The following is a 144,179-nucleotide window of genomic DNA, read 5'->3' as shown; positions in this document are numbered from 1 at the left end:
AGCCAAAACCAAGAGTCAGATGCTCAACCCACTGAGCCACCCAGGCACCCCTAGGGAAGTCAATTTCTAATTCAATCTGTACTGTTCTTTCAGTGTTGCTCATTCTAATTCCTATACCCCAGTTGGAGTCACAGATATTCCGGGAAAAGAACACTTGCACTACAACATTCTCAAGTCCTGGGCATGACCCAGAGAAACACAGTTCAGGCTCTGCACCAAGTTAGCACAGCAGATGCTACCCGTTCCTCCCCTAGCAAGAGACGTGGGAAGGCTTAGATCACAGGATCTTCACTCTGAAAGAGCCCTTAGAGATTCATGACACTCACTTTGTTACAGATGAGACAACTCAGGCCCAGAGAATTTAGGGATTTGGCCTGTGTCATGCCGTGAATTGAGGTTGATGGAGAACTACCCATCAAGTATTTGGGGCAGGTTGACGTTTTGAGTCAAAATCACTGATGGAAAATAGTTTTTCGTTCAAAATCTGATGCTTCAAACATGTCACTGTTTTATCGAAATTTTCAAGCTAAGGTTTTGATAATTAACATCAAGTGTTAGGTAAGGGTGGGGAGCAGTTACTACAGTTTCAAAGAAGCCAAATCTAAATATAATTCCCCCACTACCTTGTTAGGATACAAAAGACATCCTCCAGTACCTTTTTCTCTTCATTAAATGCATTACAATGAGAGGTCAGTTGACCTTTGTTCCTTGGATTATTTTGACATTGTTCAAAGAGCCTCCAGTGTGCATTTCACAGAGCCCAGGTGCTGGGCCACCCTTGAACATGGGTCCCCAGACCTTACTGTCAAATTCAGCAATTATTTTCTCTCTCTCTGCAGCTGTGCTCAGAAGACTGCTTTTGTGGACCACCAGGAATTTCCTGTGATAGAATATCAGAAAGCTACTGGTGACTCGGAGGAGGTGACTTCACAGGGCAAAAGTTCCCTTTCTACAATAAACATTCTCAGTGTGGCCATGTAGGAGACTTCCTACACAGACCCCACACCTACGAGCCACTTGTCTTCTTGACACCAAATGGGCAGAGAAAGAGACAGAACCCTTTGTAAGAGATTATCTTTTTTTTCCAAAGTGAACTTGCCTACAGGTTCCTAGTATATCAGCATCATCATAAAAAGCGGTGAAGAGAAAGCTCACCTAGAAAGGGTTTTAAGAGATGAGAGTTTTATAAAGCCAGCAGGCAAGCCAGTTCACAGTTCCTAGGCGAGGGATGGAGGCTTTGTCAAACGACTCTAAGGCCCTTCAGCATTTGGAAGGGGGAGGAGAAGGGCACCTCCCCGGCACACTGACCAGCCTTGGGCCCCACGGGAGGCCTGGGAGCAAGAAGTCTACCTCTTCAGCAGCCATAGCAAAAGCCACCGTTCAGAAGAGAGTTACTAAAGAAAAAAGCCAGACCTGCTCAGTCAGAGCAGGTGCACACCTAAGACCTATCTGATCTTCTATGTATCTGGGGAGACAGCGGTCCAAGGGAAGGGGGCAACCAGACATCTACCACAAGGGGAGGTGGCCCTGGAAGCCAAGCTTCCTTGACATTTCCTCTTCTATCTCTCAAAGACTGTACTCTCCTCCCTAACTTGCCTTTTGTGACGGATTCTCACCCACAAAAATCTCATTCTTAGGAGCCATTAGTATTATCCCTGGTAAATGAGAAAAAATGGCTTGCTGGCATGGTAGAGGATGGATCCATCAAGAGCTGAAGGTGAGGGGCTCTTGGGTGGCTCAGTCGGTTAAGCGTCTGCCTTCGGCTCGGGTCATGATCCCAGGGTCCTGGGATGGAGCCTGGCGTCCGCATCGGGCTCCCTGCTCAGTGGGAGTCTGCTTCTCCCTCTCCTCTGCCCCTCCCCCTCCTCATGCTCTCATTCAAATAAATAAAATCTTTAAAAAAAAAAAAAAAAGAAGGCTGAAGGTGAGCTTTGGAGGGTCTTTTACAACAATCCATATTCTTAGCAAGGACGCTTGCCCTCACACTAAGCTGCTTCCAGCTAGTTGACAGGGTTGACTTCCCACTTTCACTGGTTTCCAGTGGTTAATATTTCCCGTTCATATGATTCGTCTCCTCGGGTAGCTATTATAGGCTCCTCTCCTCTTTGTAAAATAGGACTTCATCGTTTGATCAGTTCGTGTTTTCCTAGGTATGCCCACACGACAGTGGGGGGTCTAGAGGCCTCACTGGGCTTTCTGTGAAAAGGTTGATTGCCGGTGGAGTGAGCAGCCACACTGGCCGCCTCCTCCAATTCCTGTCCCGAGCATCCCTGAGGCCCCATCTCCGCCAAGGGCCGAGGAGAGGGCAGTCCAACCCCTTTATCTTCATGGGGCTGGATTCATCAGTTCTCCTAAAGGTTTCCAAGTGTAAGAGAAGAGCTTAATCCATTTCTTTCTTTTTCCCCTGTTTCTGTATGAAGTGGAATCACAGCAGGACTTTGTGCACCTCTCACACCTTTCCTGAGGCAAAATACAGTTTGCCTTTGGTGTCACTTCCACTGACTCCTTGGAAGGATTCGACGGCGGCTGCCTTCCAGACCACAAGTGTGGGTGACCCAGGCTCCCTGTGACCACCATGCCTGGGCATCATGGTCCAGCCGACATCCTGAGCAGAGGGCACATCTGCCCGGGGGTGGGGACTCCAGGGACACGGTCCAGGAAAAGGAGCTAGCAGGTACATGCACGACAGGACCCCGGACTCCATCTGTATCCAAGGGCCTCATAAATCTTCAGAGGTGTCTCTGTGAGCGATCCCCACATTCAGTAGGCAGCCCAGTCAGAACTGTCTCTGGCAAGGGAACAAAGTGCATATTGTAAGGTTTAGGGAACAGTGCAAAGAGGCACACTAGTCTCCCCGCTTCTCAGAAGCTACTTAAGTCACTCTCTGAGGTTGCTTTGTCCTGAAACACAGGCTCCTGCCCAGTTCTGGGGAGGCTCTGCTCCTGAGCTGCCCCTCCATTTCTTACTGCTGTTTCTCCTTTCCCAGGATGCCAGGGTTCAACCTTGACTTTCATCCATTGTTTTGCTTCCTTCTAGCCCATCTCCTAACCCATGGCTGAACCACTGCAAATTACCATTTACAAACACATTTGTTTAGGTATAATAAACTGGCATGACTTCTCCTCTATAGAATATGCAGGAAGGATATATACAATGGGACCCAGACAGAGACCAGGCCTGGAGGACTGAAGGAGGAACTAGGAGTGATGTAATCTCTATCCAGGGCAGACGGCCCCTCCCCCTCTGTGACAGAGAACAAGGTGCATCATCTCGCCAGACCTCAGCCGGCTCCTCATTTGTAAACTAACAGTATATAATCAGAGGGTCTCTCAGGCCTCAGGCTCTAAAAGTTCAGGTCAGTAAGATGATTTCTGAGCACTTACCTAATACCAGGCATAAAATGGCCCAGATCCTTATCCCCATGAGCTTAGCATAATGGGAAGGGCAGATATCAAAAAAAAAATAATTATAAACAATAAACCTACAAGTGTCTAAATTACTACAGAAGAAAACTGAAAGTGCTCTAAAGGCAAATAATCCAGTCTGGGTATTGTGATGGCATAAATTTTTGCAACTACCCCGTAGCACTCACTTGATTAAGGAAATGGCTTCAATGTACATGTGAAGGAAATGTACAGAAAATCACAAGTTTCAGTGGGAAATATGGAAGGCCTAATGATATCACCAAGACCTTAGAACTTGAAGAAAAAAAGATGAAAGCAAAGGAGCCCATTTAGGTTCTTACTCCCCATGCCCACAGGGCCCGTTCATTCTCAACAAACTGAACATCCCCCTGGGCATGGTCACTTTGTGGTGCAATTTATCTATAGGTGATCTTTTAAAGGGAGTGGTCATCAGCAAAAGAAACTGAGGGTGGCTGATTCAAACAGAAGGACGCACACTGAATTGCTCAGTGTGGAGGCTGGAGAACTGGGTTCACAAAATGGACAGGAACAAAGACAAGCCAGGCCAGAGGAGGCCAGCCAAAATCACAGCACTGAACCGGACCCAGGTGGATAATGAGCACATACCTTGGGAGTCAGGGTTCACATCCTAGAGGCAGACTGTTTTGTTCTCATCCTACTACCAACTAGCTGTGCAGCCTTGAGCAAATTGTTTAGCGTCAATTCCTTGTCTGTAAAATTAAACTAAATAATTCCAGGGGCACCTGGCTCAAACGGTTAAGGGACCGACTCTTGATTTCAGCTCAAGTCACGATCTCAGGGTCATGAGACTGAGACCCGGGTCTGGTTCTGTGCTCAGTGTGGAGTCTGCTTGAGATTCTCTCTCCCTTGCCCTCTGCCCCTCCCTCCTTCCCCTCCACCCACCCCCAGCATGCTTTCACTCTCTCTCTCTCTCAAATAAATAAATAAATCTTAAAAATAAATTCCATATTTTAACAAGTCTAAAATGTTGTCGGTTGTAAGATAATACTGCTTTTTTATAAGCCACTAAGAGAAAACGCTGCCAATTAAACTATGCCACAGGGCTTTCTCATCACTTCAAATTTTTTGTTTTATGTTTCATTAAAAATCCTTATTAGATCTATTTAGATACAGGTTTTTATTGTGTCACTCTTATACGTACATAAAAAGGAAAATATAACAAAAATACATTAGGATACTTCTAGATCTTTCTCAACCCGGAGCCCAACTCTCCCAAATGGCTCGTTGGTCTGGTCATTTTTGTTTTGTTTTGTTTTGTTTTCATTTCAAGTGGGCTTCACGCCCAGCGTGGAACCTAACTTGGGGCTTGAACTCACGACCCTGAGATCAAGACCTGAGCTGAGACCAAGAGTCAGCCGCTTCACTGACCCAGCTGCCCCAGGCACCCCTGGGCTGGTCATTGTTGTCCACATGTGTCCACCACTGGCTGCTGATCTCTGGGCCTTCACGGTCACTGGTAGCATTTCTTCCAAGACCACTCCCCCGTTTCCTCCTGGAGCTGCGGCAAGCCTCCCGCACCCCTTCTCCAAGGTGTGACGCGACTGCTATCTTGACCTTCACAGAGGCGTCAAGAGGCTTTCAGAACACACACACACAGTCCTTTCCAAATGCTCCTCCAGGGGTTTGTTGCCTGAAACAGCAAGGATCTGTGGGCATCTTCTTATGCCACCAAAGACAAGTAGGTGTGTGCTGTCGGACGAGCATAACCACCACCAGCAGGCATGACCTGAACTCCCACCCCCTCACGATGCCTCAGAGCTCACGATCAACAGCCGACAGTCCGCCCAGGAGGCAGCCTTGAGACTCGTGTTCATTTACAGGAAGAACTTAGCCCTGCTCCAGCGTGTTGTCAGCATTCCACAAATGTCAGTTATTTTCTACCTTTAAGAAATAGTTGTAGTGGGGCACCTGGGTGGTTCAGTCAGTGAAGCGTCTGCCTTCAGCTCAAGTCATGATCCTGGGGTCCTGGGATGGAGCCCCAAGTGGGGCTCCCTGTTCAGTGGGGAGCCTTCTTCTTCCTCTTCCTCTGCTCCTCCCCCTGCTTGTGCTCTCTCTCTCTCTCTGACAAATAAATAAATAAAATTTTTTAAAAAAAGAAATACTTGTAGCAAATTAGGAGTGTTTTATAAAGGTGCACCTGTTTATCTTAGCTTGAACAGGGCACCTGGAAGACAAGATAAAATGAACCACTCTCCCATTTGCAAGCTTTCAAAAGAAATCTGTGAGGGAGTCCGTAACTATCAGGAGCGGGATGAATAAGTGAAACAGATTTTCTTTTTTTTTTTTTTTAAGATTTTATTTATTTATTTGAGAGAGAGAGAGAGAGCACAGTGGGAGAGGGACAAGCAGACTCCCCACTGAGTGCAGGGCTCAATCCCAGGACCCCAGGATCATGACCTGAGCCGAAGGCAGACGTTTAATGGCTGAGCCACCCCCAGGCGCCCCTGAAACAGATTTTCTTTAGTTCTGCCAGGGAGCCTGAGATCTGCTCTCCTCTTGATGACAAAGTGTATAGCCACTTAGCTAGGATTCAGACCAGCAAAAAGGGCTGGTGGCAGCAAGGGAGGGACATTCCTTATGGTTCACTGCAAGTAAATAGCTTTTTTTTCATCTCTATTTAAACTTAGCTCATTAGTATGTTGTGTACTTGGGAACCCCAAACAGCCTCATTGGTTTTCTTTTGTGTTATAAGACTTGGAACACTGAATTCTATTTCTGGCCGCCACACCTAATACACCTTTCTCACCCAGGAAGAGCTGGAGCTGGGGGGGGAGGCGGGGGGGGAGGGGGGGAGGATGGAAAAGGTTCTGGCTGTGAAGGAGCTGTCAGAGGAGGGCGTGGAACAAAGACCAGGAACCCCTTTCCAGTTCTGACCACGTGCCACATGCATCGTCAGAGAGCAGGCGAGAGACAGTGGCGGTGGGGGGGAGGGCAGTCAGCTGGCTGATGGGGTTACTCCACCCAGCTGGAAAAGCCTTTATTTCACAATCAAAATGTATATATATATATATATATATATATATATATATATATATATATACCATCAGTCCCATTCCTTTGCATTTGCTTTTGGTGCAATTTGGTATTTCTAAGGGAAATATCTGAAGAATATTTTGAATCTTGATGTGACAGTTCATTGGCTCCAGGGACTAAAATTCTGCTCTCCTTGGTTTTATCTATATAATGAGAACAAATAGCTTAGATCTAGGTGGCAGGCGCACAGGCAAACAAAAGTAATTGGGGGCCCTTGCCTTCTCCCTGCATTTGTAGGCCAACATGTCAGGCTCCTAGTGGTAGAATACCATTTCTAGCTTAGTATATTTGGCTTTGAGCGAAAAAGTATGACTATTTTTTATCTTGGCAAATACTCTAAAACACTGTGCCAAAATACAGCCCCAACAGAGAGAGGAGAGAGACCAAGAGAACCCAGCTCTACACATTATCACCAACACTGGATTCTTTGGGGATTATATTTCCTCATTGATAAGGTTATGGAGGTTTCAGACTTAAGAACTTCTTCTCCAGGGCGCCTGGGTGGCTCAGTCGTTAAGCGTCTGCCTTCGGCTCAGGTCATGATCCCGGGGTCCTGGAATCGAGCCCCACATCGGACTCCCTTCTCCTCAGGAAGCCTGCTTCTCCCTCTCCCACTCCCCCTGCTTGTGTTCCCTCTCTCGCTATCTCTCTGTCAAATAAATAAATAAAATCTTTAAAAAAAAAAAAAAAGAACTTCTTCTCTGAATTTCTCACGTCTCTATCCGATGGCTTCATGAATTGACAGTCATGCATACCTTACCATAGTAACTTAGGAGACGAGTATCCATGCTAACCGACCGGGGTGGGGGGGCACACAAGCTAATAAACTGATGTCATAGACAAGATTCTCTGAATGCTCCAAGTGCGCTGAGGCCCAACACAAGCTGGGAACCTCTTCCCAAGAAGCCTGCTCCTGAAGTCTGGAGGTAGAGAAGACAAAAGTGCCTCAAGGAGCTACTACAGTGTTTCAGCCTCCCTAAAAAGGTAGGGCAGCCCTCACTGGGTGAAGACTGAAGCCAGGGGAGCGTGGCCCTTGGCAATATGCTATGTGGCCCCGGGGTGCAGGGTGAGCAGTTATTACAAGCTCTCTATTTGGTCCCTTAGCCTCGCCTTACAGTTCCCTGTGGCTGGTAAGCCTGAAGTCTCAATTTATAGATTTCTTTGTTTATTCTAAAGGAAAGAAGCAGGAAGTTCATTTTTACCGGTGACCTTGAACTAGATGTCTTTGATGATGAAGTTTAATGGGTTAAAGGTTCATTGTAGTTTATTTATGTCATTATAAAATGACGCCATCCTTGTTTTTATATTTTTTCACATTTAATGAGCGTACTTCTTGTAATAAGTTATACCATACACACACACACACACACATTTAAAGCAAAAATTTTTCCATTTACTTTTTTTTTTTAGTTTTTAGTTTTTTAGGTCTTTTTTTTAAGTTTTTCCATTTACTCATTTTTATTGTAGCTCCGCCCCAACCTATAGTACAAATAGTGTCATATTATTTGCAAATATTTGCCAGAACTTTTAGAACAGTAATTGATTTTAGTCTTTCTAAAGTGTTTTAGACTTGAATAGAGGTTTAAAATATGTCCTCTCTACAGTCATTCATCAGATACAACTTGTATGTCATACATAACATCTTTTGTATCAGCTTTGTTTTGTCTTCGTTTAAAGAGCAAAATATTATTCCAATGGGGAAAAAATGCAGGAACCACCGACAGTGACGGTTCTTAAGTCACGCTTTAGAAACCCTAGGAAATATGAAGAAATGGGTCTCCCTAGCGTTCTGCGTGTGCTACTGCAATATGCCGGCGCCCTAACTCGTAGCAGAGCTTCTCCAACTTTAAAGCTCACAGACACTATCTGGGGATCTTGTTAAGATGCAGGTTCTTACGCAGAAGGTGAGGGGTGAGGAGTGGGATTCTGCATTGCTAACAAGCTCGCAGAGGATGCCAATGCTGCTGGCTCGCGGAATTTCCATGAGTGACGGTGTCGAGTTGTGTCAATAGAATCAGGAAGTTGTAATTACATGTAAAGATCTTTTTAGATGTTAAAAATTCAGAAGTCAAACTCATTTTCCCCTTTTACCAGAGGCCATATATTAGTTGAAATTGGTGAAATTAGTTGAATTGGTGATGTTGAATTACGAATTTCAGAGCAGCTAATTGCCCTAAATGAAATTCCTTTAATGATCGACCATTACTTTCATAACTACAACATCTAAGAACATGCCCGCTTACTGATTTGCCCATGCTTTCCTATTAACAGTTCTAAAAGCAATGTTCCCATGTTCTATTTTGTCCCCCTAGCAGCTGGCAATGGCTAAATTATAGCGGATGCCCGGCCTATTGGTCTAGAGAGATGAATTTTCCAGGTGAGAGAACAAAAAGCAGGTGGGCACGAAATGCCTCACTGCTGGCCATACGATCGCAGGGACATCTAGCCCAAGCAGAGCTTATTATGAGAGTCACGTAAGGGAAGAAGTCTGTGTTGTTAGGGACTGTCTTCCCTGAAGCCATCCGTATGATGGCTTCACCAGAGTGATGAGTGTTCATGCTTATGGGACCTTCGCTCTGCTCAGCACTTACTAAATGATCTCTGTCCCTTCTCCATCATACTGAGCACCACAGCTGTACGAGGAATTCACTACTGCTCCTACCACTTTGTCAAGGAAGCTGCTGAGGCTTAGAGCTTGAACAGCCCTCCCGGCTAAGCTGCTGACTCAGGACACACACCCAGGACCACCTCATTCGAAAACTCTTGCTTTAAGCCACTTTGTTACCACATTTAACACTAGCTTGTGAATGCACAACTTCTGGGCTTCTCTTCCTTAGAGAGTTTGCAGCTGGATTTCAAATATGTATGCATAATATATAATCTCAAAAACTAAGAGTTTATCTATTCTGTATCCTTAAAGTGCTAGGAGGTACTGTAAATGTCAGTCTTGGAAACTTGGGAAAGTCAACATCTAAACAGCTTTATAGTATCTCTGGGAGACGTAAGTGAAAATCAGTGTAAAAGCCATTGTTGCTACTTTTGGTTTGCTTCCCCCTGCATCCCCTCCCTGTCCCTCTCCCCCTCCTCCTCCTTTTTATGGTCACTAACTACAAGCAAGGAAGAATTTAGGCTTGCCTAAGACTGAGGTTCCAATTCCTTTAAAATTAAAGGCGAACCAGAGTGTTGCAAGTAAGCCACTTACAGCATTTACCGCACTGCAATTTAATTATTCATTCATTTAGTTATCTGTTCCCTCCTACAGGTCTGTGTGTGCCTGTAGGACAATAACTCTGCCTGTCTGATTTTAGTATTCCAGTGCTTAGCATTGTGTCTGGTGTGTGAGCACTTCATGCTTGTTGAATAATTAATGAGTAATTAAGTCAGGCCAAGGTCAAACGGGGAAATTCCCCGAGAAATGCTCATATTTGGTCACTAGGTGGCAGCCTTGCCTAATCTTGGATGGCTAAATTGAATTTTTTTTTTTTTTTTTTTTTTTTTTTTTTTTTTTAATGATGTTGAGTCTCCACTTGAGGAAAGGAGAACCATTTGGAGCCACTTAGAGCTGCAAAGAGCTTCAGAGGTCATTGTTCATTACTTCTGTGGGTCCTTCACTCCGTTTGTCAAAGTAGAAGGCTAACATCTCACTCTCAATAGCTATGGCATACACGTGGCCAAGAGATTGTTAGATAAATGAGGAAAAAAGCATGGACAACCCATTCAGCTCAACATTTGAGAACTGACACCAGCTTCTCCAACTTCAAACAATCTCTCCAGCAACATCTCATCCTTTCTCTGAAATTCTTCCTTCTCATTCTTCAGTCAATACAATGAAATTACAGGGATGCTACAAATGACATTCACAAATGAGAAACAGTAAGTGTACATTAGCATGACTCCCCACCCCCACCCCCCACCCACATCCCTCTCAGGAGTTAGTTTTGTTCACGTCAATGTGACTCTACAGGGACACTAGCCTCGGTACCAGCGTCACTGCATGGCAGGTGGACTGTGCCCAAATTCTCATCAGCTGTAATTCCTGACGCAAGGCAGAGTGAATTCCTACCTCTCCCTTAAGCAACTTCTCTGCCCACGGGACAAGAATGATAATCATGACCTATTTCCGGGGCAGCTCCTACCTGAGGTGTTGTCCCTACCTATACTGGAGAGGGAATAAAAAGAGACCCACCTCCCTAAGAACTTCCCTGAACCACAGTCATGCTTTATGTTCAAGATAAACAACTGACTACATTATAACACCTACTACATTACGAGTCTTTGGCCCTTGAGACCTATGGTCTTGTGTTATAAAATCGTCTCTGAGTGATGACTTGATGTTGACATAATACTGGAGGCAGAGAAGAGAAAGACCAATAAGCTTCTGGTTGATATGAGAAGGCATCACTAAGAAAAAGTTTTAAGACTTGTAGGAAGTACACAAGAAAAAGAATTCTTACACTTTAGCAAACTGGATGCAATTTTATGGCATTGCGTGTAGTATGTCTACTATTCTCATTTTAAATGTATTTTACACTGAAAAATGTCTTGATTTTAAAATATTCCGGCACAGTCAGTACAGCATGCGACTCTTGATCTTTGGGTCATGAGTTTGAGCCCCATGTTGCACATAGAGATTACTTAAATAATATTACTCAAAATAATAGGAAAGGTAATTTTTGCCACATGCTGAGTAAACTACTAAATCAGAAATGAATAAAAGACATTAATGCCAACCTTACAGAAATAAGAAGGATTATAAGAGAACACTGTAAACAATAGTATGCCAACAAATTAGGTAATCTAGATGAAATGGATAAACAGCTAGAAAGACAAACTACCAAAATGGATTCAAAACGAATAGAAAATTTGAAAAGATGCCTAACAAGTAAAGAAATTGAATTAATAATTTTTAAAACTTCCAAATTAATTAATTAATTAAATTTAAATTTAATTTAAAAACTTCCCACAAATGAAAAGCCCAGGATCAGATGACTTCACTAGTGAATTCTATCAAAGATTTAAAGAATTACCACCAATTCTTCATAAACTCTTCAAAAAAAAAAAAAAAAAAAAACAGAGGAGGGAACACTTTCAAATCATTCCATTTGCCCAGTATTACACTAATACTAAACCAGATCAAGACATCAAAGAAAAACATCAGACAAATATAATTATATATGCAAAAATAATCAACAAAATACTAGCAAACTAAATCCAACAACATATAAAAAGGATTATATACCATGACCAAGTGGAATTTATCCCAGATACACAAGGTTTGTTTAATATATCTGAAAATCAATCAAAGTAATATACCACATTAATAGAATAAATGACAAAAACCACATGATCATTTCAAAGAACAAAAAAAGCATTTGGCAAAATCCAACACCCATTCATGATAAAAGATGATAAATCCAACACCCATTCATGATAAAAACACTCCAACAAAATAGGAATAGAGGGGATTTCCTCAACCTGATAGAGGGCATGTATAAAAAACCCATATTCATTGTCAATGGGGAAAGATTAAAAGCTTTACTCAAGATCAGGACCAAGGCTGACTGAACCCACCACTGCTGTTCAACATTGTCCTGGAAGTTGTAGTAAGGACAATTAGAGGAAGGAAAGGAGAGGAGAGGAGAGGAAGAAGGAGGAGGGAGGGAGAGAGGGAGGAAGGAAAGAGAAGGAAGGAAGGAAGGAAAGAAAGAAAGAAAAAAGAAAGAAAGAAGAAAGAAAGAAAGAAAGAAAGAAAGAAAGAAAGAAAAAGGGAGAGAGAGAGGAGGGAAGGAAGGAAGGAAGGGAGGGAGGAAAAGGGGGAGAAGGGGGAGGAAAGGAAGGAAGGAAGGAAAGGGAGGGAGGGATGAAGGAAGGAAGGGAGGAAGAAGGAAAGAAAGGGAAAAGGAAGAAATACGAGGCATCCAATTTGTAAAGAGAAGTCAAAGTATTCATAAAGGATATCATCCTGTATATGGAAAATCCAGGGGTGCCTAGGTGGCCAGTCAGTTAAGCATTCAGCTCAGGTCATGATCTCAGGGTCATGAGATCGAGCCCCACATTGGGCTCCTAGCTCAGTGGGGAGTCTGCTTGAGATTCTCTCCCTCTCCCTCTGTCCTTCCCCCAACTCATGTTTTTTCTCTCTCTCTCTCAAATAAATAAATCTTTAAAAAACAAAAAAAAGAAAATCCAAAAGAATCCACAACAACAACAAATCAGAGCTAATGAATGAATTCAGCAAGCTTGCAAGATAACAAGAGCAATATACAAAGGTCAAGTGTATTTCTATATACTACCAATAAACAATTCAACAATGAAATTAAGAAAACAATTTAATTTACTATGGCTTTAAAAATAGCAAGATACTTAGGAATAAATTTATCCAAAAAGTATAAAACTTGTACAAAATATTAAAAGGAATTAAAGAAAATTTAAATAAAAGACATTCCATATTCATGGATTAGAAGTTTTAATATTGCTTGAGGTGGAAATATTACCAAATTGATCTACAAATTTAATGCAATTGCTATCAAAATCCAAGCTGTCTTTTTGCAGAAAGTGACAAGTCAATTTTCAAATGCATATGGAAATAGAAGGGACTCAGAAGAGCCAAAAGAACCTTGAAAAGGAACAAAGTTGAAATTTCTGGACTTCAAAACTACTATAAAATTATAGTAATTAAGACTGTGTGGTATTAGCACAAAATTACACATGTAGCTTAATGGAATAGAATTCAGAAGCCAGAAATAAACCCTCACATTTACAGTCAATTGATTTTCAACAAATACCCTTGTCAATGAATGGTGCTGAGACAACTGATATCCACATGCAAAACAATAAAGGTGGACTCTTACCTCACACATATTTTGAGTCAATATACAAATGTCAGCTTAAAATAAGTCAAATACCTAAATGTGAAAACCAAAACTATAAAACTCATAGAAGAAAACCTAGGATTAAATCATGATCTCAGATTAGGAGATCATTAAATATGACACCAAAACACAACAACAAAAATAGATAATTTGGACTTCAGCAAAATTAAAAACTTTTTGTGCATGGAAGGATACTCTCAAAAATGTGAAACAATAACCCACAGAATGAGAGAAAACATTTGCAAATCATATATCCAATAAGGATTTGTATCTTCAGTATATAAAGAACAGTTACAAGTCAACGATAAAAAGACAAATAATCCAATTTTAAAAATTGGCAAAGGACATGAATAGATATTTCTCCAAAGAAGATATATAAGTGGCAAATAAACCAATGAAGGTGATGATTAACATCACTAGGTATTAGGGAAATGCACATCAAAACCACAATGAGAGATTATGTCACACTCACTAGAAAGGCTACAATTAAAAAAAAAAAAACAGACAATAACAGTCTTGGCAAGGATGTGGAAAATTGGAACCCTGGTACATGGCTGGTGGGAATGTAAAATGGTACAGTTAACGTGGACAACAGTTTGGCAGTTCCTCAAAAATTTAAACATAGAATTAACAGATGACCCAGCAATTTGATTCCTAAGTATATACCCAAGAGAACTGCAGAACAGATACTCAAACAAATCCTTGCACATGAATGTTCATAATAGCACTAACCACAATAGCCAAAAGGTGGAAACAGCCCAAATGTTCATCAGCGGATGAATGGATAAATAAATTGTGGTATATATGTATAATGGAATATTATTCAGCCATAAAGAGGAAGGAGGTTCTGATATATGCTACTACATGAATGAACTTTGGAAACCTCATGCTAAGTGAAAGAAGCCAGACACAAAAGACCACATATTGTATGATTCCATTTATATGACATATCCAGAATAGATAATTCCATAGTGATAGAAAGATTGGTGGTTGCCAGGGACAGGGAGAATGGATAGTGACAGCTTAACAGGCGCAGGTTTTAGAGTGATGAAAATGCTCTGGAACTAGACAGAGGTAGTAGTCACACAACATTGTGAATGTACTAAATTGCACTGAATTGCTTAAAGTCGTTAATTTTGTTATGTGAATTAACCTCAATTTTAAGAACTGCTGTGAAGGGGCACCTGGGTGGCTCAGTCAGTTAAGCATCTGACTCTTGATTTCAGCTCAGGTCATGATCTAGGGTCATGAGATCGAGCTCCATGTGGGGTCCACACTGGGCATGAAGTCTGCTTAAGATCTCTCTCTCCTCCTCCCCTCACATAAGTGTGTGAGCATGTGCGCTCACAAGTGCATGCGCTCTCTCTAAAAAAAAGTAAAATGAAACAAAATAAAATAATAAAAATACAAAACTGCTGTGAAGACAAAATGGAAGAACAAGTATTCTCTGCAGTATCCATCCCTTACCTCATTTCCTATGACCTTCCCTTGCTTCTTTGCTCCAACAAGAGTTCACAAGGTCTTGGGAGAGCTTTATAAATGCAATACTTCCTTCCATGATGGCAACGCAATGCCCGCTGCTACTTTTGCATGAGAGGATTGCTCTCATGGCCTCACTTCGTTCACTCCTCACAGGGAAGCCTTCCCTGACCTCCCTGATGAAATTAAATACTTTTTATATGTTGTCACTGTCCCACATAATTCTCATTTCCAGCATTTATTAACACTATGATGTAAAATTAATTTCTGTCAATTAGACTATAAATTGCAGGAAGGCAAAGATTATGTTTGATTCAGCATGGCCATACTCAGGGTTCATTACTTAGCAGGTGTTCAATAAACAATTAAGCATTTGAATGTTCAATAGAATAAATGAATTTTTGAAAATGCATTTGAAAATTGCACAGTGCCTTGCATATATGAGGTTCTTTACCTGTAAAAAAATCATTTTAGGAAAACAGTTTGGTGCTTCCTCAAAACTTAAAGAATTATCATATGATCCAGCAATTTCACTTGTACGTATGCACCCCCCAAAAAAATGAAAGCAGGGACTGAAGCAGATTCTTGTACACCAATGTTAATAGCAGCATCATAAAAGGTGAGGTCAACCCAAATGTCCATCAACAGATGAGTGAATAAACAAATGTGGTATATCCATAAAATGGAATATTACTCAGCAATAAAAAGGATGAACTACTGCAGCATGCTACAATGTGAATGAACCTCAAAAATATTATGCCAAGTGAAAGAAATGACACACAGAAGATCACATCTTTATGATACAATTTATGTGAAATTTTCAGAATGGGCAAATCTACAGAGACGGGAAATAGATTGGTAGTTGTTTCAGGATGCGATGGGGAGAAAAGAATGGGTGGTGGCTGCTAACGGGCATGGTTTCCTTTTGTGATGATGGGAATGTCCTGTAATTAGATTGTGACGATGGTTATATAACTTTGTAAGTATACCAAGAACTATTACACACTGAGAATCGGTAAATATTATGATATATAAATTACCTCAATAAAGTTGTTTTTAAAAAATAAGAATACCATATACTAGTAAAAGAACAAATTAAATCCATTATAGGCAGAAGAAAGGAAACAATAATGATAAGCAAAAATCAAGAAAATTAAAAACAAAAAAATAGAGAAAAATCAATGAAACAAAAAATTCATCCTTTGAGATGATCAGTAAAACTGATAAACTTCTATTAGTTTGATCAAAAAAAGTGGGGGAAGATGAAAATTACAATCAGGAACTAGGGAGAGACATCTCTATAGATCCTACAGAACAAAAAGAATATTAAAGGTATATTAATAACTCTATACCCATAAATTTGACAAGGTGGATGAATGACCAAAACCTTAAAAGGTACAAATTAACAAAGCTTATTTAAGAAAAAATAAATAACCTGAATAGTCCTGTATCTATTAAAGAAATTGAATTTGTAGTTAAAAACCTTATCACAAAGAGAACTACAGACTCAGATAGTTTCACTAGCAAACTGTATAAGATATTTAATATCAATTTTATACAGTCTTCCAGACAATAAAAGATGAGAGAATTCCTCCCAATTCATTTTTTTTAAGATTTTATTTATTTATTTGACAGAGAGAGACACAGCAAGACCAGGAACACAAGCAGGGGGAGTGGGAGAGGGAGAAGCAGGCCTCCCGCCAAGCAGGGAGCCCGATGCAGGTCTCCATCCCAGGACCCTGGGATCATGACCTGAGCCAAAGGCAGACGCCCAATGACTGAGCCACCCAGGCGCCCCTCCTCCCAATTCATTTTATGAGACAACATTATCCTGACACCAAAACCAGAAAAGAAAAAAAAAAACAGTACAAGAAAAAAAATTACAAATTGATATCTTTCATGGACAGAGTGAAAAAAATCCTAATAAAATATTAGGGATCTTGGGATTGAAAGATTAGTTCAACATTAGAAAATCAATGTACTTCATTATATCAAGAAACTAAAGAAAAAAAAATGATCTCAATAAATACAGAGAAAGCAATTGACAAAATTCAACTAACATTCATGACAAAAACTCTCAGCAAACTAAGGATTAAAAAAGAATTTTAAAGAAGTTCCTCAAATTCACAAAGGTTATGCACAAATAATTTATAGCTTGCATCATCTTTAATAGTGAAAGACTAAATGCTTTCTCCCTAAGATCTGGAACAAGGCAAGGATGTATGTTCTCATCACTTCCATTCATCATCATACTGGTGGCCCTAACTAGTGCAATAATACAAAAGGGTGGGGGGGACATACAAACCGGAAAAGAAGAAATAAAGTTGTCACTATCTGCAGATGACATGACTGTCTATAAAGAAAACACACACACACACACACACTACCAAAAAGCTGCTAGAACTAATAATTGATTTTAGCCTGGTTGCAGGATAAGAGGTCAACATTTTATAGAATCAATTTTATTAATATATTTTAAAAATAAACAGCAATTGAAATTTGAAAGTGACATCCTTTATATTAACACCAAAAAAATCATATACTTTGATATCAATATAACAAAACAGGTCCAAGACCTCTACACTGAAAAATACAAAACACTGATGGAAGAAATCAAGATCTAAATATAAAAGGAGAGGTATACCATATATGTAGTCGGAAGCCTCAATAGTGTGAAGATGTCACATCTCCTCAAACTTGTCTATAGAATCGAACACAAACCAAATCAAAATCCCAGAAGATTGTTTTTAATAGAAACTGACAAGCTGATCCTAAAATTTATAAAGAAAACAAAAGGAATTAGAATACCCAAAACAATTATGGAAAGACAAAAGTTAGAACTCATACTGCCTGATTTAAAGACCTACTGTAAGATAGTTCTAGTCATCAACACCATGTATATTGATAAAAGGATAGACACATAGATCAATGAAACAGAAGAGTCCAGAAATAGACTCAAACACATTTGATCAATTGATTTTTGCCAAAGGTGCAAAGGGGTTGTCATTTCAACAAATGATGCTGGAACAATAGGAAATCCATGTGTCAAAAAAAAATTTTTTTTTAATAACTTTGATGCATTCTCACACCCTAAACCAAAATTAACTTGACAAGCGTCATAGAACTAAAAAGTAAAACCTAGAATTAAGGAAACTTCTGGAAGAAAAATAGGAAAAAAATCTTTGTGACCTTGGGTTGAGCAAAGATACCTTAGATACATACCAAAAGCATGATCCATTAAAGAAAAAATTGATAAACTGGACTGTATCAAAATTAAAAGCTCCTCTTCAAAAAGCATTGTTAAGAAACTGAAGACAAGTCTCAGACAGAAAATATTTGCAAATACAAACCTGATAAGGGACTAGTATGCAATATATATTAAAAACACTCAAAAGTCAATAATAGGAAAACAATCCAATGTAAAAATGGACAAAAATAGGATACTTCATCCAAGATATTTGAATGGTACTAAGCACATGAAAGATGTTAGAATCATTAGTCATTAGAGAAATACAATTCAAAACCACGCATGCCTATTACAATAGCTGAAATGGAAAAAGATGGTCCACCAAGTGCTGGTAAGAATGAGAAGCTTCTGGAATTCTCTTACATTGTTGGTGGGAATGTAAAATGGCACACCCACTTTAGAAAACAGTTTGCTACATGATCTATGCATTTATCCACAAGAGGAGAAAGCATGTATCTAAACAAAGACTCACACACAAGGGCGCCTGGGTGGCTCACCTGGTTAAACCTCTGCCTTTGACTCAGGTCATGATCCTGGAGTCCCAAGATCAAACCCCTATTTGGGCTCCCTGCTCAGCAGGGGGTCTGCTTCTCCCTCTGCCCCTCCCCTTGTGCTCTCTCTCTCTCTCACTTTCTATCTCTCTCTCAAATAAATAAAATCTTTAAAAAAGAAAATAAAAGACTCATACACAAATGTTCATAGCAGCTTTCCTTCTGATAGACAAAAACTATAAACAATTCAAATGCCTATCAACAGGTGGATGAATAAACAAATTTCTTAATGGAACACATACTCCATAATAAAAAAGAATGAATTACGTATATACACATCGACATAGACAAATCTGAAATTATCTATAATTATAGTGGCTTTACTAACAACCACTAAAAACTGGAAACAACCCGAATGCAAAGAGATGAACAAACTGTGGTACATCCATAAAATGGAACACTACTCAGCAAGAAAAAGGAAAGAACTACCTATAGGAGCAACAACATGAATAAATCTTTCAAATGCATTGTGCTAAGTGAAGCTAGACTCAAAAAGCTCTAAGCTGTATGATTCCATCTATAGGCAATTCTAGAAAAGGCAAAACGATAGGGACAGGAATCAAATCACTGGCTGCTCGTTGCTAGGATTTGGACGAAGAGACTGACTACAAAAGAACAAGAGGCGTCTGTAAAGGTGACAGAAATAGTCTGTCTTCACTGTGGTGGTGATGGTGTTGGTTGTAGGACTGTAGAGTTGTTACAATTCAGCTGTACACCCAAAGGCCTTTACTAGATGCAAATCACACCTCGATGAACCTGACCTTTTAAAAAGAGGGGTATCAATGCTTACTGGAGAGGCCAGGCCTTAGCCAGGCCAAGGACACAGAGCCTCTTTGAAGAGGATGGAATCATCTTTACCATGGACTGGGGCTGCAGCGGAAATGGTTTGCCGGCGGATCAACAAACGTGGAGGCTGCAGGGAAGAGGAGAAAGGCAGACCAAAAGTACAAAGCTGTGAAGCTATAAAATGAGAGATCTGACGATAATGACACATAAACAGCTCCTACTGACCTCTTCACTTAGGAAATAAGAATTCCTTTCTCAGGATGCCTCGCTGGCTTAGCCGGTTAAGCGTCTGCCTTCAGATCAGGTCATGATCCTGGGGTCCTGGGATCAAGTCCCATGTCAGGCTCCCTGCTCAGTAGGGATTCTGCCACTGCCCCAGCGCCTGCTCTCTCATTCTCTTCTCTCTCAAATAAAAAAATAAAATCTTAAAAAAACTTTTTCTTCCCCTTTTGTAGTTTCCAGATTTTTTATTTTTCCTCTCAATTTCAGTACCTTTTCCAGATGGGTAGATGCCTTTTATAAATTAATGGCAGAGCAAATCAGTGGCTACATTACTGAAATTCAACTTAATCCTCCTGGTTCTGGGTCTAATTCCTACCATGCTGACTCTTCAAAATGTACTTATTTCAGCAGATCCTGACACAAATAAAGTTCAGCAAGCCTTTCATTAAGAAGATACTGACCCTACATGAAAATCTTAAGGAGAAAAGGAAGTAACATGTACAGAGTGGCTCCCACATCAGAGGGGCTGTAAGAGACTGAATTCACTAACCCATCCGCTCATGTGCCAGGCGTTGTGTTAAGTGCATTTCCTGTTTTCAGATACAGATAAGTTTATCAAGGAAAGCTGCTATGAACATTTTAGTGCAGTGCAGTTAGTGAAATGGTATTTCGTTCAACCCTCATTGTAACCATGTGTTCGGATCTATCATTACCCCCATTTTTCAGGGGAATCTGAGGCATGAGAGGTTAAATCGTGGCCACAAGGATGTTACTGGGATCTGAGCCCAAGTAAACCACTCCTGGTGGCTCTGCAAACCAGCTCTGTGTGCTTGGTGCCTCTCCACAGGTAAGCTGGTTGAGCCCCCAAGCACAGAAAGAGATGGGTATTATGGGGCACCTGGCTGGCTCAGTCAGGTAAGCGTCTGCCTTCGGCTCAGGTTGTGATCCCAGTGTCCTGGGATGGAGTCCCACATTGGGCTCCCTGCTCCACAGGGAGCCTGCTTCTCCCTCTGCCTCTCTTTCTCTCTGTCTCTCATGAAAAAATAAACAAAATCTTTAAAAAAAATAAAAAAAAAGAGGTGGATATTATGATCCCAGCTTCACACCTCAGACAACTGAACACCCATGTCAGCCTGTTGTAGGAGCCTGGATTCCAGGCCCGTACTAGACAAGAGAAAGTTGTGCTAACTTCCACCATACTATATGGCTCTCCAGCAAAGCATCTAGAGACACAGCCAGTCTGGGATTTGTATTAACATTAGCATACTTTATTCTCTGACACAAAGTTGGGTTACTCTGCTGTTAGCTGACATTTTTTTCTACTATTCCAGAGCCACTCCATTTTCCAAGAAATGAAGAGTAACATTTAAAAAAGAAAACTCGGGAACTCAATAAACAGGAAATCCATAGTAATTATTTCTGAGGTATCAAAAAAAAATCTTTTTTAATGCATATTAGCTCCAACTCTTCTATAGTCTTGCGTGCAAATAGGCCATCCTATATACTGAAAACAGGCTGAAGCCACACACCAGGTAAGGACTTCAATCTAGACGCAAGGCTTCTTGCTTTTCTACTTAAGATTTCCAAGTGATGTGATCTTAACCAGATAAAGCTACTAGCATCTGCCACTGTGTTCTTGCCCTCATAATCCTTGTAAATGACCAGCAGTAGACAGGACCTGGGAATCCAGCGTTGTTACATAATTAAAATAAACTTGTGTCTCCCTGCTATACAGCAATTTAGAGATTGCCTTGAACAGATTTTGTGGAACGTGCCTGTTTGGGCTGAGAATTATCTGCACAGTTATAATATTAAGATCAGGATACAGCTGTTTGTGACTAAGCGCAGGCTCAGTGAATAAGTACTATCCAAGCATTACATCATCAGACATCTGTTTCCTGTTTTCATTCTTCCCTCTATCGTTCTATCCCGATTTCCCTTCACCTGTAGGCCATAGCCACAATTAAGCAAGTCTTGTGTTTGCCTGTCTCCTTTTCCATCTTTAACTCAGGGTGACTTAGTCATTGTGCACGGACGGGGAGGGGAAGGAGAAGAGAACCTAAGGGCCCTCAAAAGTGCATTCTGAGACTGGAGTGCTTTTGCCCAGGGAATCCATCTTTACATGACTAACTTCTAATTATTTCTAATTACAAACTTTTCCTGTTGAAGCAATACCAGCCCCTCCAAAAGGGCAGTTGTGAACTGAATCACAAAAGGAAAACATCCAGCAGCACAAATAAGTTGAGGCACCAACTTACCTAGAGCAATGTCCCTACACTCTGGTACACAAAAAATGGTATCTCTTGGCTTTGTTTCCATACCTCATGCCCAGATACAGAACAGGATGTGTTTAAATTTAAGGAAGTTCATTTCTTTTTTTTTTTTTTTTAAGATTTATGTATTTATTTATTTGAGAGAGTTCGGGGAGGAGAGAAGCAGACTCCCCGCTGAGCCTGGAGCCAGATAGAGCCGATCTCAGGACCCTGAGCCAAAATCAAGTCAGACACCCAACCGACTGAGCCACCCAGGCGCCCCTAGGGAAGTTCATTTCATTTTTTTTTTTTAAACATTTTATTTATTTGAGAGAGAGCGAGAGCACAAGCAGGGGAGGGGAGCAGAGGGAAAGGGAGCAGCAGATTCCCCACTGAACAGGGAGCCCAACAGGACCCTGGGTTTATGACCTGAGCCAAAGGCAGACACTTAACAGCTTAACCAACTGAGCCACCCAGGCATCCCATCAAAGCAACATCTTTATCATCAGGGCATTAGAGCTGAAAGAGACCTTAGAGGCCACTTTACACATCTCTTGGATTATACAGATTGTCATTGCATTTTACAGTTAAGAAAGGCAAAGTGACTCCTCTAATGGACCCTATTTCAAATGGCTTAAGAATAAAGGTACAAGTTTGAATACCCTAATGGAAAATACTCAGAAAAAGTGTTTTTGAAATTTTTGTACCTTGCTATCTTTCCTTGCAACCTATCATCTCTTCCTCCATACATTATATTCAAATATAACTGTTTAGATACCTAACATGGCAAGTGTAAGATAGCTTTATTGTTAAAATGTTTAGAAAAAGCAGGCACAGAGAAAAAGTAAATGACTCCTTGGACGCTTTCTGGTGCTTTGTCATCATTCCTTTGAAAACATCGTCCTTACCAAGGTTGATGAATTAATCAACTTATTGACTTTAAATACTTCTTACCGAACTCAGCATTCCAGAATGGTGAATATACTATTAAAGAATTTAAGAATTCTGAGTTTTATGTTGTCTAAGTCTGTTAACCTTGGGGTTGAAGTTTGGTCAATTCCAAAACAGGTGTCAACCCCCCGCTGGTTGTCCAACACATCCACTCTTAGTCACCCATCCTAAAGGAATTTTTCAGCTAAGGACATAAGCTACCAAAGTAAAAAGTTCAGGCTCCCTTGCAGAAGAGAACTGTATCCAATACAGATTGTTCTGGCCAATGGGATGTTTACAGAAGTTTTGTGTGGCAGCTATCAGGACTCTTTCTTAGGAAAAGCTGGCTCTTATTGATCCCTATTTGGATCATGAAGGTGTACAACTCACTCTAGGGATGGGAAAGCTACACAGGGAGAAGCCATAGGCTCTGAGATTGTGGAGCAGAGCCAGCAATCAGCTCTGAACAGGTCTCAGCACTTCAGTGAAAAAAATAAAACCTTTATCTCATTCAAGCCACTGTGCTTTGTGGTTCCTATCAATGGAGCCAAAAGTAATCCTAAAAACCCAGCTCACTTGGAGTATCTGAAAAATAAAAAAGTTCTTAAAATTTTTGCCTGTCCCTTGAAATTCACATGTGATTATCATAGAAGATGGTCCTAACAGTGATTCTTAAAAGTTCTGGTTTATTAAGAAATGGTTCAATAAGCCAAATTATATAATCCTGGATAGAAATTTAAATATACATACTCTTGGTACATAAATTACTTTATAAATTCAATCTCAGATCAGCAATATAGAAGGCAGGTAAGTTAACAAAATAAAATATTGCATCATTTAGGCTTTTAAATTTTTTATTTTAAGAAAATAAACAGCCAGGAATAATTTATTTTTCCTGTGGAAAAATTATCATGAATTATTCAAGATTTAATTGCAGCAGGATAAAGTGAGCTTTTGTATGGTTCAGGTACAACACATCTTTGCAAAGCTAAATAAGCTGACCGCTGAACCTTTTACATTAACTGAGTTAAAGTTTCCCATTACCAGTTGTTTTTATGGCTTATATAATCACTGAACAATTTTTCAAAAATCATTTAAAATGACTGAAAAACAAAGGTCTCCAATATCTATGAAATAAGTAAAATATCAGAATTAGAACACTTCTTCAAGAAGATGGTTAATGGCTTAATTATCATTGTCTACTCTTATCAGATGAGTTGAGAAAATGAATTCACTTGGAATTTTTGCTTGTTTTTCTAGTAAATACTGTACTACTTATTTACTGTATTGAAACCTTAAGCTCAAACCCCACATCTTAATAATCCAGAGTTGAAGGCTTTCCACCTTGACACTGGATAGCAGAGCTTCCTGAGGCTATTAAGATGGGCCACCATTAGTAACTGCTTTAACCTTGACTGAGCAGGCTTAGCAATCAATCCCATTCCAGGGACGCTTGGGTGGCTCAGTCAGTTAAGCATCTGCCTTCAGCTCAGGTCATGATCTCAGGGTCCTGGGATCGAGCCCCACATCGGGCTCCCTGCTCAGCGGCCAGTCTGCTTCTCCCTCTCCCTCTGTGATCTCTTTTGCTCTCATTCTAATAAATAAATATCTTTAAAAAAAAGTCAATTCCATTCCACCTGCATATTCATTCTGATTTGCAACAATGATAACACAAGACCTGGACAAGAAGATCATGAGAAAACGAACAAGAAATACCCTAAAAGTTACCATCTTCCTCTGGCAGAAAACCAGGGAGTCTGTTTCTTTGAGAAAAAACCCGCACAGATTCAGTTCCCCTATGCAGCCCTTGCTTATTCCATTTTTTATTTCAATTTTAGATAAAAATGGATATAGGGCTACATGGAAAATTAACATCAAGAGAATCACAAATCAAGACAAGATGATGAGAAATAAGCATGTTTCAGTCCGTTTTCTTCCAGAACTCTTTTACAACTCTGCTTTCCTGGAAGGGAATTCATGAGCTATAATACTTGATGAGATTTTCATCTGTAGGTTTGAGGATTTTCTTATCTGCCATATTCACCACCCATCCAGGGGCAAGACCAAAGAAAATCTGCCTTGGATCCTTTCGAGTACTAAGCATTTTGAAGAGTTCATCTTTAGTGATATCAGGTAAAATATAGCCATACTTCTTGGCAAGCTCAAGTCTTGCTTCAGGAAATTTGGCAGGATCGGCCAGGTAACCACGATTCTTTGCATCAGTATAATACGGTACCAGTGCTTCAGGCGGAAGCATTCGTTTTGGAATGGGTTGTCCACGCAGAAAGAATGGAACGGGTTTACACAGAATTTCTGAAAAAATTTTAAATAAAAAAGAGAGATACAAATAATAGCTATATACATGATTTTCTTTTAATTAATAATTTTTAAATACTCCCAAGCTGAGCACTTCAATCCAAGAACTTTTTTTTATTAAATATATTTATCTTAAGTAAGCAAATGGATACACTTCATTTTCAAAAATTTGCATCTTGAAAATCCAAGTTATCCCTGGGTTACCAATAATTAGTGAATTTCTAAACATAGGTAACATCATATGTAAGCCCCATGTTTAAAAACAAAAAACCTTCTTATACATACTGACTGAGGTATATTACAAGAGGTCACACCACTAACAGGAAGCCCTAAAACAGAAAACTGACGCGTCCAAACTGCCAAGTCAGAGAGCTAGGAGGACTTTTAAAATCCTCATATGGCAGCCAGTAGGAGACAAAGAGGGAAAAGAAAGGGACTGTAGGACATCTTACCTAGACTTCTTGGGTCATAGAAGGCCGTAGTAACAACACCACCGTTTTTTTCAATTGCAGCAATGGCTAGTTCTGAAGCCAACTGTACTTCAATATTAACTTTTGCCTTAAAGGTGTCAGCACCCTGTAATAGGTCAAAGCAAAGCCCGTTTGTAGATAGCTTGGCTAAAAGTAGTCATGGCAAGCTTCCTTTTTACATTGTATTTTCTCCTCCAAAATGCTTATAATGCAACAGTAATTCCAACTCTAAATACCTCTGCATTGAGGTCCTATCAAACAACATGCAATTTTTTTTATGCTTTTAGGCCACTTTGTTTTACCAATTTTATTCTCTGTAAGCAGGGATGACTACATTTTCATTTTATATATTTATTAAACAGCAATATAAGCATCCATCCCCAATACTTCATTAATAGACTGTTTAATCCTCCTAACAACCCTATGACAAAATTACTGCTATGCCAACTTCATAGATGGGGACACCAAAGCACAGAGAAGTTAAGTAACTTGTCAAGATCACACAGCTAGGATTTTTTTTTTAAGATTTATTTATTTATTTTAAAGAGAGAGTCTTGAGCAGACTCTGTACTGAGAGCCAAGCCCCACACAGGGCTCAATCCCACGACCCCAAGACCAGGAGGACCCAAGCCAAAACCAAGAGTCAGGAGGCTTAACAGACTGCACCACCCAGGTGCCCCTCACACAGCTAGGATTCTAACCCAGGGAGTCTAGTCACAGCACCTGTGTTCTTAAACACAACATTCTGCCATATTGAGATGGAAAAAAACTTATCTTCCTTATCCTTAAGTTAGCAAAAGACCAAGAGATTGTTAACAAGGGACAAATGTGCTGGAACCTTCGGGAGAACAAAATATCTGACAACAGGGGCACCTGGCTGGCTCAGTCGGTAGAGCATGTGATTCTTGATCTTGGGGTTGTAAGTTCGAGCCCTGTTTTGGGTATAGGGATTACTTAAAAATAAAATGTTTTAAAAAAAAAATCTGACCTTGGAGGGATCAGCCCACTCTAGGAAAAAAGGCAGAAGAGCACAACAGAGGTTCACTTTACATTTACTATTGATTTTATTACAGCCTCTAAAAGGACAAAAATATAAGTCTACTCTTCCCTAGTATAGTCAATACTAAAAAATGTAGAACTGAACTTTCTAAAGTTCTGTTTTTGGTCACTTTTATTAGGATGTACTACATTTTACTCTTATTTCAAAACAGATTCTGAATTAAAAGATGCTGGTATTACCATTCTTTTTGTAGTGATAGAATTTTTCTGCTATTTTGGTGTGGTTGAAACAAGCTGGCTCCTAATCAAGTTCCTTTTATTAAGTTTTCATGTATTTCAAAAATATTCCATCAATTCTAAGACACATTTTCTCACATTTTTTCGATCTATGAAACTGGTCTACATTTTTATAATCAATGGCAACTTTGACTCAATAAGGTCTTGCCATATTATTTGTGAATTTTAATTACTATTCCAGATTGCCCAACTATTTCCCTATTCTTGGGCAGTAGAGTTAGTTCCAGCATTTTCAGTATTATAAATAGCATTTTTAGGAATGTCTTTGTATCAGATAGGTTTCTTTTATTTTATTATTCCTTAAAAACATATATTCCAAAATTGGTAATTTTGTGCTGAAGGATTAAAACAGTCTTACTACCCATTACTTATTACAAATCTGAAATCCAGAAAAGGTCAACCAATTTACAGAGCTACAAATGATGTGTAACTAACTGTACTTACTCAACTGTTGCCCTGGTGTAGTTTTCAGGATTATTTTCCTTGTTTAATATAGACATATGCCTGAAAACTGTTGGAATGTGCCATTTATTGGCTGATAAAGTCAAAGATTTTTCCATATTAATTTACATGTGTATTCCCTTATATACCCAGAATAGAATACTGAGACTTGAAAGTGTATTTTGTATTCTCTTTCCAAATCATTTTATTTGGAAAACTTTTATCCATGAGGTTCACTTTTTTAAAGGAATCTAAAAGGTTTTTCCATAAACACATGCTTCCCTCTAGTGGACACTAAGTTACTTACATAGCTGTATTACTGACAAGAAACAAAAGTATTAATGAACAAGTTTAATTGTTGATGAAACTCTTGGCCAATTTCTATAAATAGAAAACTTTGCTGCAACTGGAATTGGATTTGATTCATTCCTTTTCTCCATAACTAATTATCATGAGCCAATACTTCCAACACTGAAAATATAGCAATGAACCAAAGTACTTGTCCTCAAAGAACTTACATTATAGTGAAGGAGAGAGTGAAAAAATAAATGCACTACTTGGTAATAAAGGTCAGGTGTTCATATATTCAAAGAAAAATACTTTGGGCAGGTTAAAGCAGACAGGAGTATGACTGTTGGTGGGGCGGGGGGGCGGTGAGTATTCTTTTATAAAAGGATGTCAAAAAAGATCTTCCTGATAAGACATTGGAGCAGAGTATCAAAGGGAGTGAGGGAGCAAGATGAATGGATACACTGAAGACCACCCCAGAACCAGGATACAAAGGCCCCTCAATACAGCATGCCAACTTCCTCAAACTACAACTGACTATAACACAATTAATCGCCACTATGTAATAGTTATATGACAACTCAAAAGAAATAAAAATTACAAAGGCAGAGTGTTGATTATATGGAATTCAGATATAGCCTTCTATGTAACACTAAAAAATGTAGTCCAGACTTACCTCCTCTACCAGCTGGACACCATAATCCCTTTTAAGTGGCTGGATGGTCACACCTCTTCCATTGACCAGCTGAGTTAAGTCAATAGGTTGAGTAGGATCCACTCGACCCAAATCAATAAGATACTGCAATCTATTGAGACTCAAAGGCTGATACTGGCGTCTGAAGCTACAAAACAAAGTAATAATTGGAAAACTCAGTCAAGCTTATCTTCCTGTAAATTCTTCAAATCAACTCAAAGCTCTGTCCTGTATTTTCCTCCATCAATTTAGGTGACTTAACAAAATAAAACTCTCCTGAGTACAACAGAAACATAATATTGCTTGACTTTTGCTAATGAAACAAAACTAGTACTTCATTTCATTAAAATAATTTGCCTCTCTAAGCATTTACTTCACTCACTTAAACAAATATGTCAAAAATGTAACCCTTTATTTAAATGATGCATTAATGGAGCTCAAAGTAACAAGATAGTTTTCCTTTACTAAGTGACTAGAATTGTCCAGATTTTCATATATATTATTGCTCAGCCTCTAACCAACCATAGGAGCAGGCATTATTATCTCCATTTGCAGGTATGAGTACAAAGTCTGGGCTTTTTTCCCTACTAATCCAGCCTAAATTTCATTACCAAAAATGTTTCAGAGAAGCAGCAACAAAAGTTTGCTTCAGAGTGAATTCAAATTTCTACCACGCTACTTTTTTAGGTGACTGTCAGTGAAAATTAGAGATTTTTACTTTAGAAAGCAAAGCAACCTTACCTATGACCTTCATTAAACCCGTATTTTGGGATTCGAATGTAAAATGGAGTCTGGCCTCCCTCAAAGCCCAGTCTGGGCCGGGTTCCTCTCTGACGCTCTCCTTTATGGCCTCGGCCACATTTTCTACCTCTTCTCCGACCTCTTCGTCGTCTTTCCTAGGACAGAAGAGAGTTTTATGATCTGCAGGTGCATTTTTTTAAAATTATATTTCATCTTTTCGCTGTATATTTTTTGTGATGCCATTCATTTATCCAACCAACCAGTACTGGCTAACACTGCTATATGTCAAGCACTGTTCTAGTTGCTCTAACCCCCAAACACTCTTAAATTAGCATCTTTGCCTCTGAAGATGTAGTGAATTCTTCTAAATGTGAAGTCCAAGCTGTGTTTCAAAGACAAAGTGGATTCTGTGATGGACTGGAATTGAAAAAAAATCCTAGAATCAAACATCCCCAACAAACAAGGTTTATACCATATTCCGGAACATTTATTTTGGAATTGTAAATACATTAGCGTTATGCATTAATTTGTAAAGACATTTACAAATTTGTAAATACATTAATTTGTAAAGAAAGTATTTTTCTTAAATTAACTTCCTCTCACTTCTTGAAAACAAGGAACTGATTTCTTAAAATGACAGTATATCCCCGTGCCTGGCTGGTTCAGTGGGCCAAGTAAGCGACTCCTGATCTCAGGGTTGTAAATTAGAGCCCCCACAATGGGTGTAGAGATTACTTAAAAATAAAATCTTTCAAAAATTAGATAAATAAGTAATAGGACAGTATATCAACAGCTTTTCTAGCTGTATTCAGTGATTTGCAGAGGAGACATCTATCATAATCAATTAAAATCTTTCCCACGAAAATAAAAATACTGAGAAAGTGCTTCATTTTAAATACAATTTTCACTGAGACTATCATTTTGTAGTTTCTGTGACTTCACTCCTCCGCCCTAACATAATTATGCTTTAAGATATAAAACTTACTAAAAATCGGGACCATATGGGAAGACTCTCCTCCGTGCAGTTAAGGAGAACAAGGGCTCGGCAACCCTAGTTCATCCCAACACCCTTCTGGAAAAAGGTGTCCCCGAAAACGACGGGGAGTGAATGGCCGCTTCCATCGCCCCATCCCCCAGCGTTTCCCCGCACCGCCACCAGCTATTTACCAGTTTCCTGGAGCCTGGATTCGGCTTTAGGTTGGCCAAGCTCACACGGGGCAGGGTCCGGAGCAGGTCCAGAGCCCTTGCCCCACCGCCCTGCACGGGACCGGTCATTACCCGCAGAACCAAGACCCTCCAAGGGCGCCGGGAGTGGCCTCAGAGCCCACGTGGTCTCGCGGCGCTGCTTTACGGCCGCGGCACCGGCCCTGTCGTACCGCAGGAACTGCTGAACTTTCTGTCGCGGGGCGCGCTTGTGTCCGGGAGTAACCCGATAGCGTCGGAAATTTTTCTACATTGTTGTCTCGGTGTAGCTCAACATTTTTCTCTTGTCTTTAGTTCACTGGGGATGTGAGCATAGTTAGAGGTCGTGCGTTGACCCCGTCTCTGAACGTACAACGTTTTCTCCCGCTTCGTGAAAGCACGCATTGGGAAAACGCTGGCGGTAGGGAATCTGAGTCAGCGTTTGGCCTGACATGTTTTGTCCTGGGGTCTTGCAGTCCTTATGAGGTAGTGTGTTCTCTGAGCTCCACGGAGAGCCCGGAATAAAATAACGTGAGCGCTAAACCATTTGTTTTGAGCTTCGTTTAATTACACGCCATGAGATACGAAAATAATACCCAGGGTCCAGCTTTTTAAATGCCTGGCTGGGGGCGCCTGGGTGGCTCTGTAGGTGGAGCACGGGACTGGTGGTTTTGGCTCAGGTCACGAAATCCGGGTCCTGGCATGAGCACCGCCCCCCACCCCACCTTGGGCTCCGTGCTTAGCGGGGTGTCTGCTTGATTTTCTCTCTCCCTCTGCCCCTTCTCCCGCTTGAGCGCGAGTCCTTTCTCTCTCTCGAATAAATAAATCTTTAAAAAAAGAAAATGCCTGGCTAATACCAACCTGTGAAAAAGACTCAAAACTATGCGTTCTCTTCCCTGTGTATCTACAGCTATTGCTTTGCTGGAACCACTGAGATAACTACACTTAGTTCACTTAATAATGTTAGCGCCTATGGGCGCTCTGTATATGTCAGACGCGTTGAGTCAACCTGATTAGATTTCTCTAAACCATCAGTCCTAGAGGTAGCTGTTTGTATTTTTTACAGTCCGAGAAGGTAAGGCTCGGCAAAGTCAAGTAGTTGGACCAAGGTCTGACAACAAACTGCAGAGCCAGGATTCACTTATACTGCCTTACAAAGTAGTATTTTTTTAAATATAAAATTGAATATCTACAGCACAAAACACATACCATTATTTTCACTCAAAAAATATCAGCTTCCCTATTTTTGCCTTAAGGGAGTATAATATAGAAGACCATATTCCTTTTTCTTTCTTTTATTCTTTTTACATTTCACTGTCTTGCTTCTTCCTGATTCCTGTTAGTGATACAAATAGTGAAGGTGAGAAATAAACTTTTTGAGGTTCCTACTATGTTTGACTAAACCTTTTTGAAGTTATTTTAAATCAAATATAAAAGAAAGAAGGTGCATTTATTCCTTTAAGCAATATTTATGAGCAAGTCACTAACTTGTTACTAAGAAATATACATAGATGAAGTCAAATAGGATCTTGCTCCCAGGTTTTTTTAAATCTAGGAGAGGAAACTTAACAAAATTGAGTATTTTTGTAAAGATTTTATTTGTAAGTAATCTCTACACTGAACATGGGGCTTGAATCCACAATCCTGAGATCAAGAGTTGCTGGCTCCACCGACTAAGCCAGCCAGGCGCCCCCAAATTGAGTATTTTTTAAAAGGTAAAGGAGCACCGGGGTAGCTCAGTTGGTTAAACCTCTTCCTTCTGCTCAGGTCATAATCCCAGGGTCCTGGGATTGAGCCTCAGGTAGGCTCCCTGCTCAGCAGGGAGTCTACTTTTCCCTCTCCCTCTTCCCCTCCACCTTCCCCTCCCCTGCTCATTCTCTCTCTCAAAAAAATAAAATCTTTTTTTAAATGAAAATAAATTTAAAGAAAAATACAAATATGACTATAAAACAATACACAGTACAGACTCTATATGGAGGTACAAAAGAAAATACAGAAAAAAAAATAAAGCTAGTTCCTGACTTTAAGGGTTTCAATTCAATATATTTCATCATTTTTTGCTAGAAATTTCATATACTTCTGGGAAGAAAATTGAAAAATATGTTGCACAACATGCCCTAATCACAATTTTTTTCTCTACCTAGAAAATCATTGCTTGCATTAAGTAATGAATTTCTGGGTGAGTGTTAATACTAATAGCATTTTTTAATCAGACAAAAACTTTTATTGAATAAATGAGATACAGGAAACATAAAACAATGTGCTGCATTTCTTGGAAGTAGATGTTCTTCATTGTGTAGGTTACATAATGTTATTATTAGGCATCAGTTGGTAGTGGAAATAATTGTCATTAATTGTAGGCTACCTGTTTATCCCATATCCAACATGTTGATGAAGCATATAAAACTGTCAATTTGATGAGTATCATCTGTGTTGTAAAAAACATAAATTAAGGTTGTGTATTAAATAAGTCATTCATCCTTACCTCAAGCCTATATAAGTTTTACAGCATCATTATTGCATGAGAACATTTGTTAAGCACCTGCAAGACTATACTTTCAGGAATCATTTCTATAGTTTGTTAAGCACCTGCATGATTGGGATATTACACTATACCCTGTTTATATCTTTAAGTAGACCTTGTAATAAGAAAACATCTCAATAACTATCCTGATTCCAGCCTGGGTTAATAATGACTACTGAATCATTATATAAAAAGAATGAAATGAACCCTGTAAAGATGGTATAATTTGAAATCCCTTGGGAAGGGCTTTTTCCCACACTTCTAAATAATCTTCCCCCCACTTATCCAAGTGCTTTTAACAGTCCAATACAGATTAATGCCTTTGAACTCATTTAAAATGAAAATTCTCCAAGTGAGTAGAGAATAAGAGTAGGGGGTGAAAATAAAATGGGATAAATTCATCATGCAAGGTACTTTATATGAACCATAATGTAATATACTATGAAGTGAAGAGTTTGATCCACTTAACTTACCTTTGTTTCTGAGATTAAAAAGCAACAAAATAAAAACATGCACATAAAACTCTCTTCCTAAATGAAATCACACATTAAAGAATATTTTGGCAGGGATGGAAACAGGAGGAAAAGAATTTAGTTATTAGATTATTACTGATTTGTACCATGAGCCATGAACAAGTCATTTTTAGAATGAGCCCAAGAATAGGCTTATTTTGTGTTTACCAAAGTTGAGAACCGGAAAACAACTGGAGACGAGATTTTCCTTAGTGAAGAGGGGAGGAAGTCAGGGCAGGAGAGCAGTATATCCCTTTGATATTGGGAGGAAACAGTACCCAGAGGGATAAGAAGAGGGCATGGGAAGGGGATAGAAAAAAATGTCACTTTGAGGGGTGCCTGGGTGGCTCAGTTGGTTAAGCGACTGCCTTCGGCTCAGGTCATGATCCTGGAGTCCCGGGATCGAGTCCCACATCGGGCTCCTCGCTCAGCGGGGGGGTCTGCTTCTCCCTCTGACCCTCTTCCCTCTCTTGCTATCTGTCTCTCATTCTCTCTCTCTCAAATAAATAAATAAAATCTTAAAAAAAAAAAAAATGTCACTTTGATAAACCTACCTACTTTTATCAAAGGTTGGTCCAGACATAGATCTTCATTCACACTTGAATAGTTTTTGTTTTAATTTTATTAAAGTATAGTAAGGCATACATTTGTTATGAGAAAAATCAAATAGTAGAGTCTCTAATGAAAAACCATAGGCAATCACTTTTAACTTTCTGTTTTTATTTCATCTGGTGATTGCCTCCATATTTATAATTTAAAATATCTCTATCATTAATTGATCAATTTTTGACATTGTATATTCACCTGTCTTTAAGATAGATGAAGATTTAGATCATTTAAACTACTTTCTAGTATTTCAGTGCTCTCATGGTAAATGTGTAATTCTTTTTTTTTTTTTTTTTTTTAAAGGTTTTATTTATTTGACAGAGAGAAAGACAGCCAGAGAGGGAACACAAGCAGGGGGAGTGGGAGAGGGAGAAGCAGGCTTCCCGGGGAGCAGGGAGCCTGATGCGGGGCTCGATCCCAGGATGCTGGGATCATGACCTGAGCCGAAGGCAGACGCTTAACGACTGAGCCACCCAGGCGCCCCTCTTTTTAAAGATTTTATTTATTAGAGTGGTGCCTAGGTGGCTTGGTTGTTGGGCGTCTGCCTTTGGCTCAGGTCATGATCCCGGGGTCCTGGCTCAGCGGGAAGACTGCTTCTCCCTCTCCCACTCCCCCTGCTTGTGTTCCCTCTCTTGCTGTGTCCTCTCTGTCAGATAAATGAATAAAATCTTAAAAAAAAAAAAAAAAGATTTCATTTATTAGAGAGAAAGAGAGCGAGCACGAGCGGGAGGGGCAGAGAGAGAGACTCTCAAGCAGACTCCACGCTGAGTGTGGAGCCTGATTCGGGGCTTGATCCCAGGACCCTGAAATCATGACCTGAGCGGAAACCAAGAGTTGGACACTTAACCGACTGTGCCACCCAGGTGCCCCAGTAAATGTGTAATTTAAATAATGTGTGTACTTAAATATCTATTTCTTGAATTTTCAACTATCAAAAGTATACAGTAGCTTCTCACTCTATGTAAGATGAAGATACTGACACATCTAACCTCTCACACCTTTTTGCCCCCTCTACTTATAACTTCTTTTAGCCATATATTTCCTTTAACATTGTCATGGATATAAACAAGAAGCCACAATTACTGTACTTGCTCTCTCTCTAGAGCAATTTCAGTATTTCTCTCTTTCAGGGCCACAAAGAACTGGCTTTCAGGTTGACAGGCTTTCTTTAAATTCAAGATCACAGACCCCAAATTGGTCATCTTATTCCAGTGTTCTAGAAAACTTACTTTTTCACTCTCCACAATGACTATTTTGTACCTTCTTTCTCAGCCAATGATTTTCACTTCTACTTCAAAAAAAGAAGTCATGAGGTAAGGCATTTTTCCACATCCCGCTGCTAAATTTAAAATCCTTCCTATCATTGCATACATCCTCTATATATCAATTATACCTCAATAACACTGAAAAAAATGGAAATTCTCTGTTCTCTTAAATGAGTGCTGTGGCGCCTGGGTGGCGCAGTTGTTTTAAGCACCCAACTATTGGTTTCGGCTCAGGTCATGATCTCAGGGTCCCAGGATCTAGTCCCGAGTCAGGCGGAGTCTGCATGAGATTCTCTCTTCCTCTCCCTCTTCTCCTCCTGCTTGTGTTTCTTCTCTCTCTCTCAAATAAATAAATATTTTTTTTTAAAAAAATGAGTGCTTAGAAGCATTCAAGGCAGTTGACCACTTTGTCCTTGAAATACTTTCTATGTCTGGACCAACCTTTGATAAAAGTAGGTAGGTTTATCAAAGTGACATTTTTTTTTTTTTTAAGATTTTATTTATTTATTTGAGAGAGAGAGAATGAGAGACAGATAGCAACCAAACTTTGTTTGGTTTTCTGGATAGCCCACATTTTTGGTTTTCTTCTTCCATCCTGTTTGATCTTTTTCACTTTTACTGGGTCCTCCTAAACTATCTGCCCTCTAAATGTTTAAATTTATATTTTCTATGCAGATATTCTCTCAAGGTGATCTTAAATGGTTTATAAATTCTCAGATTTATATCTGCATCTCAAATATGAGTTCAACTTGTATGTATCCAGCTGATTAATTGATACCTTGACTAAGATGTCAAAAGGGGATTCTAGATTTCCAACTCTCTGCCACAATCTCCCCCAAACTTCTTTTCCCTTATATTCCCCACCTCAAAAATGGCACCTCCATTTCCCTTGTTATTAAAGCCAAGAACCTCAGAGTCATTCTTTATGCCTATTTCTGTATCTCCCACATTAACAAGACCAATCTCTTTGACCCACAAACACCATGATGATTCAACCCACCACCATCTTGCCTAGAATAATGCTACAGTCTACTGATGATCTCTTTTTACTTCCACTGCCACCCCCTTCAGTCCATTCTCCAAAAGTAGTCAGAATGTCATTACTTTTCAGTGGCTTTACATTGCACCTGAGTAAAATACAAACGTCTTACCATGGCCTATGAGAATCAGGCTGATCTGATTCCTTCTTGTCACTCTATCCTCAAAGTGCTGGGTATACTTCAGTGAATGAAATAGGCAACTTATGGAGTATTCTGGGGTTTTTGAGGGGGCATACAATATATAAGTACAAATAAATAAAACTATTTCTGAGAATAAGGAGTACCATGGAGACAATTAAACAGGGGATTGTGTTACAGATTAACTGGTATTTGTGGTGTCTTTTAGACTGAATGCTCAAAAATTGCCTCTCTGAAGGGACACTTGAACTGAATGACACAAAAGAATTTATAACATTTTCTAAGCAAAGGTTTATTTCTTGGTTATATCATAATCTTACTGAAGATCAGCTGGGGTCTCTGCTCCTTATCTATGTAATTCTAGGACTCAGGGTGAGACAGCAGTCACATCCTGAAACTTGCAGGTTGCTGTGACAAATGGAAAGAGGATTCTGGAGGTCTCACACCAGGAATGGAAAACTCTAGTCTGGAAGTGATACTTGTCTCTTCCACCTATTGATGTATGACTGGAACTACTCACATGACCTCACCCAAAACAAAAATCTGGGAACTGCAATCCGACCATGTCCTAGAACATAGAGAATCATAAACATTTATTATTTATTTATTTATAGCACGAGGGGAGGGAGGGGCAGAAGGAAAGGAGAGAAAAAAGTCTCCAGCAGACTCTGAACTGAGTGTGGAGCCCGACTCGAGACTCAATCCCAGACCCCGAGATCACGACCTGAGCCGAAATCAAGAGTTGGATGCCCAACAAACTGAACCATCCAGGCACCCCCAGAAATATTTGAAAAAAACGTTAACAACTACCATAGGCTTTCATGTTCACAAAAGAAAATAAAAAAGAGGGAAAGGCACAGATGCATGCTTGGTAGTAGCAAGAATTCTCCTACAACTATAAATGCCATGGTATTGTTAGGTCTGGTCCCTCTGTAGGTGTAGAATAGAAACAGAAGATGGTTTGGTGAGACTTTCCAAATCTTGCTGGTATCCAATCCTAAGACTGAGGAAATGGTTTCCTACTATTTTATAGAGCTGGAAGAATGAGCCCATAGAATGTTACCTAATTCTCCCTACTAATGATTCCAGTTTGCTCAGCTTCAGTCAAGCTGCCTTAAACTATTCTAAAAGTCAAGAACAGTCTGGAAATATGTATACTCTCCATACCAACATTTCAGAGCAAAAATCAAATAAATGGGCACAAGACTGGCTCATTGATTTTTTATGACTATTTAATTTCAAGAGTATTTCTTGCATATTACACATACATTTGGAAAGAGAACAAAAGGTTCATTCAAGGTTATAGATCCCACTAAGATATACATGTTGTTTCTTCTAATTTTTTCATGGTTTCTTTGTCTTAAAAAAAAAAAAAAGAAGGCCTTAACCCTTTGTCCTGTTTGAACTCTTTCTATTGTGAAATATTTCAAGACTGATGTTAAATATAACAGTAAGCTGAATACCTATGTACACACCACCCACCTTATGAAATAAAATAGTATATATATATATATAGTTGTCTCTTTTTATAGTCACATTCCTCTTTCTGCAAGCTTCCCCAGAAATAGTCACTATTCTGAATTTAGAAGTTATCCTTCCTATGCATTTCTTTGTACTTTTACTATATCTCTATATATCCATTATCAATATATAATATTTTGAGATTTTGGCTTCTGGAAATGATGGGGTAAAAACAACTGAATAATAATTTTAAAAAAGAACAAGATTTATCCTCCCAGCACATACAACTAAGCAACCAGACAAAATACACAGCATAATGGTTTTCAGATATTAGACAACAGGCACTTCTCTGAGGAAAATGAAACAAAAGATTTGAACTATGTTATTGCTCCAACGTATAGCCTGGAAAGAATTTGCAGGGAGGAAGTACCCAAATAGAGCCCCCGGGTCTCCCAGAGGTGAAGAGACAGAGTTCGTACAGGGAAAGCCCACTAGCATTTATAGAATCAAGTATGAGAGAAGAGAAAGCTGCACAGGGAGAGCTCCAAATGAGTATTGGTCACACATATGTTTGAAGAAACTACTTAAGACCAGTAAGAAAACAGGAGAAAGATTCAAGCAGAGCCTTTCCTGAACTCAGACAGGGCTAGGAAAACTTTATGTTATCACTAGCACACACACACACACACACAAATCTCCTCCCACAAGGACTTTCTCAAAATGGTATTGCCTAAGTGTTGGGACCGAATTAGTCCTACACTGTAGTGGACCCAACTAGCAAAGCAAAAAAGCAAGCCTCAAACATACCAACTGAACAAGTGACTTAACTGCATTCCAAAACAAAGACTAAAAATATTTTAGGTAAAAAAATGCAGAAACTCCAACAACTAACAAAATAACAAAAGTAAAATCCATAATATTTGGCATTTTGTAAAAAAAAAAAAAAAAAAATTACCAGATATGCAAAGAGGCAAGAAAGAAATGAAATTTAAAAACCAATCAATATAAATAGATCCAGAAATGACAGAGATGATAGAAATAGTTGGCAAGGGGCACCTGAGTGGCTCAGTCGTTAAGTGTCTGCCTTTGGCTCAGGTCTGAAACCAGGGTCCTGGGATTGAGCCCCGCATCGGGGTCCCTGCTCTGCAGGGGGCGGGGGGGCTGCTTCTTCCTCTTCCACTCCCCCTGCTTGTGTTCCCTCTCTTGTTATCTCTCTCTCTCTCTGTCAAAAAATAAATAAAATATTAAAAAAAAAGAAATAGTTGGCAAGAATGTTTAAACAGTTAGAATAAATATCTTTCATATGTCCAAGAAGGAGGAAGGATGAGCATTTTAAGGAGATACGAAAGATGTTAAAAAAATCTATTGCCCAACAATGTAAATATACTTACCCCTACTGAACTGTACACATACAAATGGTTAAGATGGTAAATTTTATGTTATGTGTTTCACCACAGTTAAAAACTTTGCTAATCTAAAAGACAACAAACAAAACCGCAAATAAATGTCTAGAGGTGAAAAATATAATGTTTGAAAAGAAAATGGTATGGATAACATTACCAACAAGTTATACACTGTAGAAAAAGATTAACAAACTTAAAGCCTTAATAGAAATCATCTAAAATGAAACAGAGGAAAGACAGGGAAAAAATATATCAGTGAGCTGTAGAACAACAACAAGTATCCTAACATTAGATATAATTGCATTCCCAGAAAGGAGAGATGATGGGAAAAGAAATTTTGAAGAACTAATGGATGAAATTTTTCCAAATTTAATTAAAATGATTAACTCATATGTCCAAGAAGCACAATAAGCCCCAAGCAGAATAAACTAGAAAACAACCACCAAGGTACCTGATAATTATATTGCTGATAAAAATATATAAATATATTATATTGATATATATATAATTACATATATATATCAGTGATAAGGAAAAAACTTAAAAGCAGCCAGAAAAACAAGACATGTACAGAAAAATGAAGGTAGGAATGACAACAGATTTCTCATTGGAAGGAATGAGAACCAGAAGACAATGAGGCAACACCTTTAAAATGCTGAAAGAAACACCATAGCCACCTAAAATTCTATATACGGTAAATACACATTTCAGGAATGAAAGTGAAATAACGACTATTTCAGACATATCAAAGCTTTAATTCATTTGAGTAAATGTTTGTACATGATGTGAGATAGCTGTCCAACTTCATTCTTTTGTGTGTGGATATCTAGTGGACAACTAATTTTTGACAAAGATACCAAGGGACTTCAAAGAGGAAATTATAATATTTTCAGTGAATGATGATGGACAATCAGCCATATGCAAAAAAAGTCTCAGTCATCATTTCATACCACATGACAATATTAGTTCAAGATTGATCATAATAAATATCCTAAATATAAGAGCTAAAATTATAAATCTTCTAGAAGAAAACATAGGAGAAAATCTTAGTGATTTGGGGTTAAGCAAAAATTTCTTAAAGCATAAACTAAAATGCATAAACTATAAAAGAAAAATTGATAAATTTGACTTCATGAAAATTTAAAACTTCTACTCTTTAAAAGACACTTAAGAATGAAAAGTTCAGTCACAGATTGGGAGAAAGTATTTTTAAAATATGTATCTGACAAAGTATTTGTATCTAGAATAAATATATAATTCTTACAACACAATAATGTTGAGACAACCCAGTTAAAACATGAACAAAAGATTTGATCAGATATGTAAAATAACTATTTTGGAAAATATTTTGCCAAGTTTTTAAAGACTTTAAGGCTTCACCTTCCACATGATTCAGCAGTCCCACTCCTAGAGAAATGTGAGCTTATGTTCACATGAAAACTTGTACAGGATTGGTAAGATAGTAGCTTTCTTTGTAATAGCACCAAACAGGAAACAGCTCAAATGTCCATCAACGGGTGAACAGATAAACAAATCATGGTGTGTAATGGAATGTTAGTTGGCAATTTAAAAATGAACAATTGATGCAACAATATGGATAGATCTCTAAATAGTGATGCTGAGTGAAAGAAGTGCTAGAAAATGCAAATGAATCTATTATGACAAAATAATCAGAGGTTTCCTGGGGATGTGCCACAGAGGGAAGAGACAAGAATAGATTATAAACTGGCCCAAGAGAACTTTTTTTTAATAATTTTTTTAAAGATTTTATTTATTTGAGAGCAAGCGAGCACGAGAAGGAAGGAGGTGCAGAGGGAGAGGGAGAAGTAGACTCACCCATGAGCAGGGAAGTCTGACGCAGAGCCCAGGACCCTGAGATCGTGAACTGAGCTGAAGGCAGACACTTAACCAACTGAGCCACGCAGGTGCCCTGAGCCCAAGAGAACTTCTGTGTGCAATGGGTATGTTCATTATTTTGATTGTAGTGATAGTTTCAGGAGTATATAATAAAACAAAACTCATTAAATTGTACACTTTATATATGTGCAGTTCATTGTAAGTCACTTTAGATCTCAATAAAACTGCTGAAAGAAACAATACATGGTATCTTAATGTGTTTTTTAAACTTTGTGTGAAGTTTTATTTTTTGTTTGTAGTTTGTTCTTTAAAAATTCAACATTGTTTTTGAAATCTGCTCATGTTGCTGTATTTACCTATCATTCATACATTTTCACCTCTGTATAACATTTCATCATATGAATATAATAGTATATTCATCTATTTTCCTGTCAATGAGTGTTTAGGTAACTATTGGTTTTTCACTTTACGAAGTGATGCTTTTAATATTCCTATATGTCTCTCTGTGCACATATATGTGAGGTCTCCAAGGTATGCCCGGAACTAGTTTTGGTCATACCTACTGTTAACCTTAAAAATAAAAACTGGTTATTTTACCAGCAAAAGATGGATTTATTCAGGAATAAAAGAGAATTATAATCTGGGAAAAATAAGCAATGGCAAAACCATAGGCAAGTCTGGGGAACAAAGGAGAGGTACCCTTTTTTAAGGAGAAAAGGGGTAAGTTGGGAAGGTTGCTATAAACTGAAAGTCCATTGGAGTAAATTGGGAATTTGATTTCCGGGGACTTCTTGTTGTCTGAGCTGTTGTGTGGGCGGGGCAGGAAGGTAAAGAAAGTGGCTCTTCCATAGGCTGGGATAGGAGTATCCACCTGCAAGATGAAGTTCTGGTAAGTTCACATCTGTCTCTTCCTATTGGGTCTGCAACTGACTAGGAGTGGTAGGGCAGAGCTTCCCCTGCCAAAACCTACCCATTCCATTTTAATGAGGTTTCGCGTTACCAGTTTTCACACTACACACATCTGCAGCTTCACTAGATCTTTCCAAATTGTTCTGCAGTTTCATTCAAGTTTGTACTTTCATTAGCAGTGTACAAAGTTGAACCATGTTCTGTTCTTTCTAACATCACTGGTCTAAAGTAGTAAATTGTTTTAATTTGCATTTCTTTAATGATTAGAAAAGTTGGGCACTTCCCTGTGTTAGTCATTTGGATTTCCTCTTCTGGATATTGCCTACAATTTGGTGGGAGGAATAAGAGGAGTAATGGAGGAGCCATCTGAATTTTCTCTCAAACATAGTCAGTTATTCTGATATCATTTGCTGAAAAACTGTCATTTTTCTACTGATTTGAAATGTCACCCTTAACATATACTTACTTCTCCTGTGTGTTTCGTTTTTTTTCTTGGATTTTAATTCTGTTGTAGAAATAAATCTGAGCAGGGCACCTGGGTAGCTCAGTCAGTTAAGCAGGTAAGCATCTGCCTTTGGCTCCAATCATGATCTCAGGGTCCTTGGATTGAGCCCCATGTTGGGCTCCCTGCTCAGTGGGGAGTTTGCTTTTCCCTCTCCTGCTTCCCCTGCTTGTGCTCTTTCTGTCAAATAAATAAATAAAATCTTAAAAAAAAAGAAAGGAAGAAATCCGCGCAAGTAAGGGAATGTAAATGATCCAATCTATTCGTTCCTTCTTATATTGGTAATTTACTACTATAACTTCTAGATGATGTTGATGGGGGGGAAAAACTTTTTCTCTACACTCTTAGGTTCAGTAACTGAAGCCTTTTAAGTTGAATTGACAAAAGACAGATTAACAGGAGAAGAAGGCTTATTTCATATGTATATGTGGGGGGGGCCTCACAGAAACTATGAGAAAACTCTAAAGAGTTGGAACACCTGGCTGGCTCAGTCAATGGAACATGCAACTCTTGATCTTGGGGTCATTGAGAGTGAGCCCCACATTGGTCTTAGAAATCACTTAAGGAAAAAACAAAACAAAACTCTGAAGAGGCAGTCAGACAAGGAGGGTTATGTACAATCTAAAGAAAGGGAAATAAATTTGTGGAGAAATAACAAGACAAAGGAAAAGGGTTTTGAGCTTCTAGGTGTAGTAAATTGGGAAATGTAAACTTGTGGGGGAACTAATAGAAGGTAAAACTTATTTTGCAAAGTTTGTGAAATTCCACTTTGGTTCCAACTTTCTTCTTTGTGGCCATAAAACTCCCCCAGAAGAGATTTATGGCAGTCTTTCTTTTGTTCTTTCTTTCTTTCTTCCTTCCTTCCTGTCTTCCTTCCTTCCTTTTTTTTTTTTTGGAAAATTTTATTTATTTAGAGCAAGAGAGCATACACATGCCAGTGTGAGCTGGGGGAGGGGCTGAGGAAGAGAGGGAATCTCAAGCAGCAGACTGTGTGCTGAGCATGGAGCCCAAGACAGGGCTCAATCTCATGACCCTGATATCCTGACCTGTGCTGAAACCAAGAGTCAAACACTGAATCAATTGAGCCACCCAGGTGCCTCAGCTGTCCTCATTTCTTAGAAGTTTCTGTTCTTAGATAAAGGAAACTCCTAGAGGGCTTCTTTCTTCCTCTATTGATTCTCAGTGGCCTTAACACAAAATAATCATATGACCAAATGGCATAATTTGAGGTGGTGTATTCTGATCCCCTTCAATGTCATACATTTGGTAGGGCTGGTACCTTCAATTACTGTACTTCTTTTTTAATATTCCTGGATTTTCCTGCATGTCTATTCTCCCATGTTTATGAATTTTAGACTAATTTTATAAAATTAGGAAATTTGAGTTATTAAAAAATAATTATTACAGTGTAAGTTATTGGGATTTTAATTGGGAGTACATTGTATTGGTAGTAATTCTGAGCAAATTAATAAACTTATAATAGTGCATCTTCCTATCCACTTACTTGACTTTTTTGTATGTTGGTGGCTTCATGCTTTGCTGATATAGTTGATATATTCTTGCTAAGTTTTGCCTGAATATATTTTTTAAAACTTCTACTGTAAATATTTTTTTCCATTACTTATTCTAACCAGCTATTTGTAGCTAGAAAAACTATTCATTTTTGTATATTGATTTAGTAATTAGCTATATTATAGCCTAATTTTCTTGTAATTTTTAAATAGCTTTTGTTAAATTTTCCCTTTGTGTAACTGATGTGGGAAACAAAGGCAAAGAAAACAATTAAATTTCCTTACTGCCTACAGCCCATTGACAAGTCCTGGAAACAGGTATAGTGACTTTCCTCTGGGAGTTCAGCTGCCTCCATGTTAAAATTTTAGCTTAACATTATCCAACCCCCCAGGATCCTGTAAGTCTACTTTAACATATAAAAATTCCTTTGGAAACTTCGTTCATCTCTATGCCCCTTGATACATGTTAGCAATCATCTCCCAAGCATATGACCCACTGATATACATCTGAAGGGTCTCATGACTAGGGTTTTACTATACAGTAATAAATGACATTTTCCTAACAAATGATACATACTAGGGAATATGTCACGTTCACAGTAAGAACCACAGATAGTTTTTCTCTATTTATATCACAACCAAATACTTAAAAGCCTGACATAAGCACGTGTACTCCAACGTGAAATGAGTCACATTACCATTTTCAATAAATCAGCATCAACTTAACATTTCTGAATTCTCAGCACTCAAAACCACGATGTCATAAAAAACAGTACGAATAAGATTCCCCAATCCTTCAGCATTCTGGTGATCATGTGAATTAAAGTGGAGTGGGTTTTTTAAAGCCTTTTGTTCACCAACTTCCTTCCCTATCTTAGACTACTCCCTAAATATCGTATACATCCTTTAAGTTTCTCCACTGAATTGTGACCTTCTGAAGGTCAGGGCATTTTGCCTTTAAGTGTTTCAGTCCCTTATCCCCTCCCAGATCCTACCAAGCGTTTGATATGCTTTGAGCTCTCCTCAAACCCATGACACGAAAGAGGCCCGTCCAGTCTCGTGCTTAAATCAGTACAGTGTCAATATCCGTCAGTCATAATTGTGGATCCTCGATGCAACTGTCTTCCTTTCCCGCTGAGGTTTAAAGGAGGAGGGGAATCAACCCCCAAACTACACACTGGCATAGCCCCGAATGGAAATAAGGCAAAACCTTACGAATGAGTACACTCCGGCCTTAGGAAATAAAGGAGTATCTGGGGCTGGATACTACTGGCTTTGGGGATAATTCTTTTCACTACGCGGCCCCGAGGCCGGCAGCGTGGTGCCTGGAGCCTTCCCTAGGGTGGCCATCCGCACAGAGCACGCGCGGGCCACGGGTTACGAGGCACGAGAAGGTCAGCTCCGTTCGCTTCTCGGTCGCAGCCAATTGGGCGTAGCTGGGCATTGTGACACGCCGAGGGAAAGAGCGGCGGGGGAGGGGCAGGCTGACAGGACCCTCTGAGCGCCCGGGCGCGGAGCCGGCGCAGGGCGGCGCGGCGCCTCTTTGGCGCGCACGCGCCTCAGCGCGCGCCCGGAGGGGCGGGCCGGGACTTGCCGCTCGCACGCCCTTGGGCAGCGGCCGGGCGCCCGTTGTCCGCTTTGCTTCCGACGCGCGCAGTCAGTGGAGCTGGTGTATGTGCGGCAATAACATGTCTGCCCCGCTTCCCGCCACCGTGCCCGCCGTCCGGAAAGCCACCGCTGCGGTGAGTGGCGGCGGCCAGGGTCCGGAGGGGCCCGCTCGGCCCGCTGCAGGCTACCGCCTCTGGCGCGGGGTTGGCATCGCAGGCCGGTAGGCGACCGGTGGGTGGGGGCCCTCTGCCCTGCCCGGTGTGGAGGGAGTGGGGTGCGGTGGGGATGGTCGGCTCGGCCCGGGCCCGTATTGCGGCCGGGGTGGAGGATCCGCGTCCCACTCCCCGCCCCCCAAGCAGCCCCCGAACCCGAGTCCTCTGCATTGCGGAGCGAGCGCGGCCCGCGGGACCCCCGGACCTTCCCCACCCCCCTCCCCCGGTCCCAGCGTGGAGGCGTTGGCGTTAGTGGAGAGGCGCCCTAACACGAGGTGACTCTATAGCATGTTTCTGTCGCGTTTGTAGATGAGAGAATCATTTTCTTACCTTGCATTCTTGTTCTAAATTAAAGAAGTTGGAAGATTGCGTGTCTCACAAAATCAGAGGTGTTTTTTTTTTTTTTTTAAGGAAACTTGTGTATGAGGATCTCAAACTTATTTTTATCCCCCTCCGGTTGGGGCTTTATGCGATGGAAAAATTTACAGCATTTGTGAAAGATTTTCATGGTTTGACTCGAAAGAGACAAACTCTTTTTTTTAGAATGTGGTTGGTGATCATTTGCACTTCAGAATGTCTAACTGGTGGGCGCCTGGGTGGCTCAGTTGGTTAGGCGACTACCTTCGGCTCAGGTCATGATCTCGGGATCTGCTTCTCCCTCTGACCCTCCTCCCTCTCATGCTCTCTGTCTCTCATTCTCTCTCTCTCAAATAAATAAATAAAATCTTAAAAAAAAAAAAAAAGAATGTCTAACTGGGACCTCCTTAAGTGCTAAAACGGCACATTAATTATCTTAGGAACTCAAGGAGAGAAGTTAAGGATTTTTGTCATTTAAGAGGTCTGGAGAGATTAATTAACTTGCTGAGGGCAGTATTCTGTAATTCTGGCATCCACCTTAACCAAAGCTTCAGTGTATAACAATTCTGTGTGGGTTTATTTTGGCATTGCTTATTAATTTTTCCTCTTCTCTTATAGGTGATTTTCCTTCATGGATTGGGAGATACAGGGTAGGTACCCTTATTAGTAACAGTAATGAAATGGGGTTATGCAACTCTATACCATGAAATGTTTATTTAAGAACTCTAGGAATGTGTAAAAGAAGATTGGTAGTCCTAATTACAGTCCAGGAATAAGGTACAACCTTTTCATTTTTGAAAACTCCCAGAATTTTTCTCTCATCATCTTAAATTTCTCATTTTCAACTCATGTTTCTGGAACATGTTAAAATTGCAAACTCCTTGAGTTGCTGTGGGTATTAGATGCCAGAGATGGGTGGAATGTTGCACACAGAGACAGTTTGCAATTGAGAGCTCTCTACAGCAGTTAAAATTTCAGGGCAGGTTGAGAAGTAGTTCATTTTGATAAGGAAGTAATAGTAATGTGAGGTATACAGCGTTCTGATTGAGTACTTCGATATTCCCTTAGAAGAAAAAATCAGTTGAAGTGCAGGGGAGGCCACTCGAAGATTTATTTGGAGTCTGATCAAACAAATTTTGTTGTGCTAACTTTAGATAATATGACTTATCTTTCCCTTAGGCTTTTTCTCTGTTGAGATGTTTTCTTTTTAATTTAAAGCCGTAATTATCAGAGCGCCTAGCTGGTGAGCTCAGTCCGTAGAGTGTACAGCTCTTGATCTCAGGGTTGTGAGTTCAAGCCCCACATTGGGTATGGAGCAGTAACAAGCAGTGATTTTCTATTTGAAACTTGGGCAAAAGTGTTGTTACAAAATTACAGAACTGGAGGAAAACTGCGGATAAATAAATTTTGATAAAGTAGCCAAAAAACTATTAAATCTTCTTTACAAGGAGGCATTGGGCTAGATTGTTAAAAGTGATTCCTAATATTCTTTAATGTCTAAGTAGAAGTATATGACATACCTTGTATGGAGTTAGGGAAAAGGTTGCAGGACTCTTTTGGCAATCAGGTACTCCTGTGAAAATAACAGACCTGGGGCGTCTGGGTGGCTCAGTTGGTTAAGCGTCTGCCTTTGGCTCAGGTCATGATCTCGGGATCCTGGGATTGAGTCCCGCATCGGGCTCTCTGCTCTGCAGAGAGCCTGCTTCTCCCTCTCCCCCTGCTGCTCCCGCTGCTCTTCTCTCTCTCTGTCAAATAAATAAATAAAATCCTGGAAAAAAAAAAATGACAGACCTATTTCACTATTTATTTAACTAAAAAGAGACTTAGCAAAGCTCTCTTTTGCAACCAAGCCCTTCTTAATGCTGAGAGTTAGGGAGGAACTTGCTACCCTGTAACTTTCCCATCAAGGAGATCCAGGCCTGAATAATCAGTCTAGGAGAAGCAAGCTTCAGTGTAGGAAGGTTCTTTCTGGACCCCAAATTAGCCAGATTCCATGGACTGAAATTGAAGAGTGAACGTGATGAAGGAAATGAACAATGTGAGATTAAAAATACCAAGAGCATCCATGGCTTCTTGACTAAGAATTAAGTTTATATAAAAAATTAAAGGTGTCCAATTCTAAAAATACTTTGTGAGATAGTACTAAAGAAAAGCTGACTCGGGGTTCCTGGGTCGCTCAGTTGGTTGAGCATCTGAATCTTGATTTCCACCTCAGGTCATGATCTCAGGCTGGTGAGATGGAGCCCTGCATTGGGCTCCACACTGGGCATGGAGCCTGCTTAAGATTCTCTCCCTCTCCCTCTGCTCCCCACCCATCTTTCTCTCTTTCTTTCTCTCCCCCTCTCTTTAAAAAAAAAAAAAAAAAAGGCAAGAAAAAAAGAAAAGCTGACTCTAAATTTGTTCTGTCAATACATGTTGAAATTCAGAACCAATCCGACAAGTGGCAATTTTATGTTTATATTTGTCAGGTTAACTTGGAGGATGATGGGGATTAAGTGATTCAGTTTGTTGCTATTAAAATGGACAGCTTTTGCCGTTTTTTTGGTTAAGGTTCTTTTTTGTAGAACTAGCCAGGGTGTACTGTCTGGTAACTTAGGTCTTGAGGTCTGTGTCTTAGATTCCTCATGAAAAAAGTGGTGGCCAAATAAGATTGAGAGACCTGTATAATTCTATATTATCAATTCTAATATGTAATTTTCCTCATATTTTTATGTTTCTGAGATTGGTACTCATTTTACTACATGTATGTTTATTGTGGTGGTGATTTTTTTTTCCTTAACCTATTTTTTCAGTGGTTCCCCTCATATTATGTCTTAGTGTCTAGGAAATATGATATGGCATATTCTCCTCTTCAAAAATTTACAGCATATGCACTAGCATGTTTAAAGTTCTGAAAAGTTCTATTGTAAAGAAACATGACAACCAGAGTGTTCCTAATAACATGTATAATAAGCTATGAAACTAATATTCAAATAAGCATATTTTAGACTATACTGTATGGCATGAGATCACAGTTTTCCTTCTAAACTAAAACTGGCTTTTGTTAGGATTATGAAAATGTTATATTTGTATTGTAAAAAAATTCAAACTGTGAATATGAGAATGATAATTAGTTGAAATCCTAGGACCCAGAGATACTTGTTTTTGATAGCATTTTAAAAAATTTTATTTTGAAATATTTTCAAATTTATGGAAGAGTTGCAAGAATAGAGATTCCTCAATACCTTTTACCCAGATCCACTAATCTCTTTGTTTATTGAATGTGTTACTATGTTTGCTGAAATCCTTGAGAGTAAATTGCAGTTACCTTGATTTTTCATTACCACACTTTAGCGTGCATTGACATTTTTGCAGAGGTTAAGCTAGTCCCTAAGTTTAGGTTTGTTTGCCATTTCCTCATGATTAGATTCATTAGATTAGTTTATGCATTTTTGGTACAAATACCGTATAGGCTATTTGTCCTGTTCAGGGCATCATGTCATCAGACAGATGATAGCCTTTGTCCCATTATTGTTGCTAACTTGAATCACTTGATTAAGGTGGTATTTTCCAGGTTTCTCTACTGCAGTTTTTCTCCCTTTGTAGTTAAAAAGCAAGTTGTAGGGAGATACTTTGAGACTTTGCAAATTGTACGTTAAACTTTTACCCGGTATTTTCAGCATCCATTGATGATTCTTGCTTGACTCAATTGTTAATATGATGTGATTTTCTAAGTCTGTCACACTTTATTAGTTTGCCCCTCCCCACTTAATACAGACTATAGATTTATGGAATGGGTTATATTCCATCATTGTTACTGTGTTTTAAAATTTTTAACTTTTTCTTTTAAAATAACTTCAAATTTGCATAAATATTGCAGAAATAGTATTTAGATCTCCTCATACCCTTTCCTATTACCCAGATGTGAAACATTTGGGCATATTGTAGAAATATTGCCTCATTACTCCATAAAATTTTATTTTATTTTACTTATTTTTTTTTTTAAGATTTTATTTATTTATTCATGAGAGACAGAGAGAGAGGCAGAGGGAGAAGCAGGCTCCCAAGGAGCAGGGAGCCCGATGCGGGACTCGATCCCAGAACCCTGGGATCATGACCTGAGCCGAAGGCAGATGCTTAACCATCTGAGCCACCCAGGCGCCCACTCCATAAAATTTTAGTGTGTGTTTTGTAAGCACAAGGACATTCCCCCATGACCACTGTCGTCAGATTTCTTGGTTCTGTCACATTTTCTTGGTTTGACCCAATCATGTCCTTTATGGGCCCAGGATCCAAACCAGGATCACACGTTGCATTTAGTTATCTTTCGTGGCCTTAGTCTCCTTCAGTCTAGAGCAGTCTTTCCTTGTCTTTAATGACCTTGAGACTTTTTGAGAATACAGGCCAATTACTTTGTAGACTTTCCCTCAGTTTGGGTTTGTGTGATGTCTCCTTCTGACTTAAGCCTTTTTGACAGGAATATCACAGGGATGTTGCCATGTTCCTCTCAGAGGATTGTATCAGGTGCACACTATGTTGATTTTTGTTCCTTTAGTGGTGATGTTACATTTTTTCACCTGGTTAAGATGGTGTTTGCCCCAGGGGCGTCTGGGTGGCTCAGTTGGTTAAGCAACTGCCTTCGGCTCAGGTCATGATCCTGGAGTCCCGGGATCGAGTCCCGCATCGGACTCCCTGCTCAGCGGGGAGTCTGCTTCTCCCTCTGATCCTTCCCCTCTCATGCTCTCTGTCTCCCATTCTCTCTCTCAGATAAATAAATAAAAAATCTTTAAAAAAAAAAAAAAAAAAGATGGTGTTTGCCCTGTTTCTCCCCAGTAAAATAAATAAGGGTATTTACTTAAAAATATTTTGTGGGGAGATGCTTTGATATTATGAAAACATGTTTCTCACCAAATTTTCACCCATAGATTTAGCGTCCATTAATTATTTTTATCTATATCTATTATTGTGATAGTTCCAGATAATCTTTTTAAAAAATCCTTCATTCTAGATTTATTCATTGGCCACTCTCCCTTCTCCCTTATTTATTATGTATGTATGTATTCATTTATTCATTTTAAAGTGTCAAATCAGGACAGACTCTTGGATTGCTCTTTTACTCTGAGGGTTACAAATTGTTAAATCTGTCATATTTTTGATGGTCACATCATCCTACACTTGGCTATCAGAAGCCCCTCCAAGCTGCTCTTATGTCTTTGAGACATGCCCCATCATTCCTTGAGCACTTTCTTGCTTTCTGGTGCAGTGAGATCTTTTCCGGATCATCTTAGGTTTTTTCTGCTTCAGTCCTGGGACTCAGCCTTTTTTTTTCAAGAGCCCTGGTTCCTTTTAGTAGAGAATATTTAGGAACCAAGATCTGAGTGCTTTATGTGCTTATTGCTAGAATCATTACTTCTAGATCCTTTCAGTGGACAGAGCCGGGAGTGTAGCTACATTAACATACATGTGTAGATACACATCTATATCAATTTTGATATCTACCTATATTAAAATTAGGAGGTATATACTGATTCCTCCAGTTCCACTCAGCACCAGTGGGTTTATTCTAGCTTTCCCCCTTTCTGTATTTGTAATTCTATCAGAAACCTGGCTTCTGTTCTGGCAGTTCTGGCCAGTAGTGCACTTTGGCATTGCCCCCCAACTTACCCCCCTCCCAGCTGAATGTGACACCTGAACGCTCAGTTCCAGTTAAGGGGAGTGGGAAGGAGAAAAGGCGAGGTGGAAAGGTTGGCCCTCTTCATGTAAACTTACCCTTCCCTTCATATATTCCAGGAGTTACTGGTCTGTGTTACCAATCTATGTGAGATTTTTCTAGGCTGTGGAGATTGTAAAGCTTAGAAGAGAAAGGTTCATAAGAAAAAAAAAAAAAGACTAAAAAACACCAAAAGTTTCAAAGACAGAAACTGGTTAAGTAGATTAAACCTTACTGAGAGGGGTGCCTGGGTGGCTCAGTCATTAAGCGTCTGCCTTCAGCTCAGGTTATGATCCCAGGGTCCTGGGATCGAGCCCTGCATCGGGCTCCCTGCTCCGCAGGAAGCCTGCTTCTCCCTCTCCCACTCCCCCTACTTGTGTTCCCTCTCTCGCTGTGTCTTTCTCTGTCAAATAAATAAATAAAATCTTTTTAAAAAAAATAAAGAAAAAAACCTTAACTGAGAGATCAAATAAAGAGAGGATTGAAAATAATATTGAATTGGCAACATGGGTATATTTTATGACTGTTCATTTGCAAGTCCTTCTATAATCAAGAACTAAGAATTATAGGATGTGATTTGGGGATCATTTAGGTATAAGGACTAGGGAACTGTTCAACTAGTTTAGGCAAAAAGCGGTATTTGTGGAAGGATACAAGGATAGCTCTCTTGTATATAAACTCCATGAAGGAAAAGATTTTTTTTTTTTAATTTTCTTCATATATAATTCACATGCTATAAAATTGACCTGAGAACACAGATATTTTCTATTTAACTTAATACTGCATCCCCAGGGCTTGGACAGTACTGGATATGTAGAACAACTAAGTATCTGTTGAGTAAATAAATGAATGAATGAGGAATTCATGGGGAAAACATATAATGGGAATTAGTCACCAAGTATATTAGTTTCCTAGGGCTGCCATAGTAAAAAAAAACATAAACTAGATGGCTTCAAGCAACAGAAATTTATTCTCACAGTTAAATAGGCTAGCAGTCCAAAATCAAGGTGTCAGAAAGACTATATGCACTCCCTCCAAAGGCTCTAGGGGAGAATCCTTTGCCTCTTCCAGGTTTAATGGCTCCTGGCATTCCTCGGCTTGTGGCAATATACTTCCAATCTCTGCCTCCCTCTTCAAATGAAGAAATTTTGCCATTTATCTGGGTTCTCTCATTTCTTTTCTTTTTTTTTTTTCTCTCATTTCTAATAAGGACACCAGTTACTAGATTTAGGACCCATCCTAATCCTAGCAAATCTCATCTTAATCCTTAAAGATTACATCTGCAAAGAGCCTCTTTCCAAATAAGATCACATTCTGAGGTTCCAGGTGGACATGAATCTTGTGGGGACTATCTAATCAACTACACCAAAGCTATTCTCTCTGCCTTTTGTGCCTTTGTGGTCTCTCACTTTTCCTTCTTTCTATATATTTGCAGTTTTCTCTGCTGACACGAAAACTTTCCTTATCACCCAAAAATGGACCACCCCAGCTCTGACGTTATATCACCCCTAGTTCTGGTGTTCATTTAAGAATCTGACCCATCTTCAGGGCGCCTGGGTGGCCCAGTTGGTTAAGCGACTGCCTTCGGCTCAGGTCATGATCCTGGAGTCCCAGGATCAAGTCCCGCATCGGGCTCCCTGCTCAGCAGGGAGTCTGCTTCTCCCTCTGACCCTCCCCCTTCTCATGCTCTCTCTCTATCTCATTCTCTCTCAAATAAATAAATAAAATCTTTAAAAAAAAAAAAAAAGAATCTGACCCATCTTGGATGCCTGTGTGGCTCAGTTGTTAAGGGTCCTTCTTCTGCTCAGGTCATGATCCCAGGGTCCTGGGATTGAGTCCTGTATTGGGCTCCCTGCTCTGCAGGGAGTCTGCTTCTCCTTCTGCCCCTCCTCCCCTTCGTTCTCTCAATCTCTCTCTCTCTCTCTCTCTCTCAAATAAATAAATAATCTTAAAAAAAAAAAAAAAAAAGAATCTTACCTATCTTGGGTCATTTTGCTCTTAGCCAGGTAGTTGGTAAGACTCATTAGGACAGGTAGGGGAGATTCCATGACAGTGATATGCTACTGGGACACAGATGGTGATGAGTTGTGTTTCTTGTGGAATCTTTGAGTTTTTAGTTCCACAGCATATTACTTTGGAGTAGTGAACATAATGAAAATAGACTTTAGTTACTTTGTAGTCTTTTTCTAAAAGCACAACTGAGAAGTAAAATAGAGTGGATTTGTAGTATTTTTGGGGATATGCCTTGAAATTCACTTTTTGAACCCATAAAACCTTTGTGTGTGTGTGTGTGTGTGTCTGTTTCGTTTTCTTTTTCTGTTTCTTATAATTACGTGAAATATATTCTCATTGATGTAGGTTTCTGAACATTAGATTCCTTTTACTGAAGCTTTGTGTAGACTTCTTAAATCTTGAGGTTTCCACTGACTTTGACAATTATCAAAAGGACAAGTTGGCCATATTTTGTATAATTCAGTTATAGTCAAAGATTTTTATAATCTGTGGGGAGCTTTGAAATCATCCAGTACGACCAGCACAAATTATGGATGGGAAAACTGCGGACTGGAAAGACATTGATTCTCATACTGTAGCATGCAAAAAAGTCACCTGGAAGGCTTGATTATTGGTCCCCACCACCAGAGTTTCTGATTCAGTGGGTCTGGGATGGGGCCCAGGAATTTGCATTTCTAACAAGTTCCCAGATGATACTACTGGTCCGGGGGCCACACTTTTAAAAGCCACTAGACTGAACTGTCTTGAGACCATACTTCTAGATAAAGGCACAGTTGGGACTAGAACTCAAGATTCCTATTCCTTTTTCTTATATAAGAGTTCTTAGTATTTTTTTGTAGAAGAGTAGTTGGCAAACAGTAGGCAGGAGTTCAATTCTGGCCTGCCACTTTTTAGAAACTTATATAATGTTATTTATTGATATATAATTCACATCCATAAAGGTCAACCCTTTTAAAGTGAACAATTCCATAGTTTTTAGTATATTTACAAAGTTGTGGAACCATCACTACTTGTTAATTCCAGAATATTTCAACATCCCAAAAAGAAATGGCATACCCGTTAGCAGATACTCCTCGTTCCCTTCACAGGCAACCACTAATCTCCTTTCAGTTTCTATGGATTTGCCTGTTCTGGGTATTTCATATAAATGGAATCAGATGATATATGCTCTTTTCTGTCTAAATTCTTTCACATAGCATGTTTCTCAGGTTCATTCATGTTGTAATGTGTACCAGTACTTTATTACTTTTATTGCCAAATAATATTCTGTGGAGGGATATCCATATATTGATCTTATGGATATACCATGTTTCTTTAATTCATCAGTTGATGAACATTTGAATTGTTTCCACTTTTTGACTGTTAGGAGTAGTGCTACTCTGAACATCCTTTTGCAAGATTTTACATAAACATAGGCTTTCAGTTCACTTGAGTAATTGCTGAGTCAGTGGTAACTGTTTAAACCTTTGAGGAACTCCCAGACTGTTGTCCCCTGTGGCCGTATGTAGAAATTTTACATTTCTACCAACAGTGTATGAGGGTTCTGATTTCTCCAAATTCTCACCAATATTTGTTATTATCTTTTTGAAGAAAATGATTGACTATCTAATGACTAATCATGTTGATCATCTTTTCATGTGCTTATTAGTGATTTATATATCTTCATTAGAGAAATATCTGTTCAATACCTTTGCCCATTTTTATTTTATTTTATTTTTTTTAAAGATTTTGTTTATTTATTTGACAGAGCGAGAGAAGGGAGCACAAGCAGGGGGAGTGGGAGAGGGAGAAGCAGGCTCCCCGCTGAGCAAGGAGCTCGACACGGGGCTCTATCCCAGGACTCTGGGATCATGACCTGAGCCAAAGGCAGAAGCTTAACCATCTGAGCCACCCAGACACCCCAAAGCACAACAGTTTTTAATCCTGATGAGTTCCAGTTTATCTTTTTTTCTTTAGTTGCTTGTGCTTTTGGTGTTATTATCTAAGAAATCATTCCATATCATTGGTACCAAGCTTCCCCAGTTGTTAATCTTTTACTACATTGTGTATTTGTGCATGCACTCAAGGTCTTTGTCTGTCTCCATAAGTGTATGTATATACATATACTCATTACCTAGTGATCAAAGTCTTTTTTTTTTTTAATTCTTTGACATCAGCCCGAAGCATGATCTTCCATCATCTCTAAATACTCTGGTGTTTTCCATACATGAAGATACTGTACATGACCAGCATACAACACTCCAAAGTAGGAAATCAGCATTGATCCAACACTACCATCCAGTCCAAAGAATCCATTCAAATTTTGCCAGCTTTCCCAATTATGTGTTTCCTTCCTGATCCAAGATCCTTTCCAGTAATTTGTGTTTCATTATGAAATAGTTTATTAGCCTCTCATATCCTTTATATTTTTAAAATGTGGAGCTTTACCTCTGTACATTCTGTAGAATGACTGTCAGCTTAGGTTTAATGTCTCCTCATGACTGGACTCAGGTCATTTATTCCTTTTTAATTCTTTTGGTGATAGTTTCATTGGGATATAATTTGATTACCACACAATTCACCCATTTGAATTCTGCAGTTAAGTCTTTAATGTATTCACAAAGCTGTGCAACCATTTTTATCCCTCCAAAAGGAAACCCTGTACTCTTTTTTACCCCCAGATCCCCCTTACTCGCAACCCTAGATAATCACTAATCTACTTTCTATCTCTATAGAGTGACCTATCCTGGATATTTCATATAAATGGAATCATATAATATATGGCCTTTTGTAATTGGCTTTCTTTACTTAACATAATGTTGTTAAAGTTCATCCATGTTGTAATATATATTAGTACTTCATTTCTTTTTATTGTTCATCATATTCCTTTGAGTAGAATTGCTGGGGCATATGGTAACTCCATGTTACTAGCAGTATATGAAAATTCTGGTTTCTCCCCATCCTCATGAGCACTTACTGTCCTTTTGATTATAGCCATCCTAGTGGGTGTAAAGTGGTATCTCATTGTGGTTTTATTTGCATTTATGTAATGACTAATAATGTTGAGCATCTTTTCCTGACCACGTTGGCCATTTGTGTATCTTTGGAGAAATGTCTGTTCAGGTCCTTTACCTATTTATTTTTAGGTTGTCTTTTTTGTTTGTGGGTTTTAAGAGTTCTTTATATGTTATGTATACTAGACCCTTATTGAATATGGTTTGCAAATAATTTTCCATTCTGTAGTTTGTCTTTTCACTTTCTTCATAGTGCCCTCTGAAGCATAATAGTTTTTAATTTTGATGATTAAATTTCTTTGTTGTTTGTGCTTTTGGTATCTAAGAAACCATGGCCAAATCCAGTATCACAAGATTTTCATATATTTTCTTCTAGGAGTTTTATAGTTTTATCTCTTACATTTAAGTCTTTGCTACATTTTGAGTTAATTTTTGTGTATGGTGTGAGGTAGAAGTCCAACTTCATCCTATTATATCCCAGCTACTTCTGTTGAAAATATTATTGGGGCGCCTGGGTGGCTCAGTTGGTTGGGCAACTGCCTTCGGCTCAGGTCATGATCCTGGAGTCCCGGGATCGAGTCCCGCATCGGGCTTCCTGCTCAGCGGGGAGTCTGCTTCTCCCTCTGACCCTCCTCCCTCTCATATGCTCTCTCTCTCTCTCTCATTCTCGCTCTCTCAAATAAATAAATAAAATCTTAAAAAAAAAAAAGAAAAAGAAAATATTATTCCTTCCCCATTGATTTTTTTGGAGGTACCCTTTTCAGAGATAAGTTAATCATAAATGGAGGGTTTATTTTTGTATTTTCAAATCTGTTGATTTGTAGGTCTTTTCTTATTTCAGTACCACTCTGTCTTTATTACTATTGCTTTGTAGTAACTTTCGAAATTGGGAAGTGAGTCCTCCAGCCTTACTCTCTTTTAAGATTGTTTTGACCTCTTCTGGGTCTCTTATATGTCCAACTGAATTTTAGATTTGGTTTGTCAATTTCTGCAAAGCCAGCTGTGATTCTCATAGAGATTGCATTGATTCTATATCAGTTTGGGAGTACTGCCACCTTAAGAATATTAAGTCTTGGGCGCCTGGTGGCTCAGTTGATTGAGCAGCCAACTTTTGATTTCTGCTCAGGTCATGATCTCAGGGTCGTGAGATGAGCCCCTTGTTGGGCTCCACACTCAGCAGGGAATCTGCTTGAAGATTCTCTCCCTCTGCCCTTCCCGCCACTTGCGCACACTCTTTTTCTCTAAAATAAATAAATAAATGTTTAAAAAGAAGAATATTAAGTCTTTTGGTCTGTGAACATGGGATGTCCATTTATATAGGTCGTCTTTAATTTCTTTCAACATTTTTGTAGTTTTCCTAATGAAGTCTCATATATATATCTCTCATGTATCTATATACACACACAAGACACACACATGAACTCACATATAAACACACATGTACACATGCAAAGCACATATACAACTCTAGAATAGTGCCTGGCTCACAGCTAGTGTTATATAAGTGTTAAAATTACTTCTCTGTTATTAATTTTTCTATATGTCTTTAACATTTTGGGGAAGGTGGATTAAAATAGAGAAATAATAGAAAATCATTTAATGTTTATTTAATTACTAAAAAAGATTTGTTTAGATGTTTATTTTATTTATTTATTTATTTTTAATTTTATTATGTTAGTCACCATACAATACATCATTAGTTTTTGATGTGGGGATCCACGATCCATTGTTTTCGTATAACACCCGGTGCTCTATGCAGTACGTGCCCTCCTTAATACCCATCACCAGGCTAACCAATCCTCCCTCCCCCCTCCCCCCTAAAACCCTGTTTGTCTCTCAGATTTGTTTATTTTAGAGAGAGAGTGTGCATGTGCGTGTGTGAGTGGGGAAAGGGGCAGAGGGAAAAGAATCTTCAAGCAGACTCCTCACTGAGCACGGAGCCCGTCACAGGGCTTGATCCCACAGCCCATGAGATCATGACCTGAGCCAGAACCAAGAGTCTGATGCTAACTGACTGAGCCACCCAGGTACCACGTTATTTATTTAATTTTAATTAATTTTAAATTTTAAGGTTTTTAAAATATTTAATTATTTTTAAAACTTAAATAGACTCCATGCCCAACATGGGGCTTGAACTCACGACCAGTAGAGGTCACATCCTCTACCAACTGAGCCAGCCAGGCACCCTTTAAGTTACCTTTACTTTATCCTTTAATAGAAGTAACATGTAGGGGATCCTAGGTGGCTCAGTTGGTTAAGCAGCTGACTCTTGATTTCTGCCCAGGTCCTGATCTCAGGGTCGTGGGATCGAGCTCCGTGTTGGCTCTGTGCTGGGCATGGAGCCTGCTTAAGATTCTTTTTCTCCCTCTCCCTCTGCCCCCCCCAAAAAAATAAAAAAATTAAAAAAAAATAACATGTAAAAAGTATCGGTTTTAATGTCAAGTGTAAACAAGCAGGAAACTATGTATAGTATCCCATTTTTGTAAAATCTGTATCTGTTTCTTAAGTGATATACATGAAAAAATTGGGAGGAAATACATCAGAAGATTAACTGCTTATTTCTGGCTTGAAGGATTATCATGATTTTCAGTTTTTCTAGTATTCCATTTTTAACATGTATATGTACATAACACACACAAGTAAAGAATATTAAATAAAGTTATTTTTAGTAGTACAGTAAGCATGTAGTTTATATTTATTTATTAGCATATAGAGTTTAAGATAACTGATCTACTCCTGAGGCAACTTTTATCATTATATGAGAATTCACATTATGTGAATTCTATTATCTGTCTTGCCTACTTTGTTAGGCACGTTGTTGTAAGATTATAAAGAGATAAATATATCTATATTTTGTAAATTGTAAAGCCCTGTGGAGATATATGAAAGAAAACACACTGCTCTTCAGAAATCCGGAGACATCATCTTTATTTGTAGGTAAAGCTTGAGTAGTAGTAGCCTTTGGGTTGTTTCTGCATTGGTAGTGGTGTTTTAATAGCATTGATGGTCCACACTTTTAAGATTTTATAAGGAGTTAACATTTATCATTGCAAGTTTTTTAAAGTTACCATTCTGGTACTAACTTATTGGGATTTAAAATGGTATCTAATGGCATCATTCAAATAATTTCTCTACCAGGCATGGATGGGCAGAAGCCTTTGCAGGTATCAGAAGTTCACATATCAAATACATCTGCCCACATGCGTAAGTATTTTACTCTTTACATTTGTGATTCAGAATCTGGAGAGGAATAATTGTGATAGCTTTATTTTCCTAGAAAAGCATTTGAATATAATTAGTTTTTATCCTTTTAAAAAATTCAGTTTAAAAATAAAGATTAGTAAATTCTTTAAAACTAAACTGGTAACTTGGCTACATAGAATTTTTTTTCTTTTTTGTTGGGAAATTTAAAATAATGCTTTCTTGGAGGTCAATTGAACTCAGAGCTAGAAAAATTCCTTTAGATATACAAACATCTGAGATCTAAGGATATCCATGAGGTATCTCTGAAGGGGATTTATTTACTTGTCAGATTTGTGAGACATCTTTATTTACTATGTTGAAAACACTCCTAAATTTTCTCAGCTAAAGGCCATGTGTGTGCTGTGGAAAGAACACAGGTTTTAAAGTCTTATAGATTTGGTTTTGAATTCTGAAAATGTTTGTGGATGTCAGAAACTATAAAGTTTTGAGCAAACTCAGAAAATTGCTGAGATTGGCAAGGTTTTAGGTCAAAAGGTTGCTGAGAAACAATAGCTGTGGAAAAGACAAATGGGATTAGATATGTGCTCGGAGGTTAGTAATCCATCCTCAGAAGTGGTAGTAGCAGTAGAGCTGATAAATGTGAAAGAGGAAATGGAAAGAGGAAAAATATCTGATGAGGTAAGAAAACTTCTTTCCCCTTTTTATCCTGAAATAGAAGGTTTATCTGACCTCTGTAGGCTACAGCTGAATACTATGGCAAGAATGGCTGTGTCCTCTATTATTCTGATTCATGTATGAGACAGAATTCTTGATTATATTAGAATTTCTGCTGTATTGTTATTGGCCCCAGGATTGATTTGATTTAAAGCTATTTCCCAGTCTAGGGAAGTACATGTTCTCAAAGAAATTTTGATAAGATTTTGTGACCTCTAAGGTAGACTTGTTTTATGAGTTAGGAGGTTAGTGGTAAGATGTAGTTCTAGTGTATTTATTTTTCTTTTCTTTTGTACCTAGCTGTATTCAGGTTATCCAGCAGATTTTTCATCACAGACCTGAATTGGGTGTAGTGGACACTTAGGCAAAACTTATATTTCCCGTATTTATTTAGAGGTCTCTTAAATAACCAAGTACATAGATAAAACTTAGACTATAAGCAAAAATGTAATCTGACCATATGGGAATTGATGTACTATATCTGTGCGGTAAATTGCTCATTTCCTAAGCCCTTAGCCAGAGTCTCATATTTTATACATTTCTAACTCTCTTGGTTACTTGTTTTCCTTGTCATGTCTGGTTTGAAAGTGTTAAATAAGGGAGTTGAGAAAGGAAAATGTTTTTTATTTGCCAAGCTTAGTCCTTTCCAGCTGCTGTTCCATCTTCAGAACACATTTGGAGGATACGTAGAAAAAATGACACAGGTGTGGATGCAGTGACACAGTTCATATGTTAAAATTGTGGAATACAGTTTTGTGTAAGCCTCAAGTAATTATCTATTCTTAATTGATGAAATTTATCAGGTTTTATGCCTTGTCACATTACTCTTATTTTGCTGGTTTTTTTTTTCTTTCCCGTGTAGACCAATTATGCCTGTAACATTGAATATGAACATGGCTATGCCTTCTTGGTAAGTATCAGTAAGAACTTATTTATACTTAGTTTTTGTCTTTTCTTTCTTTTTTCTTTTTTTTTTTTTAACTGGAAGTGTTTTTCCATGTGGCAATTTTTAATTAGCTATTTTTAGGTTGTAAAGTTATATAATTAAATTTAACCTTAAACCTTTAAGCTTAATCTTAAAGTTTTGTATTTTAGACTCAGGGGTAAACTTAAGGAGCTGCACCAACAGGTAGAGAAACAGGAGAAAATGGGTAGACAGAAATACTGTAGAAAATATCTCTTATTGCTTGATAAACCTTTGCTGGTTTCAGTGACCAACATTTAAATGACCCGATGTGGCATACACTCTAATTAAGCAACAGCCTTTCACCCTTCCAATATCTTGCCTTCCTGGAGAGTTGACAGGTTTTTAAGGAAACCACTTCCTCTTCCACCCTCTCAAGATATTTTCACATTCCCTTGTATTTCTTTTTTAATTAATTTATTTTTTTAAATCTCTCAGGGGTCTTGTTTCAGTTTCTACCATGGAAGCAGGACAATAAAAGCAGCAGATTGGTAAAAGCCATTCTTTCTCATCAAAATCTAGTTCAGTGATGCTTAGTGTCATTTTATTGATTTTTAAAATTTTTTTAAATTTTTTATTTTTTTAATTAACATATAATGTATTATTTGTTTCAGGGGTACAGGTCTGTGATTCATCAGTCTTACACAATACCTAGCGCTCACCACAACACATATCCTCCCCAATGTCCATCACCCAGCCACCCCATTCCCCCACCCGCCTCCCCTCCAGTAACCCTTAGTTTGTTTCCTGAGATTAAGAGTCTCTTATGGTTTGTCTCCCTCTCTGGTTTCGTCTTGTTTAATTTTTTTCCTCTCTTCCCCTATGATCCTCTGCCTTGTTTCTTAAATTCCGCATATCAGTGAGATCATACGATAATTGTCTTTCTCTGATTGACTTATTTCACTTAGCATAATACCATCTAGTTCCATCCATGTCATTGCAAATGGCGAGATTTCATTTTTTTTATGGCTGCATAATAATCCATTGTATGTATATGTGTGTATGTGTGTGTGTGTACACCACATCTTTTCTGGACATCTGAGCTCTTTCCATAGTTTGGCTGTTGTGGACATTGCTGCTATAAACATTGGGGTACAGGTGCCCCTTCAGATCACTACATTTGTGTCTTTGGGGTAAATACCCGGTAGTGCAATTGCTGGGTCATAGGGTAGTTCTATTTTCAACTTTTTGAGGAACCTCCGTACTGTTTTCCAGAGTGGCTGCACTGGCTTGCATTTTCACCCTTGTGTGTTTTATAGTCAGGAAGTAGAGTCAGTTCTTTGTTCCTCTAAGCTACTTCCAGTCTATTGTCATCTTGTCCTCTCTTCTTGTTCCTACCCATTTCTTATCCACCCCTTCACTTCCTTTTTCTCTCTTCTGGATTCCTTAGAAGCTTTCACAAGTTCCTGCCTACTTTGCTCATTGGTTCTTTCATCTTCCCTCTCTGGCAAAACTCTCATCCAGAACCAAAATTTTTAGCTAATGTGGCTAGAGACCATAATGAAAGGATGTAACTTGATACAGAAATGGAAAGGGCCAGAGGAAAGCTTCCCTTGGGTCTCTAGTTGGAGGTATCTACTATGTGTGATGAAAATGTTTTGCAGAATGTGATTAGAGCTCAGTATAATTCCTCTGCTCAATACGTATGAAGGTAGTGCATGCGAGAATGACATGGTAAAGTAGTTCTGTTCTGTTGGATTGACTTATGATGCAATAGAAGGGAAAGGAATGGCTGGAATTTATTGCAAACTTTTTAGAGGAGTGTGCGATGAGATTCCTGCTTGGCTGTAAGATTGGACTAGGTATTTTCTTAGATGTTCTTACCCTAAAATTATGTGGCATTGTGATTTTTTAACATCAGAATCTGTATCTAGTTGGTGAAAGGAACATGTAGAATGTCAGAATCATAACAGAATTTAAGTTAATTTTTTGGCCTCTTGTAGACATTTTATTTTGAGTTTCATTTGCATGGTTAGCCCTTTTTATCCTGAATTTAGTGAAACATACCATGAGTACATATTTTTAGAATCAAATAGCTCTTTTAAGATTTTGCCTTATTTTCCAGGTTTGATATTACTGGGCTTTCACCAGATTCACAGGAGGATGAACCTGGAATTAAACAGGCAGCAGAAAATGGTAAGTACAGAAACATTTTACAAAGACAAAAGCATTCTTATTTTAGTAGGTTCAATAGTTTTATTGATGTTGATGAAATAATACACAATTATCTGAACTTAGGAGGTGATGCTATTTCCTTCCTTTCTGATCAGTCTCTAACTTGTTTGCCACGATGGCCCCATGGACTCCCTTAACTATAAATGAAGATGAGGTGAATGGGGAAGAATGGCCTTTATCAAACTTCATCTCCATTGGATACATAATTTTGCTTTGATTTACATAGACTAATGGAGAGAATAGCAATTTAATAGTTGTGGCCAGTTATCTTCATTAAGGAGACTTGAAATAAGGATAGGTATAGTGATACAATCATATATAACACAATTTATGTTGGTTAATTTTAGTGTGGTAATAATAGATGCCACTGATTGAACACTTAGCTATTAAAGAAGCCAGGTAATTCTTATAAATCATCTCATTTAACACTTCTATGACATAAGTCTTAGCTCTACTTTACAGAATCTCCAAAGTGTGTTCTCTGGTTGGTATTCCATGTTCCTTATGGACATGATAATTCCGTTTATTTTTAGGGTGCAAGCATAAAGAACACTAGCTTATTGGGAGAAATCTAGTTTTAGAAAATGTATAGAGGCATCCTTTTATGTATGTACTGAAGTATTTACAAATAGATGGGATCACTGGGATTGACTTGAGAATAATTGGGTGGTGGCGCAGCAGGTATTGATGACACAAGCCTGGCTGTGAATTGATAGTTGCAGAAGTGAGGTGATACGTACCTGGGAGTTACTGCACACTCTTTCTATTTTTAGATTTGTTTGAAAATTTCCAAAATAGCTTAAAAACCAGTAGGATCCTTTTTAAAAATGTTTTTAAAGAACTCTTAAAAACTTTAAAACAGGGAAGATACACTCAAAATGCAGTGGAGATTTGAGACTGTCAAACCAAGAACACTGGCTTTTTTAGGATCATCAATAAGTAGGTCAAATCGAGAATCCTAGAGCTAGGATTTTTTCAAACAGTAATAAATGACAAAAATAGGTATTGGGTTTGGGAGTGAGTTGTGAGATAGGGAGGGGCAGGGCCTTGTGGAGAAGACTGGTAAGCCTGGTGAGTTCCAGAGTGAAAAGTTCCATCCTAGTGATAGAGTTGGCCTGTGACATACGAGCCATTTCTTTCCTTTCCAAGGTGATGTATTATTGGAGAAAGTGAGGCTCAGACTCAGAGCTAGGAAAGAATGGAGCCTCTGTTTGAGGCCTACAGGAGTAAGCTCCTGAACAAAGAAGAGAGTGCTCAGGTTAGGTCCAGGGAGCACAGTGGTGCCCTCGCCCGTATGCAAAAGGTGATTGAAATTGGAACGCACTGCTCCACCGCTGAAGTCTTTGTAGTTTGTCAACATTATCTCAGCGCTTGGTGTAACCTTGAGGGGTAAAGCTTTGTGAAACTCAGGGGAAGTAGTCCCAATAGCTTGCCAAGTGGCAAGTGAAGCAGAGGGAGAGGGACAAGCAGACTCTGTGCTGAGCATGGAGCCTAACGCTGGGCTTGATCTCACAACCCTGAGACCATGACCTGAGCTGAAATCAAGAGTTGCCGCCTAACCTACTGAGCCACCCAGGCTCAGTCCTGCCACTTCCGCAGTCTCCATCTGACTGAGGCTGTGCCGTCTCCCCTAAATAAATCCCTCACATTTCTCAGCACTCCTTCTATTTCTTAAGCCCCCTTTGCTGTTCTCTAGCCCATTCTTCCATGCCATAGTCAGGGCATTACTTTTCATACTCATTCTAACTCAATACTAAACTTTATATAAAAAGAAAATAATTTTTCATTTGGGCATTTGTTTTTTGCAGTGTTTTAGAAAAAACAGATTTTTATTTTTTGATAAGGAAGAAATATGAACTTGGAAATTTTACTCTTGAAAAATGAAACTCTTGGGGCATCTAGGTGGCTCAGTTGGTAAAGCATCTGCCTTTGGCTCAGATCATGATCCTGGGGTCCTGGGATGGAGCCATGTGTCGGACTCCCTACTCAGCGGGGAGTCTGCTTCTCCCTCTCCCTCTGACCATCATCCCTGCTCGTGCTCTCAGTTGTGCTCTCTCGCTCAATAAATAAAAAATCTTTAAAAAAAAAAATGAAACTCTTGCACATATGTAAAAATGAAAGGACATAGTTTGTGTAGTTACTAAAAAACTGGACAGATTATAAAGAAAAAGGAAATTCTAGGAGTCATCAAGTTTTATAGTTAATGATCTGTGTCAAAATATTTTGCAGAAACAAAAGAACTCATTTGATTTTTTTCCCTGCATCATTTACTGGCTATAGGAAAAATTAGTACTACAGTTTTTAAAAATAATAGAATGAACTTTTTAAACACTATAAATCACAAACTGTGTAATATACTTTATTTATATTTTAAAATGGTAACTTTTAGGTACAAATCCTGTGATTCATTGGAGAGAAATATAAATGTATATGAGCAGAATTGACCATAGATAAAAGAATATCCGTTGATTGATAAGAGAAAGAACTGTTTATAAATTATGTAAGAAATAATGGAACAGTTTAAGCAACACCTGCAAAATGAGTTTTATAATGAAAATACATTCTAGGTTTGTATTTTAGTAGAGTGCTTCAAGCTTTTCACTTGTTTCGACCTTTAATATACTTCGTGCTTTTCTATAATTAATTTTATCCTATTTAAAATGGTATCTTTAGGCTTAACATTGAAAGTATTAGTGATTTAATTTTATGTTGTTTTTAGTAAAAGCTTTGATAGAGCAAGAGGTGAAGAATGGCATTCCTTCTAACAGAATTGTTTTGGGAGGATTTTCTCAGGTAAGATGAAGTTTGGGTGATACGTCATTGGTATATTTATCTAGGAGTCTGGGTTCTGTCCTTTTCTATGGAGGAGTCTTTTTTTCAGTACATGTTACAGAATCTGATAGACTGTTTTTTTTTAATATATATATACTGTTACCTTTAATGCTGAATTAAGTTTGAATGGACTAGATATAGTTAATTATGATAATATACTCTTTTGCTTTTCTAGTTTTCTCTCCAGCAATTGCCTTCAACTTCTAGATTATGTCTTGAAAATCAATTTATTAATAAGTAAATTGATTAGAACTTGGAATATATTTTCTTAAAATAATTAGGACACATGTAGTTTAGGTATCTAAGTTGATGCTGTGTACCCCTTTAAACAAAATTCTAATTTGATAAACACAAGTATAATTCCCCTGTCCTAGGAGGAGACTACTGATAGGAACAGTAAAGTAGAAAACAAGAGAATTTCTTCCCTCTTTTTGTCACAGATTCCCAGTGGTTGAGCCCCACAAACTCCCCCCTTGGGGCAAAATCCAAGTAGGGGCTCCCACAAAGTGTCCCACAATGCTGGAGGTTGCTGGTTGTTCGCCCTGGGTTCTCTTCTCCCACAACAGGAACCAGACACTCCGGGGATACTCTCCAGGTGGCGCTGCACTGGCTTGGGAGAGGGGCAATGCAGTCAGCGTGTAGCCATTTCTCTTACCTTTCAGTGTGGTCTCTCTTGGTCTCTGTGGTGCAGGGGGTGCCCAGCCTCACCCTCTCCCCGCCATGTGCTAAGATTCTCTCAGTGGTGTCCTGTCCATGATTAGATGTTAGTTCTTTTAAGAGGGAGCAAAGTTAGGAATGACCTGTGTCCCATCATGCTGATGTCACTCTATCATCTTTACTCTTTTTGTCTTATAAAATAGATTGTAGATTTAAATATGTGATGTTTATTTTTGGCATCTTTCTTCTTCTGTCTGTACTTTTTCTTCTACCTTCTATACTTTTTCTGCAGACGTAGTTACCTCGTATTGACCTTATATCTTTCTTTCAGCTTATCACATGTTCACCTTTTCACCCATCCCAAATTGCTCTAGCTTCTAATCTGTAAAGCTTCTAAATCAACAACTTAGTGTTCAGACTACCTGAATTAGGACAATGTCAGAATTATGGAATTCTTTAGAAGTTAGAATTCAGTAGGAAGATAGGTTGTCAATACAATATAGTAAAAAGATGTTACTGGTTTGGTATTTGTTGAAGTCAAGACAATGTCTATTGTAATGCACATCGTGATGTAAATGTAGGTACAGAAATGAATACTTGATTCGAATACAAAAGCTAACATAGGAGACTGTATAGTTGAGATTCGTTGATTACAATTTACAGAAAGGAATTCCTCTTACCTTAAGCAAGAAAGAGCAGGTTATGAGTCTGTGGGATCACATCAGGAAAACCAAGGATGAGAATGAATCAGAGCCTCAGGAAATAGCTAAGATTTGGAAAGCCCTCATGGCTTTCTCTCCATCTCCTTTGTTTTTTCTGCTCGTCTGCTTCATTTGCCTCTTCATCTACAGTTGGCGCTCTCCACCTTTGCAGCCTATAGCTTTTCCAGTTCTTGAATTTACAGGTTACCGTTCCAGCCATCCAAAGAGACAGACTGACAGTCACTGAATCCCAATTTCAAAATCTTGAGAAAAGGAACATGACTATCTTGGATGAGAAAGAATCTCATGTTCTCATGGGGCCCAGTGACCCACAGGCATGGTCAGAGTGATGTGGCATCCAGATAACTAATGGGAATGCTCTTCCCAGAGCGCCGGGTATTGTAAGCTGGGTAGACAGATACTCTGAAGGTGTCTGCTACAGAGTCCTTACTTTCTTGACTTTTTGTTGTAGAAAAGATTACCAGCTTAAAGACTAGGTTTGATTTTATACCTAAGACTTTTCAGAGGAGCAAATAAGTATGTTTAGAATGTTCCTAAGGCAGTTGTAAGTGCATTTAAATATACAATTAACTGTTTCTTAACTGATTGGGTGGTTGCTATGTTCTCACAGTGGTCTTCAGTGTAGAGAATCATGTCCTTTAGGACATGGTGGGGTGGAGTATGTATGTATTTCTGCTAGCTTGCCTGATTTGATTTGACATCAACCACACAGGTTGATTTTTTTCTTTAATGGACATCATTAATAACAAGAAATCTCTTAAGTTGCTGCTAGCAGAGGATGTGTTCCACTGACTTTTCTCTGCTTGTCTTTCCAGGGAGGAGCTTTATCTTTATACACTGCTCTCACCACACAGCAGAAACTGGCCGGTGTCACTGCACTCAGTTGCTGGCTTCCACTCCAGGCTTCATTTCCACAGGTAGCCTGACTGATACCTATAACATTACTGATAATGTTGGGGAGAGGTTCATTTTTTTTTTTTTAATTAATCAACTATATATTTTTAGAGAAGTTTAAGTTCATAGCAAAGTTGAGCAGAAAGCACAGTAAGTTCCTATCGGTGCACAGGCTATGGACACCCTGCAACCCTGTGGTACGTTTGTTAGAATGTGTCAGGTCATCACCCAAAGCCCATAGTTTACATCAGTCATCCTTCTTAAAAAATAATTTTCCTGGACTTTTGTGATGTACTAGTAGGCTTTATCTGAATACTATATTGTCTTTATTGTGGATTGCAGAGACTGGAGTAAGAAATAAGTCCTTTTGTCATAAATCTTATATTTGAAGTGTTTGATATATTTTAAAATGTATATATAAATTAGGACAGTGTTTTACACATCATATTTTCAAAAGTTCAATATTTTTACTGCTTGATAGCAGATTTTACCATAGAATAGAATTTCTAAGTACTCAGTAGTGTAAAGCAATATATAATAAACATGGGAGAAGTAGACATTTATTTTCAAATTCACTTTTAAATCTAGGATTTTGGGCTCCTGGATGGGTCAGATGGTTAAGCGTCTGCCTTCGGCTCAGGTCATGATCCCAGAGTCCTGGGATCCCTGCTCCTTGGGAGCCTGCTTCTCCCTCTGCCTCTCTCTCTCTCTCTCTCTCTCTCTCTCTCTCTCTCTGTCTCTCATGAATAAACAAATAAAATTTAAAAAAATAAATAAATAAATCTAGGATTTTTTCCCTCATCACTATATAGTAATTCTTTGGTGTCTTATACATACTAAGTGCTGTTTATTAACCATCTTTTTTTTTTTAAAGATTTTTTATTTATTTATTTGACAGAGAGAGACACAGCAAGAGAGGGAACACAAGCAGGGGGAGTGGGAGAGGGAGAAGCAGGCTTCCCACCGAGCAGGGAGCCCGACGCAGGGCTCGATCCCAGGACCCTGAGATCATGACCTGAAGGCAGACGCTTAACGACTGAGCCACCCAGGCGCCCCTATTAACCATCTTATTTAAATCAATTAAATAAGAACTGAGAAGAACATGATTCAGTTAAAACATACCTCTCATCTCAAGACACTGTGAACATATAAAGAATAATTAAGAAAGAGTCTTCTTCAAGGAACCACTTCATTGGGAAAACAGTAATACGAGACAGGGTAGGGGCACCTGGGTGGCTCATTTGGTTAAGCGTCTGACTCTTGATTCCAGCTCAGGTCATGATCTCAGGGTCATGAGATCAAGCCCCATGTCAGGCTCTGTGCTCAGCTGGGAGTCTACTTGAGATTCTTTCTCTCCCTCTCCCTCTGCCCCTCTCCCTGCTTGCGTGCTCTCTAAATAAATAAATAAAATCTTAAAAAAAAAAGCAAGACAGGGTAATCATATGTCCTATAAAAGTTTAACTAAAGAGTTGTGGGGAGTATAGGGATAGAAGGAATTTTAGTTCCGTGGCCGAATAGAACCTATGATGTAAGTAACATACTGTATGTGCATATCTGTCTATAGTTGTAAATGCCTGGCATATAATACTCTATACATTTGAATAAATAATACTAGTTTTCTTTTATTTTTTGCAGGGGCCTATCAGTGGCATTAATAGAGATATTTCTATTCTTCAGTGCCATGGAGATTGCGATCCTTTAGTTCCCCTAATGTTTGCTTCTCTTACTGCCGAAAAGCTAAAAACATTAGTAAATCCAGCCAATGTAACCTTCAAAACCTATGAAGGCATGAAGCACAGTTCATGTCAACAGGTAATTGGAAGCAGTGATTACAGACACATATTTGCAACTTTTTTCATGTGATATTTTTTTTTTTAATTTTTTTTATTGTTATGTTAATCCCCATACATTACATCATCAGTTTTAGATATAGTGTTCCATTCATGTGATATTTTTAACATAAGTAACATTTGATTGCTTGGGGATTTAAAGGAGTTAATGAATTCACATAGAATCCTAAGTTGGCAGGATTTAGATCAGCATTTATTCAATTTAATTCAACAAACATTCAGTGTTTTCCTATTACATGCAAGCTTTGTACATAACTCAAAGTCAAATAAAAAACAGTCCTTTTTTATTAAAATTTAAGCTAAATTAATAAAATTTAAAATTTAATAGGGGAGGATATATATCCAAATAATTGTGTAGAAAACAGAATGTGATAAGTTATATTAGAAGTTTTTACAGTTCCCTAAAACACTGAGAAGAGTGAGATTAATTTTATCTTGAGAAGTACTGAGATCATGAAGAAAAAGCTAGATTTAGAAGAATGGGTAGGATTTTGATAGCAAGTGTTCAGAGAAAGGAAAAGGGAAAGCAAGCTGTCCAGTTGGGCCATAGTCTTATGAAAAGCTGGCTGTCCTAGAGCAGGATGCCATTCATAAAGTAGGTACAAGGAACAGTTTTAGGGTAATAGGAAGGAGATAGTACTGAGTTTAGTGAACATACTGAGATTGATGTACCCCCCATGATAACAAAATGGGATGTTGGAAATATTTGTCTGAGGCTCAAGCCTGTAATAGAGATTTAGAATAATTGCCAATATTATTAATCACTGAAGAATTACCATGGGAGAATATCATGAGAAAAAAGCCGAGGGATAGAACTTGGGAGGGGAATAGAAGGAGTTAAATGTGGAACGAGAGCACAGGAGGAGAGAATTTCAGTACAGCACCTGACTGGCTCAGTCGGAAGAGCGTGCAACTCTTGATCTTGGGGTTGTGAGTTTGAGCCCCACGTTGGGTGTAGAGATTACATACATACATACACAAACTTCTTTAAAAATTGGTTAGGTTATTTAAGAAAAAAAAGAAAAGGGGTTCCCGGGTGGCTCAGTCAGTTAAGCATCTGCCTTTGGCTCAGGTCATGATCCCAGGGTCCTGAGATTGAGTCCCACTCAGGCTCCCTGCTCTGTGGGGAGCCTGCTTCTCCCTCTCCTGCCTCCCCTCCGCTTGTGCTCTCCCTTGCTCTCTCTCACTCTATGTCAAATAAATAAAATCTTAAAAAAAAAAAAAAGAAAAAGAATTTTAGAGTGGGAGGGAACAGTGTGCCATGATTCAGAGAATGATTGAGGAAAAATAGGCCAGGAAGAAACTACCCAATAGTAAGCCATCTGTGACCTTGGATGTTTGGGGAGATGGAGCCTGCAGTGGATTATATAAAGTGGATAGAGAAATGGGAAAAGTAGAGGCAACATGTATAAACCTTTATTAAAAATTAGGTTTTTGTGAAGGGGGAAAAAAGTAAAAAAAACTCTCTTTAGTGGATGGGAGAAAAAGACTCCCTTGGCGGGGGAGGGAGGAAGAAAATGCGATGAAGAGAAGATAATAATCTAATGGGGGAATCTTAGGGAGATCTAATAATGTAAATAAGCCCTAAAATGGGTAGTGCTTGCCTTCAAAGAGGAGAACAACACTTAAGAATCTAGAAGAGGGTGGATGAATATGAACAAGGATTGCTGAGGTAGTACTAGTTGAGAGTTCACATTAGATCCTCTTTGTCTTTTCAGTAAAGTAGGAGATACGGTCACTTGATAAGAATGAAGGAGGCCTGCATCGGTTTGGAGGCTTGAAAAGGCCTAAAATAAAAATTAATTGCCAAGCATTGAGGTAGTCCCTAACAAAACTGTTTTGTAACCACTTAGCCTGGCTGAATCATTTGTTTTACGGACAGAAAAAAGTGTTAGTAATATGATTTATCCAGAAAGATAAGGGGGCTGGGATTCTAGCCTGTTACTGAGAACATAGTTGAAACCATCAGCAAGTGTTGAATCCAGAAAACAGGTAGGCTGGCACTCTGAGTATCCAGGAGGGACTGAGGGTCTAGAGCATTGGTTTCCAAAGTAGGCTTTATATCACAAATACCCTGGAGCTTAATTAACATTCAGACACCAGAACTCCAAACTCCGCAATTCTGATTCAGCACATTGGGGGTTAGCAGGTAAACTCAGGTATTTATGTTTATATGGATGTGTTTTTAAAATAAAAGTTCCAGGGACACCTCGGTGGCTCAATGGGTTAAGCAGCTACCTTCGGCTCAGGTCATGATCCCAGGGTCCTGGGATTGAGTCCCACATCGGGCTTTTTAGCAGGGAGCTTGCTTCTCCCTCTGCTTGCTGCTCCCCCTGCTTGTGCTCTCTCTCTCTCTGACAAATAAATAAATAAAGTCTTAAAAAAAAAAAAAAAAAAGATGCTGTTTACCTAATCTCTACACTCAGTGTGGGGCTGGAACTTAAAAACCTGAGATCAAGGGTTGCACACTGTTTGCACACCCCAAGCATGTAACTTTTGATCTCAGGGTTGTGTGATCAAGCCCCAAGTTGGGCACAGAGCTTACATAAAAAGAAAAAAAAAAAGGTAAAATAAAAGCTGAGGATTCTTTGTGCAATCACATTGGAGAACATTGGACTGGATGATGAGCAGAAAGTGAGAAGAGGTAAAATGGTAGGAGGTATCGTCACCAGGAAACTTCCAGGACTTTAGAACATTGTAAAATAGAGCACTTCTGTGCTGTGGCTATATTTTCTGAGTGACTAAATTATAAGGGTGAAGATTCTTTGCATGGCTAATTTGTGGGTCTGTGGGGTTAAACTTTGAAATACTAGAGATTATAGTAGGAAATTATTTGAGGGGAGTGAGAAAACCGAACCACATGGCAGGAGTCTTATAGAAACGTTTCTTTTATAATAAATACTTGATATATTCTTTTTCATCTTTCCAGGCCTATCATAGGTACATGCTGTCTTTTAAATGGTTGGTTGTATGTAAATCCTTGTGAAAGGCACAAAATATTTTCTGCTACGAATTTAGCATTTCATTCTAATGAGGGAAAGTTAAAAGCTAGGTTTTTCTACCCATGCTTAGTTGACCGTAATTGTATCCTTAATGATATTTCTCTGGATAGGTTTTGTTACTTCTAAGCCCCCTTCTCTCCACCCAACCCCTGTGTTTTATTTTGTTCAGGTATAGCAAAGTGCAGACCATTATCATGGGACTGCATAATAGTTGGGAGCTATCATTTGAATGTACAATAATAATCCTAGTCACAGGAGATGTTCTGAAATTTCTATTGAAGCCTCATTTCTCTGTTACAATTTTTCATTTAATTGAAGTAGTAAAAATATGGTTTCACCTTACCTAGGCACACCACAAATTTAGTTGGTGGTATTTTAGTGGGGATTTAATTTCTGATTTTGTAACTGCTTATTAAATCACTTTATTCCAAACAGGAAATGATGGATATCAAGCAGTTCATTGATAAACTTCTACCTCCAGTTGATTGATGTCACTAAGAGGCCTTCTGTAGAAGTGCACACCAGCATCATTGTAGTAGCGTATAAACCTTTTCCCGTGCCCAGTCTTGAAACTTCTAATGTTTGCAGTGTTAAGATGTTTTGCAAATACACACCAATGATACAGACTACATGATACTATCTCCTTGTGGGAAAGATGGTCTTCTTTTAGGTTTCTATACATGTATTTGTATAATATGATTCAGAATATACTAGTATTAAAATAGGTGAAGCACCTAAGCTTCTTTTTCCCAAATGTAATTCAGCAAAATAATAAAATACTGTAACCAGATTTTTTATTACATCATTTGACAATTATTAGTATGCTTAATGAAAATTTGTTTAGGTATAAATGAGCAGTTAAGATATAAATGATTTATGCATGCTGTGACTTAGTCTATGGACTTATTCCAGAATTACTTAGTCACCATGCATTATTCGTATTTTTATATATGTATTCATTATATACTTAATGATTGTAATACATAATGAGAATGAGGTGTTACTACATTATTCCCGATAATAGGGATAATGCTTCTAAGGTCAATAAAGAGTAATATTCCTCTGTTCAGTTAATGGCCCTTTTATTTTGGGGACCAGGCTTTATTTTCCTTGGTATCATTTCTATTTAGTATTTTTTTTTTCATCTCTAGAAATCTGTTCTTTCTTTTTTATCCTTCATAATAGACCAAATATTGCCTCCTTGCCATAGACATCTGCTGCCAATACATGCTGTAATTTGACATTCTGAATCACAGGTTTGATGGTATTTAAAATGTATTTACACTTGTATAAAGAAACCTTTAAACTTCCTACACTACTTGTTTCTTAAACTGTACCTTAGTCCAAAGTTAGACCTATATAGTTATTAGACTCTTCAGTCTAGATAATGGGAATAATTCTGTGGTTGTATGTTTCTGTAATTAACTGAAAGAATATGTAGGTCATATTCTAGTATGTTCTGGAATATTTAAGACAGATCTTAAAAACTAATTTCTAAGATGATTTGCTCTAAGATGATTCTCCTCGAGTGTAGTTTTAGTTTACTTGTTTTGTACATATGTTTGAAACCAACTACTGTAGAAAATGAACAGTCCATTAGAAAATTTTCCTTTATTTTTATCTGCCAGTGAACTTTTTTGAAAACTTCACTTTAGTCAGATGGGTTTTTTTTTTTAATTAGTTTTTGTGCAAACATAAAAGTAGCAATTATTTGACTTTAAGTAGTTGAATTTTTCAGATTATTGGTAAAAATTATTGGAAAACAAATTTATGGGTGATAAAGATTAATCGCAACTCAATACATAGGGTTTAGTTACCACAGTTTAATATGTAGCAAAAATGTATACTTGATATTTCTGAACTGTTGTTAATTTTTCTGCTGTATTCCAACTGACTAAAACAATGTTAGGAATGCATCTTTATAAATGGGTGCTAATTGATAATGGAAATAATTTAGTAATGACTGTACAGAATGTTAATAATGAAGCCATATGTTTATGTCTGGATTTAAAATTTTTAAACAATCATTTACTAAGTCATTTTGCTTTACCTTGAAGAATATAAATTGTTGTTTCAATTATACAAATCAGCAAGATCTAATTTATGGCAAGAAATATTCCGTTGAAATGTTGTGCTCTAATGTGGGAAAATGTAAATCTTTTTCATGGTTTCTACCAATGTGAAATAAAATTTCATTCTGACTTTTCTGTGACTGCTTTCTCAAATACTATTTTTAATATTTGGGTTTGCTTTCGAATGGCTGTCTATACTGAAAAGGGGGAAAATGGCAATGCAATCATAACATACATTCAGGAGAGAATTTTGATGATGGTATGGCTGACTTGGAATAGAACGAGGCATGAGAAAAGCTTCTCCTGTTACTCAATTTGAATAAACTAAAAAAAATTCTTAAATTTGGTTTTCAGTATTTCTAATGTGTTTAAGAAGTTTAGTTTGGTGTTTCCAAGCCTCCTCCTTTCATGCAGTATTCATGGGATTTTTAAATTAGCGTCATGAGGCAGTATCCAAATAGTTTTTTCTCCTTTTATTTCACTGTTGACTTTTTTTTTTTTTTTGAAGTGAACATAACCTCAAGATTTTATTGTCTTCATAATATTAACAAAATATGAAGCTTAGAACTGGATCACTTGGCCCTTTCTCTTCTTATCTCCTCCCAGTTCAAAATGCTTGCATCTCTTAATAGCCAGCATTCTCTTAGATCTGCAATTGGGCTCAACACATTCAAGCCTCAGCACAATCTTCTTTGTAGTTTTAGCCTTTTTCCAGAAAATCGGCTTAGTCTGCCCACCATAGCCACTCTGCTTCCTGTCATAACGCTGCTTTCCCTGGGCATAAAGAGAATCTTTGCCCTTCTTGTACTGTGTCACTTTGTGGGGCTCGTGCTTGCCACACTTTTTTTTTCTTTTTTTTTTTAGGAACGTTCACCATGTTTGCGAGAGCGCTATTGGCATGGAAAAAAAGCTCACTGTTGACTTCTAGCATTTCCCAGTAAAGGAATCCTTTCTATCCCATCTCTTAAACAGTCCTTCACTTTCTGCTTCTGAGTGCTTAAAATTGACCAGCTCATCTTTTTGTGAGGGAGCTTGTTCCATTTTTGGATCACCCTAATGGTAAGGGAGTTCTGTATACCAAAATATTGTCTGCAACTTCTAGACTTCACAACAGCACCTTATTTCATATGATAATCTTTTATTTCATCATCCTTTTTCAATTATTGTGTTCATGGTTAGATGTGGTCAGGGTATGGTATTGTTAATCTCAGTTGACAGCAGCAGTGTCTTATGTATATATAAGTAATTGGGAAATTTGTCTCTTGAGATCAGTGTTACGGCTATTTTAAAAGATTCACGATGAGCTCTTGGCTAGTTCAGTCAGTAGAGCATGCGACTCTTGATCTCGAGGTCATGAGTTCAAGCCCCATGTTGGGCATAGAGTTTAATTAAAAAAAAAAAAAAAAGGTAAAAGTAGGGGCGCCTGGGTGGCTCAGTCGTTAAGCGTCTGCCTTCAGCTCAGGTCATGGTCCCAGGGTCCTGGGATCCAGCCCCGCCTCGGGCTCCCTGCTCAGTGGAAAGCCTGCTTCTCCCTCTCCCATTCCCCCTGCTTGTGTTCCCTCTCTCACTGTGTCTCTCTCTGTCAAATAAATAAAATCTTAAAAAAAAAAAGGTAGATACATGACATATTTCCACCCTCCTAACAACATACCATTTTATTTTGTAAAAATTACTAAAAAGTGAAAAGTAAGTAGTTGAGATATTCTAGGCACTATACTAAGCATTTTATATTCTTTATTAATATAATCCTTACATCAACTTTATCTTTTGTTTTATAGGAGAAACTGATAGCTAGAGAGATGAACTGTTTGCCTATAGTTACAGAGCTATTATGTGTAATAGCCAGGATTCAGAGTGATGTGCCTGACTCCATGGTCTGCCCCTGTGAGGTAATTTAAATGCTGTAAACAAAAATATAATTCCATATAATTATTCCATATAATTCAGAACACTTAGAAGTGCCAAATAAACTAGGGTTAAAACCAGCTTACCATAAAGAATTACAATCTCCAGTGCCCAGAGAGAACTGAAAAGGAAACTAAAAACCCATATGGTACCCCTAACTTTGGGGCTCAGAAAATAACTCACTGGCGAATAGCCAGGACCCTTATAAGGGCTGCACTCTGTGCCACAAAGTGAACTAGAAAAACATTCTGCCACCTCAGGAAGGAAAGGGGAAAACTTACCTAATCTGGCCAGGGCCCTGGATTGGAAGAGGGAGCTCTTCTCTTGAAAATGTTTAACTAGGAGCTTCTATTCATCTATATTTGGATTTTGAATTTATACTATTTCTGTGGCCTGGAAAACATAAGCTCCTAAGTTAACATCAAGAATCTCCTTGGACTGGCTCTGCCTCTTGAGCACCTGGAAGAAGTAAGTTCTTTATGGAGATGACATCTCAACGTAGGCAGCATAAATTGCTGAAAGTGAGCTCAACTCCCCCAAAGTACAAACCAGCGGAGGGAACAGTCTACCTGCCACAAATGATTCCAGGTGACACAAAAGCTAGAAAGATCATTAGACTCTCGGGAACTTAAGAAACAGGAAGTATGAGTATTAAGTGGAGACAAAGAATAAACAAGTGTAAACACAGTATCAGAAATTGCAAGTTGGAAAAAATTTTTCTAGAAATGAAGAACAGCCACTCAAGTAAAAAATATTTCAAATGAGAAGCACTACTTATGACAATAAAGTATTTGAAATAACGCAATGTGGAATTACAAAGACCATCAAAATAAACTATCCTACATCTATACAATTGGAACGTTATACAGCTATAAAGAAGGAATGAGGATGCACTGTACTAATTTGGAAAGGATTCAGAATACATTATTGATGAAAAAATAGTGTAAAAAACTAAAAGGGGTACAGGAAATAAGACCTATATTTGACTTGGTTAGAATTTACATTTTAAAAACCAAAATGCTAGAAGGACATTAAACATCCAATAAAAGTGGTTATAGAGCATGAATGGGGAAGGAATGAAGTGGGTAAAGACTGGAGAGGAATAAGCCTGCCCTGGGTATCCTTTTTTTGTTCTTCAGATTTTTTATTGTGGTAAAATACAACAAAATTTTACCATTTTAACCATTTTAAGTATATAGTTCAGGGGCATTAGGTATATTCACATTGCTGTGCAACCATCACCATCCTCCATCTCCAGACTTTATCAGTTTCTCAGAGTGAAACCCCATACTCCTTATTGTTCAGATTTTTAATTGTGTTATGACCTCCACAGAATATTTAAATGGATGAGTTAGCTGTATTGGACACAACAGAATTGGTCTGAAATGGTGTGTGAAAGCTCTGAGGAATTTACTCAGGAAAAATCCCAGCAAGGAAAAGGAAGGGTAAGAAACTAGAAAAATAAAATTAAGAGGTCCAAAATAAAGCTAATGGAAGTTGCAGAAGGAGAGAACAGAATGAGAGAGAAGCAACATTTGAGGATAAAACGGCTGAAATTTTTCCAGACTTCAGGAAGGGTAAGAAACCTCAGATTCAGGAAGCAAAATGAGTTACTAACAGGATAAACTACCTACCTAATGAGACATTTCATGATAGCACAACTGACCACCATAGAAAAAGATCATAATAGCAGCTAGGAACAGCCTACTTAAACTGTCATACACAGTACACTTAAAAAGAATGCCAGAGTCAGAATAATAGAATAATATCAGTTGTAGAGAAAATGGCAATTTGAAACTTTCTACATAGGTAAACTCATTTAAAAGAAGGGCAAAAGAAAACCATTTTTTAAAGATTTTATGTATGTATTTGAGAGAGCGAGCATGAGCGGGGGGGGGGGGGGTCAGTGGGGAGAGGGGCAAAGGAAGAGGGAGAAGCAGACTCCCCACTGAGCAGGGAGACCCCACACAGGGTTTGATTTCAGGACCCTGAGATCATGACTTGAGCCGAAGGCAGATGCTTAACTGACTGGGCCACCCAGGCGCCCCAATAGAAAACCATTTATAAGTAAGTAGAAAGTTTATAAGGAAGAGTGTACTGACAGAACCTTTAAAAGATGTTCTTTCAGAGGAAGGAAAAGGATCCAGAGGAAAGGAGAGCTACAAGCAATGGTAACTAGAGAAGCATTGATTGCATAAAACTAATACTAATTTGGGAGCTGAAACACTAGATAAAAATGCAAAAGTACATGCAAAAGAATATAAAATATATCAGAAAATATCAAATATAAAAGAATATAAAATTGTATTTTATATACCAGCAATATTTATAATTGCTCAACAGAAAAAAGAAATACGTGTAAATCTAACAAATCATGGACAAGATTTGGAGGCTGAAAACTACAAAAGGCTGATGAAAGACATCAAAGGAGATCTAAATAAATGGGAATCTATATCATGTCCGTGGATTAAAGGACTTAACATAGTGAAGATGTTAATTCTCCCCAAATTGATAGTTTGACGCAATTCCTATTAGAAACCCAGCAAGATTGTTATAGCTGTACACAAGATTATTCTAAAATTGATATGGAAAGGCCAAGGAGCTAGAATACTTAAACTATTGAAAAAGAAAGTGGGAGGGGAGCCTGGATGGCTCAGTTGTTTGAGTGTCCGACTCTTGGTTTTGGCTCAGGTCATGATCTCATGGGTCTTGAGATCAAGCCCTGCTTAGGGCTCTGCACTCAGCGGGGAGCCTGCTTGAGATTCTCTTTCTCTGGCCCTGCCCCTGCTTGCTCTCTCACTTTCTCTCTCTAAAAATAAATCAAAAAATAAATCTTCTTTAAAGAGAAAAGAAAGTGGGAGAAATCTATCAGATTTCAAGACATTATATAGTAATAAAACTATGTGGTATTGGCAGAGAGATAGACACAAGATGAACTGAACAAAATAAAGCAGAAATAGCCCCACACGAGAGCAGCCAAGTGATTTTTGACAGAGGTACAAAAGCAACTCAATAGAGGAATGATAATCTTTTAACAAATCGTACTGGAGCAATTGGATATCCATAGACCAAAAAAGTGAACCTAAATCTCATACCATATACAGAAGTTAACTCTGTATAATGAATTATGGATTTAAATGTCAAATATAAAACTATAAAAACTCTAGAAGAAAACACAGGAGAAAATATTGGGATGTAGGGCTCGAAGTGTTTCTAAATAAGACACCAAAGTAAAGACAACTAAAAGAAAAAAATTTACTTGGACTTCATCAAAATTTAAAACATTTTTGCTCTTTCAAAGCCCCTGTTAAGAGGATGAAAAGACAACCTAAGACTGGGAGAAAGTATCTCCAAACCACAAATCCACATGCCCAGTTTGTAGAATACATAAAAGAACTCTCAAAACTCAACTGCAGCCATCAAAAGCAATGAGATCTTGCCATTTGCAATGACGTGGATGGAACTGGAGGGTATTATGCTGAGCGAAATAAGTCAAACAGAGAAAGACATGTATCATATGACCTCACTGATATGAGGAATTCTTAATCTCAGGAAACAAACTGAGGGTTGCTGGAGTGGGGGCTGGGGTGGGAGGGATGGGGTGACTGGGTGATAGACACTGGGGAGGGTATGTGCTCGTAAGCGCTGTGAATTGTGCAAGACTGTTGAATCTCAGATCTGTACCTCTGAAACAAATAATGCAATATATGTTAAGAAAAAAAAAAAAAGCAGGAGGGGAAGAATGAAGGGGGGGAAATCGGAGGGGGAGACGAACCATGAGAGACGATGGACTCTGAAAAACAAACTGAGGGTTCTAGACGGGAGGGGGTTGGGAGGATGGGTTAGCCTGGTGTTGGGTATTAAAGAAGGCACGTTCTGCATGGAGCACTGGGTATTATGCACAAACAATGAATCATGGAACACTACATCTAAAACTAATGATGTAATGTATGGTGATTAACATAACAATAAAAATTAAAAAACAAGAACAACAACAACAATTAGAAAACAGGCAAAAAACACGAAGAGATATTGAAGATGCTACATAGATGGCAAACAAGCACATGAAATATATTCAACATTACTAAGCCATTAAGGAAATGAAAAATTAAAACCACAACGAGATTATCACTATATACCTATTAGAACAGCTAAAATTAAAAATAGCAATGCCAAATGCCTGTGATGCAGAGAACTCAGATCTCTCATATGTGGCTGGTGGGAACGTAAAATGGCATAGACACCTTGAAAAAGTTTGGTAGTTTCTTTAAAATCTAAATATAATAGCTATCATATGACCCAGTAGTTGTACTCTTGGGCATTTATGCCAGAGAAAGAAAAACTTACATCCACACAAAAACCCATACATGATTATTTATAACAATTTTATTCATAATAGCCAAAAAGTAGAAACAAAATTATGGTGCAACCATACCATTGAATACTACTTGGCAATAAAAAGGAATGAATTACTGATGTACACAACAATTTTGCTGGATCTCAATGGCATTATGCTGAGTAAAAATGGCTAATCTCCAAAGTTCACATATGGTCTGATTTTATATAACTTTGTCAAAATGACAAAATTATCTAAACAGAAAACAGATTAGTGGGTGCCAGGGGTTAGAGATGGCTGGGGAGAAGGTAGTAGGTGTGACTATAAAGGGACATCATGAATGAGATCTTTGTGGTGATGGAATACTTCTGTATCTTGATTATGGTGGTAGTTATATGAATTTATACGTGTGATAAAATGAGAGGACTATGCACACAAAAGCATCAATTTCTGGGTTTTGATATTGTATTATAATTATGAAAGATGTAACTATCTCTACAATTTCCTTTCAGCCTGTGAATGTTTCAAAAGAAGTTGTTTTTAAATGTACAATGGGAGGGATGATAGAATTTGAAATATTCTATGGTTCTTCTATTTTCTGAGAGTAGATAAGAAATATTTATTCCCTTTAGATTAGATATTCACAATGTAAAGCTAACTAAAAAAAAAACAACAACCCCCCCCCAAAAAAACAAAACAAACGTATGTAACTTCCAAACTAGTGGGGATGGGGATGAAATAAAGAAAGCTCAATTTAAAAGACAAGGTAGGAGAGGAAACATGTAAAATGTAGAACAAGATATTTCATGGTATGATAGATATAAATCCAAAAATAATAGTAATTACAATTGTGAATGGACTAAATTTGCCAGTAAAATGATGGAAGTTATCATATTGGACAAAAGAATCACATGAAGCTACATCATAATTACAAGAGATTCTGTTTAATTACAGAAAGATTGAAAGTAAAGGGATGGGAAAATATAAGCAAATATTCCCTAAAGTAAGCTGGCTTATCCTATATTAGTATGGTGTAAAGTAAGTTTTAAGGCAATGAACACATGTCCACACAAACATGGATGTTCATAGCATTATTATTCATAATACCCAAAATGTGGAAAGAACCTAGATGTCTGTAACTGATGAATGGGTAAATAAAATGGGGCATATCCTTACAATAGAGTAGTATGCAGCAATAAAAAAGAGTGTTATAACACGGATGAATCCTGAAAACATACTGCTAAGTGATAGAAACTAGTACAAATGACTTCATATTGTATGATTTCTTTCATATGAAAAAACAGAATAGGCAAAGCTGTTTTTAAAAATAGACTTTAATGCAAAGGGTATTATTAGAGATAAAAATGATCACTACATCACGATAAAAGTGGTAATTCTCCAGGAAGATATGCTAATTTTTAACATGTATGTACCCAATATAGTCTCAAAGCAGGTAAAACAAAAATGATGGTGACATCAGTGATAGAGGTGGGGTAGGGAATTCCAAAGTCCTATCCTTCCACACAAATACCAAAAACAAAACAAAACAAAACTGGCCCAAACTGTCAGAATCAGCTTTATGGATCTCTGGAAAATAGTCAAAGGTTTCCAATAACCAAGTGAATGCTTAAGAAAAACTTGATTGAAACCCCATACAAAAGTTTTGCGTCATTTTAACTTACTCTTGCTTAATCCCCCACTTCTAGGTCTTGAAGATGGAAGTCCATATTCCCAACGTAGGTTCCAGATATTGGAGAAAGCAAAGCAGATTTTTGTTTCCAAAAAATTGTGGTTGACTCTTAGGTGGCTCCTTGAAGGACTAACACAAAGGCCTCCCGTCCCCCTTTATTTTCCTTTTTTAGAATTTTTTTCTGGCCTAACTCAGAATTCTCAGGTTGGAGAAATAGCTACAAGAAGGTGATTCCTCAAAAAAATATTTAAATGCAAAGGAACCATCCACTGTCACCTGGGGAAAAGGATATAAGTTGGGGCAAAAATAGATACACTGAAAACCCTGGGAAGAAAAGGGTAGGGAATGAGATGCCTTGGGGAATAAAGGCTTTGAAAAGCTTGCACACATTCTGGTAAGTCTAGAAGGCCATGTGCATGTATGGGCAGTATGCATGCTTAAAAAGACCTGAGAATGCTCTATGCGCTCATCTCTGGCTGATCTTGAAGCCCTGGGCAAGCAAGATATGAAAGTAAAGGCAAAGTTTTAAGCTTCCCAGCTGAATATTATAGGCATGCCCCAACACACATGGAGCCCAGATGCAAACACTGGGAGTTGCTGCTGTCTTGTCTCCAGGCATTGAAGGAAATCTCTGAAATCACTAGGTGGACAGTAAGTAACAGAGACTTAGGGATCACACATGACAATAAATTTAGTCTTTACTAAAAAGAGCTTAGAAAAGTCACTAAACCAAACACAACAACTAAACAAAAACTATAACCCACAACCAACAACAACTCTGATTTCCAAAGTTACATTATAATATTCAAAATGTTAAGTTTTCAACAAGAAACAAAGCATGCAAAGAAACAAGAAATTCTAGCCCATTCACATATAAAAGAATATTAACATAAACTGCCTCTGAAGAAGCTGAAATGTTGGAGTCACTAGACAAACACCTTAAGTCAACTGTCTTAAATATGTTCAAAGAACTAAAGTAAATATTGGACAAAGAATTAAAAGAAACCAAGGTGGGTGCGGGTATGGGGTAACTGGGTGATGGACATTAAGGACACTTGATGTAATGAGCCCTGGGTATTACAGGCAACTGATGAATCATGAAACTCTACCTCTGAAACTAACAATACACTATTTGTTAATTAGTTGAATTTAAATAAAAGAAAAAAATTAAAAAATAAAGAAATCAGGAGAGGGGAGGAGTTAAGATGGCAGAGGAATAGGGGCCCTAAGTTCATCTGGTCCCTGGAATTCAGCTAGTTAGTTATCAAATCATTCTAAACATGTACAAAATAAATCAGAGATCTGAGAAAAGAAATGCTGCAATTCTACAAATAGAAAAGCTACCACTTTTTGGAAGGTAGGAGGTGCAGAGAGAGAGAGATGTGAATCCGGGGCAATATATTGGAGGATACCATATGGGGAGGAGCCTGCTTAAGGAGGCTACCACGAAGTATTATATACAGTGAAGCCCAAAATCAACTTTTAGAAGTCTACTGTGGTAGGGACCTTCCTGGTTAAAGGTGTTCAGGTGGCAAAGTGAGGCAGAATCCCAGGTGGGACAGCATGGTCTCAGGATACCCGAGGTCACAAGAAGAATGGGGGTGCCTGAGTGCAGCAGAGTTCCCAGGCATTGGAGCAGGGAAGCCGGCTGAAAATAGTCTAGGCACCAGCTTTCTTCTCAATGTTGCCATAAGTTGCGAACCACTGCACAGTTGGTGACCGCTCTCTGGGCAGGGGCCCAGCAAAAGGTAGAAGAGTGGTGAGACCAACTTCCTCCCCTAGGAGGAGGGCGAGAGTTCACACCACAGGAGTGAAATTTTACAGGAGTCTGTAAAATTTGGAGACTGGAAACTGGGTTGCATGCCAGAGATAAAAATGCTTGGTCACAGGCTGGGTGAACAGAGAGTTTGGATGGAAATCAGGGAGACAAGAGTGATTGACTGCTTTTCTGTAGGGGCTCACTGAAGAGTGGGGGGCACAAACTTTCAGCTCTGCGACTAGACATGGGGCGCTTCCATTTTCATCCCTCCCATTGGTGCTAAAAAACCGCAGGGAGCAAAACAGCGCCACATAGTGGAATCCTGAGCCATTTACACTGACCCTGGCCCTCTGGCAAGGGGAGTGCAATTCCCCAGGGCAAAGACACCTGAGAATCAGCACAACAGGCCCCTCCCCAAGAAGACCAGCAGGAACATCTGGCTAATACCAACTTTACTGATCACACAAAACTGCAAAACTCCAGGGCTAGGGGAAAACAGAATATAGCATTCATGTTTTTTTGTTTGTTTTTTGTTTTAGCATTCATTTTTTTAAATTATTCTTTAGTCTTTAAGTTTTATTTTTTTTCAGCTATCACTTTTTTCAAATCTTTTTTAATTTTTATATAGTGTTACATATATATGTACTTTATATATGTATATTTTATAATATAAATACATATATTTTATGCATTATAAAATTATTATGTTTATATGTATTATAAAATACATGTATTTATAAATTATATTCTACAAATATATATAAATATAAATACATATAAATATATAAAATATATTTTATAGATGTATTTTATAATATATATATATATTAGTTTTGATTTCCATTCATTGTATTTTATTGTATTTTTGTATATACATATTTTTATTTCTTCCCTATTTTGAGATCTAGTCTCTTTAACAAACAGACCAAAATATACCGAGGATCTAGTTTATTGTTTCGTTCTGTTTTACTTCTTGTTTGATTTTTTCTTATTTTGTTTTGTTTCTCTTTTCTTCTGTTTTTTTTTTTTTTTTTTTTTTTTCTGGTGCTGTTATTTTTGTCTTTTCTCTCAATTTCTTCTATTCTTTTCTGGACATAATGACAAGACAGAGAAACTCACCCTAAAAGAAAGAACAGGAGGAAGTACTCCCTGCCAGGGATTTAATCAATATGGATATAAGTAAGATATTGGAACTAGAATTCAAAACAACGATTATAAAGATACTAGCTGGGCTTGAAAAAAAAGCATAGAAGACACTAGAGAAACCTTTATTGTAGAAATAAAAGAACTAAAATCTAATCAGGTGGAAGTTAAAAATGCTATTACTGAGATGCAAAAAGAAATGGAGGCTCTAACAGCTAGGATTAATGAGGCAGAAGAGAGAGTCAGTGATATAGAAGACAAAATGATGGCGAATAAGGAAGGTGAGAAAAAGAGAGAAAAACAACTACTGTATCATGAAAGGAGACTTCAAAATCAGTGATATCATAAAGCAAAATAAAATTTGATAATAGGGGTCCCAGAAGGTGAACAGAGAGAGAGGGGCAGAAGGTTTATTTGAACAAATTATAGCTGAGAACTTCCCTAATCTGGGGAAGGAAACAGGCATTCAAGTCCAGGAGGCACAGAGAATCCCCCTCAAAATCAATAAAAATAGGTCAATGCCTCAATATATAATAGTGAAGCTTGCAGATTTCAGAGATAAAGAGAAAATCTGAAAGCAGCTCAGGACAAGAGGTCCTTAAACTACAAGGATAGAAACATAAGGTTGGCAGCAGACTTGTCCACAGAGACCTGGCAGGCCAGAAAGGACTGGCAGGATATAGTCAACGTGCTAAATGGGAAAAATATGGAGCCAAGAATACTTTATCCAGCAAGGCTGTCATTCAGAATAGAAGAAGAGATAAAGACTTTCCAGGACAAACAAAAGCTAAAGGAACTCATGAACACTAAACCACCCCTGCAAGAAATATTAAAGGAGATCCTTTGAGGGAAGAGACAGCCCAAAAGTAACAAAGATCAGAAAGTAACAGAGACAATCTACAGGAACAGTGACTTTTTAAAAAAGATTTTATGTGTTTGAGAGAGAGTGAGGGAGAACGAGAGAGCACAAGCAGGGGGAGGGGCAGAGGGAGAAGCAGGCTTCCTGCTGAGCAGGGAGCCTGATGTGGGGCTCAATCCTGGGACCCCAGAATCATGACCTGAGCCGAAGGCAGACGCTTAACCAACTGAGCCACCCAGCAGCCCCAGGAACAGTGACTTTACAGGTAGTACAATGGCATTAAATTCATATCTTTCAATAATTACTCTGAATGTCAATGGACTAAATGCCCCAATCAAAAGACACAGGGTGTATCAGATTGGATAAAAAAAAAACAAAACAAGACCCATTGATATACTGCTTACAAGAGACTCATTTTAGATTGAAAGACACCTCCAGATTGAAAGCGAAGGGGTGGAGAACCATTTATCATGCTAATGGATATCAGTAGAAAGCTGGGGTAGTAATCCTTCTCTCAGACAAACTAGATTTTAAACCAAAGACTGTAATAAGAGATGAAGAAGGACACTATACCACAATAAAGTGGTCTATCCGACAAGAAGATCTAACAATTGTAAATATTTATGCCCCTAACTTGGGAGCAGCCAATTATATAAACCAATAAATAACAAAAATAAAGAAACACATTGATAATAGTACAATAATAGGGCAATTTAACAGCCCACTCACAACAATGGACATCATCTAAGCAGAAGGTCAATAAGGAAACAAGAGCTTTAAAGGACACACTGGACCAGATGGACTTAACAGATTTATTCAGAGCATTTCATCCTACAGCAGTAGAGTACACATTCTTCTCGAGTGCACACAGAACATTCTCCAGAATAGATCACATACTGGGTTACAAATCAGGTCTCAACTGGTACAAAAAGACTGAGATTATACCATGTATATTTTCAGACCATGATGCTTTAAAACTTGAACTCAATCACAAGAGAAAATTTGGAAGGAACACAAATACATGGAGGTTAAAGAGCATCCCACTAAAGAATGGATGGGTCAACCAGGAAATTAAAGAAGAATTTAAAAAATACATGGAAGCAAAAGAAAGTGAAAACAATAGTTCAGAACCTCGGGGATGTGGCAATGGCAGTCCTAAGAGGGACGTACATAGCAATACAGGCCTTTCTTAAGAAACAAAGGTCTCATACACAACTTAAACTTACACCTAAAGGAGCTGGAAAAAGAATAGTAAATAAAGCCTAAATCCAGCAGGAGAAGAAAAATAAAGACAGAGTTGAGAGCAGAAATCAATGATATAGAAATCAGAAAAACAGGAGAACAGATCAACAAAACTAGGAACTGGTTCTTTGAAAGAATAAGATCAATAAACCCCTAGCCAGACATATCAAAAAGAGAGAGAGAGAGAGAGGGAAAGAGAGAGAGAGAAAGGACCCAAATGAATATAATCCTGAATGAAAGACGAGAGATCACAACCAACACTGAAGAAATACAAATAATTATAAGAGAATATTATGAGCAATTATATGCCAACAAATTAGGCATATAATCTTTCTGGAAGAAATGGATAAATTCCTAGAAAAAACTATCAAAACTCACACAGGAAGAAATAGAAAACCTGAACAGACCCATAACCAGCAAAGAAATTGAAGCAGTAATCAAAAATCATCCAACAGGGGCACCTGGGTGGCTCAGTTGGTTAGGTGTCTGTCTTTGGCTCAAATCATGATCTCAGGGTCCTGGGATCGGGCCCCACATCGGGCTCCCTGCTCAACGGGGTATCTACTTCTCCCTCTCCCTCTGCTTTCACCCTGCTCATGCTCTCTCTGTCTCTCTCTCTCTCTCTGTCAAATAAATAAATAAAATCTTAAAAAAAATTTTCCCAAAAAACAAGAGTCCAGAGCCAGATGGCCTCCCAGTAGAATTCTACTAAACATTTAAAGAAGAATTAATACCTATTCTTCTGAAATTGTTTTTAAAAATAGAAATGGAAAGAAAACTTCCAAAATCGTTCTATGAGGCCAGCATAACCTTGATCCCCAAACCAGACAAATATCCCACCAAAATGGAGAATTACAGACCAATATCCCTGATGAACATGGATGCAAAAATTCTCACCAAGATACTATTAGGATCCAACAATACATTGAAAGGATTATTCACCACGATCAAGTGGAATTTATTCCTGGGCTGTAAGTGTGATTCAATATCCACAAATCAGTTGATGTGATATACCAGATTAATAAAAGAAAGGAGAAGAACCATATGATCCTCTCAATAGATGCAGAAAAAAAATTTGACAAAGTACAGCATCCTTTCTTGATAAAAACTCTGCAGTGTAGGGCTAGAAGGAACATACCTCTATATCATAAAAGCCATATATGAAAAAGCCACAGTGAATATCATCCTCAAAGGTGAAAAACTGAGAGTCTGTCCTCTAAGGTCAGGAATACAACAGGGATGTCCACTCTCACCACTGTTGTTCAACAGAGTACTGGAAGTCTTAGCCTCAGCAATCAGACAACAAAAAGAAATAAAAGGCATCCAAATTGGCACTCTTCACAGATGACATGATACTCTATGTAGAACACCCAAAAGACTCCACCCCCAAATTGGTAGGACTCATACAGGAATTCAGCAAAGTGGCAGGATATAAAATCAATGCACAGAAGTCAGTTGCATTTCTATACACTAACAATAAGGCAGAAGAAAGAGAAATCAGGGAATTGATCCCATTTATAATTGCACCAAAAACCATAAGATACCTAGGAATAAACCTAACCAAAGACATAAAGCATCTGTACTCTGAAAAGTACAGTATACTTATGAAAAGAATTGAAGAAGACACAAAGAAATGGAAAAACATTCCATGTTCATGGATTGGAAGAACAAATATTGTTAAAATGTCTATGCTACCCAAAGTAATCTTCACATTCAATGCAATCCCTATCAAAATGCCATCAGCATTTTTCACAGAGGTGGAACAAACAATCCTAAAATCTGTATGGAACCACAAAAGACACCGAATAGCGAAAGTAAAGTTGAAAAAGAAAACAAAACTGGAGGCATCACCATTCTGGACTTCCAGCTGGATTACAGAGCTTTAATCATCAAGACAGTATGGTACTGTCAGAAAAACAAACACACAGATCAATGGAACAGAATAGAGAGCCCAGAAATGGACCCTCAACTCTATGGTCAACTAATCTTCGACAAAGCAGGGAAGAATGTCCAACAGAAAAAAGACAGTCTCTTCAACAAATGGTGTTGGGAAAATTGGACAGCCACATGCAGAAGAATGAAACTGGACCAATTTCTTACACCATACACAAAAATAAACTCAAAATGGATGAAAGACCTAAATGTGAGATAGAAATCCATCAAAATCCTTGAGTAGAACACAGGCAACAGCCTCTTTGACCTCAGCCACAGCAACTTCTTACTAGACACATCTCCAAAGACTAAGGAAACAAAAGCAAACATGAACTATTAGGACTTCATCAGAACAAAAAGCTTTTCCACAGCAAAGGAAATAGTCAACAAAACTAAAAGGTAACCTATAGAATGGGAGGAGATATTTGCAAATGTCTTATCAAATAAAGGGCTGGTATCCAAAATCTTTAAAGAACTTAACAAACTCAACACCCAAAAAACAAAAAAATCTAGTCAAGAAATGGGCAGAAGACATGAACAGGCATTTCTCCAAGAAAGACATCCAAATGGCCAACAGCTACATGAAAAAAATGCTCCACATCACTCATCATCAAGGAAATACAAATCAAAACCACAATGAGATACCACCTCACACCAGTCAGCATGGCTAAAATTAACAACTCAGGAAACAACAGAGTTGGCGAGGATGTGGGGGAACGGGAACCCTCTTACACTGTTGGTGAGAATGCAAACTGGTGCAGCCACTCTGGAAAACAGTGTGGCGGTTCCTCAAAAAGTTAAAAATGGAGCTACCGTATGACCCAGCAATTGCACTACTAGGTATTTATCCAAAAGATACAAACATAGTGATTCGAAGGGACACATGCACCCCAATGTTTATAGCAGCAATGTCCACAATAGCCAAACTATGGAAAGAGCCCAGATGTCCCTTGACAGATGAATGGGTAAAGAAGATGTGTTATGGGCACCTGGGTGGCTCAGCTGGTTGAGAAACTGCCTTCGGTGCAGGTCATGATCCTGGAGTCCTTGGATCGAGTCCCGCATCAGGCTCCCTGCTCAGCGGGGAGTTTGCTTCTCCCTCTGACCCTCCCCCGTCTCGTGCTCTCTCTCTCTCTTTCTCTCTCTCTCAAATAAATAAATAAAAATATTAAAAAAAAAAGAAGATTTGTTATATATATACAATGGAATATTACTCAACCATCCAAAAGAATGAAATCTTGCCATTTTTAAAGATGTGGATGGAACTAGAGGGTATTATGCTAAGTGAAATAAGTCAGTCAGAGAAAGAGAAATATAAGATTTCACTCATATGTGGAATTTGAGAAATAAAACAGGTGAACATAGGGGAAGGGAAGGAAAAATGAACTAATATGAAAACAGAGAGGGAGACAGACCATAAGAGACTCTTAACTATAGAAAAGAAACAGGGGGGGCGCCTGGGTGGTTCAGTCGTTAAGCGTCTGCCTTCGGCTCAGGTCATGATCGCAGGGTCCTGGGATCGAGCCCCACATCGGGCTCCCTGCTCAGGGGGAAGCCTGCTTCTCCCTCTCCCACTTCCCCTGCTTGTGTTCCCTTTCTCACTGTGTCTCTCTCTGTCAAATAAATAAATAAAATCTTTAAAAAAAAATAAAATAAAATTAAAAAAAAGAAAAGAAACAGGGTTGCTGGAGGGGAGGTAGGTGGGGGGATGGGATAACTGGGTGATACACATTAAGGAGGGCACTTGATGGAATAAGCACTGGGTGTTATATGCAACTGATGAATCACTAAACTCTACCTTTGAAACTAATAATACACTATATGTTAATTAAATTAAATTTAAATAAAAAATTAAAAAAAAAGAAACCAGGAGAACAATATCTCAATATGAATAGAGAGTGTCAACAATAAAGAGATAAAAATTATGAAAAGTTACCAAATAGATATCTGGAGCTGAAAGAACAATAATTGAAATGAAAATTCACTAGAGGGAATCTACAGCAAATTGGAGCGGTCAGAAGAATCAGTAGACTTGAATTTAGGACAACTGAAATTAGCCAGTCTGAGGAGCAGAAAAAAGAATGAAAAAAAAGAAACAGAGCCTAAGTAATTTGTGGAAAGCCATAAGTGTACCAACATACACATGATGGGAGTCCTAGAAGGAGAAAAGAGAGTCAGAAAGAATCCATGAAGGAATGAATGGCAACTTCCTCCACCCCTGACACCCACCAAATTTAATGGAAGTTATGAATCTGCACATCCAAGAAGCTTATTGAACTCCAAGTAGAATAAACTCAAAACATATACACACTCAGCCAACCGAAATCAAACTGTCAAAAGACAGAATTTTGAACTCATTAAGAATGAAGCAACTCATCATGCCCAAGTTTCCTCAATAAGATTAACAGCCAATTTCTCAGCATAAATTATGGAGGCTAGAAAGCAGTAGGATGTTATATTTAAAGTGTTGAAAGAAAAAAATTTCAATGAACAATTCTATCTAGCAAAACCATTCTTCAAAAATGGAGAAATAAAAACATTCACATAAACAAAAGGTAAGGGAGTTCAATGCCAGTATACTTGCCATTAAAGAAATCCTAAAGGAAGTCCTTCAGGCTGAAATGACATTAGACAGTAACTTGAAGCCGTATGAAGAAATAAAGGAATAAAGAAATAAAGATACTTACTTGGGTTAATATAAATGCCCGTATTATTGTATTTTGGGCTTGTGACTTCTTTCTTTTCTACCTCATGTAAAAGACATGCATAAAATATTAATTATAAGTCTATGTTACTGGGCATGAATTTTGTAAAGATTTAATTTGTGACAACAACTCCATAAAGGGGGAAGGACAGAGTTGTATAGTAGCAAAGCATTTGTATACTACTGAAGCTGAACTGGGGTTATTAAAACGAGAATGCTATAATTTTAAAATGTTAATTGTACTTTCAGAGATTATGAACTTGGGCAGATCCTGGCCAGGCTGAGGATATCGGATCTCATTGTCCTCTTAGCCCTTTGACCCTTCCCTGAAGCAGAAAAGGAAGTGAGAATGGCGTAAAAATGGTATACTGGAAGAAATCAATCACAGAAGAAGGCTGGAATGGAGAAATTGAGGAACAAAAAAGGTATAAGATATAGGAAAAAAGTAGCAAAATGGCAGAAGTATGTTCTTAACTAATAATTATCTTAAAAGGATTAAATTATTCAATTTATGAATAATTGAATTTAATAATAATTTAACAATAATTTAAATAAAAAATTTTTAAATAAGAAATCAGGAGAACAATATCTCAATATCAATAGAGAATATCAACAATAAAGAGATAACAATTATAAAAAGTTACCAAAATAGATATCTGGAGCTGAAAGAACAGTAACTGAAATGAAAATTCACTGTAGTTGAATTACTCCATTCTCACTTCCTTCTTTGCATATTTTGTTATTTTCTTAGTGGTTACTCTGGGGATTACAATTAACTTTATCAAACCATTTTATTGAGGGGCTTCAGGTAAGGGTTGAAGGATTACACTCCATGACCAAATGAGACTTATGTCAGGAATTCAAGAATGGTTCACCATAAGTAAATCACACAATGTAATCCACTATGTTAATACAATGAGGGAACACTTTGATGTGATCATGTCAATTGACACAAAAAAACCTTTGACAAAATTTAATAACTATTCAAGATAGAAATGCTCAACAAACTAGGACTAAGGAAACTTCCTCAACATGATAAAAAGCACCTATGAAAACCCCACAGCTAACATTACACTCAATGTTGAAAGACTGAAAGCTTTCCTTCTAAGATCAGGAACAAGAGAATGATTTCTGCTTTCACTATTCTATTCAACATTGTATTAGAAGTTTTGTCAGAGGAACTAAGTGAGAAAAAGAAGTAGGGGTACCTGGCTGGCTCAGTCAGTAGAGCATGCAACTCTTGATTTTAGGGTCATGAGTTCAAGCCCCATGTTGGGGGTGGAGCTTACTAAAAAAAAAAAAGAAAGAAAGAAAAAGAAATTTAAAAAAGCATGAAAATTGGAAAGGAAGAAGTAAAAGTCCTTCCCAGATGAAGTAATTTTATTATGTAGAAAATCCTAAAGAATTAAAAAAAAAATTAGAGCTAATAAACCCAGCCAATTTGCAGGATACAAAATCAACATACAAAAATATATTGTATTTATAAACACTAGCAATGAACAATTTGAAAAGGAAATTCAGAAAACAATTCCATTTTCAATAGCATTCAAAAGAATAAAATATCTAGGAATAAATTTAACCAAGGTAAAAGATTTGTACACTAAAATCTACAAAATATTGTGAAAAGCACTTAAAGTAGATCTAATTTAGGAAAGACATTCAATTTTTTAAAAGATTTTTAAAATTTTTTTTATTTTTAAGTAATCTCTACACCCATCATGGGGCCTAACTCTGGGGGCTGCCCCTGTGGCTCGGTCTAAGTCACAAACCTAAGCCTGCCCTAAAGGGAAACACCTGTCAGGGAAACCTAACACACACCAATCACAATTCTCCAACTCAGCTTTAGCTAGCCTACTTTACCCTAGAAAACAGGACCTGCTATGTTTATAAGGAAATTCCCTGCCTCCTAGCCAATCGTGCCTTTTTCCCTCTTTGTCTCTTCATTGCTCTATAAATCTCGCTCTTGCCCCAAATCCCTCGTGATTGGTGCTCCACTGCTTGTGAGTTGTTGTACTCGCCCAATCCAGAATTGTTTTCACTAGGATAAAGGATATCAAACTCGTTACTAAATTGTTTTAGTTTTGTCATTGGATAACATGCGTATTTAACACAGTAAAACAAACAAACAGGGACGCCTGGGTGGCTCAGCGGATTAAGTGACTGACTCTTGATACTGGGTCAGGTTATGAATCTCAGGGTCCTGAGATAGAACCCCACATTGGGTTCCAAGCTGAGTATGGAGCCTGCTTAAGATTCTCTCTCTCTCTGCCTCTCCCCTGCTTGCGCACTCTCTCTTTAAAACAAACAAGCAAAACAAACTGATTCTTTGGGGGAAAAAACAAAAATCACAATTATTAGAGTAAATGTACACATCCATAATCATAAAGGAAGATTTTTACACACTCATTAATAGAACGCAACAAAGTGAGATATAAGTATTTGAACAATAAAATTAATTTGTGGCTAATGAGCCTATATGGAACCTCCTATCTGCTATTACAGAGTACAAATTATTTTCTCTTTCTTTTTTTTTTTTTTAAGATTTATTCATTTGAGAGAGAGAACAAGCGTGCGGGGGCGGGGGGGGGGGATTGACAGAGGGAGAGGGAGAGAGAGAATCCCAAGCAGACTTCCCACCCAACCCAGAGTCATGAGGAGCTCCAACCCGGGACCCCTGAGATCATGACCTCGGCGGAAACCAAGAGTCAGAAGCTCAGCCGACTGACACACCCAGGCGCCCCTAGAATACAAGTTCTTTTTCAGTACACTAGTATATTTATAAAAATTGACAAAACAGATCTCAACAACTACCTTACAACCAGTTACTTCCCAATCATACAGTCTCACTATAAGTTGGGAATCAATAATAAAAAGATAATTTAAAAATGAAACAAAATACATGAAATGAAGAGAAGGGGAAAAGGACAAAATTCCTCTTCCTCCCAAATAACTGACTAAAAGTAGGAAAAATTTGTCATCTTAGTACAGAAAAAAACATTATTAGGTGGTGAATTTTGATTAATGATAGCTAAATATGGTGTGGGGATACGTTCGCAAATAGCATGGGATATGTCTGCAAACAGCATGAGTTGGTAGTAAAATGTATAATTGGGCAAAGACCTATTGAAGGAGACTATACTCTCCAGTATTAATAATACAGCTATTTCAATTTTCTACTTTGGCTTAGGCACAACCCTTAAATTAAAGATGTCAACTTCCTCACTGGTCTTCAGAAGCAGTTGAGGTGCTTATTTCTTTGTTGAGAACGTTTCTCTCAACTATTATTCAACTGTATTCAAATACTGTGTTCGACATTCTGAGTCAGGAAACAAACCAGATTGAGTCTTGGTTCTCGAGGAGCTTACAAACGATTTGACTTTTAAAAAAGGCACGCTTAAAGCCATCAAATCCATATTATAATGCACTATTTAAGGGGGAGTGGGGTGGTGCTGATTTTCACGGTAGCCGCCTCCCATGGAAAAAAGTCTCGGGTTTTGACTGCCTTTAAAAACCGCCCGTGTTTCGCTCTCCAAACCCCGCTCGGTTCAGAGCTCCGTGGGTCCCTGCGGATGTAAAACACCCTGGGCAGAGACTGGGCCGGAGGCGCACGCGCGGCAAAACTCGGCCCCGCCTCCTACAGACTTACAACGGCCTGGCGGGAAGCCCGGCCGCCCAGTTTGCGTGTCAACTCATTGACAGCGCCTCGGTCGACGCCCGTCTGGCGGGCGCCTTGGCGCGCGGTTTCCCAGCTATCCGCTGTCGATTGGCGGTGCCTGCACGGTGCGCGCGAAGCTCGATTGGCGCTGCCTGTGGGGGCGGAGTCGCTGTCGCAAGCCGCCGACGCCGCTGCGGGCTTGGTTGTGAGGAAGGGCCTAGGCCCGGGCCTGCTGTGGTGGGCTAGTCCAGCGCCTGGCTCTCGTCCTGCCGTCCCCTCAGCTCCAGCTTCGCCCACTTCCCGACCCAAACGGGCTGGGCGCGGGGAAGACCTGCGGGAGCCATGGAGGACGAGGTGGTCCGCATTGCCAAGAAGATGGACAAGATGGTGCAGAAGAAGAACGCGGTGAGCGCGGCGGGCGACGCGGGCCGGGAGGGAGGCTGGGCGACCGGCCGGGGCCGTACGCGGCCGGCTTCGGGCCGGGCCCTCGCGGGCTCCCGGCCCGCCCACGCCAGCCCTCCCTGCGCGGGAAGCCGGCGTGGACCGTGTCCGCGTCCTGGGGAAGGCGTCCGGGAGGAGGTAGCGCGGCCCCACGGCCGCCGGCGTCAGTACCCGTTCTTGGTACTCCCAAGTCTCTCGTTAGTACAGCGTAGTAAACCTGATCGGGGCATACTCTTTATTTTAAACTTGAGGAATAGATTTACTCGCTAATTACCTCTTCGGTTTAGCTTAAGAATTGAAGAGTGTAGAAAGCCCTTCACAGTTTGAAAGAATTCGTTCTCTTTTCCGTGATCGCTGGCTAACGACTAGAAATAACATCACATAGAGGTTTGTGATATGTTTTGGACATCAAACTGGTAAGTTAAAATTTTTGGATTTTTTTTGAAGAATGCTAAACATTCACTTGATCTCGTCTACGCTACAGGTTTGTTTAGCAGTTAAAAAGGTAGAGTATGCTACTGTACTTGGCAAGTCGCTAAACGTTCTTTAAAAAGTGGATATTGTCAGGTGGTAGTATGTAAAGAGCTATGATTAAAACGCACACACTAAGGTGTGCTGGTAGACGCATTTGACCAAATGTCATTGCTGGGTACTCTGAAGTGGTTTACAGTTAATACCAGTGGCATTATCTTGTTACTGATAAAGTGTTTATATAAACATGTTTTCTTTGTGGTTTGTATGAAGTCTTCCAGTTTCTCCATTTTTGTCCACCAGTGTGTGCTACTTTCAGTCCTCTGATTCAGAGTCAACTGTTTTCAGCTTCAGCTCCATGATTGTCTTCACCTGAATTTGTTCCACCCTGCTCAGTACATTTTCAGTATCAGTGTACCTGAAATAACTTATTCATATCTATGAAATAAATTCCGTGTCAAACTAATGTGAAGGAGAAAAGGGATGTTCTGATTTGTACAGCACTTTAGAGTTAAAAAGCATCTGTGTAAAATTCCTTTGAGACTCAACACAACTATTGTGTACCCATTTTGCAGAATAAGAAGCTGAGAGAGATTAAGTAGTTCACCCACTTAAATTAAGTACTGTGCAATTTGGATTAAGCCAGGACCCAGGTTTTCTACTGGACAGCATTCTAGAGCAGAAAATAGTGTTGAAACAGTGAATTCTTAAGACTTCGTACATAGTCTGTTCCTCTTTCCTTTAACAGGTGCGTTGCCTAGCATGTAATTTCATACCCTGTTAACCCGTATTTGCAATTTTCGCCTTTTAAAGTATTTCCTGTTTGTTTTCTGGTCCAGACATTACCTTTGCCATTTATTTTTCTCATTGATACAGCCCAGTGCAAGTGATGAGATCTGATTATTTGATAGGCTGAACATTTCTGTTATTTTGTTTAAAGTGGAAAGTTTTTTTCTTTACCTGGAGACATCCCTAGATTCGCACAGTAGATGCTCTGGGGGAAAAAGGCATTTTGTTGGGTAATTTTTTTTCTCTAACTCAGGCTATAATGTGTATCCATTAATGATGTAATACATTAGCGGCTTGTTTCCTTTCCTTGTAATAGGTGTTTCCTAAAAATGAGTAATTCCTTAGTGGATAAGGATGGAGAAGACCACTTTGTATTTACCTGTAGTTCTCAAGGTATAAAGGAATAATGATGAGTCTGGGGGAGAATGAGTATAAACTCCATAGATACTCCTCAAATCTCATTTTTCTGATAGTTCAAAACTTGACCAATATGGAAACTTGCTCCTCAAAAAGAAAGATAAAATTGACTGGCTCTTTTATGTTTTTTCCTTCTCCCTTTTCCTGTATATCTTACAGAAATTCAAATTGGCAAATGAAATAAAGAGAAAGGGAAGTGGTCTGAATGACTCTCCCTCTTTGCCCTCCAAAGCACATCAACCCACAGATAGCTTTTTAAGAGGTCAGTAATTTCGCAGAAGTTGTTCTGGGGGTTGTAGGATTATGGTAGATTTGTTTCTCCCTCTCTCTCTCTCTCTCTCTCTGTGTGTGTGTGTGTGTGTGTGTGGTTTCCAGATTTTCTCTGTGAGCTTTTTAAAATATTATTTTTATACTATGAAAAAGTAAACTTTACTTGAAAAATAGTAGTTTTCCTCTTAAATTGGCAAGTTTAAGTGTTGTTATTGGATATTTAATTTAATAAAGCGTAGGTGTCACATTTAAGTAATAATAATAACAGCTACCATTTATTGAACTATTACTCTGAGCCAGGCATTCGGCTAAGTACTTATCCCTGGGAGAGTTTTGCATGATAAGTAATACCCCATTCTAAAATAAGGAAACTATTTGGAAAGTTAAGTGAATTGTCCTAAGCCAAATAGCTAGAAAGTGGGCAGGTGAAGACATGAATCTAAATGTTTTGCTCAAAGTCTGTACTACTCTCTTAAGGTGCAACATCTCTCTAAAAGACCCCTTTTTTGAACCTTGTGTGGGTACAATTAGGTGAATATAAGACCAAGAAGTAAGGGTATTTGCTGTTCTGGGGGAGGCAGGTTTCCCTAATATCCAGTCAATATCCTGACCCTAGTACTATCCAAAATGTTGTGCCATGTGTGTACTTGATCTTAAACAATATTAGCAGTTTTACAAGTGTATACTTTGAGGCCTTGGTGAACCACATAAGTTAGTTCCAAATTTTCAGGTATTAGCTGTTTTTTTTATGTCATTTTAACTTTTTTTTTTTTTAAATGTCATTTTGACTTGATGTCAATAAGCAAGTCTGACTCCTAATCTGAGTTTAAATCTTGGCTCTTCTGAACTTTAGCATTGTGATCTTAGGCAAGATCCTTAACATCTCTAAAACCATTTTAGGTGTTTTTTTTTTTTTTTTTGGTGGTAAATTGGAGGTAATATAGTAAAGATTAGATGAATTAAAAATCTTGGCAGTCCCTAAGATATGGTAAGGGCTAAAAAACCTGTGTATTCTTTTTTTTTTTTTAAGATTTTATTTATTTATTCATGAGAGAGAGAGAGGCAGAGGGAGAAGCAGGCTCCCCGCTGAGCCGGGAACCCTACGCAGGACTCGATCCCAGCACCCCGGGATCATGACCCGAGCCGAAGGCAGACGCTTAACCATTTGAGCCACTCAGGTGCCCTGTGTATTCTTTTTGTAAAGGATTTATTACATGACTCTAGAAGAAGGAGTGAGGTAACTTAGAATTTTCAAATTCATAGATTTTGTCAGTGGTGTTGAGCTTTGTTTAGTATTTCTTCATTGAAGGCTCAGGGCTGAGTAGAATTAAATTGTTGGGAGAGAAATTGAAATTAGATGTTAGAATATCCTAGGAACTGCGATACTTGGAATGTGTAAATTTCTAAGTTTTATACCTGGGTTGAAGAAAAAAACTTTGGTTTTCATATCAGGGTTAGATTAATTAATATAAATTGAAATTTAGAATGACTACACAATTTTTTATAGCAGCCTTATTGAAATACACAATACAATTCTCCCTTTTAAAGTGTACAATTCATTCACAGATTTGTACAGCTGTCACCACACTATCTAATTTAAGAGCACTTTCATCACTCCAAAGAAGCCGCCTGTGCCCATTAAGTAGTCATCGTATATCTCCCCCCCCCCCCCAATATGTTTTCTGTCTCTATGGATTTGCTATTCTGGACATTTCATATAAATGGAATTATACAACATGTGTTTATATAAATGGAATCATACAATATGTGTTCTTTTGTGATGGGCCTCTTTCACTTAGTGTTTTCAGGATTCATCTATGTTACAGCAGGTATCAGTACTTCATTCCTTTGTATTACTGAATAGCACTACTGTACTGGTGGATATACTGCATTTTGTTTTTTCATCATTTGATGGACATTTTTGGCTGTTTCCACTTTTTGGTTATTAATAATGCTGCTAAGAATATTCTTGTGCAGGTGTTTGTGTGGACATATTTTTTTTTCTCTCTTGGGTATATACCTAGGAGTAGAATTGCTAGGTCATATGATAGCTGTGTTTAACTTTTTGAGGAATTGCCAAACTGTTTTCCAAAGTTGCTGCACCATTTTACATTCTTACCAGCAATGGATGAGGGTTCCAATTTTACCATGTCTTCATCAACACTTGTTATTTTGTCTTTTTTGATTATAGCCATCACAGTGGATGTGAAGAAGTATCTCGTTGTGATTTTGATTTGCATTTCTCTGATGACTGATGATGGTGAACATTTTTCATTGTTGCTGGCTATTTCTTTATCTTTGGAGAAATGTTCAGATCCTTTGCCCATTTTTTAACTGAGTATTTGTATTATTGAATTGTAAGAATTCTTTACATTCTGAATACTAGACTCTTATCAGAGACAGGATTTGTATATACTGTCTCCCATTCTCTGGGTTATCTTTTTACTCTCTTGATCGTGTCTTTTGAAGTTCAAAACCTTTCATTTTTTATGAAGTCAAATTTATGTATTTTTCCTCTCATTGCTTGTGCATTTGGTTGAGAATAATTACAAATTTGAGATGACATAGTAAAATTATAATTCCTAGTATATTGTGATGTTGCTGAGCCATAATGTAAATATTTACAGTGTTTCCTTTTTTTTTTTTTTAAGATTTTATTCATTTATTTGACAGAGAGCATGGGCACAAACAGAGGGAGCGGGAGGGAGAGGGAGAAGCTGGCTCCCCTCTGAGCAGAGAGCCCAACATGGGGCTTGATCCCAGGACTCTGAGCCAAAGGCAGACGCTTAACCAACTGAGCCACCCAGGCGTCCCTGGAGCTTTTATTTTAAAAACACATGCATACAAAAAAAAAAATACCACACAGGTAACCCTCCTTTTTTTCTTTTCTTTTTTTGTTTTTAAAGATTTCATTTATTTGAGAGAGAGAGACAGCAGGAGAAGAGGGAGGGTCAGAGGGAGAAGCCAACTCCCCGCTGAGTGGGGAGCCTGATCTAGGATTCGATCCTGGGACCTTGGGATCATGACCTGAGCCAAAGGCAGTCGCTTAACCGACTGAGCCACACAGGTGCCCCAGTGTTTCCTTTTTTTTAAATAGCACCTTAATTTTTTAAACCTTGGGATCTCATAATTCTAAGAGGTGTTTGAGTTGATTGAGCTTAAATAATACTTAAAATGCTGGCTTATGGCTCTTTGAGAATATTGTTATGATGGAAGTAGATAAATTTTTTTATTTGTACCCCTTATCAACCATCTCCTATGTGTCAGGCACTCTATTTCAACACCTCTTAGTGTTATATTACTCCATTTGACCATTTTAACTGTTTTAGGTCAGTGTATTGTGCTCTCCTATATATAAAGAAGCTGAAGTTTGAAAAGGACAAATAACATTCCTAGGATCTTATAATTAGGAAATGGCAGTGCATGGATTTGAATTTAGATCTGTTATATATATAGCCCATGTTCTTCATTGTATATTCTGTGTTGCTTCCTCCTCCTTACATCTCCTTGAGGAGAAGGATGTTTGTATCCTATACAAGCTCGTATATGCTGGGTGCTCAATATAAATTTGAATACCATATTTTGTAAAAGTACTTGTTTCTGATGACAGTACCAGCCATGTAATAAAGTCATGTGATAGCTGTTATTTATTATTCAGCCAGTAATGTGAACTAAATTTGACTCTGGAAGATAAGGTAGAATCTTTCTTTCTCTTGCATCATTATCTGTAGGAGATGCTGCAATCTAATAGACTTGACCTTTAGAGGCAGGTGATGATTGGGGAAGGATGGAATATAGTTTCTTGTTTGGCAGTGCTATTCACCCCAGTTCACTGATTAGAACTGCTACCAGTGGACCTATGAAATGGAGAGAACAGTAGTGTGAGGGTCAGGAGATTATAGTTCTTGTCCTTTTATATTACCTATCAGTTGGCCAAGTCACTTTCCTTTTCTGAGTTTGTTTCTTTGTATAATTGAGGGTTTGAAGTAGATGTTCAAAGATTTATGTTTATTTTTAAATTCCCTGTAGTCAGAAAGGATTTCTCTCTTGCTCATTGCTGGATTCCTCAGAGTTTCGTACACAGTTAACAAGTATTTGTTGAGAAGTCTAAGTGTAATTTGACAGAACTGGGTAGGTCTCACCTGTTTTAGTTAGTAATAATCATATGACAGCACAAGTTCCTAAATTATCTGGGTTTTCAATTCCTTTTATGTAAAATGGGGATAAAAAGATTACCTGCTTCTATAGGGTTTATTGTGAAGATGAAATAATACATATATAAAGTATTTAACAAAGTTCTTGGCACATAGTAATATTCAAAGAAGCTTTTGTCACTGAATTAATATATGATCATTTGTTTTCACCTTTTTGCTCATTCAGATCATCATAGTTGTTTATTTCTTAAAGAACTTTAATTGAAATATTCATCTTATTTGGCTAGAGCATAGTATAATTATGAGAAAGGTCATAGTTTCATCCCATGAATGGTATTTAGCTTTTTCTTCTTCCATAGCTTGTATCTCTGACTCCAGTCTCACCAAAGAGATCTGAGTAAAAAAGGAGAGTGTGGTGAAATTAATGCAAATCTATCTATTGCTTCTACTTGGAAAACAGCTTATGCCACATTGCTGATGTGTTAGAAGAATCAACTTTATATGTGGCAGCACTGTTTAAGTCTAAGGACTCCTACAAGTGTGATTCCTTCTCTTCCTTTCTAATTGATCCTAGGTCAGAAATGGATCAGAAAGTCCATGGAGACATGGGTAGAAGAAAAATGTCTATGGTAGTTATAAGATACAAGTCCACAATCTCTTAATGAAAACCTTTTGGAGTCTGATATATTTGAGAATTCCTCAATTTTCAGATTTTATTAAGATAATATGATACACACATCATATATCCTCAGCAGATCTGGGCAGTTCCCATTAATCAGACATTAATATTTCTATAGTGAAATGTAGTACTCTCACATGAAGTGGGATATATAGAACATAAATGGCTTTACATATGTTGAGATTAGGTGTTGCTGGCAGATGAGTTTATTGAAAATCTTTAAGAAATCTTGATTTTTTTTTTAAGATTTTATTTATTTATTTGAAAGAGAGAGAGAGTGAGCACGCACAAGCAGAGTGGGAGAGGGAGAAGCAGGCTCCCCGCTGAGCAGGAGCCTGAGGCGGGGCTTGATCCCAAGACCCTGAGATCATGACCTGAGCTGAAGGCAGATGCTTAACCGACTGAGCCACGCAGGTGCCCCATGAAATCTTGATTTTCAAAGGGTTTTGGTTTTGGGATTTGCAGATGGGGGATTGAAGACCCCATTTGCTCACAGAGATGTCATTCCTGTAGAAATTCCTGATTACTTGTAAATTTAAAGTCAATGTTAGTTTTCTTACCTAACAACTATAATGTGCACTGTTTTTGGTTACCTTTAAATGAAAAGAATTTATAGAATCTTAAAATCAGAAGGGATCTTTAAGCAGTAAATCATTAAAATCCTTCATAATAACCTGTTTCATAGTTGCTATTGAACTTAAGTTTTTATTGATGAGGTATTGGGTGAAATTAAAATGATATATATGTTTGTTACCAGAAGAAAACTTAATACTTTTTTATTCTCCACAGTCAAGTCTGATGTCTCAACTTTAAATGGAAAAATTACATGACTGGAAGCCTTTACTCGATTTTATATTTAAGAAATGTGATACCATAAGGTTCCATGCTTGTTTTTTCCTTTGGGGTGCATAATGAGGGACATGCTCTAGGGTTTTCTATTTTCCTGGAATATGCTGTGTTTCATTGATTCATAGGGTGCCTAGTTTTCATATTTTAACATTTGAGAAAGCAGAATGAGTTACACATATATTGTCAACCAGATGGCTGTTGGGATGTAGTTTCACAGGCAGAATATCAAACCCAGTATCAACATTTGCAGAGTGGGTGTCAGTGGCTTGGAAGAAACTCTGAAAAACATTAGTAGAGTGCTCTTTGAACCTCAAGGAACCAAATGGTTGAAGAGCAGTGGGGATGAAAAACATCTAGCTCTACACACTACAAAGCCAGCTAAGAGCTAAAGGCTTTAGCTCTTTGATGGATTCTTTTATGAAATGCTGCATTACTAGTGTTTTTTTTTTTTTTTTTTTAAGATTTTATTTATTTGACACAGAGAGACATAGCGAGAGAGGGAACACAAGCAGGGGGAGTGGGAGAGGGAGAAGCAGGCTTCCCGCGGAGCAGGGAGCCCGATGCGGGGCTCCATCCCAGAACCCTGGGATCCTGACCTGAGCCGAAGGCAGATGCCTAACGACTGAGCCACCCAGGCGCCCCCATTACTAGTGTTTTGACACAACTTTTTGTGGGATAAAAAAAGATTTTATTGAATCTGAGTCAATAAGTTATTCATAAGCATTGGGGACTCTGAATGTGACATAGTTTTAGAAACACCTTAGCCAATTTATTTTGCTTATATTTTTCTTTTATATATGTAAAAGGTGATACATGATAAAAATTTCAAGTCTAAAAGAGTTACAAAAGTAAAACAAATGATAAGGAAATACTATGCCATAGTTTAATATTTTTTCTTTATTAGTGGCATATAGACTAATGATGTGTCTAAATATAGTACAGTAAGTGAATATTAAACTAAATATGACTAAGTGAATGTATCATATGAAATATACATTAAATGAGTATCAAATTGGAATATATGGCCATAAGGTGTAGGTGGTGCTGTTGCTTCTCATTTCATTCCTTTTTTAACCTTAGGTGGTTTATGTAATTCTTCCAGGAGCCTTATTTTGTTCCCTCTTCATTATCAACATGTGAGCCTTTGATTCTAGATGGCAGTGGACAGCCCTATGAGCTTAACATCTTAATTCTGAGTTTTGTCTCAGAATTTGCTTTTTCCTACTTTGTAAGAATCAGGTAGACTGCAGTTTTTGTGACAGACCAGGAAGATACAGAGAGACCTCAAAGGAATTCTAGTAAAGATATGCCCTTTCCCACTCTTCCTGTGTGTGAGTGAATGCTAGAGGTGCTGAAGCATCTTCTGACCCCCATTCCCACTTTCTCAGGGTTGGCTCCTTAATCAGATAGATGTTCTCTATGGAAATCTGGGGTGTGTTATGCCACCACAGTAAGAAACACATTTCACATTTCTAATTGGGACACATAAACAAATACTATATTTAAAATGAACTTTAACAAAGCAGGACTTAATAAGTGCTGGTCATAACCCAGTAAATGGATTTTATATTTCTTTAATGAGTTGCAGCCATAATTTGGAAAACTCTTTCCCTTTCCCCCTTTTATATATATACTATTCCCACATAAATAAATGAGCCATAGTGAGTTGTGGATAGGAAAACATAAATTTAAATCTCTAGTTAGTCCTTGCTTTATCATTTGGGAAGTTCAATATGTAATTATTTTATTTTATAGGCTGGAGCATTGGATTTACTGAAGGAGCTTAAGAATATTCCCATGACCCTGGAATTATTACAGGTATGTGCCAATATGTCATGATTTGAATAGATAATTGTCATAAAATACCAAAACATTTTTAATACTATTAAGTTTTTTGTATTGTCCTGTTATGGAGTAAACCATTATTAACTTCTGGGGTTTTTTTAAGATGGTAACGTAAATCAATACTCTACTAAGTTACCATTATAGAAAAATGTTGCCTTCCTCAAGAGGAATAAAACCTGAATCTCCAAGTTTGAAATCTGTGAAAGGAAAAGAAGTTGGACTCTTGGCCCTGATTTGATCTCCCTAGATCTCACTTTCTTGGTCTGGCATTGACAGCTGCTGCCAGCATGAAGCTAGCCTCTGGGGTACCTTTTAGTTGTCATTCCTTATTTCTCCCCAGTTGAACCACCTCTTCTGCCCTAGGCAAGCACGAATCAATGTACCTTTTGTCTCTTTAGATTTACCTATTCCAGAGATTTCATATAAATGAAGTCATACAATACCTGACCTTTTGGTTCTGGCTGCCTTTTTTTTTAGATTTTTTTTTTTTAGTTTTAAGTACAGTCTGCCCCTCAACGTGGGGCTTGAACTCATGACTCCAAGATCAAGACTCACAAGCTCTACCAACTGAGTTAGCCAGGTGCCTCTCCAGCTTCTTTTACTTAGCATAAGCTTCAAGGTTCATCCATGTTGTAGCATGCATCAGTACTTCATTCCTTTTAAGGCTGAATAATACCACATTTTTTTTATTCATTTGTCAGTTGATGGACATTTGGGTTATTTCTACTTTTTTGGTTGTTATGACTCCTGCTTTGCACATTCATGTATAGGTTTGTGTGTTTTTGTTTCGCTTGGGTAGAGATCTGAAAGAATGGAAATGATGAGTCATAGATAACCTTATGTTGAGTATTTGAGGACCTGCCAGAGTGTTTTCCCAAGTGACTTTACCATTTTACATTTCCAACAGCAAGTAAACAAAGGTTCCAGTTTATCCACATTCTTGCCAACACTTGTTATTATCTTTGATTATAGCCATCTTGGTGGGTGTGAAGTGATACCTCATTGTGGTATTGATTTCCATTTCCCTAATGACTAATTATGTTGAACATCTTTTCATGTACTTCTTAACCATTCCTATGTTTTCTTTGGAGAAATGTCATTTCAGATCTTTTGCCTGTTTTTAAGTTGGATAGTTTTTTTTTATTAACATATAATGTATTATTTCTACTAGGGGTACAGATCTGTGATTCATCAGTCTTAACACAATTCACAGTGCTCACCATAGTACATACCCTCCCCAGTGTCCATCACCCAGCCACCCCATCCCTCCTGGATAGTTTGTTTTTTATTACTAATTTGTAATAGTTCTTTATATATTCTAGATACAAGTCCCTTAATCATATACAGGATTATCTCCCATTCTGTGGGTTATTTTTACTTTCTTAGTGGTGTTCTTTTGTTGTAGTCTGATTTATCTCTTTTTCTTTGGTTGCTTGTGCTTTAGGTGTCAAATCTCGGTTACCTAATTCAAGGTTATGAAAATTTATTCTTTTTTTTTGGCTCTTTTATTTAGTTCTGTGATTCATTTTGAGTTAATTTTCATGTGTGGTATAAAGAAGAGGTCCAATTTCATTCTTTTATATATGGATATCTACTTGTTTACTTTTTAATATTCTCTCTAATGAATTATCTTGACATCCTTATTGAAAATGACAAAAAAATGTAGGAGTTTATTCCTGGATTCTTAAGTCTATTCCATTAATCTGCATGTCTCTCCTTATATAGGACCATATTGTCTTGATTACTGTAGTTTTGTAGTAAGTTTTGAATTTGGGACTTTTGAGTCCTTCAACTTTATTCTTCTTTTTCAAGATTGTTTTGGCTATTCTTGTATTTCCATATGAACTTTAGGATAAGCTTATCAGTTTCTGTACAAAAGGCAGCTGGGATTTTAATAGGGATTGCATTGAATCTGTAGCTCGATTTTATTAGTGTTGCAATCTTTAACATTTAAGTCTTATGATCCATGAATAGGGGATGCCTTTCTATTTATTTAGGTCTTTAGTTTCTTTCAACAGTGTTTTTAGTAGCTTTATATTTTTTACTTTAAGATTTAGTGGCTATCTTAAATTATCTTGGCAAAAACTCATGAGTGATCATAAAGTTGACTTTTCTTCTAGAACATACAAGTCTGCTTAGTTCCTTTGATGCTGACAGTGTCTCTTAATCTCACTACTCATTCTTTTCTGCCTTACCACCAATGTGCAGCTGATTCCCTAAGTCTGCTTAATGCCCTCCCCATCTTTCCAAGGTAGTGTCTTTCTAATTGCATAGCTGGTATTCTATAGAAACCAGATGGCCAGACATGGGCAAAGGCGGCATACATTTTCTGTCTAGAATTTCACAGTGTATAGTGGATCTCAAAAACCTTCATTAGTTCTGCAATCAAGAAGCTTGTTTAACTCTCCGGTCCTTTTTTAAAAAAATTATTTATTTATTTTTAAAGATTTTATTTATTTGAGAGAAAGAGAGCATGGGGGAGGGGCAGAGGGAGAATGAGAAGCAGACTCTCTGCCGAGCAGGAAGCCCAATGCGGGGGCTCAATCCCAGGACCTGAGCCGAAGGCAGACACTTAACCTACTGAGCTACCCAGGCACCCCTAACTCTACAATTCTTTTTTTTTTTTTTTTTTTAAAGATTTTATTTATTTATTTGAGACAGAATGAGAGAGAGAGAGAGAGCACATGAGATGGGGGAGGGTCAGAGGGAGAAGCAGGCTCCCTGCCGAGCAGGGAGCCCGATGCGGGACTCGATCCAGGGACTCCAGGATCATGACCTGAGCCGAAGGCAGTCGCTTAACCAACTGAGCCACCCAGGCGCCCCTAACTCTACAATTCTTAATGTTATTTGTGCACACAACACTTTTTTTATAGGCCACCTGTTACATCTTGTAAATTATAGTGTACTGGTTTTAGGAAAAATCCAGAGTCTAGAGAATTCTTAGAGGTACATCTAGACTTGGTTATCAAAGTAAAATAGCTTCATAATCCTTTCCTCTGTCTAGTTTTACTCTTCCCCAAATACCCTCTTTAAAGGAGAGGGAAAAAACCTCCCCAGGTCTTTCTTTGTCAGTCTACCTTAGCAACCTCATTTCTTATTTTTGACTAGACAGTCTCTTCATTAAATAAGCATGTTACAGATGCCTAATCTCCATAGGGGTTTTCGTGGGTTTTAAGCAGGTAATTATTGACTCTTTAGTGATGAAAACATCCTATGGTAATTAAAAAGCAATCATCCACAGCACACGATTTGTTCATGCTCTCCTTGTATCTTTGCTTGCCTCTGACTACGTCCTAAAATTCCATTTTCTTTGCCAGTCTGTGTCAGTTGTAGCTTCAGAACTATACTAGTAACTCAATGACTTCCACCACTCATTCCAAAAGTAGGTTTTCTTCTAGGTTGGTGGGGTGGGTTGTGGGGTGGTAGTAAGGAAGAGCTGTGAATGGGTGCTGAAGGCATCGGGATAAGGAAGTCAGACTTGACACTTGGTACGGTGGCTGCAAGTGCAAGCCTGGCTTCTAAGCAGTTAGCTACATCCAGTCGGACAGCTCTGGGTCCACACGGTTGTAGGCTATGCCATCCAGCCCAGGCACTTGCTTCTGGAAAATTTTCTATATTGAAGTGTTTTAGAAAAGTTCTAAAAAGTTTTAAAGTTCTCAAAGTATTTTCTTCTCTAAAAAAAATTCTGAGGGGGCGCCTGGCTGGCTTAGCTGGTTAAGCGTCTGCCTTCAGCTCAGGTTATAACCCCAGGGTCCTGGGATCGAGCCCTGCATCGGGCTCACTGCTCAGTGGGGAGCCTGCTTCTCCCTCTCCCTATGCCTGCCTCTCTGCCTATTCTCTCTCTCTCTCTCTCTCTGTCAAATAAATAAATAAATAAAATCTTAAAAAAAAAAAAAATTTCTGAGAGCATTTTATTAAAGCAATAAACTTCTTTCTTTGGGGGAAAACCCTCCCAAAACATAAATCTCAAAATATTTTTGGATTTTAGAATTGTGGAGTCCCCTTTATCTTTCTGCTATGGAACCTTACCTGCCTTGCATAGCCTTCCATAGGTAAGCCATTCCAGCCAAACCCATATTCTAAATTCTTGAACCAAATTTCTCTCCTGAATCTCTTTGTTGAGAAGATTAAATAATTTAGCAGGAAAAACCATAAGTACCCATTTATTATTCTGCCTTAAAGTTTACAGCAGGGGTTCACCTCTTTTTTTTGCCACTAACAATTCCTTTTGTTGTTTTTTTTCTTCCCATTGACCGTATGTTTTGAAAGATTGTCTACTAACAACTTGAACTTACTAAATAATTTACCATTTTTTTATTTATCTTCCTTAATTGGCTTGTCATAGCTTTTGTATTCTTTGAGCACAATTTGAAAACCATTGATGTGCTGGAAAGAGCATGGACTTTGGAGGTGGGCAGACCTGCATTAAAATCCCAGTTTCGCCAATTAGGAATGGTGTATTGCTGGACAAATAGGGATAATGATCTCAACTTTATTTATTTACTTATTTTTAAGATTTTATTTATTTGACAGAGAGAGACACAGCGAGAGAGGGAACACAAGCAGGGGGAGTGGGAGAGGGAGAAGCAGGCTTCCTGCTGAGCAGGGAGCCTAATGCGGAGCTTGATCCCAGGACCCTGGGATCATGACCTGAGCTGAAGGCAGATGCTTAACGACTGAGTCACCCAGACGCCCCGATCTCAACTTTAAAGTGTTGTTAGGAAGATGAATGAATATGGATGCTCCCAGCATAATCCTGGGCATAATAATAATAATAAATAATAATATTACTACATGATATATTACATATATATTACATATATTATATATGACATATAATATATGCATGTATCTTAATTCTGTAGTATACTATTATAAGAATTCAAATAACTGAGATTTTTTTCTGTTCTACAGTAGAAACGAAAATGGGAAAGAAGAAAATGAAACACTAAAATGTCTGAAATAAAACAGCTTGTACAAATTTTTTTTGTCATTGCCTTGCAGTCCACAAGAATTGGAATGTCAGTAAATGCTATTCGGAAGCAGAGTACAGATGAAGAAGTTACATCTTTAGCAAAGTCTCTCATCAAATCCTGGAAAAAGTTATTAGGTATATTGATCTTCCCTTATATATATTTATGATCTGGTTTATTCAAACGTTTGGTGTTTGCATTTTTTCTGTTTACAATTATAAATGTATTGAAATCAATGTCTTATATTAAGAGGGAGTGGCATTAGTTTGACCTCCTTGAAGGTTTTGCTTTTTAAGTTAGTCAAATATAGCTTTTTTTGTCTTTCAGCACTTATAACTGGACTGCCTCTTTAAAAAGAAATTTTCCCCCCATGGGGAAGTTGTCATACTTTTTAAAAAGGTTTTTGAAATAATTTTCTAACTTACAGAAAGTTTACAAGAATAATAAAAATAACTCATGTATCTTTTTCTAGATCATTAATTTTTAATATTTGCCATATTTGTTTTGTCATATTTCTGTCTTCTCTGTCTTTGTATGTTTATACTCATAAAAGCACAAGTTATCTTTGCTGAACCATTTGAGAATAGTTGTATCTATCGTGCTTTACCCTTTAATACTTAAGTGTGTATTTCCTTGGAACAAGTATATTTTCTTATGTAATCATAATATAGGGAATTCAGGAAATTTAACATTGGTATAGTACTGTAATGTACAGTGCAGGTTCCTGTTTTGTCAGGCGTCCCAGTGATGTTCTCTATAGCTTTTTTTTCCCTCTCAGAACAAGATCTAGTCTAGGATCACAGACATAATCTTCTGATCTGGAATAGTTCTTAAGCCTTCATACGTTATTTATGACATTGACAATTTGAAGAATATAAGCACTCATCTTTGTTTTTATTTTATTTGTTTATTTATCCATCTAGTTTTCATCTTTGTTTTTAATAGCAGATTAAAATAGTCCTGATTTGGACTTTATCTGTTATTTTCTCATGATTAGATGTGAATCCGTAGTTGGAATACTACTTAAGTGTGTTGTGTCCTTCTGAGGTTATCACATCCAGAGGCATTGATGATGATGTTAATTTTGATAATCAAGTCAAGGCATACACTGTATAGTTTATCATTTTTCTTATTGTATCTAATAGGCATTCTGTGAGAGACACTTTAAGACCCTGAAACTATCTTGCTTCTCATCAGACCTCCCCCCGCCCCACATTTAGTATCCACCAATTCTTGCCCAAACCGCCCTATAAAGGCAGTTTTGGTAGTTGCAAAATTGTGATTCTCTAACTCTTCCACTTCTTCAGTATTTATAAATCATTCTACTACTACAAGAAAGAACCCTCCTTTTACTTCCCAGCTATTTTTCTATTAGTGGATTCCTATTTTATAACATGGATTATAATCCATTACTGTTAATATTATTTTGATATTTATATTATCCCAGATTTGACCAGTGGGCACCCATTCAAACCGGCTCTTGTGTCCGCTTGACAAACCCCTTCAATTTTATCTCTTTTATATCCTGGAACCAAAAAATGTGTTGGGTTCTTCTGTCTTCCCTTCCCCAGCCTGGAATCAGCCATTTCTCTAAGCAGTTATTAGCCTTACATGGAAGAGAAAAATAGAAAAAGTTGAACCTTTTAAAATTTCAAAGGAAACAGTAATAATAACAAAAAACCTATTACTTCCAAGAGCTTGGAAACTAGGAACTAAAAATTGTAAGGCCCCTAAAAGTTAAAAAGTTTAGTCTTAAGAAAATGAAATCAGATCTTCCTGTATTGGATTCTGGACCAGAAAAGAAAAATTGCTATAAAGATCATTATTGGGAAAATTGACAGAATTTTTGTAAGGGCTGTAGGTAAGTAAACAGTATCGTATCATTATTAAATTTACTAAGTATTTACTGTGGTTATATAAGTGAATTTCTTTTTTCTTGGGGAATACATAGTGAAGTATTTTGGAATTAAGGAGCCTGATATCTGCTATTGATTTTCAAATGGTTCAAAAGAAATATGTGTGCACACAATAGTGTACGTGTTTGTGTACATGCAGCACACATGTATGTGTATAGTAGGGGGCAATGAATGAATGAGGAAACAAGTATACCAAACATTAACACTTGGGGAATCTGAGTGAAGTTTTTTTTTAAAGTTTTATTTGAGAGAGTGCAGGGGGAGGGACAGAGGGAGAGGAGAGAGAAACTCAAGCTGACCCCGCTGAGAATAGAGCCCGATGTGGGTCTCAGTCCCAGGACCTGGAGATCACTACCTGAGCCAAAACCAAGAGTCAGACTGTTAACCAACTGCGCCACCCAGGTGCCCCTGAGTAAAGTTTTTTGCACCATTCTAAAACATTTGTGCAAGCTTCAGATTATTTCAAAATAAAAAGCTTTTAAAAAAAATCTAGTCTTTAAAGGTAAACTGAAACTTTATGTTTATAATTCATTTAAATTTTAAATCTAGGGGTGCCTGGGTGGCTCAGTCGTTAAGCGTCTGCCTTCAGCTCAGGTCATGATCCCAGAGTCCTGGGATCGAGCCCCACATCGGGCTCCCTGCTCTGTGGGAAGCCTGCTTCTCCCTCTCCCACTGCCCCTGCTTATGTTCCCTCTCTCACTGTGTCTCTCTCTGTCAAATAAATAAATAAAATCTTAAAAAATTTTTAAAAAAAATCTAATTCCATATTCTAAAGTAATTAGAATTTGCCATAGAAACTTGAGTGAGGGAGGGAGGAGCAAGATGGTGGAGGCATAGGAGACCTAAATTTCTTCTGACCCCAGGAATTCAGCTAGATAGGGATCAGACCATTCAGAACACCTACAAACTCAACAGGAGATCAAAGAAAAGAATAGCAGCAACTCTCTGAACAGAAAAGCGACCACTTTCTGGAAGGTAGGACGTGCGGAGAAGTGAATCCGAGGCGATATTCGGGAAGATAGACTGCAGAGGAGGGAGCCTCTATCACCGGCTACCGGCAAGTGACAGAGCACCGGAGCACAAAATTGGAACTTTTAGAAGTTTGCTCTGGTGAGGGACGTCACTCCAGTGGCTAAGTGGGGGGTGAAACCCTCGGTGGGACAGTGTGGTCTCAGGACCCCCAGAGTCACAGAAAGACTGGGGGTGCCTGAGTGTGGCAGAGCTCCCAGGTATCAGAGCAGAGAAGCTGGTTGCAAAGACAGAGCCGAGGAGTGGATTCGTAGCTCGGGGTTGCCATAAACCATGATCTGTGGCACAGTCAGGCCACTGCTCTTTGAGCAGGGACACAACAAGCAGCAGATCCGGGGAGACCCCGTCCTCCTCCCCCTGGAGGAGCGGCACGGGAGCGCACCGCAGGGATCTGCTGGGTTTGGAGACTCCAAACGGGGTCGTGTGCCAGAGATAGAAATGCTCGGTCACAGGCTGGGTGAGTACGGAGTGCGGCCAGAGACCAGGAAGACAGGAGCAATTGACTGCTTTTCACTGAGGTCACACTGAGGAGTGAGGCCCCGAGTTCTCGGCTCCTCTGGGACCAGAGATTGGGAGGCTGCCATTTTCACTCTCATCCTCCAAAGCTATACGGAAAGCTTTCAGGGAGCTAAAGCTACCGAGAGCAAATCTGAGCAGATGATTTAGCCTGGCCCCTGGCAAGGGTGTTGCAATTCCGCCTCAGGCAAAGACATTTGAGAATCACTGCAACGGGCCCCTCCCCCAGAAGATCAGTAAGAACATCCAGCCAAGACCAAATTTACCAATCAATGAAAACGGCAAAACCCCAACGCTAGGGGAATACAGCACATAGAATTTACGGCTTTTTTCCCATGATGCTTTAGACTTTCAAAGTTAATTTTTTAAACTTTCTTTATTTTTTTCTTTTTCTATTTTTTAGTTGAATTTTTCTTCTTTTTCAGCCAACATCTTATCAGTTCCTTTTTTAAAAATCTTCTTAAATTTTTCATTTTTATAGTCATATTCTATCTCTTCATTGTATTTAACCTTATTTTTTGTATATATAGAAGTTTTTCTTTCTTTAAAATTTTGGGATACAGTTTCTTCTAGCAGACCAAAATATACCCTAAATCTAGTGTATGACATTGTCCTAGTCTCCCACCTGATCACATTCTCTCTTTTTTAAAAATTTTTTTCCTTTCTTTTTTCAACCAACTTCTTATCATCAATTCCTTTTTAAAAATCTTTTTTTTTTTTTTAAGATTTTATTTATTTGACAGAGAGAGCATAAGCAGAGGGAGAGAGAGGGAGAAGCAGGCTCCCTGCTGAGCAAGGAGCCCGATGTGAGACTCAATCCCAGGACCCTGGGATCATGACCCGGGCTGAAGGTAGCCGCTTAACTGACTGAGCCACCCAGGCGTCCCTAAAAATCTTTTTTAATTGTCATCTTTACAGTCATATTTCATCCCTTTATTGTATTTACCCTTATTTTTGTATATATATGTTTTCTTTTCTTTAAAATTTTGGGAGGCAATTTCTTCTAACAAACCAAAATACACCAAAAATCTATTGTGTGGCTCTGTTCTACTCACCAGCCTGATCATATTGTTTCCCCCCCCCCCCCCCGGTTTTGGGTCTCTTCTATTTCTTTATATTTTTCTGGGGTCGGTGTTAGCATTTTAGCATTTTTTTAGCATTTTGTTCTCTCATTCATCTACTCTCTTCTGGACAAAATGACAACATGGAAGCACTCACCTCAAAAAAAAGAACAAGAGGCAGTACCGACTGCCAGGGACCTAATCAATACAGACATTAGTAAGATGTCTGAACTAGAGTTCAGAATGAGGACTGTAAAGATACTAGCTGGGCTTGAAAAAAGTATAGAAGATACTAGAGAATCCCTTTCTGGAGAAATAAAAGAACTAAAATCTAACCAAGTCAAAATCAAGAAGGCTATTAATGAGGTGCAATCATAACGGAGGCTCTAACTGCTAGGATAAATGAGGCAGAAGAGAGAATCAGTGATATAGAAGACCAAATGATGGAGAATAAAGAAGCTGAGAAAAAGAGAGTTAAACAACTACTGGATCACGAGGGCAGAATTAGGTAAGTGATACCATAAAGCGAAACAACATTAGAATAATTGGGATCCCAGGGGGCGCCTGGGTGGCTCAGTTGGTTAAGCGACTGCCTTCGGCTCAGGTCATGATCCTGGAGTCCCTGGATCGAGTCCCACATCGGGCTCCCTGCTCAGCAGGGAGTCTGCTTCTCCCTGACCCTCCCCCCTCTTATGTGTTCTCTCTCATTCTCTCTCTCTCAAATAAATAAATAAAATCTTTAAAAAAAAAAAAAAAAAAGAATAATTGGGATCCCAGAAGAAGAATGAGAGAGAGAGGCAGAAGGTATATTGGAGCAAATTATAGCAGAGAACTTTCAGAATTTGGGGAAGGAAACAGGCATCAAAATCCAGGAGGCACAGAGAACCCCCCCCTCAAAATCAATAAAAATAGGTCAACACCCCGACATCTAATAGTAAAACTTCGAGTCTCAGAGACAAAGAGAAAATCCTGAAAGCAGCTCGGGACAAGAGGTCTGTAACCTACAACAGTAGAAACATTAGATTTGCAGCAGACCTATCCACAAGAGACGTGGCAGCCCAGAAAGGACTGGCATGATATATTCAGAGCACTAAACGAGAAAAATATGCAGCCAAGAATACTATATCCAGCTAGGCTGTCATTGAAAATGGAAGGAGAGATTAAAAGCCTCCAGGACAAACAAAAACTAAAGGAATTTGCAAACACGAAACCAGCCCTACAAGAAATATTGAAAGGGGTCCTCTAAGCAAGAGAGAGCCTAAAAGTAACATAGACCAGAAAGGAACAGAGACAATATACAGTAACAGTCACCTTACAGGCAATACAGTGGCACTAAATTCATATCTTTCAATAGTTACCCTGAATGTAAATGGGCTAAATGCCCCAATCAAAAGGCACAGGGTATCAGATTGGACAAAAAAGCAAGTCCCGTCAATATGCTGCCTGCAGGAGACTCATTTTAGACCCGAAGAGACCTCCACATTTGAAGTGAGAGGGTAGAACACCGCTTACCATGCTAATGGTCATCAAAAGAAAGCTGGGGTGGCAATCCTTATATCAGATAAATTAGATTTTAAACCAAAGACTATAATAAGAGATGAGGAAGGACACTATATCTTACTTAAAGGGTTTATCCAACAAGAAGAGGTAACAATTTTAAATATCTATGCCCCTAACATGGGAGCAGCCAATTATATAAGCCAATTAATAACAAAATCGGAGAAATACATCGACAATAATACAATAGTAGTAGGGGACGTTAACAGCCCCCTCACTGAAATGGACAGATCATCTAAGCAAAAGATCAACAAGGAAATAAAGGCTGTAAATGACACACTGGACCAGATGGACTTTACAGATATATTCAGAACATTCTATCCCAAAGCAACAGAATACATGTTATTCTCTAGTGCCCATGGAACATTCTCCAGAATAGATCACATCCTAGGTCACAAATCAGGTCTCAGCTGGTACCAAAAGATTGGGATCATTCTGTGCATATTTTTGGACCACAGTGCTTTGAAACTAGAACTCAATCACAAGAGGAAAGTTGGAAAGAACTCAAATACATGGAGGCTAAAGAGCATCCTACTAAAGAATGAATGGTCATCCAGGAAATTAAGAATTTGAAAAATGCATGGAAACAAATGAAAATGAAAACACAACTGTTCAGAATCTCAGGGATGCAGCAAAGGCGGTCCTACGAGGAAAGTATATAGCCATACAAGCCTTTCTGAAGAAACAAGAAAGGTCTCAAATATACAACCTAACCCTACACCTAAAGGAGCTGGAGAAAGAACAGCTTAATAAAGCCTAAATCCAGTAGGAGAAGAGGAATATTAAAGATCAGAGCAGAAATCAATGAAATAGAAACCAAAAGGACAGTAGAATAGATCAACGAAACTAGGAGCTGGTTCTTTGAAAGAATAAATAAGATTGGTAAACCCCTGGCCAGACTTATCCAAAAGAAAAGAGAAAGGACCCAAATAAATAAAATCATGAATGAAAGAGGAGAGATCACAACCAACAGCAAAGAAGTACAAACAATTATAAGAACATATTATGAGCAACTATATGCCAGCAAATTAGACAATCTGGAAGAAATGGATGCATTCCTTAGAGACGTATAAAGTACCAAAACTGAACCAGGAAGAAATAGAAAACCTGAACAGACCCATAACCACTAAGGAAATTGAAGCAGTCATCAAAAATCTCCCCAAAATAAGAGCTCATGGCCACATGGCTTCCCAGGGGAATTCTGCCAAACATTTAGAGAAGAATTAATACCTGTTCTTCTGAAGCTGTTTCAAAGAATAGAAATGGAAGGAAAACTTCCAAACTCGTTTTATGAGGCCAGCATTACCTTGATTCCCAAACGAGACAAAGACCCCATCAAAAAGGAGAACTACAGACCAATATCCCTGATGAACATGGATGCAAAAATTCTTACCAAAATCCTAGCCAGTAGGATCCAACAGTACATTAAAAGGATTATTCACCACGACCAAGTGGGATTTATCCCTGGGCTGCAAGGTTGGTTCACCATCTGCAAATCAATGTGATACAATACATGAGTAAAAGAAAGAACAAGAATCATATGATCCTCTTACTAGATGCAGAAAAAAGCATTTGACAAAGTACAGCATTCTTTCTTGATTAAAATGTTTCAGACTGTAGGGGTAGAGGGTACATACCTCAATATCATAAAAGCCATCTATGAAAAACCCACAGCAAATATCATAGTCAATGGGGAAAAACTGAGAGCTTTTCCCCTAAGGTCAGGAACATGACAGGCATGTCCACTCTCACCACTGCTGCTCAATATAGTACTAGAAGTCCTAGCCTCAGCAATAAGACAACAAAAAGAAATAAAATGCATCCGAATCAGCAAAGAAGAAGTTAAACTCTCACTTTTTGCCAATGATACGATATTTTATGTGGAAAACCTAAAAGACTCCACCCCAAAACTGCTAGAACTCATGCAGGAATTCAGTAAAGTGGCCGGATATAAAATCAATGCACAGAAATCAGTTGCATTTCTATACACCAACAATAAGACAGAAGAAAGAGAAAATAAGGAGTCGATCCCATTTACAATTGCACCCAAAACCATAAGATACCTAGGAATAAATCTAACCAAGGAAGCAAAGGATCTGTACTCAGAAAATTATAGAATACTCCTGAAAGAAATTGAGGAAGACAAAGAAATGGAAAAATGTTCCATGCTCTTGGATTGGAAGAACAAATACTGTGAAAATGTCAATGCTCCCTAGAGCAGTCTACACATTTAATGCAACCTCTATCAAAATACCATCTACTTTTTTCAAAGAAATGGAACAAATAATCCTAAAATTTGTATGGAACCAGAAAAGACCCCGAATAGCCAGAGGAATGTTGAAAAAGAAAAGCAAAGCCGGTGGCATCACAATTCCGGACTTCAAGCTCTATTATAAAACTGTAATTAATCATGAAGACAGTATGGTACTGGCACAAAAACAGACACATAGATCAATGGAACAGAACAGAGAGCCCAGAAATGGACCCTCAACTCTATGGTCAGCTAATCTTTGACAAGGCAGGAAAGAATGTCCAGTGGAAAAAAGACAGTCTCTTTAACAAATGGTGTTGGGAAAATTGGACAGCCACATGCAGAAGACCTGGACCATTTCCTTACACCACACACAAAAATAGACTCAAAATGGATGGAAGACCTCAATGTGAGACAGGAATCCATTAAAATCCTTGAGAACACAGGCAGCAACCTCTTCGACCTCAGCCACACCAACTTCTTCCTAGACACATTGCCAAAGGGAGGGAAAGCAAGGGTAAAAATGAAGTATTGGGACTTCATCAAGATAAAAACCTTTTGCTCAGCAAAGGAAACAGTCAACAAAACCAAAAGACAACTGATAGAATGGGAGAAGATATTTGCAAATGACATATCAGATAAAGAGCTAGTATCCAAAATCTATAAAGATCTTACCAAACTCAACACCCAAAGAACAAAGAATCCAATCAAGAAATGGGCAGAAGACATAAACAGACATTTCTGCAAAGAAGATGGCCAACAGACACATGAAAAAGTGCTCAACATCACTTGGCATCAGGGAAATACAAATCAAAACCTCAATGAGATACCAGTCAGAATGGCTAAAATTTACAAGTCAGGAAACGAGAGATGTTGGCGAGGATTCAGAGAAAGGGGAACCCTCCTACACTGTTGGTGGGAATGCACGCTGGTGCAGCTACTCTGGAATACAGTATGGAGATTCCTCAAAAAGTTGAAAATGACCCAGCAATTCCACTACTGGCTATTTACCCGAAGGATACAAATGTAGTGATCCGATTGGGCACATGCATCCTAATGTTTATAGCAGTAATGTCCACAATAGCCAAACTATGGAAAGAGCCTAGATGTCCATCGACAGATGAATGAATATAGAATGTGTTGAATATATATATAATGGAATATAATGCAGCCATCAAAAAGATGAATTCTTGCCATTTGCAATGATGTGGATGGAACTAGAGGGTATTATGCTACGTGAAGTAAGTCAGAGAAAGACAAGTATCATATGATCTCACTGATATGAGGAATTTGAGAAACAAGACAGGATCATAGGGGAAGGGAGGGAAAAATGAAAAGAGGAAACCAGAGGGGGAGACAAACCATAAGAGACTCTTAATCTCAAGAAACAAACTGAGGGTTGCTGGTGGGGAGAGGGGTGGGAGGCATGGCATGACTGGGTGATGGACATTGGGGAGGGTATGTACTATGGTGAGCACTGTGAATTGTGTAAGACTGATGAATCACAGACCTGTACCCCTGAAACAAATAATACATTATATGTTAATTAAAAAAATTAAAAAGTTGACTGAGAACCATATATATGTGTTTTTGTTTCTGGAAAGATGGTTTACATTTTGTCGGACATTGTAGTTATGTTTATTTAATCTTTAAAGAAGTTGTACTCTTTTATACTTACTGGAGGTATCTGATCTCATTATAAGTTCTTTAAAAACTTTTTTTTTAATATTGACAGGTTTCCATGTTCATTAAATATGGAGAATTGGAGGAGGAAAAGAAATAATTCTTAAGTCTTTCTTTAAATACAACTATCAGTTAATATCTTGTTGCGTTTCTTGTCTTTTTTTCTTTGTGTATGGATTTTGTTTCAACTGTAATTCTTTTTATGCTGTATGTATATTTACTTATATTACCTTTTTTAATGAAAAAATTTTTGTATTTTTATATCATCATTAACTCAATTTTATTGGCTTCAGAATAATCCACTGGGTGATTATGCCATAATTTAATCACTTACCTGTTAGATAATGTTTTTTTCTTAACTTTGTAGCTATTATAAAGAATATCTTGATGACTATCTCTCTGCCTAAAGATTTTTCTTTAGATTATTAGCTAGATTTCCAGATTTACTACTACTGCTACACTGGAGCATAGTTTTGAATACTTAACATATGAATGCACTTAACCCTCCCAGGAGCCCAGTGTGTTAGGTGTCATTATATTTCCCATTTTCTAATGCGAATGGAGACACTGAGAGATTAAGCATCTTGTGCACAGTTGGACTGGTTGTGGAGTGTGATCTGCAGATAGTCTCAGTCCAGAGCTGGACCACTTCTCTGTGGGTCTGCTGTATTGCCCATGACACTATGTTCAGATAGTAGGAATGCTTTTAAGGCTGTTTACACCTCTTACTGCTCTGCTTCCTCAAAGGACTGCACCAGTTCACACTGCTAGAGTGGTATGTGGGATCTGTATGATGCGTTGGATCCTGGTTAGATAGTATTGCATTGTTAGATCACCTTTCACATGCTTTCTACCCTCTTAATTTTGGAGTATTTCCTAGTCCTTGTTATATTCTTTAGTGTTGTTATTAATCTTTGTTTTCTACCATCTTTAGGCTTTGGGGCCTTCCAAATGAATTGTAGAGAATAAAAGGGGGCAATAAAATTAGTATGTGAAGACTAACACATTATCATAGGGGACTTGAATTGTATTTTGGATTTGGTAACCCTAACGTTTACAAGATGAGTTCTAGAATTGTGATTTAGACCATTCTCTATCAGTTAGCCTCATCTAGATTAGCATATTAGAGTCATCTGGGGAACTTTTAAAGATTTTGATGCTCATGCTTCACTGACAGAGATTTGGATTGAATGGATCAGAATAGGAGCTTGAGCATAAGGATGTGCTTAAAAGTTACCTAGGTGGTCCTGATGAACAGTCGAATATATATACGTTCTTTTATATGCTATACAGAGGGATATGGAGAAGTAAAGTATTTATGTAGCTCTTATTACTTATGTAGGGATCAAAATATAGATAGATAAGTGGGATAATTTGTGCAGTAGATCCAAACATTTTCTGAACCCAGCTTCAGAAGGCTGTTCTGGTTGATTTAAACACGTATGTTTCTTTTCATTGTTAAACAATTGCATTGGCCCAATCTATTTTACACCTCCTTACCTCTTAAATTTAAGCTTGTGCACTCTATATTACTTTACAGATTATTTAAGATAGAGGAGGTGTTAGGCAGGCCTTACTAATCCTGAAGTCTTTTCTATGAAAATGTTCTTTGTTTACTATCCCTGAAATATTTATATACATTTTGAATACTACCTTAAATTTTTTGACTTCGTGAAAAATTGTTAAAATAATATATATGCTTTGCACTTTCATTTTTAAAATGACAGTACTGATGTTATTTCCGCATTCTTTCCTTTCCTTTGTTCTATAGATTTTTCTCCATTTCATTTATCTATTATTTTTTTTAAAGATTTTATTTTTTAAAGATTTTATTTATTATTTATTTGAGAGAGAGAATGAGATAGAGAGAGCATGAGAGGGTCAGAGGGAGAAGCAGACTCCCTGCTGAGCAGGGAGCCCAATGTGGGACTTGATCCCAGGACTCCAGGATCATGACCTGATCCGAAGGCAGTCGCTTAACCAACTGAGCCACCCCGGCGCCCCTAAAGATTTTATTTTTAAACATATTTTTCGCCATTTTAGCTTCTCACTGGCGTACGAATTTGTGCTTCCCACTAAATGAGGGAGTTTATTTGGGAATGCTAAGCATGCATTGTGAAAAATACCCAAGTACATATGCTAATAGAATAGATTATATAAACTTCATTTACTGTTGAAAATTTAGGATTTTTGTTTTTTTGTTGTTGCATCAATAGCCTGATAACATGCAGTAGTTCCATTTTGTAATTTTTTTAACAAATGCTAACAACTGAGGGATTTCATAATTTTCAGATGGACCATCAACAGATAAAGACCCTGAAGAAAAGAAAAAAGATACTGCAATTACATCACAGAATAGCCCTGAAGCGAGAGAAGAAAGGTATGTCACTTTATGGAAATTCATTTCTGTTGGAAGTCATAGTTGTATTTGACTGTCACTTCCTCCATGGTCTTATTTATGGTCTCTTATCTCCTATCTGTACTCCTTTTTCTATTTTCTTTTTTTTTTTTTTTTAAAGATTTTATTTATTTTCTTGACAGAGAGAGACATAGCGAGAGCAGGAACACAAGCAGGGGGAGTGGGAGAGGGAGAAGCAGGCTTCCCGCAGAGCAGGGAGCCCGATGTGGGACTCGATCCCAGGACCCTGGGACCATGACCTGAGCCGAAGGCAGACGCTTAACGACTGAGCCACCCAGGCGCCCTCCTTTTTCTATTTTCTAACCAGACAGAATTAGTAAATGTATATAGCCCAATAGAATATTCTAAGGTTTCTTACAGGATTTTCGTGGAAATTTAAAAGAGACTTAGAAGACACTACATAAATAAGGAGAAATTACTTACACTGTATTCAACAAGCTTAATTGAATGGAATCCCTGGGATAGCACTAATAGAATTGATAATGAAGGTACTGATTAAGGATTCAAGTGGTTACTTCCCTTATTTACCACATTTCTTTTTTAGATTTTTTTTTTTGGCCTTGGATCTGTTTCCCTTTTTATGCAAATTTTTTCCTTCTCAATTTAGCTATCTTTCATAAGAACTTAAAATGTGAAGTTCAGTAATGAAGGGTTCAAATTGTTTCTCAGCTTTCGTGAGGCCTTTGCATTTATTCTTTCCTGTCACATATAATGAGTGAACTGTGTAATATCCAGCATGTTGATGTGGTAGGTGACATGTCTAGTAGGTTAAATACAGTTCCTCTGTTCTTGGGAAGCTTGTATTTTAACACTTGACTCTGATGTAGAGCAATAGTTCTCAAAGTGTGGTCCCTTTAAGAGCAGAGAACCTGGCAACTTGTTAGCAAAGCAAATTCTTGGGCTCCACCCTCGAACTACTGAATCAGGAATTATGATGGTGGGGCCCCGAAATAGGTTTTAACAAGCTTTTTAAGTGATTCTGATGTGATAATGATGTGATAATGCACTCAAGTTTTAGGCTACCTATTTTAACTTCATTTATTTCTTAGTATTTTCCCCAAAGTGATAATGTACCCCTCATTGGTTCAGTAACAGTAATTAATATCCCATACACTATTGTCTTATGCATTAGAACTAACTAAACTTGATGATAAAAGAGGTAAGCTTAAGAAAGGGTAAACATCAGTTGTTAATAAAATGTATTCAGTGTTTTCTAACTCTTCTGAGATAGTTTTAGACTTTTAGAAAATTGTAAGAACAGAACAGAGAACTCCCAGTTGCCACTATGTGTGTATATGCATATATATATATGTGTGTGTACATACTCAGACACATGAATAATTTTATTTTGAACCAAATGAGAGTCCTTTATATCCGTAAATACATCAGTGTGTATTTTCTGAGAGCAAGGACGCTTTCTCACATCTAAGCACAATACAGATACCAATGTCCAGAAGTTAGGATTAATACAGTACTTTTTTCCTAATCTGTAGGGCTTATTCATATGTTAGCAGTTTTTCCAATAGAGTATTTTATTGGAGAGGAAAAAGATTTTTCCATAATATCATCCAGGATCACATACTGCATTTAGCTATCATCTCTGGTTTCCTTTAATCTGGAGTAATTCTTCAATCTGTCACGACCATAATATTTTTGAAAAGTATAGGCTATAATTTATGACTTTTTTTTTTTTTAAAGATTTTATTTATTTATTTGACAGAGACACAGTGAGAGAGGGAACACAAGCAGGGGGAGAGGGAGAGGGAGAAGCAGGCTTCCTGCTGAGCAGGGAGCCCGATGCGGGGCTCGATCCCAGGACCCTGGGACCATGACCTGAGGCAAAGGCAGACGCTTAACAACTGAGCCACCCAGGTGCCCCAGTTTATGACATTTTTAACAAATGCTTTCAGTTGTGTTATATTCAAAGTCGCTGACTTCGTGCCTTGAATATAAAATATAAAAGTATAGGCAGATATTTTAAGTAGATATTGGAGTAGGAATAAGTTCCTAGTATATTTTTATCTGTTTTATGTAATTGAAGTTTAGGGAGCGAGCCTATTGACAAACGCATAGAATTATCACATAGGAAGTCTGACAGAGTGGTTGGTATCTATCCATACACACACACAGTTACTCACACTCTCTCTCTCTGAAGAAGACAAGGCTTCAGGAAGGAGGTGATTAAACGTAGAAGGTATACAGAAGGACTCTTCTGTCCTTGGGGATCTTTTTGTGCAGTTTGATAGTGGGTTATGTGGAGGGAGAGGAGGAGGTATCTCCCTGGAGCAGTTCAGCAAGTTACTCCGTGGCGGGTGAATGGTGTCTTTGGAAAGGTTTGTGGCAGATATCTTCAATGTGATAAACATTAATTGAAACCCTGCAGAAAATATTTTGGTGAGACTCTAAGAAGTTAGAAGCAATTGGAATGATTAGGTTGACTGGAAAACTGTTAAGCTGTCCTGATTGAGTTGATGTTTCTAGGGAGGAATTAGACATTTTCATATTCTTATAACTCATTTCTCACTACACATGTTTTTTATCCAGAAGGGAGTGTTTTAAATATAAACGTCATTGGTTGTCTAATTGGAACAAGGTTTTTCAAACATTGTTTTTCCCCCTCTGGTCTTGGTTGAGAGTTGTCGTATTCTCTGGTATCATCCCCTTGCCCCTCTCATAACCAAGATCCTTGTTTTCATTTATTGTATTGAGCTGTAATGTGTATTTTATTTATCAAAAATATTGTTTAATGTTTAAAAGGATAATCAAGGTGTTTAATTGGTTAAAAAAACATGAAACGTGTCTCAGATTTCCTGAAATTTTAACTTTTTAGAAATCTATATGCATGCAATTTCTTTTTTCATTTAAGAGTCACTGAATATGATCCCATTTATTTAGTCCAAGAATTTTTGTTTTTAGAGAGTGATAGTAATGATGTTACTTTAAGAGAACTTTTCCTGTTTTCTTTTTGGTGTGTGTGTGTGTGTATGTGTATTTTAGTAGTTCCAGTGGCAACGTAAGCAGCAGAAAGGATGAGACAAATGCTCGAGATACTTATGTTTCATCTTTTCCTCGGGCACCAAGCACTTCTGATTCTGTACGGTTAAAGTGTAGGGAGATGCTTGCCGCAGCTCTCCGAACGGGAGGTAAGTTTAGTGTACCCTGTGTCATTGCCCAGTTCTTTGTTCCTCACCACCGCCGCCGCCATGTCCACCTCCATGATTCTGTTTCACCAGCGGCATCCTGGTGATAACTGCTTGCACTGCTTAGTTCAGGAAGACGTTGTGGCAAATAGGGGTTACTGATGGCAGAGAGCACTAGGCATGCTGGGGCCTCTGCTCACTACTATATAGTTCCAAGAAGGAGATTCCTTCTAATATATGGATGTTTCCCTTGATTCAGAGTAACTTAAAGGCTTTTCACAAATCTTTTTTTCCCCCACTTTAATCCAAGTTGACCCTTGAATAATGAGTTTAAACTGCTTGGGTTTACTTATAATGTAGATTTTTTCCCAACAAAAACAGTACAATAATGTAAATCTGTTTTCTCTTATGATTTTCTTAATAACATTTTTTCTTTAGCTTACTCTAAGAATACAATGTATATTGTATAAGTATATATAACATATAAAATATGTGTTGTTTATGTTATTGGTAAGGCTTTTGGTCAACAGTAGGCTATTACTAGTTAAAGTTTTTGGGGGGTCAAAGGTTAAATGTGGATTTTTGACTGCACAGGGAGTTGGCATCCTTAACCCCTGTGTCGTTCAAGGGTCAACTGTAATTACTCTGCTCCCCAGATTGAGCGTTAGTGGTAATGTATTTGGGTCCTGTTGTTAAATGTTAGTATGACAAATAGTATTTGTTTTATATTCATAATTCCATTTTTTACTTTTTTTAAGTGGAAAAGAGATCTTGATTTATATATATATATGGGAACCTTAATCTAATTTGGTTATTCATTCTTAAAGTATCATATACAGGAATATTTATCATCTTATACAAATTCACTCCTTTTCTATTATACTGAACCATAGTTAGTATGACCTATTTTTCTCTTTACTCTGCCCTTTCTATTTTGATTCCCTTACTGTTTCTTTATATATTTTTTCTTTTTCTTCCTAGTTTCTTTTTATTTCCTTCTATCCATTTGAATATTTGCATAGGAGTCTTGTGAGTGTGTCCGTATATGTGATTGGCAGGTGAAATGAATGGTTTCTTTGCATTGAAGCCTGAGTCACAGGAGACAAGACAGTTCTTTCTATAACTTTCTCTACTCTCTGCTGGAGCAACCAGAATTTATGGAGTTGTGAAATGAGGAATTGCCTGCTAGATCAATTACTTCCCCACTCCTGAGGGATAAGGAGTCATCAATGCAGGACCACTGTGGACATTAGGTGAATCCAGAGGAGGAGTCTAGTGGGTAGAAAAGAGAACAGATTCTAATGAAACTAAATAAAAAGGACTCTATTATTAGGGCAGTGGGGTTGAAATAGAAATACAGTTTAATTTACTCTGTATTGAAATTTTTTTTTCAATATGTCATAATCACTTATTTTTGACAATTCTTTGTGCCTGTATTTAGATGACTACGTCGCTATTGGAGCTGATGAGGAAGAATTAGGATCTCAAATTGAGGAAGATATCCTTTGTGTGTATATTCATGATTGTTTAAATAATCTGCTAGATTATATTTTTCTTCCTCCTGTATAGAATTTGGAGTTTCATTTTTCAGTTTCTATCTTCATTGTATTATTTTGCAAGAAAAGGATAGGGCCATCCATATCATTTTGTTCTTGTTTTCTTGTTATTCAAAAGTAAAACGTGTTGATAGTATTTTTATTTTTCTGCCTTGCAAGTTGAGAATGTGGCATCTCAATTGAACTTGTGCAAAAGAACATGGAAGACACACACACACTATACGTGTGAAGTAGGGTTTCACGTTTGGGGGAATCTCAGCAAAGCATGCGAGGTCCCCTGAGTTCATTACCCAGGAGGGAAGTGTGTTTGTCCTGGGCACCATGGAAGGGGCTTCGGAAGAGGTGTTGTGCACATCTGGGTGACCATGTGACCATGGAACTCTCCTAGTTTTGGAAATGGCCTTGTTGGAAAAAAGTGTGCTGCTCTTCAGGCTCGCCTGAAGTTTTTTTTCTGTTGAGAAGAAAAACTGCTAAACTAGCTTCTTGCTGAGCTGGGGGAGGAAATGAACCTTTGGGCCACCATGAATGGTTTCGTCCCAGAGGGCGCCCAAAGGAACTGTGTAGTCATCAAGCCTTTTAGGATCCTTTGTAGAATTCAGATTTGGGCAAGTGAAAGTTTATATAAATGCAGTCTTCTTTTCACAAGTTTTCTCACTCAGACGGAGTACCTAAGTTACTTTTTGAAATGTCTTTAATTTGTGTGCTACTGGCATTAAACATTAAGAAGAAAGCATTGCTCATTCATAGTGTAAAAGTAGGATCACTGTTACTTGCCAGTTACAGATCAAGTAATGAGGTAGACACACTGCCTTGTTAGCTTAATCTAAATTGGAGACCATTTTGGAGAACTGCTTAGAAACTTCAGGAATTCTTACTTCGGTGAAATGGGAAAAAAATACCTCTGTATTTTAACTTATTTTCCTTAATGGCCTAGTACCTATATATCAAGAAATAAGGAATACAGACATGAAATACAAAAATAGAGTACGAAGTAGAATATCAAATCTTAAAGATGCTAAGAATCCAAATTTAAGGAAAAATGTACTGTGTGGAAATATTCCTCCTGACTTATTCGCTAGAATGACAGCAGAGGTGAGTATATGTGAATATTATGTTTCCATGATGTGATTATATGATGTCAAGTCAAAAGTCTGTGTAAATCATGAAGTACTGTATAAGTACTACATTTATAATAAATCATTATTAGCTATTCTGATATATTTATATGTATAATATACTAGACAAATACTTAAGGTGATTGAATCTGTTGGTGTCAATACTTTGTCTCTTCCACAACTATACCATAATCTTTGGTTGATTGATTAAATCATTGTCTAAAAATGAAATTGTTTTTATTTATTTTGGATTCATGTGGAATTGAAGATTTGAATATATAATTGCAAATGGACTTTGTAACCTCCAAGTTCTTTTCATGGTTAAACCCCATAAAATTGGTCACATCTTACTGACTATTCCTTAAATTTTAGGGAATGATGGAGAAAATGAAATTCAGAGCTTGCTGTTTATAGACACAGCTGTTCAGTCTGCAGTCTCATTATTTTATTACACATCCAAGAGAGTCTATTTGTCTTTCTATATAGCTAAATAAAAATGATTGTATTTTTAACATTCACTTTTTTAAAACCTCATTAAAATAACCTAAAACTTTAAATTAGAGACCATAGTGTAATGAACTCCTATATATCTATCACCCAAGCTTCAGGTAGTTTCAAGAATTTGTCACCCTTGGGGCGCCTGGGTGGCTCAGTTGGTTAAGCGTCTGCCTTTAGCTCAGGTCATGATCCCAGGGTCCTGGGGTTGAGCCCCACGTTGGGCTCCCTGCTCTGTGGGGAGTCTGCTTCTCTCTCCCTTTACCCCCCTCCCCAACTCATGCTCTCTCTCTCTCCAAATAAATAAAATCTTAAAAAAAAAAAATTGTGACCCTTTTCAGTCTATCCCTTTTTTCTTTTTTCTTTTTCCTTCTTTTCCCCTGAATTGTTTTCAAACAAATTGCAGACATTATATCTTTTTACCTTTTTTCTATAAGCTTTTTTTAAAAAGATTTTATTTATTTATTTGACAGAGCCTGAGAGAGTACAAGCAGGGGGAGCGGCAGGCAGAGGGAGAGGGAGAAGCAGAATCCCTGCTGAGCAGAGAGCCTGACGTGGGGCTTGATCCCAGGACCCTGGGATCATGACCTGAGCCGAAGGCAGACACTTAACCATCTGAGCCACCCAGGCACCCCTCTTTTTACCTTTATAAACCTAAGAGCGATACCTTTAAAAATTTGATGATTTTAAAAAATAGTTTTCTTACATAACTACATTGTCATCACTACATCCAACAAAGCTAAAAGCAATTCCTAATTTATATATTCATATTTTCCTGATTGTACATTTCTTTGTATCAGGATCCAAGTCTGCACATTACCTTTAGTTAGGTCTCTAAAGATTTTGTATATATATGTATTTAAATCCCTTGCAGTCTCTTTCCTGCCCCTGACCCCTTTTTTATTCATGACACTGACCTGTTGAAGAAACCAATTTATTTCTTCTGTATCCCACAGTATGAATTGTCTCTTTCTTCCTCAGGATGTTATTTAACTTTTCTGTCCCCTCTCTTGTCTGTGAACTGGAAGCTAGTTCTATAGGCTCGATTACATACAAATTCAACTGTGTTTCCCCACATAAATACTTGTAATTGGTGCTTTTTACTTCGTATTGCGTTAGGAGACACATAATGTCTTGTTGCTTTACTGTTAGCATGCTGAGATTGATCAGTGGGTTTGGATATTAACAGTCTGATTCCTCCATTGTAAAGTTCTCCTTTGACCTTTCATCTAATGTATTCATCCACTGATTTCCTTACCTGAATTGGTTAAATTATTAGGAGTTGCAAAATAGTGATTTCTAAAGTTCTGTCCTTCCTTTCACATTTATTAGCTAGATTCTTTAATAAAGAAGCATTTTCCTTTGTAAACTCAGGCACTTGGTGACCCCTTTGGTTTGGATAGGAAAGGCAGGTAAATGTTGTCTATTGTCTGAAACTCTTTCCCTTTAGTTAACAGTTAGCAGAATGAGCAGTTGGTGCCCTAGTAACTGCCAGGGGGGGCTTTGTTGCTTTTTTTGCATGCTTGTGCTCTTCTTTTTCAGTATCATGGACTTGTGACATTTTTTTTTTTTAAAGAGAGAGACACAGAGAGGGAACACAAGCAGGGGGAGTGGGAGAGGGAGAAGCAGGCTTCCCGCCAAGCAGGGAGCCTGATGTGGGGCTCAATCCCGAGACCCTGGGATCATGACCTGAGCCGAAGGCAGACACTTAACAACTGAGTCACCCAGGCGCCCCAGGACTTGTGACATTTTCATCTATCCAGTGGGGATTGGTTCTTTACAGTAATTTATTTTGATAGCTGAAGAAATTGTCCTATCTTTGGCTAATGGGAGGTCCTTCATGGTAGCCCCTCGTCCATATGACTCAACCAACAAAAAAGTCTTTGGTAGCTTCCATGCTTCTCTGGCACAAGAGGATGACCTTGGCTTATCCTGTACATTTCTTTTCTTCTTTTTTTTTTTTTCTTTAAGAGTGTGAGCGGGGGGCGGGGGTGGGCAGAGGGATAAGGAGAGAGAGAATCCTAAGCTGACTCCGCATTGAGCAGAGTTAATGTGGGGCTGGATTTCACAGCCCTGAGATCATGACCTGAGCCAAAATCAAGAGTTGGATGCTCAACTGACTGAGCCACCCAGGCACTCCAAATCCTCTGCATTTCTTGATTCAAAATGGGAACCAGATATTCCTCCAAAGATCCCTGGTTCCTTTTTGGGGAGGGCAATGGTACAGACAACAATCTGGATACTAGAGGTGCTCATTGCTACAGTATTATTACATTGTTGATAAACCTTTAAGAGGTAATTAAATCTAATTTTCACATAGAAACTTACAAGTATTTGATGAAATTTTAAAAGAAAGCAAACTCTGAGTTCTTTGAGGAAAAATTTTTCACTTTTAAAACTTTAAAAGTTGGTTTATTGAGCTTATAGAACATAAAAAAACATTCAGGATATATATAGAAAATGCCTATAACTGAGTGGTATTGCCACCTCCCTGACAGGAAATGGCTAGTGATGAACTCAAAGAGATGCGGAAAAACTTGACCAAAGAAGCCATCAGAGAGCATCAGATGGCCAAGACAGGTGGAACCCAGACTGACTTATTCACATGTGGCAAATGTAAAAAGAAGAATTGTACTTACACACAGGTTGGTGATTATTTATAGATTCTTACTTTCACGTAAGGATGCTTGAGGGTATTGTGCTAGTAAGTCAAGTAAGTCAGAGAAAGACAAATACCATATGATCTCACTTATATGTAGAATCTAAAAAGAAAAAAAATGACTCATCTGAGCACAAACCTGGTGGTGGTTGTGGTTGTTGGAGAAGAGGGGTGGGGGGATGCATGAAATAAATGAAGGGGATTAAGAGGTACAGACTTGCCAGTTATAAGTCACAAGGATGTAATATACAAGATAGAAAATATAGTCAGTAATGTAGTAACTTTGTATAGTGACAGAGGGTAACTAAACCTATAAAGATAATCATTTTGTAATGTATAAAAATACCAAATCACTATGTAGTACACCTGAAACTAATATAATATTGTATGTCAATTATAATCCAATTAAAACTAACTACATTAAGTAGAATGCTTGCAACTCCTGTTTCAAAACCAGTGGTAAAGATAATTACCAGTACTTTGATAATGCTTTCTTAATACACACATTCCAGTTAATTGAAAATAAGTTGATATATTTATACTTTCATGGAAGTTGTTACTGTGAAAGCTGTATCAATTAAATAAAATTTATAAAAATCATTGTAGGATTTAATGAAATGGCCACATTCTAAGAGTTGAGCAGTTGATTATTGGTTAGTATATAAACAGGTTATAATTCTTTTTATTTGGCAGGATCATATAATTTAAGGAAAGTTCTTTACTCTTCCTCACTTGGGTGTAGGTACTTTTTGCTTAATTGCTTTCCAGATACTGATTTCCTTTTCTGCAACGTATTGATGACTTTTCACATATGATGCGACTAACTTTCCTTTTTGTTCTTGGACAAAAAGAAAGCTGGAAAGAGCCACATATGTGAAAATGGTTTATCACTGTCATTAATTTCATTTGTCAAGTAGGTATTTTTGTGCTGTGTCTGTAATCTACTAAACTCAAAATTTTCTCCTTAAAGAACAACTTACAGTTAATGTTTTAGGGTAATGGATTTAGGGAATCGAATTTTCTGATAGACAGAAAATTAGGCAGAAGTTAAGGAAGTAGTATTACTAAATTGTATATAAGTTGTAGAAAGGAACCTTTTTTTTCTTTTTTTTAAGTTTTAGAAGGTGTCATTCTCAAGGTTAAAAATTCAAAAGGTACAAAAGATTGTGAGTGGAAAATTCCCCTCCCACTTTTACCTGCAGCCACTTGGTCCCACCTCCCTGGAGGTAAACCAGGTTATTTGTTGTGTGGCTTTCTACGTGTTTTATGCATATACATGCAAATATGAATATATTTTTGTTTTCCCTTTTTTTACATTTGTTTTTTATATTTTTTAGTAATCTCTACACCCAACATGGGGTTCAAACTTAAAACCCCGAGATCAAGAATTGCATGCTCTTCTGATGGAGCCAGCCAGGCGCCCCTGTTTCCCCATTTCCTAAACACATGTGGTAGCACATTATATAAACTTCTGCCTCTTTTAGTTTTTAAAGGTACATAACACTCCCATTTTCAGATATGCTCTATTTAACCAATCCAAAGTCCTCTTTTTGAAGTCTTTCATTTAATCATAGTTATAGATCTGATATTTCAGTATTTTGTTTTGTGGAACTATTACTACCGATAGTCACTAAAATATATTAACATATGAAAGTGGCTTCAGAAATTTCTGAGTTTGGATTGCTCTGTTTTCTTTCGATTAGGCAGAAAAGTCTAAGCAATAAAAACTCTCTCCTGAAAATGCTGCATAGTAGGAAGTATTAAGTATAAATAGAAAGGTATTTAAAGCCAAAGCATCTTTATTTTATTTTTTTTTAAAGATTTTTATTTATTTATTGAGAGAGAGAATGATAGAGCATGAGGGGGGAAGGGTCAGAGGAAGAAGCAGACTCCCTGCTGAGCAGGGAGCCTGATGCAGGACTTGATCCTAGGACTCCAGGATCATGACCTGCACCAAAGGCAGTTGCATAACCAACTGAGCCACCCAGGCGCCTGCCAAAGCTTCTTTAAAACATATGAAGCCAGGGCGCCTGGGTGGCTCGGTTGAGCGTCTGACTCTTGATTTCAGCTCCCATCATGATCTCAGGGTCCTGGGATCAAGCCCCATGTCGAGCTCGCGCTCAGTGTGGAGTCTAGTTGAGGTTCTCTCTCCCTATCCCTCTATCCCTCTCCTCTTGTGCGCGTGCGTGCTCTCTCTAAATAAATAAATTAAAAAAAAAAACATATGAAGAAGTGATATATTTACATAATCAGCTACAATAAAAAACGTTTCTTTTAATAGAAAGAACCTAGTCTAAAGAGGAAGTCAGTATGATTTTCTTAGAATCAATTCTGTCAATAGATAGAAAATTTCCAAAGTTGGCAGAATAACAGATATAAAAGACTGAAGTTTGACTCTTGGTTAACATGTACCTACCAGGAGATGAACATTTTTCCCAGAGGGCAAAAATTCCTCCTATCTATGTACTTTTAGGGCCCTAGTTAGCAAGTATCTAGATATAAATACATGAGAATATTTCAGAAGGATTTTTCAAACCATTTTTATCTGAAGGCCTTAAATAAGCAGAATGCTATTCTTTTGAGAATGCCTCTTCTTTTTCTCCCTTTGGGCTTTTGAGTTAAAAATCATGTTGATAGTTGACAAGTATTGTGTGCTTCTCATCTTTGAGGCAGTAATATACTGGATTTCATCATCCCACACTAAATTTAAATAGACCTTATTCAGAATGCAATATTGTTGGTAGTCAGGTTCTTGCCTTCTCCCATCTTCTCATCTCCCCCGTAACTTAAACCTAAAAATAACTTACAACTTTATTTTTTTTGAGAACTTTGGAAGTCTATTATCTTATGTTGATAAAGTTTAAAAAAATCATATTAGCTTATTTATTATTATTTTTTCCTGAGTTCTCTTTTGTTTTAAAATTTTTAGTTGTGGCAAAATACACATAACCTAAAATTTACCACCTTCACCATGTTTAAGTATATAATTGAGTAGTAGTACATTCATAATATTGTGGCAATCTCCAGGATTCTTTTTCTCTTGCAAGACTGAAACCCTATACCCATTAGATAGTAACTGTACATTTCTCTAGCTCCTGGCATCCACCAGTCTCTGAATTTGACTACTCTAGGTAGTCAAAGGGATAAATGGTACCACATAACAGTATTTGTCCTTTTTTTGTCCCTGGCTTATTTCTGATACCTGATCTATTCTAAGTTAGTAATTAGAAACGCAAATGTGTGTACAGATCAACATCACTAATCATCAGGGAAATACAAATTAAAACCATGTAATGTTCATAAATGATCATCCATATTATAGCATATATCAGAATTTCCTTCCCTTTTTTTTTTTTTTAAGATTTTATTTATTTATTTAACTGACAGAGACCACGAGAGAGGGAACACAAGAAGGGGGGAGTGGGAGAGGGAGAAGCAGGCTTCCCGCCGAGCAGGGAGCCCGATGCGGGGCTCGATCCCAGGGCCCTGAAATCATGACCTGAGCCGAAGGTAGTCGCTTAACCAACTGAGCCACCCAGGCGCCCCCAGAATTGCCTTCCTTTTTAAGGCTGAATAATCACTGTATGTATATACCACATTCTGTTTATCTATTCATCTGTTGATGGACACTGGGTTGCTTCCACCTTTTGGGCTATTATGAATAATGCTGCTATGAACTTCTGTGTACAAATACCTCTTTGAGACCCTGCTTTCCATTCTTTTGGGTATTTTCTCAGGAGTTGCATTTCTGTGTCGAATGAGCTTTTTTTTTCTTTTTTTTTTAAGTTTTATTTTTTATTTTTAAAGAGAGGGTTGGTGAGGAGAGGCAGAGGGAAGGGGAGAGAGAGAGAATCTTAAGCAGGCTCCACGCCCAGATCCCATAATCCAAGCCAAAATCGAGTCAGATGCTTAACCAACTGAGCCACTGAGGTGCCCCTACATTAGCTGTTTTAAAGCAATGTAAAGGACCTATTTATAGAAAAATTGGAAAATGCAGAAAAATATGAACAAAAAATTTAAAATCATCCATTAATCTGCATTTAGAAAGAACAGTGGTCAGTATTTTGGTGCCTGCAGTATTTTGTGAAGTTTTTCTAGTTTAGTTGTAGCTAAATAATGTAAACCATTTTTTTAATGATTTTATTTATTAGAGAGAGAGAGCATGAGCAGTGGGGTGAGGCAGAGTGAGAGGGAGAAGCAGACTCCCCGCTGAGCAGGGAGCCCGGTGTAGGGCTCGATCCCAGGACCCTGAGATCATGACCTGAGCTTAAGGCAGACACTTAACTGACTGAGCCACCCATACACCCCTGTAAACCATTTTATGTACAGTTGAACCTTGAACAACATGGGTTTGAACTGCATGAGTCCACTTAACACACAAATTTTTTTCAACAAATACATGTCTAGTACTGTAAATGTATTTTCCTTATGATTTTATTAATCACGTTTTCTTTTCTGTAGCTTGCTTTAAGAATTCAGTATATGGGGCGCCTGGGTGGCTCAGTTGGTTGGGCGACTGCCTTCGGCTCAGGTCATGATCCTGGAGTCCCAGGATTGAGTCCCGCATCGGGCTCCCTGCTCAGCAGGGAGTCTGCTTCTCCCTCTGACTCTCCCCCCTCTCATGTGCTCTCTCTCTCATTCTCTCTCTCAAATAAATAAAATCTTTAAAAAAAAAAAAAAAGAATTCAGTATATGGTAGGTATAACATACAAAATATGTATTAATCGACAGTTTGTGTTGTTGGTAAGGCTTGTAGTTAACAGTAGACTATTAGCAGTTGCGTTTTAGAGGAGTTAGATGTGGATATTCAACTGCATGAGGAGTTGGTGCTCTTAACCTCCACATTGTTCGAGGCAGAACTGTACTTCTTTTCACTTAGCTACTATAATGTAAGTATTTTCCTTTAATTATTAAAAAAAAACAACAAACCAAAACCTTTGTAAACATCTTAATAGCTGTATAATATTCCATCAGATGGGTATGCTCTTATTTCATTATTTCCCTGTTGGATATTTAAGTTGTTTCCAGTGTTTGCACTATTATAAAATTACACTTCAAACATCCCTGTACACAGATCTCCCACACCCAACTTTATGAGGAATAATTGACATATAATTGAATGTTTTTAAAGTGTACAGTGAGATGATTTGATGTATATATACATTGTGGAATGATTACCAAGATCAAGATAATTAACATATCCATTATCTCACATAGTTAACTCTTTTTTGTGTGTGTGTGTGAGAATGCTTAAGATCGACTCTTTAGTCACTGTGCTGTATTTTAGATCCTCAGAAATTACTGTTTTTATACCTGAAAGTTTTTATCCTTTGACCTTCATCTCTCCATTTCCCTCTTCTCCCAGCCTCTACAACTACCATCTGTTCTCTGTTTCTATGAAATCCACATTTATTTATTTATTTTATTTATTAAGATGCCACATATAAGTGATACCATATAGTATTTGTCATTCTCTGGCATATTTTATTTAGCATTCCTTCCAGGTCCATCCGTGTTGTCTCAAATAGTAGGATTTCCTTCTTTTTTATGGCTGAATAATGTTCCATTGTGTATATATATCACTTTTCTTTATCTATTCTTCAGCTGAAGGACATTTAGATTGTTTTCATATCTTGGCTATTGTGAATAATGCAGTCAATATGGGTATGTAGATAACTTTTTGAGGTATTGATTTCATTTCCTTCAGATATATATGCAGAATGGGATTGCTGGATCATAAGGTAGTTGATTTTATTTTATTTTTTATGCTGGCTCTACCATTTTTTTTTTTTTTAAAGTAAAGTCTACCCCCCAGCGTGGGGCTCAAACTCATGACCCCGAGATCAAGAGTTGCATGCTCTACCAACTGAGCCAGCCAGGCATCCCTGTGTGGTAGTTTAATTTTTAATTTTTTGAGGATCTGCCATCCTGTTTTCCATAATGGATATACCAGTTTACATTCCTACCAACAGTGTACACAGGAGTTCCCTTTTCTCCACATCTTCAGCAATATTTGTTCTTGTCTTTTTGATAATAGCCATTCTAACAGGTGTGAGGTGATAATTCCTTGTGGTTTGCATTTCCCTAATGATCAGTGATGTTGATCTGTACACAGGTCTTTATTTTTGTTTCTAATTACCATCTTAGAGTAGATCAGATGTCAAGTTCCTAGGTCAGAGAGAATGGATGTTTGAGGCTCTTACCTTGTTGCTGCCTAAAGTTTAGAAAGGTTGTGACAGTATTTTTCAGAATGAAATTCGTAATTTTTACATCTCTGCTAATTTATAAGAGAAAATTGACGTATCTTTTAATTAACATTTCTAATGCTTCTTATGATGAAATTTTTAAATATTTATTAGCCATTTATAAAAAGTATGTGTGACTTTAGATGGTTTTCCCACTTACCTGGAATAAATTAAACATGAAAAGACAAGGAATGACTTAGAAAAAGAAGTTTTGAAATATGTATCCTTTTGACATTACTTAGCTTATTTGAACTTGTTTCAGGCTCTTATACATTTTATTGTGGTACCGCTGTGGTTACTGTATATCTTAATGTAGAATGTTCTTATTTAGGTCAGACTTTTTATAGTATTGTAAAAAGTAATATTTTTCACTTGATTTTGCTGCAGGTACAAACCCGTAGTGCTGATGAACCGATGACAACATTTGTTGTCTGCAATGAATGTGGAAATCGATGGAAGGTATATGACTTTTTCTTATATTCATATTTTACCCATTTATAAAAGATTTCTTCACGTCTTTTCATAAGGCTACCGAGGTATCTAAATATATACATTTGCTCATGCTGTCCAGTACTACAGAAGTCCATGATGAACCATTTGTAAAGGAATATAATATATTGTACTCTATTAGAAATTAAGAATGTTAACTTAATTTTCCTATTTTCATATTGTTTTGGTGCAGGAGTAACAGGATTGAATCTTAACTGCAATTACTGTATCATAGTCCTATATATACTATACTCATTTAATTGCTTTGACTCTTGTACTTCCAGAAAATCTGTCTTCATAGATTTTGGGTATTACTTGTCTTCATAGATTTTGATTCTGGAAAGATTACTTTACCTTGTTGAAATCCAGCAGGATGGTTTTAGTGTTTATTTTAGGAATTAACAGATGAGTACTGTCATGGTTTGGTAGGCTTTTCACTGAGCCTTCATATCACCTATGTGCTCTTGAATGAGCCCCACACAGGCAAGTGTATGTTATTTAAATGATCCCTTCTTGAGTATTTTTGTGAGCCACAGAAATATAATTTAAACTTGGGAGAAGAATTACACATCACTTCTGAGACCATTTTTATTGTTACCATAGATGGGGCTGCTAGGGGTGTGTGGTTGGGGAGGCTCACGTAGTAGGAATATAGTCTTTGGAGCCAAATAGGCTTTGAACTCTGCTGCTTATCATTAGTGAACTGTGATTTTCTCACATATTACATGTAAATAATATCTACAACACAGGCTGTGGTGAAAGAGTACAGATAATATATTTAAAAAGTGCCTGATAATTGTTGGTATTCCAAAAATGCTGGTTGCATTTATTGGTTTTTGTGAAGCTTGTGTGATTCTTCTTCTTTTTTTTTTTAAGCTATACTTAGCTTTAGCTCTTTAATGCTTATTTTGAATTACTCACCCAAGTTAAAGCATTTTCTGAAAATCAGAAGTGAATTAAAAGCTAGACAATGGAATATTCTACGCAAATATGGTATAGGACTTTGGCCCTAGACATTATTTTAGGGGTTGAGACCAGTACCCATTTTATTATACACAAAGGACTTAGTTCTGAGCTGGGAAGGTTACTGGTATTGAGAGTGTCATCATGATTTGAAACAGAGTCTCCTATCCTGAGGGACATTCATTTTTTAATTATTTATTTTCGGTCCTCTTGAGCAAGTCTGGCTTTTCCAGCTAGCTCTTAGATTTATTTTACATGATGATGATGATGTTGATGATGATTTCTATATTATTGGGCATATTGCAGTTTGTTTTGAATATAGGCAGTTTGCAGCATAGTTCTGACAGTACTTCTTGGATTTAAGAAAGTTCAATTTAATGTAGAAAGCTGATGCCTAAGGATGGGTTACTCTAGAAGTTCAGGTTTGGAATTCATTTTTTTTAATTCATTTTTTTAACCTAAAAACATTAAGAAGAGGGGTAGTTAATAAAATATTTTATACTATTTCTTCAGTTATATATTGCTACTGATTCCAAATTGGAAAAGTCAAACACTTAGGATAGCTGTCTGTTCATGTCTGAGAAATACAGCATCTTTTTCAAAAATGCCTCTTTCTTTAGCAGTATAAGGTGTATACTGTGTTAAATGGGGGCGGGATACACCCCATTGTATGTATTTAAAGGTCTCACGAAATACTTCTTTTTTTTTTTGACAGTTCTGTTGAGTTGGAAGAAATGGCAAAGTGTCTGGACCATTAAAAAATGGATTTTGTAATTAGCTTTAAAACTAGGCCAAGCATCTAGTTTTCCTGCAAATCAGATTTTTAAAGTAACATACATCCCTTGGGTTAGTCTTGGTTTTTGACATAGCATTCCTTCCTTAAATGCCTTCTGTAGTTTCAGATCAGTAGGGAGACCACATAATAATTGTATGGTATTTGTTTAAAAACTTTTTTTTCATTTTTATAGTAAGTTGATATTAAACTTTTATCAGTTAAACTTTTGGCAATTTATTTTTACCTTTTTTTTCTTTTAAAAGAAAAATGTACCTTAACTTTTTTAGAGTCCAAACATACACAGTAGAAATACTATTCTTCTCAGTTAATATATAAATGGAAATTACATTTTCCCCCCCATATTGGCACATACCTGCAAATAGTAAAAGAGGAGAAGAGGTAATATAAGTTTATCACATGTGGTGTGTATTCAGATACTACTTGAGCAACTTATCTAAATTGTATATAATATTTGAACTAGCCTATGAGATTGATCTTAATTATTATGTTCACAAGTCTGGGATAATTAGATATTATTTTGCATTTGTAACTAATCGTGATAATCATTTCTTGTAATTTCTTGTACGTGTTTATGACTTGTTCTTAATAGATTTTACTTTTGGAAACATGACTTTGTTGAAATCAGTTTGGTTTTGTTGTTTATTTACCCGTTTGACTCTGTAGTGTATTTTAGTTTTGCAGAACACTGTTGTAGTTTAGTAGGTTTTTCATAAATCCCAGCATAGGCAAAGAATGAAAGCTTCTGACCATTTTTCCCCTCATAGGAAGACATACTTGGGAAGAAAATATTAGCATTTTAATACAGTATAGTTACTATAAACAGTTATGACTTGATTTTGATTTGGAAATCTTTGCTGACCAAGGATTAAGTTTAAGGACTATATAAATCATTAAAGCTGTGGTCTTTCCATATGGAGGTTGATAGAACATATTTTTGTCCTGAATCAAATTTGCTCTTTTTCTGTTACACAATGAATGAGGTTGTTCAGCAAAATATATGGGCTATAATGCAATTGGTTTTACAATACAAATCTTATAATTAAATTTTTTTACATGTGTACCATTTGTTTTGTTAGGAATAAGAAAAAATGATTTTCACATGGTTTCCTTAGAGTACACTTGCTCTAGCACATCTTAAAGGCCACTTTTACAAAAGCCACATTTTATTATGCTGAATCTGTATTCTATCAGACTCCTATAGGAAGACTTCAGTACACGTTTTGCACTCCCCTTTGCTCCCTTTTCCCATTTTTTTAAATGCAAATCAATTTGATGTAATATAGAAAGCAACATTAAAGGTCCATGTTATGACCTTATATATGAGCATTGGCCCACTGGTACCATCCTGTCTCTACTTTGTCATTTCACAGATTAACCTTTATCACTTGAAAAATAAAGTGCATTTTTGGAAGAATGAGTTTTGGAAGAATAAAACTAAAATAGTCCCACTTTTAAATTAAGTGATCCATTTTTAAATTTGTAATTCAATAAAGTTTCTTGTTATTAAACATGTATCACATTTTGTCATTTTATTTAGATACTGACACCCGCTCTACCTTTTGTTTCAAAAGTCTCTCCCACTACTAAGGTGGTTTTTAATTTATTTATTTATTTTAGAGTGTGTGTGCATGCGTGTGCGAGCAGGGAGAGGTGTGAGGGGGAGAGAGAGAGAATCCCAAGCAGCCTCCACGCTGAGTGCAGAGCCCAAAGCAGGGCTCAATCCCATGACAGATCATGACCAGTCGGACGCTTAACTGACTGAGCCACCCAGGTGTCCCCAACTACTAAGGTGTTTTTTTAAAGGATAGTTTTAATTAGGTGATGCCTGCCTAGTTTTAAGTAAAGACTAGTATTGAGCAGTAGTACGGAACATGTTTTTCTCTTCTCTTTTCCTGGACACCTGGTGAGGGAGGCAGGAGTGGTTCTCAGTAGAGCATCAAGCACATCCTGTGTGTGCACATAACATTAATATGAGAGACCACATAGTCTTAGTAGTGAAAAATACTAGCCAGTTGTTAACTAATGGGAAATAAAAATAACTGTGTTAAATGAATATACGTATATGATTATACATTAAATGAATATACAGAAGAATTAAATGAGACATATGTAGTGGGAATTAATTAAGAACCATCCTGGGAAAGCAGAAAATAACGATCTTGGTTTTCTAGCTCAGAGGTGATGAGCACTGGTTTACAAGTTTTGCTAAGGCATGGCAAAAGTTCTGAAATACTTCTTTTTAAAGAT

The 144,179-nt window shown here is 38.0% G+C and overlaps 3 protein-coding genes and 1 pseudogene across 3 annotated transcripts; 2 read left to right on the top strand and 2 right to left on the bottom strand.

The window, feature by feature from the left end:
* Positions 1-24,328: 24,328 nt before the first annotated feature.
* MRPL15 (mitochondrial ribosomal protein L15) lies at positions 24,329-30,404 on the bottom strand. The gene is made up of 5 exons (XM_032421958.1): positions 30,229-30,404; positions 29,062-29,216; positions 28,303-28,468; positions 25,584-25,707; positions 24,329-25,128 (listed from the first exon to the last, which is right to left on the bottom strand). Exons 1-5 carry the CDS (start codon positions 30,334-30,336, stop codon positions 24,791-24,793), a joined length of 891 nt encoding a protein of 296 aa, XP_032277849.1. The 5' UTR covers positions 30,337-30,404; the 3' UTR covers positions 24,329-24,790.
* A 15,126-nt stretch (positions 30,405-45,530) lies between these two features.
* LYPLA1 (lysophospholipase 1) lies at positions 45,531-76,209 on the top strand. Its single transcript, XM_032421840.1, has 9 exons — positions 45,531-45,713; positions 46,767-46,798; positions 59,982-60,047; positions 61,624-61,671; positions 63,791-63,861; positions 66,620-66,693; positions 68,927-69,028; positions 70,641-70,817; positions 74,293-76,209. Exons 1-9 carry the CDS (start codon positions 45,645-45,647, stop codon positions 74,344-74,346), a joined length of 693 nt encoding a protein of 230 aa, XP_032277731.1. The 5' UTR covers positions 45,531-45,644; the 3' UTR covers positions 74,347-76,209.
* A 209-nt stretch (positions 76,210-76,418) lies between these two features.
* LOC116643153 lies at positions 76,419-76,806 on the bottom strand (annotated as a pseudogene).
* A 20,483-nt stretch (positions 76,807-97,289) lies between these two features.
* Positions 97,290-143,444, top strand: TCEA1 (transcription elongation factor A1). The gene is made up of 10 exons (XM_032421770.1): positions 97,290-97,559; positions 106,980-107,042; positions 112,074-112,179; positions 124,348-124,435; positions 127,472-127,617; positions 129,056-129,112; positions 130,108-130,262; positions 133,279-133,425; positions 140,072-140,143; positions 141,852-143,444. Exons 1-10 carry the CDS (start codon positions 97,497-97,499, stop codon positions 141,858-141,860), a joined length of 906 nt encoding a protein of 301 aa, XP_032277661.1. The 5' UTR covers positions 97,290-97,496; the 3' UTR covers positions 141,861-143,444.
* The last annotated feature ends 735 nt before the right edge of the window (positions 143,445-144,179 follow it).

This window comes from Phoca vitulina, unplaced genomic scaffold (genome assembly GCF_004348235.1).
Source record: "Phoca vitulina isolate PV1807 unplaced genomic scaffold, GSC_HSeal_1.0 scaffold25, whole genome shotgun sequence".
In the NCBI taxonomy this organism is placed as follows: domain Eukaryota; kingdom Metazoa; phylum Chordata; class Mammalia; order Carnivora; family Phocidae; genus Phoca; species Phoca vitulina.
Note: the sequence above shows the minus strand (reverse complement) of the source record. Positions and strands in the feature narration are given on the sequence as shown.

Excerpts from the sequence above, each read along its gene's own strand:
- MRPL15 (XM_032421958.1), bottom strand. The coding sequence starts at position 30,336 with ATGACCGGTCCCGTGCAGGGCGGTGGGGCAAGGGCTCTGGACCTGCTC. Across the intron at positions 29,217-30,228 it reads ATCCAGGCTCCAGGAAACTG|GAAAGACGACGAAGAGGTCG; the intron begins GTAAATAGCTGG and ends CTTCTGTCCTAG. Across the intron at positions 28,469-29,061 it reads GGGTTTAATGAAGGTCATAG|CTTCAGACGCCAGTATCAGC; the intron begins GTAAGGTTGCTT and ends TTTGTTTTGTAG.
- TCEA1 (XM_032421770.1), top strand. The coding sequence starts at position 97,497 with ATGGAGGACGAGGTGGTCCGCATTGCCAAGAAGATGGACAAGATGGTG. Across the intron at positions 97,560-106,979 it reads TGGTGCAGAAGAAGAACGCG|GCTGGAGCATTGGATTTACT; the intron begins GTGAGCGCGGCG and ends TTTATTTTATAG. Across the intron at positions 127,618-129,055 it reads CGCAGCTCTCCGAACGGGAG|ATGACTACGTCGCTATTGGA; the intron begins GTAAGTTTAGTG and ends GCCTGTATTTAG.
- LYPLA1 (XM_032421840.1), top strand. The coding sequence starts at position 45,645 with ATGTGCGGCAATAACATGTCTGCCCCGCTTCCCGCCACCGTGCCCGCC. Across the intron at positions 45,714-46,766 it reads TCCGGAAAGCCACCGCTGCG|GTGATTTTCCTTCATGGATT; the intron begins GTGAGTGGCGGC and ends CTTCTCTTATAG. Across the intron at positions 60,048-61,623 it reads AAATACATCTGCCCACATGC|ACCAATTATGCCTGTAACAT; the intron begins GTAAGTATTTTA and ends TTTCCCGTGTAG.